Here is a 143,651-nt window from a genome sequence, read left to right on the forward strand (position 1 = left end):
GAAAACAATAGGTGATATTTTATATCTTGCAAGTTACCCAAGTAATTTAGCCTGATTGGCTCTGCGACACGCTCACAACGTATAGTCATGAATGCTTAAGGTAAGCCTAACCTAAGGTAATGCTAAGGTAAGCTTAAGGTAAGGTATGCCCAGGACGCACATTTCCCCAGGGCGTCAGTCGTGACGTTGCCCACATACGTGAGGCCGACAACGGCAAGCCCTTTCACCATCACCACCATCACCACCACCTAAGGTAAGCCTCAATGCATTTGATCAATGCATGACATCCTGAGGATTATATTTTGACATTCTGCTCTGGACATGATGTGGTTCGGTGGGGGTCAGTGTCACTTGAGTGGAATTAGATATGCATGATAGCAGGCGCGTGCCCAACACAATATTTTTCAGTTCAAATGGACAAAAATTATTGTGTACAGCTTGCTATTTTTGCTTCTTGGAAATATCCAAATGGATATCGAAATTTGAATTAATTAGCAGGAAAGAGTAAGACACATATCATGTGAATTGTCGTTCATTTTATAGAGCCAGGATTCCACTGTAAGTTTATTTTCTGGCAGACTTGCAGAACTGCTTTTGCAACGTTCAAAATAAGAAAATTCTGCGTATTTTTGTATTTATCCGTTGCAGCTGATTGCACTTTTAAGCGTAGCTGCATACTCAGATGAAATCTGGCAGCACAGCCATTGGGCATTTCACACCTCAATGTAGCTTTCCAATGCTTTCCACACAACCCAATATTTAGCTCGCGCATGAACTCATTCGTACGCAATGCAAAATAATAGTTTAAGAGGCTTTCATCACGATATGCAAGGTATCTCAGATTAATCTTACTGTTATATTACTGATTCTGGTCAAGACTATTTTTATGAACGGCTACTTTACACATAGGAAAATCCTGATGTTTCTAACACCATAACTCGCTGATGCAACTAAGATTTCTTGTTGCGACATCAAAAAGCATAACTTTCTCGTGTCCGATAAAGAATGTCTTAGTGGGTTTTTCATCAGGTGTGTCAGACATGTGAGTATGGTGTGTCGGTGTGTGTGTCATGTCGCTTGATGTCACACCAGAAAGATGTGATGCTCCCCGACAGCATCAGCAGGTTTTAAGTGGCTTCAATGCATATTAGGAACCTGCGATGCACACGATCGCACACAGTCAAGGAAAAGCATTTAAACCTGCTTTTTAATATATGTAAAAAAACGATAAAGGAAGGGTGCAACACAATGAGTGCTGCCTGCATGATGGTCTGTGTGTACATCTCATACATATTATGTTATGTTGTTACGGTTCATATTCATGTGCTGATGTGCATGTGCCGTAATACTCTAAATCTTGCAGCGGCTTAGTAGCAAATATCAGAGAACACACAAGTTGCAAGCTCCAAGCATAAAATTCAGTGGTAAATAAAAAACAGCATCATCTCCCGAAACATCTTGGAACCACTCAAACTCAAGAGATAGTACGATTCTACTGTCGTCATATTTTGGTCTGCCGAGCTATTGCGATGTGCGGCCGCGATGGCTGCATTGGCTGCATGCCAACACGAACTCCCGCGTCCTTGCCTGTTCACCATGCCACCAGCCAGTCGCGCATGCGCAGTTTTGTTCGGTTCGCTTTGGCTGTAACGGACGTTTCTCATGTCCACAAGTGGTTTGCATGATCTCGAGCGTATTATTCTTCCGCTAAGTCTGCAGCTCTTAGAGGGTTTGTACTGTCGTTCCCAGTTTATGCTGTCGTTCTAGCAACCCGTCTGAGAAAGAGCCCGTAAGGGTAAATGTTTCTGCTAGTGATGTGTCGTTCGCGAATGAACAGTTCGGAATGAACGAATCCCGGTCACAAACTGAATGAACTCATTCACTATTGTCGATCGTACTCGTTTACCAGTTCACTTAGACGTCCCCGTTTTGTCAGGTTTCGCTGCGTTCGCTTCACAGTTTCTCGTTTCTCCACCCTCCTCCAGTCAATGGTGCGCGTGTCGCCATCTATGTTCGCCGCTGTAAAGCAGTGTTGAACGCATGCGCAGTAGTTAGCCAGACGAAGCTCAGCGCGCGTGGCCCGAATATCTGATGTGTTCGTTCAAATCAGTGAACATTAGGGACTCGTTCGAAAGATTCGTTCGCGAATCATTGACGCCAGTGGGTCATGTGATCCTTTTATCATTACTAGTTTTTTATTCGGAGCCTCTACCGTAGCCACTGATGCGCCAAATTCGAAGTAGGCAGGCACCAGGGGACTGGTTTAAGATTTCTAAGTACTGATCCTTACTAAATACGTACATGAAAAACATGTCCGCCATCTCACATACTAGCCAGAAAGGGCCTTTTCCGGTATACCTGACAAATAACTTGGATTTACCGAGTGCGGATCACCACCAGCGATACGTATAGCGAGCCGATCATAAACAAAAAATCAGAAAACATTCTGAATACTTCCACCCATACGACGTCCGCCACAAAGCTCGATATCGACGCGCCGTAGTGAACCAACGCTAAGATTCCAAAGGAGACCAGCAAGAACAACGTAGCGAGTCGCGGAGAACGCAGCGACGCGCCGTAGTGAACCAACGCTAAGATTCCAAAGGACACCAGCAAGAACAACGCAGCCAGTCGCGGAGAACGCCGAGAACGCAGCGAGTCGCGGAGAACCGAAGAACCAGTGCGCCGTTTAAGAGCAAACGATTCCGTTGCTCTTCGATTCAGCTCGCGAGTGAACGGTTCTCCTCGTTCTCCTATTCCTTCGATTCAGTTGAGTTCTCTATCGTACTTCGATCCCCGGCTTCGCGACTCGCCTTCAGTGCTCTCTGATTCATCCCAGATCGTGGCGCTTGGCCAATCACAAACCGGTAAGCTCTCAGTGTGGCCAATCGAGCTCGTGGCCTGTCATATTCAAGCTTCAGAGGAATGCCGACAGATGGCGCCCGCAAGGGGATGAAACTCGCGAGTTCGTTTGCGGACTAAAGTGAGGCGCTGCGAGCCTTTCACGTCATCAAGCGTCATGAAACATCAAAATTTTTACGTCGAAGCGCGAGTTCTCTACCGAGAGCATCCCATTGGCTCTGTGGCCGCTCCCCCGGTATGCGAGCTCTCATTGGTCGGTTTGAAATTATAACCTTTTCGTGGGGCGCGTAAGCCGGCAGCACGGCACCGTCGTGTCTGGTCTGGAGTGTCGGAGCAGCTCGCCGTAAAGTTTCGAAATATGGTCCAGCAGGGACGCACGCAAAGCACCTTTGCCGTTACCGCTTTGGATGGTTTTTAGTGCCCATCGATACCGACTCTGAAAAACTCGAATCCTCTTGGATACTTCTGCAAGTAAATTCAGTGATAGATAAGTGGAAGGCAGGTCTGCTTCGCTTGCTTGGTGCGACAACGATTCAAGAAGGATCAATACTGTGTTTTTCCACTCAATGGGAGGTAAGTCAGCTCCTATTCCATTCTGCCGCTTAGCGTAGCATAGCATAGCACCACACCTGTGGCATATACGCAACATTTCGGCCGGTAGAATTTTTAGTTTTCACGTTTCTGATCCCTGTTCTAGTCTTTCTTTCTCAGGTATCAACTAGGTGCTGCTCAACTCATATCTGCTTCAGAAAAGCATCTGCATGGATGCAGTAAAATGGATCAGTCACTGAGTGGTTGGAACATCATCTTTCGGCTTAGCAGCTGCACAGGTTCCTTTAGTGACGGGTCAGCCTTGACATGTGACGCTACACAAGCAGCAAAGGGATATGGACATGTTTCCTGTCATGCTGGATCTGTGAATGTGTGGGCCTGTGCAGTGAATTTACTGATCTACTGTGACATCTTCCACGTGAGACATCAGCTAACAGTGAATGCGAAGTTGCTCCGGCATATTACTCGAACTTCAGAAACAATGTTCATGTCAAGTTCGTGTTTGGCGCAGATACAGAAGACTGCATATGTGTGATTTGGAAATACCAATCCCGAAAAATAAAGCACCTTGTGCAACAGAATGATCCAACGCTTCCGCGTTTTATTTATTTCACTGGATGCGAACGAAAACCCAGCCAGAACCGCCAAAGCGGGGGAGAGAACAGAGGGGAAAGGGAAAAAGAACGCCTCGACAGCGTCGCTCTACGTCACGCGTCACCCAGGGAGACAAAATAAAACAATGCAAAAAACTACTCTACCGAGGCCCAACGCTTGGCCCGGCGTCAGAGGTCACGTGAGTTTTTCCCAACAATAGAAATATACTACACGTTCATTCCCCTGGTTGAGTGTTGATTCATTCGACCGCCGGGAACGGCTGAAACACTACCTCGAGCGGGAAGTAAGCTCGATCGTGGGTGGCTTTCGATTCTTACTAACAGGTCGCAGTGAGTCTCGCTGTTTCCCGTACACTAAGTTCATTCTTTTCGAAAGAAAAGTGCTGCACAGGTCCATCACCAGTTCTTAAATACATGAGAGGTCCATGGCGAAAAGAATGTGAGAGGGTTGCACTGCTTGAACTAGTTCAGGGCCGGGGTGCAGGCGAAAAGAATGGACCTACTATGAAGGGGACCTAAAAGTAACTATGAAAGTGAATTTGCGTGACCAAGCCCTGCCGAGAGGCGGAAGCAAGCGGAAAGTGGACTGAAGAAAATGTAAACTACGAGAGAATTACAGTGCGGCAGAATGAATTGTTTATTTTCTTCATGACAGCGAAAGACGGTCCCATAAACATACATTCGCTTATCGCAACATATAACCAATATGGCCGGCAGGTGACTGTCAGATTTAACGCGGTAATGTGTTGTACGAACACAACCCCCCCACCCTATCATGGAACACACTCGCCAACAAAACAGAACTCTTACTCAGTTACTGTCTACAACCTAGAACCCTGCACATAAGTAGATGCCGACTCGCCGTTGAGATCGGTCACATGATGTGATGACGTCACGGAAAGACGAACGAAAGAACGAATCTTTTGAACGGTTCAGTGAACCAAACTGAAGTGTACGAACGAGTTCACCAAAGTGAACTGGATTGCCCATCACTAGTTTCTGCCAACCCCCAGCAGACCAGTCAGGCTCGCTTGAAATGTCAAGTGAGGACGCGGCCCTGGATCTGAAGCCCAAATCGCTCTTCGCCATCAGGAGTTTTGCCGTGTCAGGTGTGTAATCAATATAACTGTGAACTAATATGTTCAGCTGTGCCATGCATTGTCATTGTAGATTTCACTCCATTTGCAGGCAATCTGAACGACGACAGGGAGATGGAACGCAAGATGAAACCGTGAGCGACTTTGTGCAGACGGTGTTTATATGTCTTGACACCTTCTGCACATGGCTATGCTGTCATCGTGTTTTCTGAAAAGATATTTCTTGCAGATTAGGCGTGTATGGCGCAACGTGCACCAGGAAGAAAAACTAAAGCATTGTGTTCAATATGGCGGAGACTCATGCACGTCATTACAAGATTTGCAAATGCTTTGAGAAAGACAAGTTTGACCGGAAGTGAGAATCTATGTGCTTTTTTTTTTACTGTTGTTCATTGTCCGAACATAGCGAATTTTCCGCGTGAGACGAGCTATCAGGTGTGTTAATGATGAATGGGGATGCTTTCAGAGGTACATACTCGTGAGTGGTGAATAAAGTGATTTCTTGCTGCTATCTACTGTTTCGCATGGGTTTTTGCGGGTTCCCATCTCCCCCACACATGAGCGACTTACTTCGCAGGACATTTCAGAACGCATGTAGACAGCGACGGGGAGGGGCGGTGAATAGCGTGCCGTTTCTGGCCACATAGCAGCATTTTCAAGATTGCCATAACCAGCATCAATGCAACTATTGTGCCACATCAGCATCAAGGCAGCCCTCACGTTAGCATAAACATCAGAGCGGCTCTGGTGTTAACATGAGCATCAAGAGAGCGTCCCCAATCACATCAAACCTGATATCACTCGTCAATAGGGAACACACCCATAAACATGTGTTACCACGGCAGTGCCTCAGCTACTCTGGTTACATGCTATATAGTACAGTGTGGCTTAACCTTGATCACTACACAACCTGTATATCTTTGTCTCCATTCTGCTAAAAATACTTATAAACCCAGCATATGTATAAGCTCCTAGTTGACTAGCTCCTAGGTACTATTGTAGTTCCCTATTTTACTTTTAATTCATTCTAGTCAAGAGTATTTTTATGAAAAGCTGCTTTACTGTACTCAGCCAGTACACCAATAAACGTTGAAGCTGAACCACATATTTGCATCATGATATTGCTCAGTATATGCACCTAGCACAACATAAAAAACGTCTCAACAAGGTACCAGATCATGTCTCTGAAAGACATCCCAGTGATATGATATGGATGCTTGTTTTAATATCCATGGGATGTCCACTCTGACATCATCGGGAGGACTGTGGACGCCCAGAGGTAGTTCACATATCCTGGTAAGAATGTCTTGCAGTCATTCCAGGGACATTTACGGTTTACTAGGGACATTTATGGTTTATGGTGTTACGCTTCACGTAGTCTCAGAATATTCTGAGGGACTTTCCCGTCTGTGCAACAGTATCATCAAGTACATCTGAGTACATCTTCTTGAACGTGTCACAGGCAAACAGGCAGATAATCTCGGAAAGAGACTACGTGAAGCGTTAGTATACTGTTTAAGATTAGGCCACACACACCTAAATTATGTGTGTGTGTGTGTTTTTTGCAGTCCGTTTTCTTGGTGATGGGGCTGTCATGCCTCTAACGAGAGCTCATAAGCTTTACTGGGACATTAGGCATCTTAACAACTTCTCATTTCACCATTATGTGCTTATGCCCTCACATTCATTTTTAAACACAGTAGATGCAGTGCTTGTATTGGATTTTAATTACATGTACTGTTAATCTGTTTCTAAGTGGTGGTGATGATGATGGAACTGGGTGGCCGCAGGTGGCCACGCCCAGGCGGCCAACATCACGACTATCGCAAAAAGAAGGGGGGGGGGAAACTTGCGTCCCGGGTCGTTCCTATGTAGAACACACCTCAGCCGTAGATTAATATATTATGGCCTTGGTTGATTAGCGCCATCGTCAACCTGGGGTCGTCATCATCATCATGATTGTCACACATCGTCCACATGATGAATTAGTTTTATGGCCTTTGCAGACCAAAGCCAACCCGAGACCATAGCTCGGCGTTTCGAGCCTTCGAAAATCACGATCACAATCATCTGATAAGGCGTGAGTTCGGCCAAGGCAACGAAATCACCTGAAGGTCGACAAGGCGTATCGGTTAGCTCGATCATGCCGCATATTAACGCACTCACCAGATAACATCACACCTGCTATGCTTACAAGTCTGATATTATCCGGTGAGTGCGCTCACATGCGGCATGATCGAGCTCACGAATTCGCCATGCCGACCTTCTGAAGTCGGCCTTCTGAATGGCGCATTTGAACTGCCATTCTTTTTGCGTTTGCTTGACTCAGCAATGCGTATTTACTTATTTCAGGTCAGCTTCCACAGATTTCCCGAGAGCATTCAGATTCGGAAGCAATGGATCGTCGCTATTAAGAGAGACCCAGGCAAGGAGTTTAGAATCACTAAAAACACAAAAGTGTGTTCACTCCACTTCCAAGATGATGATTTCGTGAATAATGTCGCTAGTGGCTTGAGAATACTACGAGACAACGCTGTTCCATCGGTTTTTGCGTTCAGCAAACCAAAGAAACAAAGAAAGCCACCGAAATCAAGACCAATCGTGACAGCAACAACTGTGCAGCAGTCACTGTCCTCATCGCAGCCGCTGTGCGCTATCGAAAACCTCGAAAACTTGCTGGAAGTGACCCCTGAGCCCTGCCCACCAGAACCATGCAGGTGCAACAGCCATGAAGAGCTACAGCAAGTAAAAGCAAAACTGGCCCAGAGAGAGACAGAAATAACAAAGCTTCAACGTGAATTGGAGGGTGCTCGTGCAACAATAACAGATAGAAATGGCGAGATATGGAAGCTACAAGCAGAACTTAATAACATGATGAAAGAATGTGCTAGTCTCCAGCAGCTAGTCGCTCCGTTCTCCTTGGAGAAATTCAAGAGTAGCAAGGATGACATAAGTTTCTACAACGGCCTCCCAAGCTATGAACATTTGAGTGCCCTATACCAGTTTCTGGACCCCGGCAATGCAGGATGCAACATCATATGGCACGGCTCTAACACAACAAACAACGAGTCAGACCGTGGCCGAAAACGGAAGTTAAGCACTGACAATCAGCTCTTCCTCGTGCTTGTGAAGCTCCGATTGGGTCTTTTCCACAGGCATCTTGGGCATCTTTTCAATGTCTCAACAGCCACAGTATACATAATTCTGACCACCTGGATTGACTTTATGTACCTGAAGCTTGCTAAACTAGCTCTTTGGCCACCAAGAAGCGTGATAGATGCGACGATGCCATCACAGTTCAGGGTCGAGTACCCTTCAACCAGGGTAATTATTGATGCCACAGAGGTTCGATGTGAGGTCCACAGCTCACTCGGGTTACAGTCCGCAACGTACTCACACTACAAATCTACGAATACATTCAAGGCACTCATTGGTGTTGCACCTGATGGACGATTGACATTTGTTTCTGAACCCTTCACAGGCTGTGTGTCGGACAGAGAAATCGTAGTAAAGAGCGGGTTCCTAGACCTAGAGTTCACACCAGGCGATTCAGTGATGGCAGACAAAGGCTTCAAGATTGCAGACCTACTAGAAAAGAAAGGGGTGGGCTTGAACATCCCCCCATTTCTTACAAATGGACAGTTCAGTAGTGCAGAAGTGCGTGAAACACATTAAATTGCAGCCTTACGCATCCATGTTGAGCGGCGGATACAAAGGATAAAGACCTGTCACATCTTTGATAGAAGCCTACCGGTATCACTTGGACCACTTGTAAATCAAATGTGGACTGTTTGTGCAATCTTGTCAAATCTTCAAAGCCCACTGATGAAGGATGTGGAATAGCTTATCACAGGCAGTTTTAACTTTAAATACGCCTGTGATTGGTTTGTGTAGATTGTATTCAATGCACACACACTGCAATGACATATTTTAGCAAACTAACAGTATAAATAAACATTATGTGTTGCAATGCTAAAGCCATGTGCACGAATTTGTCCTGTTGTGGGTCTTGTTAATTTACTTCAAAGTGAGATAAAGAACATGAAAAAAAGGAAGTTCAGCCTTCGAAAATGAGCAACAATGAAAGAACTACAAGGTTTATTGTGAATGGTTGTGTGTTTCAGTTGATAGCGATAATACAAAATGAAAGTCACTGCCTTGCAAAATATGGCAGAACATCACGGAAGTAGAACCTTGTGAGTTTCGCCCTCAAGGTTTTCCATTCCGCTTCAACAGTTAGGAATGTAGGACCGTAGAGCACGAAGTCTGCCCACTGCAGTCCTGTCAACCCCATGTGGCCAACAACTTGGAAACAGTAGTCATGGTCCCTGCGCAGATACGGATGGTCTTCGTTGAACGTCACGTAGGAGCTATGCTCTTTCAGTAGCTCCCCTGCTGTGTCACGTAGTGAGTAGGGGTATTTGACCTCTAGTACCCCATGTGAGGTTGCCTCTGTTGGGTCGAACACAATTCTGTCGGGCTTGCTCCTGGCCAAGGTGTTTCAGGGTGGACAAATAGTCCGCAACAGGAGACCACAACATCATGGCCGCGTGAGTGCAGGGTATCCTTGTAGCGCTCGACGGCTGTGAGCTCGTTAGTGATGCCATACCTGCAACATAATCATAACGTCACTTAAAACAAAGTCAATTAACAGGAAGATGTCTTTCGCTTCTTAACTTTCCCTTCAAAAAGCTCTACATTTATTGAAGAAAAAGAAGGAAGACGACAGTAACTGGCTCTCAAAGGAGGATAATGCATCCAATCGCCAGTAGGAGACGTCGTTAACGATAATGATTGAACAACAATCAGCTTGTACGCTGCATCTGCAAATAGACGGGGAAAACAAAGTGACAAGTCCGTACTTACTGAATAGCGCGAACCCGAGAAAGATATTTGGTTCGCAATGTGTTGCTCAAGCCTCTTCTAGTCCAACTGTCACGTTTTATGGAAACTCCAAGCTTCGACGCGGTCAACCTGTGGGCACGTGCATCCCTCCACAATGTGCTGGCACTCTGCACAACTCATTCTGCATAACTTCTTTCAAGCTCTCTTGCACTGCTTTGTGTGAGACAAAGTGGCTGGAAATAACATGCTTTGAATAACGTGCTTTGAATAACATGCCATGCTCTACAGCCATTTCACATAAGGCCAGATTTCCACATCTGAGCAGTTAACATTTTGTTAACTGAGAAAATCCTATAATGTATCACAATCGTGTATTCACCAATTTTGGCATTTTATGGCCGCTATTGTTTCTCCACCAATAAGCACCGAGTCATAATCACAATTAACAGCTTGGAGAAAAGCGCAAAGGGCTCTACCGGTGCCAAAATAGAACGAACTAAACGATCAAACCAAATCAAACTAAACTAAACGATCGAACAAAAACGAAACAAACATATCTACTATACCATCAGTATCCTTTGGTATGCTGTAGGGAGGTTGCTTATGCCATGCAACTTGCCATGGAGTGCAGTCTTCAAAAAATGTGGCATCGAATGGATCAGATATCCCATGCCGCATGCTCGCAAAATTAGCACATGCGTAGGTCTTAGACCCTGCTGGGGTCATTGGCTGGTGATAAGTCAAGGGAGCTCCTGCTAGCGACGGTCCAAACTTTGTTTCTCGGAACTCTAATTTGGCCCCCAGAAGAGAGGTAGCGAAGCCTTGCTTCCCATCGAGTAATGCAAGTGCTTCACCAAATTTCTCTACTGCCTGAATTTCCTCTTCCTTCGTCTGTGGTTTAGTCCTTGCATCGTAAAGCCGTAGAGGTAGGCTGTTTTCTGCTCCATTTTCTTCAATCTTGTTCCAGTCTACTGCTTCCACTGCTGTATCATTCGCAACCTGCTTCCTTGGCACCCACCATCTCTGAGGCAATTCTGTACAAGAAAGCTCGGCGGGTGCTTCTGCATACCGTTTCTGCTGTAGCAAGGAAAACAGGCGTAGTGATGCCAGGATGTGGTTACATACAGCCTTTCCAGCAGGACAACCACAGCGGGTGTACACAATAGTACCAGAGCCGTCAAAAGAGATACAGATACTGTATGGGTCACTTCTTTTCTTCAGGCCCCGGCAACACTGACACTTCATATGAAATGTGTTGTCCCTGTGAAACAAAACATGACAATCAATGACGATGGCAAAAACACGTAAGGACAATCATGATGCTGTATCCACTGTAATTCGAAGTATTCAAGCAAAACGGGAAATGAGCTATCTATCTGACTGCAGCAAGATGTGCTTGAAGCAGCGCAGCCGTCGCCTTTACAACGTTTTCTGTTGCACAAGAAAATGCACACAGGTTTAAGATAAAATATATGAGCTGACGTTTCACTTGTGTAGCAAGCTTTAATCGTCGCCGGAACAACGTAGGACTCTGTCACGAACTTGTAGCTCCGGCGGTAGGTTCGGTAGGCCACGCTTCTGCTGTCCTGGAAATCTTTCATCGCGTTTTCAGCCACAATCGGTAAACGCGATATATCGTTCACCCAGCCAGTTTCGGGGAAGGATGAGTCACCCCCTGTCTCGGTCATAATCGCAGGCTCGAGCACCTAAATTAGCTAAAACCACACTTAGTAACCAAACTGCAACGCAGGGAACACAGAAGAAACTCAGTTTTCGACTGCACTATGGCGGCGGAACGCCAGTGTTGCCAGACCAACTTCCAATTTCGAAAAGGGTGTATTCTTTCCTCACGTGGGCAACTTTGGCACTGCTGCAAGTAGAATTGTTCTGTGGGATCGTTGCAGAGGTAAAAGCACTTCACCATGTCAGCGTCCATTATTCCTCCGTATTGCAGAAATGCACAAGTGAAAATTTGCGCAGTATATATACACACACACTTCGTGCTGGGGCTGTATTTTTACCCATTTTGGGCGCAAGGAATAAAATTTTGTGAGTCAAACTTTAGAGATTGGGTGCTGCTCTTTGAATATGCGATAAGATTTCATAATGGAGCGAGTCATGTATCGCTAAGCCACTTTGACTTTCTCGTCGTCAACAGTTGCGGTAAACATATCCTTCCGCTTGGGGCTCTCTAGTGTGCATTGTAGGTCATCATCCGTGTCGTACTTGCTTGCAGCGGACACCACCTTCATGCGTCAGTTTCCTTCCTTCGTATCTGTCTGGTTCAGCCCATACACCTCTTCTGCTTTTCTGCTTTTTGTTTTCCGTGCCTTCAAAATCAGGTGCTTAGCAGCTTTTGGTATGGCTCTCCTAATATCTTGAGTAGACATTGAGCTTGGGAGTAAAGTGAAAAGGCGGCATCGCTCTCGATAGGTATCGCAAGCTGAAAGCGCCTCTCGAAAGTTGTTTGCCCATTCCGTGCAAACTTGACAGGCGTCAGCCTCGTCACCCGACGCCTCACTTTCATAGGCTGCACTGACATCTCTCGTTGGAGTTCACGCTTCTTCCGTCCGGTGTACGCTCCGCGCAAGCGCCTTTTAATTACGCAGGGCGGTATTAACGGGGAGAGGTTTTTCGCAGTAGCTTCCAGAAGGGGAGCCCTCTTAACTGACCTAACCGGCGGCGCAGTCTCACGCCCGCACCGCCTAGTGCGTGCCTGATGCGTGCGCACGAACGCAGTAAACCCAAACTGAAACCATAACACTCCCCCGCCCAACGTTACAGCTCCAGCTGATGCAGAAGTTGGACCGGCCTGCGAATGGTTGCCCTGCTGGATGTTTTCAGAGTGCAGGACCGTACCCGATTGTCACGGCCCGGATACACTTGGTCCACACGTGCCCCCCCCCCCCCCCCAATCTGTGAAACCCAAACTGACCTAACCTCACTAAAGTAAACTGAGCCCCTTCTGGAAGCTACTGAAAAAAAAAATCCCGTTTTAACTGCGTAACGTCAACGTTTGCCACAGACAAGTTCTCATTTACACTGTCGATGATGTCATCCTTTGAAACATATTCAAAGACAGATGGCGAAGAGTCACTCTTGCTTTCTTTTCCGCCCGCGATCTTTCCTTGGTAATGCCTGAAGTAATGATGACAGAGGTAGTCCTCATCGCTTACCTGTGACGCTTGATTGACTGTCACAATCGGCTTTAGGGATGCCAAATCCAAGTCTGCCACAGCTTTCCGTCGTCTCTGGTCCAGACGACTATTCTTCTTGTGTCTAGCTCCTTAGTCCGCAGAGAACGTCCGGTCAGTGCTATATGACCGATACATTGCGAAGGTGGAGACGGGTCTACCAGAGAGAAGCTACTCGCACAGAAGCATGTCCACTCGTGAGCCCGTCACAAATTTATTGTCACCTTAGACACCGACGGCGCAACGAAGCTACTATAAGGCAAACACCGCCAAAGGGTTTAGACTTCAGCCACCCAGAAAGGTAATCCCATAGCCTCTTGCTGATGTTAGGACCCCTCCTTTACCTTAGCCATCGTGGAAGCAAGAAAATGAGGTACCTAAACAGGAAGCGTACTCCTAATCCTTTCATTCGGCTTGAAGGACTACATAGGATGCAAGGCGCAGTGAAGGGGCGTCAGTGTAAACGAACGTGCTTCTTCGGCCGGTCTTTTGAGACAATATTTGAATATTGGCGGTTAATGACAACACATTTGTCTAGCATTGCAAGAAATTTCGTCGAAATTAAAGCTGATGTTTTTGGGAACCTTTTGATGTGTTTGGGATGTTTGGGGCACACTGCACCAAAACAGCCGACGACCTACACACAATGGCAATGTCCGTAGCCAACACCGCCCTTGCTTCCGGGCACAATATATGTCTCCAGTGGATACCCAGTCACATTGGCCTCGACGGGAACGGTCGAGCAGCTGCTGCGGCCAGGCGTGCACACGAACAACCCGACGCCGCGGCGCGCATACCGCTCACCCCTTCGGCTTGCCGCATCCAAATCCGCCGCTGGGCCGCAAAAGAGGCGCGGTGCTTCATTCGAGAATCCGCCTGTTTCAAGGACTTCCTTCGCTCCATCGACCCGGCGGTGGATTTCTCCCCACCACGACGTCTCCAACGGCCACAAGAGACACTCCTCCGCCGACTGCGCCTCAACTTGGCATACACGCCATCAGTCCAGCGCATGATGAGGAGGCAGATCTTAGCCCTCTGCGACGTTTGCGAAGTGGTTGCGGACACATCGCACCTCCTGCTGACCTGCCGTAAGTATACCAACCATCGCGCTACCCTTTTCCACTGCCTCGAACGTTTCGGGCACAACCAACTGACGCTGACCGCACTTCTTGGCCCTGTGCCTCAGCACCAACAGTGGGCCGTCACAACTGCTCTACTGCACTTTCTGAAGTGCACTGGCCTGGCCTCTAAGCTCGGAGCTGCGCACTCCACGAGTCTCACCTTCTTTTTCTTTCTTCTTGTTTCTCTTTCTTCTTTCTGCGTTGCTTTATTTTTATTTTTCGCTTCTTTCTTTCCTTTTCGTTTCTGTTTTTCTTCCTTTTTTATGGAGTCTCACCTTTTTCCTCTTCTTCCTTTTCTTCCTATTTCTTCTTCTTTTTTTTAATGGAATAGCATGCCGACCTTGGTCTGGCAGACCTTTCCTTTCAGTAACTATATATCCCCCCCCCCCCCTAGGGTGCCTCAATAATAGCAAGTTTTCAGGCCACTTATATTGAACGCTCTAGCACCGCATCCTGTTAATGGTACGCGCTTCTGCAAAGGCAATTCGTAGATGAAGGGGAAGATGACCATCACGTGCAAAAAGAACGTAGAACGCTCGATTGATTCTTACATCGGCAGGAACTTTCTCCGCTATTGCTGAAGTAAGTACCAGTATATTTTCTGTACCTTGTAAAATACGAAATCTTACAGGCTCAGAAAATAACGCCGCTTCTTCTGACAAGACCGTTCCAGATGTGCATTTTCCATGGCGACTTCTAAAACTATTTTTACGAATAGCCTTGCTATTACTGTTAACGTATTCTCTCACAAACCTTTCACATTTCATTTGTCATGTTCTTTTTTCGTGCCTAAGAAGGCAGCAGTTTATAGCTCAGCAATTCCACCTATGTGTTCAGAATCTGACTGTACGTTTTGTCCTCCATGATTTCAGCACCGATAGCACTGTTACAAGCCCTGTTACTATATTGTCTAACTTTAACGCTACCCCGCATGCTTTCGGTTTGCCACTCTTATAAAATATTTCCCAACAAGATTCTGCGGTTCTCCTTCTTGCAACTATCGGTCAACACTTCGGTCGCCAGTGTCGTCGGTTAGACTAGGTTCCTGCAAAAAAGCAACACATTGTTCTGCACGTTTGCCAACTCTGGCATGACCTCCCCAGGAATCTACCTCGAATATTAACTTGATGTTAACTTTTGATTTCTTAACTTTGATAAAGCAACGATGACGAGTAAAGAGTTATTTTTGTGGCTGGATTTCTATAATCAAGTGGGACACGCGCGTGTAATTTGGAGAACGTTGCATTCAATACTGAGCGGAACTGCAGTAGTTGCACAACCACATTTTGACGTCGGAGCGATTGAACAATTTTTCTCCTCTACACCAGGTTCTCTAGAGGGAGGCTTAAGCAACCACAAAACATCAAAGATGCCACCAAAGGTAATACCGAATATTCCGAGCCAGCAAGGACAACAATATCGGCCACCGCAGGGACAGCAGTTGCCAGCACAGCAAACCCCGCTGCAACCCCAGCAGTTGCCGGTACAGCGAGCTCAACAATCCGCTGCCCGACGTCCTCCTCCCAGAATGCCAATGCCAGTTGACGCTGCAGCTGCTGCTTGTCCGCCAGGCCTGGAATACTTGTGTGTCCTAGACCAGCTTGTCATCAAGCAACAGATAGAATTATTTGAAGGTACATATGTCGTTCTTGGTTCTTGCTGTCGTGCGAGCGATACAGACACACGCTTATTACCGCAATATCGCCGCTCAACCAAGCCTCCTCTTTTGACACAGCTTTCTTTAAAAAGAAAAGAAAGTTGTTTATAACCGCATGTGTAAAAAGTCGAGTAATGTAGGTGAAGTTCTGAAACTGGAAATGAGTACAGTGCTGGATAAAAGTTCACGAAAAACGCTGTGGCGCATTCCTTTTTCAGAGTGCCACGTTAGGAGAGAATGGTATCGTACTGACGTGACGGCAGAGAGGTGACAGGGTTTACTAGGCACATGTCTTTTAGTCCGTAAGGCCCCATTCGCTGCTCGTGTGGCACTCTGAAGAACCGTGTTCCATAAACTGCTGTCCAGCACTGCATGGTTTATGGCATGTAAGTATGGTGGCGGGGTACCGCAACTCCCGCTGGAGGCATTGAAGGCAGCGCAGCCCGTCAATCCAGAGTTCTCCTCCCGATAGTTCTTGGTACGGGCTTCCTGTCACCGATACATTCGCCGTTCCCATTTATAAAGGTGAACCGCTATGGAATCCGTTGCTCTCACACTGGCTGCGATCACCCTTAATTGGAAGATTGTAAATTTCAATATTTTCGTGGCTTCATTACTGTTCTGCCACGCCAGACGCGACTCACCCGCACCTGCAGCGCGGTCGACTGCCCCATGTCTAGACCAGTTCATGCAGTCACTTCATCATGTTGTCCAATGAAACTAATGCTATTTCACATCCTTGTTGACGGTTTACCAAATGACACTGGTCAAACATCAGAAATTGTGTCTTGTATTTTGTTTTTCCGCAGTCCTTCTGCTTCACGTCATATTGTCTCGTAAATTGCAGGTTGTGTTTGCGCGACCCCTTTGCGATTCGCTGCTAGCCTGATATGTTATCTCATTCCATCGAAACGCGTAAATGATACCTGATACCCGACGCAAAGTTCGTTCGGGTGCTGCCGATATACGACAATGAATAGAACTGAATGGAAGACGTAAAGCCTTCGTCCTTGGGGGTCCTCGTAGAAAATAAACACGTAAATATGAAAGAATGAACGACGAAACAAAATAACGAAATACCGCATCGAGCCCCAACGAACCGCAAGACCCGCTAATACGAGGAAACCAGTTTGTCACCTCCGTTGACATGCGACAGGACATTTTGGAACGCCTACATACATGTGATTTGGGTATCGTTAGATGCAGAGTACGGGCGTGAGACTCGGTCTGGTGGCCGAGTATCAGTCGGCACATTGCTGACTGTGTCGCGAGGTGCTCTGCTTGCGTCGGTTTTCGAGCACTAGGCACCGAGCCTTGACTACAAACGCCACTGCCCGACCGCTGTGGTATATTCTGGTAATGAACCTATGTTACGTCGACGCGAGGAGCAAACTGTTCGTCGTGGACTATTTTCCAAAGTTCTTCGAAGGGAAGCAGTTACCAGTAACTACTTCGAAATACATGTTCTGGTTCTGAACCCCATGTTAGCTAGGTTTCGCATTCCTGGGGCAACTCGTTACCGATAATGGTCCGCAAGTCGCCTCGTAAGAATTCAGACGCCGATTCTCCCGCCTTGGCAATCTTCCTTGCAAGATGTACTATAACGCATCATTCCAATGCCCGCAGCAGCCTCGTGATGACCTCACCTAGCAAACACGCCCTGTGCTATGCTTTACTAGGCACTCCAAGCCTCACAGTCGCGTGAACTGAAACTATACAAGCTGCCGGCAGACAGCCCCCAGCAGTTTCACAACCTACTCTTCGCACGTGGAGCTCTCTATACGAGAAGATTGGGACTCACGTTCAATACTCTGCCATACACGCTTCTTCGCCCACGTTTTCCGAGGCGCCATCTACGTCCGAGTTTAGCTTTCAGCACAGAGTAGAGGAGTTTCTGAGGGGGTAGCCCACCAATGCTATTGCATTAAAAATCGACGGCCTTGTCGACGGCCTCTTCAAGACTGTCCGCCGTGTTTGCTGAAGAGGCAAAGGCTTCTTTCACAAGAAGGCGACCTCCAAATCCGTTCTGGTTAGCAACGCCCTCTGTCTGCTGCTGCAGAAGTACTTCATATACGCCCCGTTTCTCGAACGTTAGTAAAGCCAGTATAGTCATATAGTCAGTAAAGTTTGTATCGTCATCCCTGCGTTACCAACGGCACTGTATGACCCCGTTTGGTGCGATGTGTACATCTCCCACGTTCCTGAAACATGATTGAGGATTTACACGAACTTTAGGGTAGTCTGATCTGAGTTGCAAGTATTAACTAGTGTTGAACAGGGTCATGTTGCTATACATGTGCATATCAAAAACATCCTAGACCACACAATTTCATAATTCTTATATTTTTAGATTCGGTATATGACGGAATGCCTATTTCACGTGTATGCAATATTTACTTTGTAAGCGCGTTCCTCAATCCAGTGGTCCAAACACTGAACAATACACCCTTCTCTGCAAAATGGCGTGATTTGACTATGGTTCAGAAATCACGGCCCTGAATGGCGATATTCCTTGCAGATCTCTCATACCAGAACTCTGCCTGATGGGCCACTTTTCTTCTTCCGTTTAGCACCTTTACGTACGTTTACCTGAGCGCTCTTTGACAAAATTATCTGGCTTTTCTCCCCTAGCAAGTTCCGGGAAACCCGGATGCAAACCCAGTAAAGAAAGCGTGATACCTGGATCTACAAGGAATCCTCGTCTCAGTAGCTGTACCGCCTCCGAAAGCTTTGCGACATGCAATCTCGATTTTCTGCGACCATAGTTGCCAGTATGAAATAAAACGAAGCCGAATAAATGAAACAGTTTCGGAGTCAATGCGGGTACCGAACTGCAAGGAAATCTCTTGGTTGCGTTACGGAGCTTATTAAGGTCGTGAAGTAAGCCACTTCCACACGAATGCAGTATTTCAGAAATATTACAGGGGTCACTAATGTCCAGATCTATACGGTCACTGTCGTACAACTGTGAAATGCCAATAGATCGTGACAGTTCCTGGGAAGACGTTCCCTCCATGCTGCGTGATATGGCCGCGCAAGCGCATGACAAAGTTTTCGCTGAGGGCACTAGTGTAAATAATCGCTGTTATTATCTTGCCGTACAAAAGTCACTTTGTTTTCCCGTCTTTATAGTGACGCTAGCTCTACCCTAAACCTGTGCATTGACTTACAGGCTGCAACCCTGTGCTTTTGGTCATTCGGTAACTTCCTTTTTTTACACATTTCAGTACTCGTCGGCTTCGAGACTCAGAACAAATACCTCGCCTGTAACAACCAGGGCCAGAGCGTGTACTATATGGTCGAATGTAAGTTTTCTTTGCTAATGCAATGTTGAAAACCAAAAAGTGTTCAATGAATCCCATTAATGACAATGTGCTTTGCTTCACAAAAACAAGGAAAATTCAGAGTACGCTGCCGGTCGTGACCTCACTTTGCGGTCAACATCCCCCTGACGGAATTCTCGAGAAGGTTCTATCTCTTCAGTCTAAGGGTCACCTATAAGGATCATTATCTTATGTTCAGAAGACACCAGTGGAATATCTGTTGGGGTATAATTCCAGATACGGAACAAGTGAAAGCAGGAACAGTCTCCGTTTAGAACAACGGGCGTAAGGGATTTTATGCAAGGGCTCTAGTCCGGCCGCGCTACGGAGCACGTTGTTTAAGCGCAAGAAAGAAATACGGTTGACGAGATACGGTTGCGAAAAAGAAAAAAAAAAGTTCGAGTTGTCGCCGAGATGACCCGCGAAAATATCGGTGTCGGTGACGTTAGAAGATCGCGATGTCAAAAAATTGTAACAGTAATACTTGTTACGTTACCGACTTAAAATAGCGCGATCCGTACGCCGCTGCCGAAAACTGTAACGGATACAGTAACACCGTCACAAGTAACGGCATTACGTACAATACTGCTCCAGGAAGGAGTCTTCCGAAGGAGTTTCCTAGAGCAACACTCGGATGAAAGACCTCTCTTTCTCTCGCACGTGCAACAGGCCAGCAAGCCTCATTGTTCTTCGTTTAAGAACATATCTAGTAATTTGTTGGACAGTGCTCCGCAGTCAAACACGATACTTTGCTTCCTTTTTTTGCGGTGGAAGAGGACTAGAACAATTTGTTTGGCCGTCCATTGGGAGTACTCTCCGCACAAACTTATGGCGCACTGTTCGCGAAAAGAACCTAGCCATGCGCACAAACTATCAAGGTTTTCAAGATTACAGTGAAGGGCAAATTAAAATATTTTTGAACACGTGTCGGAAAAGATTTGGGCCGAACTGACCTGTAGCATATACTTCGTCCATATTATCTGATCACTCAATGCAACTGTTCATTCTGCTTAACTTGCCGTATTATGCATGGTCTCTTCAGCGCACATGGCATCACGTAATCGTACCCAGTCATAAAATTGTGAAACTATTATTTCAGCCGACGATTACATCAAAATAGAAGCCACGCCGACCTGAGTTTGAAACTTCTGAGATCTCGCTGTCTCAAACCTTCTGTCGAGACGCACACTTACGTAGTATATGGTCTTTTTCAGCCAGCGACTTTTGCACACGATGCTGCATCAGTGATGCACGATGCTTTCAAATGTTCGTGGTAGACAACCAGTGCAGGGCTGTGATGAGGTTCGTTCGACCGTTGCGATGCGAAAGCACCTTCCGAAATTGTTGCTTCTGCTGTCTTTTGCAGGTTTGGACGCAGTTTTGTTGCTGATCCGTTTTCCCGCACAGATATGCACTTGTGTAGTTAGCCTAGTATAGTTTGTGCAATTTCATGTTTTGTGCTGAAGTATTAGGTTTCTTGCAAAAAAGGTGGAGCTCATTGGTCAATCAGTGTAATAGACTCAAGTCTTCGGAGTAGAATGTACCCCAGTAAGGAAGACTTACGACAATGAAACTCTTGTCTAAACTCGGGGCTTAATCGCTTGCACTCGTTACGAGCTAACGATAGGCGGGGCACTCGTCGAGAAAGGTGCGGATAAAACATGTGTACGGCGCTCTACATGCGACACGTGAAGACCGTGGTATACGTCACGCGCAATGTGTCACGTACGCACCTTTCTTAATTTCCCGCCATTCGCTAGCTCGTAACGACCGTAACGACGATGAAGAGATAAAGCCCCCTGGGGGCTTAATCTCTTCATAGTCGTTACAGTCTGCTATATAGCCTGATACAAGGTATTCGCCAGAGCGCGCAAAAAACGCTGCATAATTCAAGTAAAGCCCGAAAAACGCAATGAGCGCCAGCGCTGCATAACACTGTTGACGACAGTTACCATTGCGACATCAATTTTGACCATTCGATGGTGGTTTAGGATATGCAAGTGGAAACGCCGCCCAATCAGCTAGTTGGCTCCGTGCGCGAGGTATGCAGCGTCTGCCAACCTACATTCCATGTGTGTGATACAAGCGGAAAACCTGTGCTCCGTGTGCAGGGCCCGGTAATCACAACGAGCTGCCCCGGGGCTATGGACGTAAAATATAAGGTAATGTTCTCCAAAGCTGTCGTCAGTCAAAAAAGAAAGAAGGTTGATTTGCTGTGGAAATTGTTACACTGAACATGCATTCACTACAGAATATCGTTCCCCTGAAATCGTGGCCCACGCCCTGTATTGTCAGTATAACATGGCTGTGTGCGCTGATGTGTCGATTACGTCTCTTCGTAAGACAATGTAATACAATCGTCTTCAGATTAGTGAACGACGCTTTTGTTTATTGCACATTCTATCCACCAACGTGATTTGCGTTGTCGACGCAAATTACGGCTCTTCCTTGGGGCTCCCTTTGCTGCACTCACGAAGACCGAAATGAGAATGAGAATGACAATGAAATTGAATGAGGACCGAAACACATTGTCCACGGCCCTCTTAGTTGCCTATCTACCTGTAGCTCTGAATGCACAACACGCACGGTAAACTGACTGCACGACGACGTTGAACAAATGCCGTTTTCTGCGCTGACGCGGTCTTCACGGAACCGCACGGGTGACGACGGTATTCTGCAGCCTGGAGCCAAATGGCTTCGCTGTGCCTTTGGTGAATGTCAGTACTGCTGAAAAAGTAAACCAGTTTGTAGAGTACTTTACATCAGAGGCCGGTGAGTTCCGTCAGCGCGAAATACACAAACGGCGGGAGGAGCGTCAGCTCATTCCGCTATGCACTTGAAGTATGAAGAATCATGCTCACAACGTCCATTCCATTGATAGCCGTCATTTTTATCTACGATAAGTCTTAAGCAGTGAATGATACGCGCAGTACTTGTGTGCCAGTACCGGAAGTGTGAAATCGACTGGATTGTGGGAAGGGCTGTAGTGTTATAGAATGTGTTTCTTTCAGTCGGTCTGCGACCTAGGCAGGCATGGGCAACGGCAGTTCAGAATAGGGTACCAGTGACTGGTCCTTCTCCGACGGGTGTGTGTCAGCCGCCCCCTTGATGTATCAAGATATTGGACTTAGCAACGTGTTGGGGATTCCACTCGAATAGTCCCCACAGTTCCATTGCCCGGCGAATCGTCGGCCGAGGTTTTGGTGTGGGTGACCCGAGACGCGGCATATACGACTGTGCGACGCGACGCATTGTGATGAGATTTTCATGATGAATGACCACTGACGCTGGAATCCAGACCAGGAAAACTACCGCTGTGTTTAACCAAAGACCGGCACATCGGGAGCCGTAGGCGAGATTTATAACGTATATTTATTACATGAAATCGTGAAGATCATTATTCTGATGCATAAATATAACGAGAAAAAATTACACGATATTTCAAGTACTCTACTGTGTTCCGGTGAATAAATATAGGAAGAAAAAAATGCACGGATAGTCACATTCTTAAATTGAACACGACTATAGGACCACGGCGTCCTCCGAAATGTTGGGCATAGATATGTTGGCTAAACAGTGGCTTTGTATTTTCCACCCAGCAGCAGGTTCTACAATACATTTTATTCTGGCGGATGTCTTTTTTATCACTTTTTTTAAAAAAAGCTCCGAGAGAACAGCTGATGCCTTTCTTTTTTTTCTTTTTGCAGGCGTACAAGCTTTGGGCAAGCGCATGTAACTGTTGGGGGATTCAAATCAACTTTATATGTTAACCTTTGAAACAGTTGTTTTCGGGAAAATGCGGGACAGTAGAATTGGAGCCATGGCTATTGAATCAACCCTCTCTTTTAAAAGAATCGTCAAACGAGCACGTGCTTTGAGATATGATTGCCATATTTTGATATGCAAATGAGCCGTACACACTTCTCGAACGCGGGAACGATGTGAATTTCGGCTTATCTGGGTCGGAAAGCGGTCCGTCTGTAGAACACATTAGTGCCTACCCCAATCAGTTCCATCGACAGTAAACACGTGACTCTCTGACGCGACCGCTCTTCGCACGAACGTGGTTGCGGTTGCGGCTCATGTACGTGGCAAAATTTAGCGAATTATGCATCAAATCAGGTGCACATTTCAGGATATCCCGAAAGCAGGGTGGATCGAAAAATAATTGCTCGCCCCAGTTGTGCTACCTCACATTTCGCCGAAAACATCTTATCAATAAGATATTTAATAGATTTTGCGTAATTAACAGAAAGGATGTCCACCTGCCCGCATAACTGGCCTGGCTAGCTCTCATACTTAGGACTGATACAGGTCGTGCTCTCTATGACATACGTAGAGTATGACAGATGAAGATGATGACAAAATATTGTTGGTTGTTATATGCGTTATATACGTATATGCAATAGTAGTACAATCCATGAGAGCAAAGCCCCGAGACAATGGACAAGGAGGGACGTTATGTGTGTATATTCCTGCTTGTCCGTGGACTCTGGATTTTGCTGGCATTGTCAAAAATCACCAGCTCTCATGCCATCTAATCCTCCTTTCACGAAAATCTAGTCACATTCCCCTAAAAATCATTATGCGTATCAATTGTCCATATTCGTCCATCTCCTTCCACTCTATGGGGCCGACGAGGCCACCCGCCGTGAGGAATGTTTCTGAAGCTATCAGTTTTGAAACAGTCATTGAATGAAGATGACAACTGCAATGTACTTTCGTCATCCCTTCCGGACATGTGGGATAATTACTTAAACAAACAAACAAATTAATGTAGAATAATCAGCGTAATTAGTTTTGTACTAAAATATGTTCAAGTTTCTAACTCTATAGTTACACTTTGTTTCGAACTTATGTCCAGGGACACTTACTTCCTGGTCTGGTTCATGTGAGTTTGTTTATTTCTTTATCCATTCATAACGATAAATTTCTAATTCCTATACATACTAGTTTCTCACCACTGTGGTTTAGATGCATTTAAACACTAAAAATGTAGTTAATGCGTGTTAGCATTAGACAATCCTCTTACTTCTAATTGCTTCTCATACAGAATGCATACCTAGGCCACACTACAAACACCACATACACCGTAGCACATACAGGCATGACACTACGACAAACGCCACACGACATTTTTTTTAAAGTTCCGTGTTAGCGCCGCGAAGCAACTGTGGCTATAGGCGGCGTAGAGATGTGGATAGATGGAGAAAGGACATCAGGAACCACTGGGGGACAAGGAGTTAGTATTCGTCCTGGGACAACTCCACGGGGAACTGTGCCGACATTTACGTCTGGGAAGTCTTCGGAAAACCCAGTGAAAACCTCTGGCAGCACAGCCGGTGGTAGGATTCGAACCCACTACCTCCCAGTCTTTTAGCACGATCTTGGCTACCACCAACGACCTCGACACCTGAACCTGCTCGGCCATGTGCTGGTGCAACACTACACGATGCACAAACTCTGCTGCTCGCGTAACTCTCGGAGAACGTACGAGACACGCCTGAACATTTCCAGAGACGAGGCGCAACGGACGACGGCTCAAGCTCCGATCTGCCGCTGGCAGCCACCCACAGCTCTAAAAAAATCTGTATCAAAGTGCGCAGGGAGCAGTCCGTGCTTCTCCACTCGTCGGACGCCACAGGCGCTTTCGAATTGGTTGCCGGAATTCGAAAACGGCACTTCGCCCTCCCTCGCCCGTGTGCTGCGTACTCGCTCGGCGGTTTCATATGAAGCTTGAACAGTGAACGCCGGGTCGGCGGTGTCTTCCGTTGGAAGGCATATGCGTTCGCCGTCTTATCCGCGTATTATGATGTCTTTGATCGTGTTGTACTGTTTGTCGACACCAGCATCGGTCTACGAACAGCCAATCGGATTTCAAACCGAAGTGCTCTCGTGAATTCTGGCTCGATGAACGCATTCGAGTGGCATCAGGTTTGCATAGCGGTAACAAAAAAATAGGATCCTTGCAGCAGCATCATTTTATGTTTGACATATGGCTGGCAAGGACATGATGATTAAGAGATTGTGCGCAAGTATGTGATAGTTGTTCGTTGATGGGAACAGGCTGTGTCGATATACGTGCTTTGCAAGTTTGAACTTGGTGGCAGTGTGGCAGTAAGCGCTACGCAATGGACTCAGTACGCTCAGTGCACGTAAATGCGTCAGCCTGCCGATTGTGTCAGTATAATGACTCAAATAAATTTCTGTTCATTACAACACTTTTCACAGTTGTTTTTGAGTCAGGGAATAACTTTACGGCGTGCATGAAATCTAGTAGACCTAGAAGTCAGGGTAGCTGGTACAGTCCAGTATGAAAAGCAGGAGTCAGCAAGAGCCAGAACCGGTTAGGCTGCGACCCGGACGGAAAGACTTTTGATTAGAGGATTAAGGGAGCAGTCGCCGCATTCTCATTGGTCGTGTGCCCAGTGTTGTGTGAATTTTCCCATACCATGGGCTCTATGGGTAGTTGCGGAGGGCTGCCGTCGCCTCGTCGCTCCGCGTTTCCACGTGACAGGGAACAGCAAATCATCTTGCGAAGCGCAGCCTGATTCGTTATTGTCCGTCATGTGCCGCGCTGTGGACGGACATCTCGGTTACCCCGCTACGGCACCGTCTGCTCTTACAACTGGGGTTTCTAATGCTATCGCACTAAAATTGGCTGCATATTGTTGCATTCCTGGTTCCGGTTGGTCATTAACATGCAACAGACTGCAAGAGTTAAAAGCGTTTAATGAAGATTGAATAGGGCCCGGGACAACGGCCGAAGGACACTGGCCAGGACTGAAGAGTCCAGTGATGCAAGACGAGAAAGAACGTCCGGGTCGCGAGCAGATCGGTTTTGTAGCCGAGCCCCTCGAGCCTTGGTGATGACCAAAGAGGTAGTGCTGGCAGTGCTTGAGGTAACGATAACACTTGGTATGGCGGTCGTTACAATTTCAAACATTCTGTCCAACACGTTTAGATATGGTAGCTTTATAAATCAGTAACATTGTAAAGCAAGTACCAAGTACTCAAGTACCACTTCAAGTATGTACATTTCGGGGCATGCAAGGCACTCGGACTTTTTTTACTGCGTCATATGAGCATACTACCTTCAGGAACAGTCCCGCAAAATATTAGCTTTGGGAAGCGCGACTTTACTGAGAAAACTGCTTTGCAATAGAGCGGCGGCGGCAGCCTCGCCAAGTGGCTCCTCGCGTCTCGTGACGTCTGGTAGCTGTGCACTTTTCATTGACCACCGACAACAACCTGGTATCGGAAGGGACCGGTTGAGACGCGGGACGAGCGGCGCGAAATGTGACTGTAAAACAGAAAAAAAGAAAGAAAAGCGCTCGCCTTAGTATTGGCGATGCACATAGCGTTGCAAACTGGTAACCGAGGGGAGCTGAGTCTGTGACCCGTGAGGTTGAAAGCTCTGTTGTTCTCCAGGATTAGGCGCTACACCTAGTTTTTGTGCGAATGTGTGTCCAGTGCTTGTGGTCCTACCATTTTGAGGTTTTACCATTTTTGTGGCGGAACAGAATGGACAGGAAGATTTTGCATTGCGCTTCCTGTTCTCTCGTGTGTTCGGGAGCATAAAGTAGCGGCTGTACCCAACGTGCTCGGTGACCTCTGTCATTGCTCCAAACTCCTCAATGTGCCACGACGACTAATGACCATGTCTCCCGCATGGGAGACGAAACATCAATTACATTTGTTGCTTTTTGTTACGTTAAAGGGAGACTTAGGAAGGATTCGAAAAAATTAGGGAGCATCGTACCGAACATGAACCACGCCCTGGATACCGAATACAACATTCGCATTCATTTTGCGCGAGTAATTAATTCGTAAATGATGACAATAGCAAACCGAAATCGAAATCCGAAGAGCAGAAAACACAGCTCCATACTACGGTGGTTCGTCTGGAGGACGATTCCGTGACGTCACCCAGAATTGTCGTCTGCTTTGAAGCCTGCCTTTCTGCCTTGCCAGATGCCGGATGTCAGCAGTGTGTCGTCTTCAGCGCCCTCTCGCTTCACAGAGGCGAAGCGCTCGCTTCGTAATAATTCGTTTGACTAATATCTGCGCAGTTTTGGACAGAGATATTTCTTACACATGTTCCTGACATCCCAAAGATTATGGATATACTGCAAACTTTGTTGTGATTTTGTTGCGGAGTCCCACTTTTAGTCGGTGTTTCCTTCTTTGTTTATGACTCTGTCCCTCTACTAAACGATCGTTCAGAGACCCGAGCGCGATACCTGTCCAGGCGGAGTTTCCAAGACCGCTAATTGGTTTTCGGGCTCATACCCTTCGTCCATATGCCACGGTGCAGAGCACCACTTACGGTCAGAGATCATCAACAGCGACACGCTCCGGAAAAGGAGTGACACCAGTTACTTATTTATTTTATTTATTTATTTATTTATTTATACTTCTAGCGTCTTAGACGCCAAAGAAGGAGTGGGATTACATACACACGGAGAAACATCTTGCTCCGTAGCAGCCGCGGATATACAGAAAATTTAGATGAACCTCGAACACATGTATATACCATATATCAAAAACCATCTACACACGCATACAACCTTCACATAAGATTACAACAAACGTAGCAGCACACTCTACCTATAAATTTGCGATCGCCAGCATAAAACTCGACAAGGTGTCACACCGTACCATTTCTTCCGTCAGTTCGTTCCATGCCTGAATGGACAGCGGAAAGAAAGAGTACATAAGGCAGTTAGTCCTAGAAAATAATTGTTTAATGGATTTGCTATGTTTCGTTCGGTGGCTACCAGTTGTGTTAAATGTAATATAATCAGAAGGCCTAATACAGGTATGGTTATTTATTATGAGCCATAGTAGCTTAAGTCGCTGAATTCGAGTCCTTTGATACAATGGTGTCAGTCCCGCGAGGTGGAGTAATTGCGAGGGGGAGTCATAACGCGAATATCTGCCATAAATAAATCTAACAGCTCTTCTTTGGATCATTTCAAGCATATGTATTTTATTCTGCTGCTCAGGGAACCATACCACCGAAGCGTAGTCCATAACTGATCGTACTAGTGCTTTGTACGCAATTAGCCGCGTGTGAGAATCTGCGTCTTTTAAGGTCCTACGTAAATAATTGAGGCGGGTACCGGCCTTCCGAACAGTCTCTGTTATATGACTATTCCAGTTCAAGCTGTCGGTAAATGTTATACCTAGATATTTATAATTTGATACTCGATTCATTACCGCACCGTTTATAGTATAGTCATAAAAGAAAAAACTTAAAAAAAGAAAAAAAAAAGAAACGCGCTCTGCAGCTTCTACTTGACCCGCCCTTTCTTTCATTCCTTTATACAGACGCTGTGAGATATCACAAGGGGAGGGGGAATTTTACATTGCACTGACTTGCAAATTATGAAAGTCAATAAAATTATTCCATCTGACCAGTAGTTTAACACGAGCCTTACATATCCTTGCTTCTATTCGCTTATTCTATATATCAGCTTCGCTGTTCACACGCTGTCACCTAGTGCATTACGAGAATATATGAACGTGTTAAATACTTCAAATCGCTAGCCAGACATAGAAACAACAAGGGTGGAAACTTGATTCAGCACTTACATGTTTTGAAAGCATACTGTCCATCATGAACACACACAACAAAGATCCAGAATGAGTAAATTCATATAGGGTGTATCTTCAATGTATGAACAGTCCTGACGACAAAAAAAAAATTCAAGCACGGAGCTTCACGGCGATCATGATCTTCTGCATTTCGTAGGTTATTCGCGATCGTCCATCCAGAATGCCTTTCTTGCCTGAAAATTAACGCCATCCAACTTTGGTAAGATTCCGTTTAGACCACCTGCTGACACATGCCGACGCCCCTATGCGAGCCACGTCGTACGAGCATAACCTTCAAGAAATACCATTTCAAAGGATACTGGAACAGCAGGATGTCTGTGTGGGTGGCCGTGAAAATACATTACATACCGTCGCACACAGCATGGGTGGTAGAAGTCTCACTGCACATCTTGCTCTTCGCCCATCAGCAGTTGTAACGCCTACCAGCAGCGGTAAACCATGTGAAACGGCGTAGAATGACGGGAATGCCTGACACATGGACTACGTACCTTAGAAACGAATAAAATCCTCAAAATGAAGCCCGAATGATGCCAAATGCTCGTGAGCCACGGCGGGGAACGGCGCATGTCTGAACACTTTGAACACTGAACGCATGTCTGAACACTAATCCGTTGGCGAGTGGCGAAAACACTGGGATGTTGTACGGAAGGCAGAAACAATAGATCAAAGTAAGAGGTGTAATACGAAGTTACCACAGCACATGTACTTCTGCGAATATGTTCACAAACATTTCAAAAGACTCGAACTATATTCAATGCGGACGAGCTACTATGTGGTGCGGCACGGAAACATGTTACAACGCGCCCTCTTCGGACTCTGCTAGCGGCAACATCGGCGAACGGCCTGCACAGTTGATTTGTTCTGAATAAATAATTGCAATATTTTGATTTAATTTTCACTTGCAGTATTTTTCGACACGATGCGTATTCTGGGATTTCGTTTATTTGAATTGGACGCATTCCTCGAATTAGTTCATTTTCGACACTGACGGACGACGTTCTTCGTAATCACATTATTACTTAATTTCCGAGTGATGACGTACCATTGGCAGCATTACGCTCGTTCCTTCAGCAACTGCCTTCTCACTTGCTGTATTGGCGACCACGCAACATGTCGGACCCTATTAAATCAATTGGAAAGCAGTTTCTCATTGACGACCATTAAACTAATTCGTTCAATTGGTTCCTTACTCGGTGATGTGGTCTCCACCACACAACGCGGCAGAGCCCGGTTTTGCAAAAGCAGCATCCCTGCACAACTTCCAATTGAGTCAATGAGAAATAGTCGGTTGAATCTCATCAAAATTGTGAGGAGCGACTACGCGGGTCCACGTCAGCGGCATGGATGTTGGCACGCTAACGGTTCCTTCCTGCAGCCAGAGTCGACATGTGTGCGAGACAGCAGTCCAGTGAAGTTGCATGGTCGCGATAAATACGTGAGATAATGCTATTATATTTTGAGACCTAAAACCAAACATAACTCGAATTCTCGCCTGCACGGGAAGAATTAGTCATCACGCTCGTCTTCACTACGCCGGATGACGCAAGCATTGCAACGGCTGGGAATATTTTTTTAAATAAAAAGATACACAGATGGAGGACCAACAAGGAAAGCAGGAAGAACTAGTGTTCGTAGTATATGCTACAATGTTCTCGCGATAGCCGGGAGTAGTGCCAGAACTGGACTTTGGGAGCTATGACGTAACTATATCGACACGCGACACTACACTTGGAGCTCTACACTGGGAGCAGTACGTAGTTAGCACTGAGATACCTAGCTAGACGCTGGGAGCAATCACGTAATTCTAGCAACACGTTGCTCTACACTGGGAGCAGTGCGTAGTTAGCAATGACATACCTAGCCAGACGTTGTTAGCAGGACGCTGGGAGCATGCAGTACGTAGTTAGCACTGAGATAGCCAGCCAGACGCTGGGGGGGCAGTAGACGCTGGGAGCAATCACGTAATTCTAGTAACACATTGCTCTACGCTGGGGGCCGACGGAGTACGGTAGCCACAGTACGTAGTTAGCAAATGACATAGCTAGCCAGACGTTGTTAGCAGGACGCTGGGAGCTCTCCAGACGTTGCCGTGCGTATTTAGCAGTGACATAACTAGCCAGGCGCTGTTAGCAGTACGCTGAGAGCAAGATAGCCCAAACCAATCTCGCGCCGGCCCCGCCCCGGCTCATGCAAGTGATTGATAACCAAACATATGTCTCGTTTTTTATATTTTATTTGAATCAATTTGAACTGCATCACCTGCAACACACAAAGTATTGCAATTACTACACGGTGACACATACGTAAGGATGCGTCACATCTGCTACACTATGCAGCACACAAACTGTCACATAATGATATTTCTAAGAACACACCTTACACAAACATTGTTAAGAACTTTTACGGGAGGGCACGCAATGTATGCTCACGCGCAACCATATAGTATATAGAGTTATAACGGACTGACCTTTAGTGGTGAAGGACTCTGAACTGCTGTGCTTCATGCATCAATGTAGTCCTCTGAACGGCTGTGCTTCATACATCCATGTAGTCCTCCGATATGCTGCGCCTCATGCATCCATGCATATACGACACAATCCACACAACATCACTGAAAAGAATAGAGACTGTAACAAGATTTAAAGACGGCAGTAGGACGCACCACTTTGCCATCAAAGTGTTCTCCTCAGAACTCACGCCAATCTTGAGGAAAAGCATACCACATTGTGGTCGCCGGGAAAAAACTTCGCTTAAGTACCCCTTTCGCAAAACAAGTTTTCGGATCAATTATCTGGACTCGTGTATCTCTCTGTTGCGACTTGAGCAACAAACAGCTTTTCTTTTCTCGCATAACATTATATCTTCAGCGGGGATCTGGTGATTTTTGTTGTTGTTGTAAGGTGAGTGTGTAACGTCTGAAGTGGAAAAGTGAAGCTCTTTCAGGGTGACTATCTCGAACCACATCTCTCGAGATTTTCCTCGACTTAGAAAACAAGTGGCACGCCAGTTGCATATAAAAGTAGTGCGTGCAACTTAACGTTTACCAGAAAGGAGGAAAATGGCGAGCCAGTTTTATGTAAATCTGCTCTCGAATGCTTCCACTAATGAATTTCCCAATAACACGATGAGCAAGTTTCGTGTTAAGCTCTCTCAACCCATAAGTCTAGATGGTATGTGGGAAGTTGCCCTGACAGAGGTAAATATTCCTTTTGCAATCAAGAATGTCACAGATGATGTTAATGAGATAACAGAGACAAGCATGTTCGGTGCTACAACTACAAAGGAGAAGATCAAGTTTCAGGCGGGAGAAAACATTCTCCCACCCATCAAACAGTTGCTCGCAAAGCATTACAGGACACAGGCACGAATAATACGTGCAACTGGTCATTATGAAATACAGCTTCCGCTGAATGCCGGCCTGGAATTCAGTTCCACGCTGGCGACTAAACTTGGCTTTACTCAGAAGATTATTGGTCGCTCGGAGATTGATAAAGGCCGGTCTGTGAAGGTACTCAAGTATCAAGTGGATACCGAAGAGGAAATCACCCTAATTGTTTATCAGTCGCGCACGAAAAAATATGAAATTCCAGAAGGCTACTACAGCTCAGGACAGGATCTCGTAGATGCAATAAATCATGCATATCGGACACAGTTACAGCTACCTCAGGATGCTCGTCTTTTATTCTACAATTCCTACAACAACGTCTGTCAGCTGGAACGTCATAACGATGGCTACACCACCTTTCATCCATATTTAGCTCTAATGTTGGGATTTGGAGCGAGAACAACTTTCTCCAACTTTGCTGTGGCAGAGCGTGATATATGTCTTTTCCCGGCACAAAATTACATCTTCGTTTACACAGACATCATCGGGAGTGAAGCTGTAGGAGATATAACTGCACCACTTTTACGTCTACTTCCATTCAGGGTACAGAATCGTAACGAAGTCATTTCTTATTCTTTTACAAACCTGTACTATAAATATGTAGTAGCAAAGGAATTAACTACCATTCAAATCGAGTTGGCAAACGAGATAGGTGATTTCATTCCATTCATTGCAGGCTCAGGACGTGTCGGGGTCACATTACACTTTAGGAAAGTCTAAGAAAAAAATGCATATATTGCAGTCACCTTGTTGCGTCGCACATTTTGGTGGCGGTAAGCGTGATCTTCCACATTATTCGGGACCGCTTTATCAAGTTGGATCAGGCTTTTTCTCAGACCTGGTGCAGCAGTTCATGCCTATACTAACTAAACAAGTGGCACCATATGTGGGACGAAAACTCCTCGACACGGGACGTCATATAGCTGAAGAAGTTCAACAAGGAACAACATTTGGAGAGGCTGTAAAGAGAGGTGTTGGACGCACGATCCACTCAACCCATGACGATTTGCTTCGCAAACTTAAAGGAAAAGGAAGAAAAGGCAATAAAAGCAAACGCAAGAGGGTTGGCCGGTCAGTGAAAGTGGTGAAGAAACGAAGAAAGGTTGACTTTTTCACCTGAGAAACATGTCTAGCATTGCTATTGTACACAAGAATTCCTGCCTCTGCACAACAAATCAACTGGAGCTCTTTTCATTGCCTCCAACCAACTTTTCCTTGGAGAAGTCGGAATACGTGGAGTTCTTTCCTGTTTCAGCACCAACATCGAGTGGTGTGATTGAGTATAATGTTCCCGGTCTTGGAGGTGCCTTCTTCGATCTACAGTCGAGTTTCTTACACATTCAATGCAAGATTGTTCGCAAAAATGGGGACGTGGCATCCGCCACGGTAGGCACGACTGTGACACCAGACAACGTGATCCCCGTTCAGAGTTTTGCCTCTTCCCTCTTTCAACATGTGCATATTTATCTAAATTCGACACTGGTTTCTAATTTCGAGCACTATGCATATCGCTCCTACCTGGATATCATTACCAATGCAAACAATGTTACTCAAACTCACACACTGTCCGCAATGTTATACGAACCAGATCCAGTGGGAGAGTCAGAAAATTTTGCCGTGCCTGCTGAAGCAAAAGGGATGTTTGCTCGTTACAAACGTACTAAAGGATCTGCACTATGTGATCTTTATGCACCAATCTTCAGTGACATCTGCCAGCAGGAAAAATTTTTGCTTAATGGAACCGATCTCAGGGTTGTGCTGAGGCAAACGACTGACGAATTTAGACTTCTCTCTGGCCCCGCTGAGAATGAAAAACATACAGTGGAGTTTGCACGCATTGTCCTCTACCTTCGACGAGTGCAGGTATCACCCAGCGTACTTGTCGGCATTGAGCGAAGACTTCAAACGACACCTGCCTCGTATCTCCTCCGAGGTTTGGAAATTAAGTACAGAACGATTGCACCAAACCAGTCTCAGGCGATATTCGACGACCTCTACAGTGAAAGAGTTCCATCAAAATTGACGGTGTTGATGGTCAAGAGTGTTGCATACCAGGGCAACTTGCAGCGAAACCCTTTCAAACTGGAGCATTTTAAACTAAAGAGAGCAGTGCTCGATGTTGGTGGTCAACAGTACACGGATGACTTTGACTTTCCACGGGATATTTACACAAAGGGTTACATGAACTTGCTTCACAAACTGAAGCGCAAAGACATCCCCCTACCTCCAGAGGCCTATCAAAAAGAAAAATTTATGCTCTATTACCACCTCACACCAGACGTGGAGGTGCACTCACTCAGTCCAATAGTGCAAGCCAACGTTCGTCTTACACTGACATTTGCTGCAAACCTTACGGAAGCTGTGACTGTACTTTTTATTTCGGAGACTCCTCGTGTTCTGGAAATCAACAAAGACCGGCGAGTGAAATTCGTCTAGAGAAGATGGAAGAGTGGGAGTTCTATGCAACGTTTTCCCGCAACCATTGCACAAGGTCTTGCTTCCGTGGGACATTTGCATGTGACGAAATTGCGCAGCAAAAAGCCGAGCCTGGTCTTTACGTGGTGAACACCGCTCCCAGATCTTCACATGGAGAACACTGGACACTATGTCATATTGCCCGGAATGGAAGCATCTCTTATTTCGACAGTTATGGTACCCCTCCAGTGTACAAGGAATTTTACACATTCATTGATCACACGAAATCGTTTCACTATAATCGAAAACGACTCCAGGGATATGAATCTGCAACCTGTGGACTCTACTGTCTCTATGTAGGTGCACTTCTCTGTTGTGGATTTCCACTACAAGAGTGTACTCGAAGGTTCTCACCAACAAATTTCAAGCTCAACGACAGGCTTATACCAACCCTTGTGCGTAAACAATTCCAGAAAGGGAAGATGCTGTCATGCTGCAGTGTGCTCTAAGAGATCAATAAAAATATGTTTGTTGTTTTCCAAACAAACTGATTTTATTTACTTATGTCAACAAAAGGGTATACAATAAAGCATTATTCAGACTCTGAGATACACAACATTGTAACAATATTACAAGATAAGCTACGTAAAAAGTTTTCTGTGAGTACAAGAACATTGAGAGTATCGCTCCAAAAGTTACTTTTTTCAGAATAATACAAGACATGCTGCTTACAGTCATCTGCTGCCTAAATCAAGTATACAATTTCATTTTGAGACTCTGAGATGCGTGCACAACATTATAACAATATTACAAGATAAGCTACATACAAAACTTTTGTGCGAGTACAAGGACGTTGAGAGCATTACTCCAAAAAAAGCATTTTTTTTTCGGGAATGTTAATACAAGATGATGCTGCTTATAGTCATCACTCTCTAAATCAAGCATACAATTATTAGAATAGGGATAACACAACTACAACCATTTGTGAGACACTGGACTTTTAATTACAATTACAAGTACCTGTGGGATACAAAAAAAGGTTCGTCACTTGTGTTGCTTGAGAAAAGCATTGACTTCCCTTTGTATTATTCAACATGTGAACTCCATAACAAAGGCTACGATACAGTCACCACTCTTTCATTACAGTAGCTAATCACAACACTGTCATACCAAAAGGTAATGTCTCTACTCCATCCGAGCAAATATATCGCTTTGTGTCCAGAGGGTTGAGAGCTATTTTTCTCACGGTCACGCTTTTGTTTACGTTGTCCTTCTGCACGATGAGGTTCTGTTTAACCCTGTGTATTGTGCCATGTTCAAGAGCATCTGTGTACATGGAAAAGTGAAGTTTTCGTGCTTCACACAGCTTTACACCTTTGGCACGGTTGTACTGTTTCTTGCTACAGAGATCTAGTGCATATAGCTTGGGTTTTAAGCAACAAAAACCAAGTATATGATCACGAGGCATCTCATTCTTAAACTTGCCCAGTACCATTTTGTTTTTCGTCGAATACAAAGGGTTGTCTTGCTCATAGGCTGAGTTGTCCAAGTGATCGTCAGCTAGTTCAAGCAGTGTCTTTTCATCGCTCAGCAATATTATATAGGAATCTGTGTCCATGTACAACAGTCTAGTATCGGGAGCTACACGCATCAGATGATTGTGATAGAAGTCAAACATCTTAAGCTTTGAGAGTTCCAGTATTGTGAAACCCAAGTATAGTGGTTGTTTCATCTGAAGCACTGCCTGGGAGAACTGAAACAGGATTACATGAGCACTTAATGCTCGAAACTGTTTGAGGTTTGGCTTACGCAAGAGTTTCAAAACTTGTTCGTCTGTCACTGTGAGGCGACAGTCTACAAATTTCCTCACTTGCATACAAAATCTGCCGAAAACAGCATTTATCATATACTTACTTTTCTGACGCTCGAATGTATTAGTGGCATTTTTTCGCAGTTCGTGATTGAAATCCACATAGTCACGAAGAAAAGGTTTCTGGTTGAATTTTAGAACTCTGTGAACCTTTGTGACTTGCAACCCCAATTGCATGTACAACTGCAAATTGCGATAGTGAAGAAAGTACTTCTCTTTGTTGAACAATGTTAGCAGCAGCTTTGGCTCGATAGCTTTCGACGGAAGCCCAAACTTTTCCATCAACTGTTTCTGGTAGTCTGACAATAGGTCGTAGGGAATGGACATTTTCTCTGGTGCAACTGGAAGATCACTATGACGATCATGAATTTCTTGATCATACAACAGATCCACTTCGAGAAAGTAACCAATAGATGCATCATGTGGAATGCGAGTTATGTCTAGGTTCTCAATTTCTTCCTTTGTCAACCACTGAAACCCTCCATAGGGTAGCGACTCCCGCATTACTGATCCATACAGACCGTTAACGTCAATGTAGTTAATTATTCTTGTCGGTTGTGTTGGATCAAACTGCTCTGTTCCCGGAATATTTGCGGTCGCTTTTCGAAGAGAGCATTGTGTTACACCTCCTCGCAAGCCATTCTCAATTAGCAGGTACGCATCAGGGTCGTGAATGAGTTCTAGTTGTATCTCACTCATTTTTAGTGCGCAGGACATGCTTAACCCTGGGAGAGATACGAAATGCAGGGGTTCAATTTTGTGCACATCAAGTGTCCATTTGCGAAAGTTTTGAAACACGTCTGCTAAAAGCAGTGTGTCAGTGAGCAGGTACAAATCTGAATATTCGCCTAGACTTGTCATTTGGAATTTTTCGAAGACATTCTGCGCATGGTTGTAGTCTTCTTCACTTACTTCCACTCCATTGAGTGTATTGAAGAATTTCTCACGAGGTGGTAAACAAGGCTCATCATAGACATCGAAGTCAGTGATATGGCTGTAGCAAAAGACTCCCTTGCGAACGACAAGTCCAAAGTGTTCTTCGTTTGAGAAAAACTGTCGCAGACAATGAAAGTTTTCCACCCCCTTCTCACGCAGATTTTTCACCAACATTTCAAGACTTGCATTTAGGAAACTCAAACTGTCCATGAATCTAAAGGACCCAACGTCAATAGATTTGAATTTTTGACAGCTGCTGGCAATCACTCTTATTTTCGATTTTTTGAGCAAATGCAAATGAGACACAAGGAAACTCATATCATAGTTAGCATTGTGAGCAATGATTGGAATCATCTGAGGTGTTCTGAAATTGAGGTTGCACGATTGACACAAGGATTGTCGAAACGTTCCACTTACATGGTCATGGTCGCGCACTTTCTGTTTCTTTGCAAACGACTCTTTGCAAAAGTTACAGTGGGTGGCGGCGGCGTGCTGGCGTTCGTTCTCTTCGCTCATTTCCAGAGGTGCAATCTGCTGTATCCACTCCAAAATTTCGTCATGTAATCTGTGCAGTAGACTCATGAACACAGCAACACAATTTGGTCCACGAAAAAGGTGTTTCTGGAGAACATTTGAATCTGACGCTCGTATAACTAAGAGGCAGAAGGAGGAGGGGATATGATCTTCATACACATTTCCTCCATCAAGACATGGTGACAGGACACTCTCAAAGTCATACACACAGTAGAAAGGTACTTCAGCCAAAAGACGCTCACCAGCGAACTCTAAAGTGTCTCCTTTCTTTGGATAAACTGTCTTGCCTACTTTCTGAAGTTTGCACATGTTTATATGATTACTCAGGACAGCTTGTGTAGTGAAACCCATGGTACATCGCTTGCAATGGAAACGTCCACGTTTTTGAAACAAACCATTGAAATTTGTGATGACCACAAAATGAGAGTCAATCATGAGTAGATCCACATGTTTTTCGCATTCCTCGTTCACAACTTTTATAGGATAGACAAATTTCTCTTCCCTTTCATATGCATAGACATTAATGGTGATGCCATTTTGCTTTTCAAACATTTCTACATCTTTGGGATACGCGATGGGAAATGACTCTGGGAGCACATACTGAGATAAGTATGACCGATACGAGGATGCTCTATGTCTTCGAAATCGATCAGCAGGATGCAATCCTGCTATCACGGAAAATGCAAAACACATATTTTGCTCACCCTCGTGCAGACCGTAATCCACATTCAGTAAAGACCTATTCTTTCGTTTCAACTCTGCAGGCAGCTCAAAGTCACTACAACCGATTAGTTCAGGCAGTAGACGTCCAACATTGATAATGCATGTGAGAATACGAAAGAGGAAAAAACCAGAGCCTTCGATTTCGAGACTTTCCAAGTTGTGCGCAATTTCGCTGCCTGACTGAATAATAGCGGGTTCTATGTCAACTTCCGACCATACTGTCCTCACCTTGGAAGGCACGAATCGTGTATCAAGTCGTATCTCATCATCATCCACTGTATGTCGTCCAAGTTCTGCTTTGAGAAGGATGTAAAAACGTAATGGGAAACCAAAGTATCGCAACACACTACCAATATACTGTCCGTATAGATGAAAGAACGTTGTCACATCATGTCCAGCCTCGTCTCTGTCATGCAAGTGCAGCTCGAAGCGTCTTGTGTAATTTCGAAGTGTGCATAAAGTCTCACAGAATGGGATGCATGGTGTCTCCAGTTGGTGTACGTTTGCCAGATGAATTTGGAGTCCTACCGGTGTTGCGTAGAACTGTCGCTCATGTGGAGCACACAAGTGACAGGTGACCATGATTTACGAAGTTACTTTTTCTTCCCATTAGTGAAAATGATGTCTGGATACGCCAACTTCTTGCCATTGCGGTATCCATCCTTCTTCTCCATTTGGAGGTTTGGTAACTGTCTCATCTCTTCCAGGTCTTCGTCCGAAAGTCGCTTGAATCTATTCGGAAGGTAGACTTTCACCTTGGTCTCATTATCTGTCAGTAATTCTACGTAGACAGTGTCTCCATACATTGTCTCAATTCTGCGAATATCCAGAACATCAAATTTTTGATTCTTCGATAACATACTCATCTTTTGAATTTCTCCATCTCCCGACTTTTTCAGTTTGTTGAGTTTCTCCAAAATCGATGACATGCTTTCCTCGGAAAACTGAAAAAACACATGGGGGAAAAGTTAGTTGACTCAACATGTACCCAGAGGGTGGCATACCTCTTCACGCTCAGATTCTCACTGAAGAAAACCCAATGTGTGTGACGGCTTATATACGAAAGACAACTCAACATTTTTTCGCAAATCATGACCTTGAATGACTGAACAGTGAACAAACATGCATATAGTCACGTTATATCTTGTCAGGCCTTTTGAAAGTCTGCATCCTCCTCACACCACATGGTGAACGAACGTGTGTAGACATGTTATATCTTGTTAGTTCTTGAAACATCTTGCATGGACATGTGCTACAGCCTTGAACCTGCTGTCTGCATCTTTTTTTCTAACCTGCATAGACATGTTATGTCTTGCCAGATCTTTAAGACCTTGTATAGTCGTCTGCAAACCCGAACGTAATCTCCACATTTTCTTATATTATTTCCTCTTAAGCAGTTGCTGCAACACGTTTTCTTTTTTTTTTATTATGTGGAGTCTTTAAAAGAAATATATTTATGAAGTTACGAAAGAGACAGTTATAAAAGCGAGTTTGAAATAGTAAAATGTGCAGTAGCTCTTGACGGTGACACCAGAGTGCCATGGCAAAGGAGAGCTCAAGGTGGTCCGATATTGAAACTCAACCCGGCGATTCGTGGTCCTCATCAGACAGTGATGAAGAAACACCAGACGGAGATGAGTGCGACAAATCGAACAAAAGTGTCTTTCGTATGCTAGCACCATGTCGCCAGCAGCACAGATCGTGGAAAGAACTTTCCAGGTGTGGTCTAATGGAGACGAAACGAATGTCTTTGGCGGAGGCTTTCAAGATTGTCACCAATATAGTCCTCTTTCAAGAACTCCCCAAAAGTCTTCCAAACATTGGCGTCTGGGAGACTGCCAAAACCATGTATGCGAGTCTCAATAGAGAGCGTTTCGTTTCATACGACACACCATTCGGTTTGTTAACCAACTGGTCACACAAAATCGATGATTTGATGGACTACAAACAACAAATCGATCCTCTGTTGCTTTCAACAGAAAGCATATGTTTTATCGAAATCGCTGTGAAGTTGGGATACCACTCAACAGCAAAGTTCATCATGCTGTTCGTGATTGACTTTCTCAATTGTCGACTTGAAACTAATGTATAGCAACTGTCAAATAAATTCAGATTCTATGAAAAAACTTTCTCAGTTGCCTCTAGCAAGTAGATTGGAGCGGTGTCTCTCTCCTACATGCGCTGCGAGTTTCTGAAACTTCGCATAACATCATACTGTATAGTATTTCACTGTGAAAAAAAAGATGACCGAGGTTGAATCGTACCGCTTCATTACTCCTGCTTCGATAACCATTTCGGGGCAAAGTCAGAGTGGAAAAACAACGTTGGTAACAAGACTTTTGACTCACAGAGCATCCGTTTTTGACAAACCATTTGATCGTATATTTTACATATACTTATACAAGCAACCAATCTTTGACAAATTCCCCGAGGTCACATTTACGCGAGATATACCAGATAACTTGGAGAATGTCAGAAATTCTTTAATCATATTTGACGACTGTCTGGCCGACAAAGGTCGACTTAAAGAAATCTGTAATTTCTACGTTGCCGGCTGTCACCATCTAAATTGTTCATGTATTTTTATTACACAATATTTATTCGTCAACGAGCCCCTATATCGGTGCATTCAGTTTAATAGCAGCGCTCTGATTTTGTGTCGTTCTGCACGTATAGCGGATCAGATGCAGTTACTTTCACGACAGTTGTTTGGTCGAGGTAAAGGTGATTTGCTCTCCACCATATATAAAGATGCATGCAAGGAACCATATTCATACGTAGTAATCGATTTGTCTCAAAAGTGTCCGGACCACCTACGAGTGTGGACAAATATTTTCCCTGACGACCGACGGCAGATAGTATATAAAACATGAAGCGTGTGCGGAACAATATTCATTTCCTGCACTTGCTGGCCGAAACAAAGTCACCCGAACAACGTTACCATCTCCTGGAACATGCTACAAAGAATCAGTTAACAGCTATTAGAGAGATTTGTATAAATCTCTGTAAAGGGAACATCCAAGTGACTCCGAGTGTGCGAAAAAAACTGAAACCTTATGCAACCCCAATTCGAGCATTGGCAAAACGAGACGGCAGCAGTGTACAGAAAGTTCGCAGAGTATTGCAACAAACTGGTGGGTTTTTGCAGTTCCTCTTGCCACCACTACTCGGTCTCATCTCATCGCTAGGTGGCAGAGCGATTGCAAAAGCAATCGGTGTATAACTCATGCAGAAGTACGAGCTTGTTCCATATCGCGAATCTCCAATTCCTGAAATACTGCACAAGAATGAACCGGATGACATCAAAGCAAAAGAGATAATTCAATATCTCCACTCTTTGCTGCATCCCAATGTGGCGACGGATAGGACTACGACAGCTACAAGGAGAGAAGAGAGCGCACAGACGACAGAAGATGAGAGAAGTGACGCTGTCGCTGCTTTTATGAGCAGTGGTTATAAGGTCAAAGCCAAACAACTTTTGCATATACTGCAGCAAACCATTTCCTGGGATCCGAAAACCTATCAGATCATTATTGATGGACAGCCACAAGAGGATACCAATATAATTGACCTCGTTTATTAGCTCGTATCCAGAGCTCGTAGTACTCCGAGACCTCCATATCTTGATCGCATGTTACCTCATCTGGAGAAATTGAATTTGCCGTCACTCATTGTACCCTCATCGCGTCTTCAAAAGGGTGTCACAGTAGCGACTTCAAGCAGACGCTCACCAACTCTCGCTACTGAAACATCGCCACCGCTTACACGTGCTGCAAAACGCGCTCGCCATCAACAATGGATTCTCTTCTAGCTCAAGATGAAAAGAGTTACTTTGAAGATGCAAAGATACTGTCTCACTTCCCCTCAAGACATCATAAAAAGGTATTGGCAATGCTTCAACTAATAACAACTGTACTGGCGTACGACGAGAGTGGAAGAGTTATCTGTCACGGCAGAGTGATTCCCCAATCGTCTATTGTGGAGTTATTGCAGTACGAACTTCACAATAAGCAGCCCGCTTGGATGAGAGGTGACGTTTCAGCTACGATTAATGCATATCTGACTCTCGACGCTCTTCGAGTGCACGGCAGGAAGCGAAAGTGTTGATGGCTGCCTACTACGATCCACAACATGTTGCCAGTTTTGGCGGAATACAGAGACTTGCGCAAGGCATTCGTGTAAAGAAGAGCAAAGTTGTCAAGTTTCTGGAGACGAGTGACCCTTACAGTCTGCACAAAGAGTTCAAGAGACCTTCGGTGTTCCGTAAAATAGTAGCTCTTGGTGTGAAGGAAACCTTCCAAAGCGACCTGAAGGATGTACAGAAACTTAAACATCATAACAGCGGCTTTCGCTATTTGCTATTCTGCATTGACGTTTTTTCTCGCCTTCTTGCAGTTGAGCCCATTCGTAATAAAAGACCTCCTGAGATAGTACGTGCTTTAACGCTTGCCTTCAGACGAATCGGAACACCCCGTCTTCTGCATACGGATCGCGGTGGCGAGTTCGTCAACAGTTTAGTGCAAACGTTTTTAAAGAAAAAGGGTATTCATTGGTATAGCTCACATAGCCAGTACAAAGCAGCGCACGTCGAGAGACTTCAAAGGACTATAATGTCTACACTATATCGTATCTTTACATATCAGGGTCACAAACGATATCTAGACATCCTACCTCTCGTAGTAAAAGCATACAACAATCGAATACATAGATCTCTTTCTGCTAGACCCGTGGATGTAAACAAAGGAAATGAACACATTTTTCGAGCGAGACTCTACCCCACCCCAGCTGGACCACCAAAGCAACCACGATACAACGTTGGAAATATCGTGCGTATTGCTAAATACAGACATCAGTTGGTAAAGAAGTACTTAAGTTCTGCAACAACAGAATTGTTTATTGTGCGAGCTATCAAACTGGGTTATCCCAATACCTACCTATTACGTGACCTGAACAATGAGGATATCATTGGTGGTTTTTATGAGAGCGAACTTGTACGAGTGCGACAAATTCCAACAGTAGAAAAGATTATAAAAAGACGAGTCAAGAATGGCAAGCTTCAGTACTTGATTCACTCTGGTGACAGCTCGAAGTGGGTACCGGGAAATTATCTTTTTGATTGACTGGCTGAATATGGACTGTTCACAGACTTCGGATGTACCTGAGGGAGGCAGGACTATCGAATACCTCGATTTTCGAGTGCAAGATCTGTGTGGAAAGCCTCATGCAACGTGGAAAGAAATGATGGACTGCAGTTTGACAGAGGGATCCGACCCAGTGATAGTGGAAGCCTTTAAGGTAGTCACAGACATGGTGCTATTTCAAACGATGCCAGATCCCCCTCCAAGTAGGGATGTTTGGAAGATTGCAAAGAAAATCTATGCTGGAGTCCACAGTGGCTGTTCACTGAGGTCGTCCCCAGGAGGTTTGAAAGTAATCCAAGACTGGGCATGCACAATTGACAGTCTGTTGCTTTACGTGGATGAAGTGGATGCTATACGAATTGCTGAAGAGAGTCTATGTTTCATGGAGTATGCCGTCCGCTCAAAACTTCATTTTGTGGCAGGCTACATTAGTATGATGACCATTGACCTTCTTAAAAATAGACTGTTGCCTAAAAAAAATTCCATGTAGCAAAAGCGAAACAAAAATTCTCTTTAAAGCCTCGTTCTTGTCATTTCACTGTGTGACATGGATAAGTGCGGGTGGCTTGTCACTTCTCTTGGATTCCATATATGTCTAGCAATAGTACTGATATTACAGTTTAAAAAGCCACAATTTTCCACTGTACTTCAACAAGGCAACTGTAGCCTGGAGGTAGAACTGGAGGAATACGTTTATGTGCACAGGTGCCCCTCGGACTTGCTCTCCATTAGAATGTGGGATAAAGATGGTCGAGCGAAGCGCTATGGTGTTACACTGACACAAAACGAGACGCGTCAGTTGGATGAATGTCTCCATCGAATCAATGTTAATGAAACATTTCATTACCAGCATGAGTGTTTGCAAGTGTGTTGTCTATGTGATGAACGCACGTTGACACTCCGTCGGTGTCCTGGCAACATGTACTCTCTGAGTCGAATGGTTGGCAGACAACCTTCCGGCTATGGAATTTCCCTGTCGAAAAAAGCCATCACTTCACTGTCCTTATATCTGAATAATAAAAGTGTTATGTCTTGAAAAAGTATGTCTCTAAAGCTTACCATGTTCGTAATCCTCACAGCGTCAGCTGGGAGGGATTTTCATTTTTCCTCCTCAGGAATTTCTTCTTATGTAACCACGCGAGGATCGATTAGTATCGGCTCTCAGGAAAAAAGTGAAAGATGGTGTGATTCGCATGCCTTCCCCCCTCCCAACGGATAACAAGTCTCAAGGCTGGTTAGCAATCAGGTAGGAATCGCTTGTGAAATGCGTAATAGGGATTCTGGAGAAAAACAAAGAGAAGCTAATTTACACGAGTTGCATTGCAAGTATAAGGAACACCAATACTGGAGTCACGTTTGGCGAAAAGAAACTATTCATTACTTAAGAAAGACTAAATAAGACTCCATTATCTACACGTACGTCTTCGCAAGTCAAGAAAAAAACTGTCAAGTGAATGTAATTTATAAAAGATGCAAAGCAGCCAGGTACAGTCGTATGGGGAAAAACCAATGCCAGACACGCATTCGAGATAGCGATCAAGGAGAAAAAGAGGTTATTCGTTGATCAAGTCGCCACGGGGGGGGGGGGGGTTGTTATCTACATCCTCAACAAGATACTTTGTACGAAAACATGCAAAGAGTAACTAATTCATATGGGTTACACGATCAAGAGTGTAAGGAAAAGGCGATATGCTTAATTGCTACAAAGAACAACGAAAGAACGAGAGAGATTAGTCAGACATAGTTGACTATATAAGGTTACTTGATAGCCACATGCCGTGTGTCAGTGTACGTCTTCAGTGACCGCCGGCATGTCTCGTAAGTATTCTTCCTTACGTACTAGTGTCGCCTTTTCGGGTCACTATGACTTGTTAGCATAAGAGAAAATCACTTATGTATATAGCACGAGAAGTATGATATATCGAATAATATATTTGGGAAGCTTTTTCGAAAAAATGACTGAAAGAGGGTTCCACTTTCTAGGAAAGACATATCTTTGAGGTCTGTGACTTGCTCGGAGTTGCTGTGCTTCATGCATCCATGTAGTCCTCTATGAGTAGGTGTTTTGTAGGACCTTTCCAAAAAGTTTTTTCAACTCACTGGAAACGCACACTTTCTAGGAGTATCCCTCCGGTCCAAATAGTCATGTCCATGATTTTGAGTTGCTGTGCAGCTGTGCTTCAGACATCCATGCAGTCCCCTAAGGGTAGGTGTGGTCTTTGCAAAGCTCTCTCGACTCAGTGGAGCGTACACACTTTTTCTAGGATCGCCATCCAGGTCCATTTTTCGTCAAATTGTTGCGCCCATGCTTCGAGTGTGTGTGCATCAGGCAACCATGTAGTCTTCCACGGGTATGTGTCTTTGTAGAACAATTCAAATAATTTACTCACCTGAGCATAATTTTTTCTAGGATCACCCCCATGTCCATTCAAAATGTCGTGTCCATGCTCCAAACTGCTGTGCTTCATGCAATCGTCTTACAATGAAAATAAAATATAAAAAACGAGACATATGTTTGGTTATCAATCACTTGCATGAGCCGGGGCGGGGCCGGCGCGAGATTGGTTTGGGCTATCTTGCTCTCAGCGTACTGCTAACAGCGCCTGGCTAGTTATGTCACTGCTAAATACGCACGGCAACGTCTGGAGAGCTCCCAGCGTCCTGCTAACAACGTCTGGCTAGCTATGTCATTTGCTAACTACGTACTGTGGCTACCGTACTCCGTCGGCCCCCAGCGTAGAGCAATGTGTTGCTAGAATTACGTGATTGCTCCCAGCGTCTACTGCCCCCCCAGCGTCTGGCTGGCTATCTCAGTGCTAACTACGTACTGCATGCTCCCAGCGTCCTGCTAACAACGTCTGGCTAGGTATGTCATTGCTAACTACGCACTGCTCCCAGTGTAGAGCAACGTGTTGCTAGAATTACGTGATTGCTCCCAGCGTCTAGCTAGGTATCTCAGTGCTAACTACGTACTGCTCCCAGTGTAGAGCTCCAAGTGTAGTGTCGCGTGTCGATATAGTTACGTCATAGCTCCCAAAGTCCTGTTCTGGCACTACTGCCGGGAACCCGATAACGATCTTCCCTTTCTCGCAGCACGCTTACAGATAACGTGTCATAACAAACACTTATTCCAATGACTAGAAAAGCAAATGAAGCACAACACACAAACAATATGCACGAAAGGAAAAGCAAGCCTAACGAACATGACAGTGGCCGCGGTGGACAGGAGACGTCCAGCATGCTCCTGCAACGGCTCCTTCATTTTGGAAGCGACCGCGCAGCCCAGTGTGGAACCTACACATTTCTGTCTTAGTCTGCGGTACGCGCGCTTGCACCACATCGTCACACATCGGAAGTAGTGCCGGAGGTGCAGGCCAAATTGCATTGTTCAAACTAGATTCTGCGTCGATGCCGATGGCGTTGGGCCAGAGAGCACTAAAGTTTGTTTCAAATTAAAGGGAAGACCGCAAAAGCTTACCTCGTGCGACGTAAAGCCACAATATTTCATTGTCTCTATTTTTTTTTTTTTTTTACAAACTGTACTGTCCTGGCTATGAAATCTTATTTCTGCTATTTATAGCCAGAAGTCTCGCGCTGTGGACGAGGAACTAATCCTTCAAGTACAGGTTACTGACAAAATTTAATTAAACTACCGTTGCTTGCTGATTTTTTACATTATTAGGTACACACTGACTTTAATTACATTGAAAATACTGAAATGCTGATAATCACTTATTTTTCAACTCTGCAAACTGGAAACAATTTCTAGGCTACAGGCCAGTGGAAACTTGCCAGGCTGCCAATTGGGATTACCACTTGAAGATGGTGAGACCAAATGGGACTGGACTTCCAAATCAGAACGACTAATTGGTCCCATAATGTTCACTTGAGTGCCCAGTTGGAGTGCTGGAAACCAAGTGGAATTTTCAGTTCGATTCTAAACTACCAACTGGATAGACTGGCGAATGGCTGTGTGATGCGATGAGCTTATTTTAGGTCTCCCCTTGGACATACGTGGTTGACATACGGCTGTTCTTCCCTCTACGATGAATGATATTGGGTCCACTTGAGGTCACACAGGACCCTCCTTGCGTTTCCTAGTGGATTGCGTAAGAGATCATTCGATCCGCAGGTGACCCATATTCAACCTTATTCATGGATCCAACGAGATTTGGTTATTTTCTGATAGCAATCGCATGTGTTCAAAACCCTCAACGACGCGTTGCGCGCGTGCCAACCTGTGGGCTGCCTCCAACCGCGTGGTGAACTGCAAAAAATAAAAATACGTCAATGACAAACTCACGAACCTAACCTATGAAAACTAACCCAACCTAACCAAATTATAATTATTTCTACTATTTTTGCTGCTATGATGGAGCCGCCATGCTAAGCCTAACGGTCGCAAAAAAAGCAGCCTTTTATTGACGACATGAAGCACTGCGGGTTTTCCGCAGCCATATGTATTATTCAACACTATCATTCCGCCATTCTTCATGTTGAAGAAATCTGGGATTTTGAACATCTCGTGTTTGGAACGGTGGAATAATGGTGGGATATCATGGCATCCTCACCCGCGGGAACCGTCATTAAGGACGTCGGCGCGTCTGGCTTGGGATATGTAAGCTATGTGGCTTTGGCCAGGCGTTGCCTGATATCTTGCAGTGATGTGTGAGTGCCTAATACTAGCGCTCTCTCGATCACACCACTGTAACGCTGTCAACTTGGTGAGAAGATTGCGTAGCGGTTGGATTGTTTCCGCACAGTTGGGTATTGGTTAGCGATCCGGAATTGTAACTGGATTTAGAGCATGATAATCATCGCACGGTCGCCAGTCCCCTGATGTTGCATTGGGCACCATGTGCAGCGGCGAAACCCAGGGTCTTGCGGATGGTTTGCGGATGCCCAGTCCTAATATGTGCTCGAACTCCCATCGGGGGATACGTAGGTTTTCAGGTGACAGGTAGCTGGGACGGGCGAATGTCAGTGGCCATTTGGTTTCGATATGATGGCTGATTTCATGGGTGACGGGTTGCTCGGTGTTTAGAGGACACGTGAGGGACAGATACTTATGTAAGATCCTGGTGAACCTGTTTGAATAATTCGGCCGAGTCGTAGTGAGGTCGTGTGCAAGCAGTAGCTATGGAGGTCAGTGAGCGCAAAAGGCGAGTTTTGTGAATGTCCATTAACAGTCTGAAATAGCGTAGAAAGTCTACTCCAAAACATGATACTCCGACTGCATGCGGAATGTCAGCGATCGCAAATATTCCCCGGAAAGTTCTCCATGGCCCAAAGTCCAGAGTAAGGGAAGCCCAAAGTAAGTAGTCCAAAGTAAGGGAATGCTCACCGTGACTGTGGATCGCGAAGCCGTTCACAGCGCACAGTTCAGATGCGGTCGATTTCTGGTGGATATCAGTTGCAGTTGCCGGAATAATGCTCACTTGCGCGCCAGTGTCTATTAGAAACCGCTGTTTGGTAGTATACGGTCCGTGAGGTAACATAGACAGTGGTGACTAGATTCATATGCCGCCGTTAGTTGCCGGTAATTCCATTTCCCGCCTGCGAACACTATGGTTGGCACTGTCGGGCACTGTCACCGAATGTTTGGTGACACCAACAAAGTCCATCTTGGTTGTTGGGGACTGGACATCGTCTACGGGAAGTTGATGAACCTCTTACCGTTGACATCGCGCAGGCTCGATGCGATGGGCGTGGTGGCTGTACCATCTTGGCGAGGTCGTCATAGCGGGCAATCTGTCGATGATGTGACTGTTGTGATTAAATAGTTTATTTAAAGTCCTCAATCTCCTTCCCGAGGTAAGCGATGGCCGCGTTGTCTGACTGAGCACCAATGGTGGCTGCTGTAGTCGCCTTTGTTGAGACTGATGAGTTTATGGCGGTTCGTGAACAACCTCCCAGGTGAAAATGGTCTGCAATCCCAAGTGGTTTACGAAACCATTTCCACTTTACACCACTTTGAACCACTTTGTACGTAGGTGCTTTAGAGTGGAAAAGGTTTCATAAACCACTTGGGATTGCAGACCACTTCCACCAGGGCTGCTATGGGCACGAGATACCTGCGGAAGCTCCAGCTCTGCCGGCACCATCCTAGCAGGAGGTCACGAATATCGACCCGCTCCGAGATTCCGTCACCGCCGCTGGCTAACCATGATCGTGAACAGCTAGGCCCTTGTCCGGTGAACTGTTGGGCCTTCAACCATAGTAGTGTAAATTTCGCACCCATTCCACGAGCAAAGTTGTAGACTATCGCCTCCTGCGATGAAACACCGTAATCATCATCGCTAATACTACGTTGTCTTGGTTGTTGTTGCAGATTCTGACGCTGAATGGGAAAGAAATTGGTATAATCTCGAAGCTGTGGGGAGGGGTACTCAAGGAGATGCTCACAGACGCGGACACATTCAGCGTCACCTTCCCTGTCGACCTCGATGTTCGTGTCAAGGCTTGTCTCATTGGATGCGCAATGCTCTTTGTAAGTGTTCTGCTCATTGTAGATGCACATGACTGTCTGAACCCGTGCCCAAATTTGTGCGATTTCGAACCGAAACACACATATTGGACTCGCGTGGAACCGTTTTACAGTCCAGTAAACCAGAACGCGGTACCTCCAATCATATCGAAGTTTTCGAGTGCCATGAGTGTTTCAGTATCAGTGGCTAGTCGCGAAGCAGACCATCGCCTGAAACAAAAACGCCATCAAAATCCGTCAATCGAGATAAGACGCCGCCGTGCGACTACCTAAAACAAAACGGTTGGCATGAACGTAGCGCGTGAGCGTGTTCAGTTCGAATAGAATGATATTTTGATAGGATGATATTTTGGTTCTAATATCAAGACTGTATTAGAATTTAGAATATCTGGTTCTAATATCAAGACCCCAGGAAGCACGATCGTCCACTTAGGATACTCATTATTTTATCACAAGCTCGAGGAATGTCGTAAGCAATTTTCTGTGCCCCAGCAGCGAGCAAATGTAGGACTTCTTGCGTGCGCCGGACCTGTCACTTTCATGACCAGCGAAGAAGCGGTTCCCGCTACCGACGGAACAACGCGGTTGCAACACTGATGTCAGCGAGCTGCCAAATAACAGTAATGTGCGACTTGCCAAAGCGTTTGCCACTTTTTATGTCCGCCACTGATGAGCAACTGCATCGATCGTATGTCGCCATTCAAATGTCAAGCAGTGACACAGAGAGTGTACGGATATTTTACGGTGTTGCTATGGTATACATGGTTGTCCAAGATAAAGTTCAGTGTTTGTAATGACGACAAAACATCTTCGGGTCATTCCAGCTCAAACGTCTGCGGTCGGTGGCTCGACCATCAGGGATTTCGACGAAATGTTTGATCCCCTTCACGCGCACAAGACAAAGGCAAAATATTTCGGTCTCAAAGCATTTAGGTTTAGGTTTAGGTTGTGCCTTGTCCCCTTTGAGTCGGGGCAGTTTCCCTGTCGGGATCCACAGGTATTAAAATAAAAAGAAGAAAAAAATACAAATGATTTAGAGTTGCTAAGTTGGTCCGTCGTGTGGTTTTGCGCGAAGAGCACTCGCTGTTAGTCTGTCCCAGTTCGTCAGGTGTCGCCTTGCGGTCTCCACGATGTCACTGGCACTGCCGTCGTCTGGTGGAGTCGTTAAGCCAAGCGCTGCTGCGATGTCTGCTCCCTCAGGTCTGGTGGCCATTGTGGCTGGACATCTAAATAAGACATGTCTGATGTCTTCTTCTTCCTCACCGCACAGGATGCACGTTGTCTCGTTGTGGCGGAATAGCTGGGCCAATCTTTGCCTTGTCAGGAGTGCGCCCGTCCTGGCCTGGAATAATAAGCCGCTTTGGCGGTCTCCTCTGTAGGCGTTGAACGGGGCCGGTGTACTTTTGTATCTGTTGAAGAGAGCTAGGCTTCTTTGTAGTGCGCTGGTTCCAGTCTTCATTTTCAATTTTCTTCATCTCTTTGTTTATGCACTGATTCCATTCAATTGAGTTTTTCGTCGTCTGACGGCGGGTGCCTCTGCTATATTTGGAGTCTATTCGGCCAATGCGTTTTACCCATTCTGTTCTGATGCCAGCGTATCTTAGGTGCTCAAAGAGTCGTCTTGCATACCTGCCTTCTGGTAGATGGATGAGTCTTCCTAGGTAACGTGTCTTTGACCGCGCATCTCGGTACTCGAATCTAGACCACCCTATCTCTCCCTCAATGGCTGTGTTGGCGGTTGCCATGTTTCCTCTGAGGATCCACTTTCCAATTTCTCTTTGCTGCCGTTCAAGCGCCTTTATGGTAGTTGTGCTGTAGCAGAGGGCTTCATTCGCATATGTTGCAGCCGGTACAGCTACAGTTTTCCATAGGAGTTTCCCAACTGAGTATGGGTTATAGGAGTGTCGAGCAAGATGCCATATATGACCTTTCTTCCTGTTCGTATTAGCAATCATTGATTTTTCGTATTTTCCCAAGTAGTCTGGCTGGTTTAGCTAACTGCTTCTCCGCTAGGTGGCGCGAAACTTCCGCGTGATGAGCGAAACCTTACTCCCTTTGTGCGTCTCCTGCGTGCCAACCGTTCAGCGGATCGGGAAAATTTGAGAGTTGCGCTTGGAAAAGGGTATGTCTACTTGTGAGCGCGTTTCTAGCGGTTTTGAACCTAAAATAACATAGATGAACGGCTGCCGAAATTGCACAAAACGTGATGATTTTTTTATGCCGCGTTACGCATCACGCATCGAAACAATTTTTTTCCGACTAATCCACATAATGTGGGCATTACCTCAAAAACATTTCAAGCCCGTGGGTGCAGCTGTTTGTGAAATCAAAAATCCCAAAGTTCACTTTTTTCACAAAAATGCCTAAGTAGAGACAACAAAAAATCAAACTGCCGGACGACCTGAACGTCAAGAGTGGTATCAAACTGTAGATCAATGTATCTAGTTTGCAGGAATGGAATATCCCGAGGGTGTTTTTGTTTGTTTGGGATACACAATTTTTTTTTATGTAGAGCAGTGTAGGGGCCACGCCGCAAATGAAGTTTCCGGGTTCCGGGCGCTCCTTTCGCCCCGCAGCTCTTAACTGCTGAGCGTCATATACACTTTAATGACTAACGCATAAAGAATATTACAAGTGGCAAGACACTCCCCTAAAGACACGGGAAACACGGGGCTTAAGAGTTCAACATACAACAACGACAACAGCAAAGAAATCATGACTGAGTTCAATATAACACGCACAATTACCACCGGATCGCATGTTTCTATCTTGCGTCTCGGCGGAAACATTCACTAGAAGTTTGCATTTCAGAGTGAATGTCAAATTAGGTAACACACTACTATAAAACGCAGAAAATATCGCCTTTGTTTGACGTTGATGTTAATGATGCCCGCAGGTGTGTCTGCGACAACGGTTGAAAATTGTGGTAGTTGCGTGTACCTGGAACTGAAAGACCTATCTCGAACCGTTCTCCGAGTATCTCTCCTTCTTCGGAAACCTTTTCGTTTGGCACCCATATTGGATGTATGTCATGGAGATGTTCTTCAGCCCATAGAAGTAGGTCTCGCGGACACAGTATCTGATTTTCATGCGGTCTTTGCAAGCCAGCCTTCGCGGCAAGTCTTGTTACCGTTCCTCCTATCCCATCGCAACGGCCCTTCCCGTGGGAGGTGGCGAAGAAGTTCCAAGAGGCAGCGACACCGAAGTCCTCTTCATGGTGGCAGAGGTTCGCGAAGGTTTTGCGGTTCTTGTACTGGGAGGCTGCTCTGTCAGTAAAGTAGTGGGCCTTCTTTATGTCATTGTGGATAATCAAAAAGTGACTGAGAAACGTCCTCAGGAACAGATGCAGAGCAGATATGTTGTGATCCACAGAATCTGAGATGATACAATTTGTGTTGGAGGGTGGGGTTGTCAGTAGTGCGGAAGTACGCCACGATCGGATGAATCGTAGCTTGTATGTTCTCCCAGTGGAAGGATTGGGACGTGTCCTGAACGATGAAGCTGTAGTTCTCAGCAAAGTCGAGTAAGGTTTCGGCTTCATTTGTAGGCAACTCGCCCTTTAGGGCTGATAGATATTTGGACTGCTCTTTACTGATGAAATGGTGCACTCTGAAGCTCTCTAGTTTGGACAATAGAAGCTCTGTGAAATCCTCTGCTGGAAGGACCGTCGTGTGAAGACTAATTTGGGCTCAGGGTACCCATTGTTGAAATGACAGTGTCCCAGAAGTCAGAATGAAGTACCTCCTCCTCTTCCAACTTCTCTCGAACCTTCGAGACACCTATACACAACTTTTGCACGCCCCTGTCATGCACTCTTCGCTAGTGATGCTGCATACCATCATTCCTAAGAAGTGCTTATACTTCTGCCTCACTCCCACTGCAGCAAACATGAGTTTCAAGTTCTGGTGGTACAAGCACACGCAGACAGAGTGCATCCCAGGAGTGCCTGCCAGTACACACCAAGGCGCACGTAAGGATGCGCACGTGGAAAACCCAAGCTTGACATCCGGGTTGCGTTGCGTCCACTCACAGTATGCTTCACGAAGGTTGACTACAAGCATATTCTTTTGGTGTCCTTTGAGAACGTCTTTTTTGCCTGGGAGGCAGTATGTTATTACGACATCATCATAGAAGCTTTGTACGTTGACATTTATGTCTTCTGGTAGTGGTCTCCCCCTTCGAGGAAGTGGTTCTGCGAGCACACCCTTGCTATTTTTAAGCTCCCTAGATCTCCTTACCATTCTCTCCGGTGCTCCGATGTACTCCATCACTTTGCGTAGAGACCATGATGCAGGTGCCAAAGTAAGTACTGAAGTGCGCTTTGCGACAGACTCTTCCTCGTGGTACTTCTTTTTCAACAGCGAAAGCAACGCCTTGTAGGCGTCACCTAGCGCAAGCATTTCGTCTGTTGCTTCAATGGGTACTCTGACTCCGAGGCTATTTTCTATTATAGAACTTAGTACTGGCTTGAATCTTAACCGATTTCTTCTTGGCGTCAATTTCTCATTGTGTCATAGATCTTCTCTCTTTCACGGGAGTTTCGCCGATAGCCTCCAAGGAAACATTAAGGCACCTAACGATCCTCTCTCTGTATGGTAATCGCTGTTGGCGTTCGACGCGGACTCCTCATGTGACTCCTCAAGGAGAAGCTGCAGGGACGCTCTCAAAGACGCTTTCCTTGACACTTCTACAGGGCTTGTAACAAGTCGTGCAGAGCTTGTCGCCAGGTGCCAGGCCGGCTTACGTCAACCTTCGGGCCAAGCTGACGGAAATGCTCTTCGTGCCCCGAACTTTCTTTCTGTGATTTGCAAAGGGATCTGCGCAATTTATGGATGCTATTACAAACGGATACTTACTAGTGTAGAGGTAGTAGTGGTACCCACATATGTCGTTGATGGTTACAGCGCTGCACCGAGATCTAGACGATATAATGAACTGCGGTTCCTCAATGATACTTGAAAGCTGAATACTCTTGATGCTGTAGAGAGGCCTACATTTCTGTGGTCCAAGTGAGCATCTTGGCGCAATGTCGGCATTCTCATCTCCCAGATCTTCTCGGCGATTACGGATCAATGTACCCAGTATTTGGGAATCCAAGGGACCGACCTTGACGTCGCGCTAGCTTCCACGGCGCCATAAAGTTGGTGTCCGGCACGTTCAAGGGCGACGACTCTCCCAAAACTTTTCATTTATTCACAAGCACGTATAGTACAGCGGGGGGGGGGGGGGAGGCGATCGCAACCCGGAAGTCTCACCTGCGGCGTGGCTTCTACAACGCTCTACAAGGAGAAACACCATCGAGATATTCTATTCCTGCAAACTAGATAGATTGATCTACAGTTTGATACCCCAGTCGACGTTCTAGGCCGTTCGGCAGTTTCCTTTTTTGCCGTCTCTACAGAGGCATTTTTGCGACATAAAGGTGAACTGCGGGATTTTTTATTTCAGGAACGGCTGTACTTAGGGGCTTGAAATTTTTTGAGGTAATGCCCACACTATGTGGATTCGTCGAAATAAATTGTTTCGATGTGTGATGCGTAACGGGGCATAAAAAGTAATCAATATTGGAAGTTTTGTGCAAATTTGGCAGTCGATCTTATATGTTATTTTAGGTTCAAAAGCGCTAGAAACCGCTCACAAATACATAGACCCTTTTCCAAGCACATCTCTCTTAAATTCTCCCGATCCGCTGAACTGTTGGCACGTAGGAGACGCGTAAAGGGAGTAAGCTTTCGCTCATCACGCGGAAGTTTCGCGCCACCTAGCGTAGAAGCGGTTAGCTTTGTGACCAAAATATTTTGCATTTGTCTTGTGCACATCAAGGGGAACATCACAAAAAATTTCGTCGACATCCCGCTTGCCCTCAGTTTTAAAACCAAACGGTTAATTAAAACGAAGCGGAAACATATAAAATGAAGACAGTAACAGTCCAGAACCCCGTTTCGCTTAGAGTTAGGTCGTCTAAAGCGGCCACCTCTTCGACGTTTTTATCACGTATTAACTGTATCGTAGGCTCTGAGGCTGCACAATCTTTATTGATCTTTCACAACGTGTTATAGGGAAAGCAAAAACGTTGCCGCATCAGTTTTGCGTGGTTTTTGGATCCCCGTATATACTACACATAGGAGTAGCAGGACGATGTGATACACGCCAAACAAATGCATAATCTTCGCCCGTCTTAATGATAAGCAGCACATATTTCTGTCTTGCGTCGTTCAGCAAGCGTTTCTGCCGGAATTAGGGTTAGTATAGAAATTTTGCGAACGTTCGCGAAGCGCCTACACAAAGGCGATTTTTAGCTGTTCTAAACGCGGTACTGGTTAATCATGGCGCTTGGAAATCGTTGCGTTTCGCAATGTCAGCCCAACGGATGTTCTTTCTCGGCGCTCGCTTTTTTATGACTGCGTGTTTGTGACACGACCACATATGCTGGCGAATGCTTCCACGACTTCACTATGCTTCTTTATACGTGAGCCTTCTACACGTCTCCCCTTCAGGAGCGCGGTTCACTGGGAAGCTCATTTACTGTGTTATGAAAGTACTTAAAGCAGTTCCTGCAGAACTCGTCATCATCCGTCATGTTATGGGCGCCACGCGGGGCCCATAACTCTCCTCAGCGCTGCTGTATCCAAGAGCGAGACAATCTATCCGTTTTTTTTTTTGTTTTTTTTTTTGCGTGCTATCCGTTTTTTTGCGTGGAAGATCATATTTCGCACAACATTAGTGTTTCGCACTCGGCAGCCGTGTATATTATGCACTGATGTTTTCACAACCGACACGTGATCACTGCTCAGTGACGAAGAGTAGTTCCCATGGCGTGGTTTTATCAAGTACTTTGAAATATCATAACAAGATAGATGTTGCGAAGTCTGAACAGGGAATATACCGTTTCCACGACTGCTTACGTACATGTGCCCCAGCAACGATGACCTTGGGGACACTGGACAAGATTATCTCCGTATTCAATAGAAGGCGCTGCATTGGGGGCGACGGCGGCAGAGGCAGAGGGCATTGCATAGAAATTAGAACATAGCACATATATATTAGCATCCAATTGCAGCGAGACAGAGAGGTATATGAAGCCTTTCTGACCCAGGAAAAATGGGAAGAACGTGTAAGGGCTCCATCTGTGACCCTCCTTCAGCAGGAAGTGTGTTATCTGAAAAAGTAGGTCGGACGTGTTGGGGGACGTGTACCTGCTCTGGGTTTTAAGAGTGTGTGTGTATAGAAGAATAAAGCTAGGCGTGAGTCGCAGTTCGTCCTGTCTTGTATGTGCTTTTTGTGTGTGCTTATGGCTGCGACACTTCTGGTCACGTCCAGCAGTAGTCTCGAAGCATCGATAAGAGTCATGCGCAAAAACACACAGAGCCAAGCAACCGTTGAACGGAATCAATGGCACACGCACAGAAAGGATGCCAGGATATAAACCTACCACTCCTCTCTAATCGTCCCAAAGCTGCATGTCACACCCTGTTTTTCAAGATATACCGGCAAGAAGACCAGGTTCTCTCGTCATACCCCTCATCCCCTAGCTACATCTCTCACCGCATTGACCATTTTCGGAAAGTCTATGTAAATACTGGTAACACCAAATCGTTTTTTGACTCTTTCCGTACCGCTTCACAATGAAACAGCCTGCCCGCCTACAGTGACACCATATTATGTTTGTGCATGCACTGATCGACATACGCTTTCTATGTGTATTATCTGCTTTTTGTGCGTTTTGTAAATGCTATTGTCTATCATGGGGTAACTGCCCATCCCCTCTTCAATGCCTACGGCTCTGAGGGTATTATAAATAAATATAGATAAATAAATGTGAATGAGAGTCGTCAAACAAAGACGCGAAAATTGTGCTATCGTGACGATGTCCTCTTTCACTCTCATTGATTCATTACTCATTCATTTACTCTGACAACATTTCTGTATTGTTGCAATATGCGGTTGAAATCGCTACTGACTCTCATCGGTCATCCTTTAACCGTCACCATCAACAGCATAGCAATTATACTGCTATTTCCTTTTCCAATGCTTCAGAACTGTTCTGCACCTATGAAGCCGTAGCTTCGTCGCGTCTCCTGCACGTCTGCTACGCGCCGTCCCAGACAAAACAAAATGTCCTGGGGATTTCCGTGTGTCATCCGCTTACGGAGATTGCAATAACGAATAACGTTTTAGAGCATAGAATACAAGAAATGGAATTCACAATAATCAGACAACAGCGCCATTCTAACAATCCCAAAAGTGCTCTAGCTTCCTGTGCACACGCATTTGCAATCTGATGTGCGCTGCTCCACTTGCAGTTGGTTGTAGTTCTGGCTGTCGCCGCTACTATGTATAGAACACTCGTCCGGAATCACGATCGCTGCGAAATCTGAGCTCCCTTCGTACAGCGTTGATTGAACAAAAAAAATGCGAGACGAGAAGGGGACGTTCCTACAATATGTTAGCTTCGACAATTGGGTGCGCTGAAGGGTCGTACACTTGGCGTTTTTCACCCATTGCTTCGGAAGAAGGAAAGAGGAACCTCCGGGGTGCACTTTTACTTACAAACGGCGCAACGGATGAACGTCATTACGTTTGCGGTACCGGTGAGGTACCGCAATGGTTCATACTGCGAATGGAAACGTTCGTAATTTAGTGTTTCTTAAAACCAAGCAGTGCTTCCAAAGCTGGGTCGCATAATGTGCGACCACATCGATCCCAACGATGCGAGACCATGACGCTTAGGGTGTAGTAAATAAGCGGCGCATGTGCGTACTTTTTTTTTTCTGTGATTACGCTCTTCTTGTTCAAACGATCAACAAATGAATGATTGTACAGCTCGGTAAGGAAATGTCTCAGATTGTGTTGAACCGTAGTCTGCAGTTATTAACATCCTTCCTATATTCACTGTTTTTCGGGTTCGTGATTAAATGGCTGAAACATCTGTTTCATGGTTTCATAGCCCATTGCAAAGGCAACAGCTGCAGCTGAAGACACGTTGAATTCCCGTTTATCGCTAGGACTTCCCTACATTTCTGAATTCCTTCAGCTATATGTGCCCATGGATAAACATTTGAGCCACATTGGATAGTGGTTTCTTGTCATTTACTAACCTTTGCTTCTTGTCTTTTTATACAGGACTATATGTACTTCGAAACTGATGCACAGGATAGAAGCTAAGAGGACAGTCGGGGTACAATGTATGCGCAACTGACGACCATTTCAAGAAGCACAGGAAGAGCAGTAGCAAGAAAGATGCAGTAGTCCCTTGCAGCAGTTCTGCGCTTGAAGAACGTGACACGGATCTGTTCACTTCACCTACGACAAAACAATCGCCATTTGAAACCCAAATATTTTGTTCTTTTGAAACTATGCCTGAGATTCGTTTGAAAAATACGGAGTAAAGGCATCTACTGTGTACCCTACGGCACGTTCGTCTTAAAGAGGACATATTCTTCGAGCACACACACACACCAAAAACTTCTCAGTACGTTTGTGCCTTGGAAGGAAAGAAACCTCGGCGTCCTTTTCCAAGCAGCACAATGTACTGAAAGTCGAGTGCAATAGGGGTGGACGGGTAGGTGGAAGGCCTTGAACAGACTCGTGAAACTAAAGAACATTGATAAGACACATACCGTCCACCCCTATTGCACTCGACTTTCAGTACATTGTACCGCTTGGGTTAACACGAATTGCACGTGTCGTTTCGTTAGTACAAAAGTTAGATAATCTAGATTGCACGTGCAATCTAGATTATCTAACTTTCGTACTAACCTCCTCCGAAAATATACACGGGAGATTGGGGTTTGCGATTATTTTTTATATGCATTCTATACATACATCCATTTTTACACATGCATTTTTATAAAGCACTGTCGGGTTGTCACAAGTAATGGCACGGAGGACACGGAAACAGTTGGGTGTGTTTAAAAGCAATCTATTTACTTCAAAGGTCGGAGGCCTACTGCCCTGTGTTTACAGCTTTTCGGCCGCAAAGCGCGGAAAGGGAAAAGGGAAGTGAGAGGAAGGAAAGAGAGAAAGGGAGCGCAGTGTTTTCTGAGAAGGGAGAAAGTAAAGATAAAGAAAAACGTTGTACATCTGGTAGTGCGACCGTACTTGGCGAGTCGCTACAGTCGCTCTAGTGAGGAAACGAGCGATAAAAATATTCGTTAGTGTCAGAGTGTCCGGAAGGGTTTTCAAGACATGTGGGTGTCGTTTCTTGAGGCGGGGTTCCCGTTATGTCGCTGCTCCCGTTGCCGGTTATTGCTGGCTTTAGCCTGTCAACACTGATGACTTCGATGCATCCGTTGATAAGTATAGTAAAGTGTTTCGACCGCGCTTCAGAACGCGGTATGGGCCGTCGTAGGTGAGCTGCAGAGGCTTCCTGACTGCGTCGTGGCAAGGAAACACGTGCGAGCAAGATTCCATTTCCGGGCTCACGAACGATGCGTCGTTGTCCAGTGCTCTTGGCTGAACGGCGCGTAATGTGGCTATAAATTGTTGAAGTTGGTGGGCATAGTTAGCGGGATCCGGAGTCTTTGCTGCAGGGAGCGGTGTAATCAACTCGCAAGGGAGACTCAGCGGGGTGCCATAAACGAGCTCCGAAGCACTGAAGCCGATGTCAGCTTTGAGAGCTGTTCTTATGCCGAGCAAGACAAAAGGGAGGGCATCTGTCCATCGAACATCCCCACGAGCCATGATAGATGATCTTAGCTGCCCGTGGAAACGCTCGACGAGGCTGTTTGAAGCTGGATGGTAGGCCGTCGTACGTAATCTGTCGCATCCTATGATGATAAGCTCCTTGAAGAGGGATGACTCGAATTGGGCGCCTCAATCTGTTGTTACTGTTGTTGGTACGCCGAAGCGAGCAACCCAGATGGAAACGAAGGTGCGGGCCATCGTCGGGGCGGTAATGTCCTCCATGGGCGTTGCGCCGGGCCACCGGGTGAAGCGGTCTGGGACAGTAACCCGGTTAAGAGCACAGTAGTCGCGGCACGGCCGCCAGTAACCTGAACTACGCTTGGGCGCCATGTGCAGCGGCAAAGCCAAGGGAGACGGATTATGCCTAGCTGCAGCATGTGCTCAATTTCGCGCCGGCTGATCTCCAGCTTGATCTGCAGCAGGTGACAGTTGACGGGGTCGTACAAATGTCGGCGGTCCGTTGGTCTCGATGTGGTGGCTGATATCGTGGCTTACAGGTAGCTCAGTGTTTACAGGACGTGTGGGAGGCTGGTACTTTCACAAGATGTTGGAAAAACGTGTTTGAAGGACCGGGATGGGTGGTAGTGAGATTCAGTTAAAGAAAGCGTTATAGCGTGCCAGGAGTAGTCATAGATGTCACTGAATCTAGAAGGCAATTTTGGTGAATGTCCACTAGATGTCCAAAATAGCGTAAAAAGTCCACTCCGATGATGGCGTAGGGGATATCAGCAACCACAAATATCCAACGGAATGTTCGTCGCAGGCCAATGTCCAAGGTAAAGGAACGCTCACCGTACGTGTGGATAGCGGAGCCAGCCGCCGGCTCTAAAGCGAAACGCACCGCCTCGAAAATATTGTCGCCACCGGCGAGCCAGCTCGGAAGATCTCTGATTGGCTGAGCATTATATGTATAAATATTTGGATGCTCATTGGTCTCCAAGAACTGGCGTCAGTTTCCTTCGCGCTGATTCGGCGAGAGTCATTTGATTGAGGCGCGCGTATCCAAACGATCGGTCGAACGGAGGAGAAAGAAAAACGACGGAGGAGACATCGCGTCTGTCCGGCCACGCGTGTTCTCTCGGACTTCGGACTGCAACCGTTGTGCACGCAGACGCTAGGGGTAGTTTGAGGGTTTTGAAGGCTTTAGATTTAGATTGTGGCGAACTGCTAATGTGAGAACGGAATGGCACATCCACCTGATCATCACAACAGCGGGAAGACGAACATGACATGGAATCCCTGCACCTCCAAAGGACGCAGAAATCGTCAGAGAGGAAGTCTGCACTCTTTCCGACGTACTGCAGGTGAACGGTATGACAAGTTTGATTACTTTTTTGTGACCAAAGGAAGTAATGCAGGTTTATCACGTTAAGTGTATTACGTACAACATTTACGAGTCACTCGGTACGTTAGCGGCGTTTCATTGTCCAGTGCATTGCCCTAACTTGTACGTTTGTGATACGCCGCTAATCAAATTATGTGTGGTTCTGCTAGTTGCTCCTCATGCACGTCGGCGCCGTTCATTCACTGTGATCTACGAACATTCGTGACAAATGCGCTTTGGTGTTCAAATACGAAATCAAGATCGATTGCCTATCATAGCAGTGATTTTCGTGCAGAGTTACGGATCATCAATAGATTTTTTTTTTGTTTTGTTTTAGTTCTCCCGCACCCATCAGCAACGACGACGCACATAGCTCAGCATTGGCTTCTGAACTGCCCTTCGATGTCGAAGCACCTAAAGCTCCAGTGAAGCCCGTTACAAGACAAAAAAAGATATGTACTGCAGCTTTTTCGAGGCAGTTCCCGAGGACAAATAAACTTGATTTGTCATACACCATCGCTTTTTGATTGTCTGCTTTGGGACAGCGTGATCGTTGCTGTACAGCAATTGCCGAAGACAAACGGACGAGGCTGGGGGGTAGGGGGGACGAGAGGGGAGACGAAAAATCAGACGAGAGAAGGGGGAGGAGGTTGAGAAAGGCGGTCGGTCTACGCATGCGCACTGGGCCTGAGCTTTTTTTTCCCGCGCAGCAGCTCGGGGACGCTGTGAGTGGCTCCTGGAGATCACGTGGTTTAAGCGCCCGCCATTTTCCTGGACCATTGCGTAAACGGGAGCTTCCGGCGGATGGCGGAGCCGTCCAGAGCGTAGAGCTCAGGTGCAGCCGGTCTGCCATGGCGATCCGTTGTTGACGTCGGGATGATGCTCACTTGCGCACCTGTGTCGACGAGGAACTGCTGTTCGGTGACGCGATCCGTGAGTCGGCGGGTGGGTGGGTCACAAGCTTCGCTTACCGCCGTTAGCTGCTGGCCGTCCCGTTTCTCGCTGTCGAGCACGGTGGTTGGCACTGCCTAACATTGTCGTCGAATGTTTGGTGATACCAGTAAAGTGCATTACTGCTGTTGCTCAGCGCTGGAGACTGTCATCAAACTGGGGCTGATTGGCGTGAAGCTGATCGGCTGCGGCTTCGCTGCGTTGGGCCGAGCGACGTCACCATCTCGGCGCGGAGGTCATCAATGGCGTGGCTTTCACGTGCTGCTAACGTGTCTTTTAGGTCCATGATGTCCTTCCGGAGCTCCACAATTGCCGGCGGGGGTTCGTATTGGGATCCGACGGCATCGATGACCGGGGAGCCAACGTCCATGATGTTGTCGGCCATGTTAGCGATGTCTGACAATGTTGTACTCTTCGCTGAAGCCAGTATCATACGAACGTTGGCCGCGAGGCGCTGAAAGAAATGCTCCCGCAACAGAGTCTCATCGATGGTGCTTGCCTCTTCTCCGAGCAGTTGTTGTAGTCGACGTAGAAGTTGAGTCGGCCTCCTGTCGCCTAGCTCCTGCGATGTGAGCAGCTGTTGTATACGTCGTTGTTCTGAGGCTGATGTCCGGCTGATCAGTTGTTCTTTCAGCGTGTCGTACGGTTTTTCAGGTGGTGACGAAAGAAGCACATCACGAACCTCTGTGGCGACGGATGGGGTTAAGGCGGCAACAACGTAGGTGAAGCAAGTGGACTGTGATGGTATGTTCCGTAATGTAAACCGTGTCTCCACTTGGGTGAACCAGACTTGAGGGTCGTTGGGGAATTCCGAGAGTTTGATCTGGATGGCAGAGACGTCAGCAGGTGCTTGTTGAGCGGCCATTGATGTGGAGTTGAGATAAACAGAAGGCAAGTCCAAAAACCGGGTCACCATCGGGTTGCAACAAGTGAAGGCACGGAGGACAAAGGTCGGAAGCCTACGGACCTGTATTTACAGCTTTTCAGCCGCAGAGCGCGGAAAGGGAAAAAGGGAAGTGAGAGGAAGGAAAGAGAGAGCGGGAGCGCAGTGTTTTATGAGAAGGAGAAGGGAGAAAATAAAGATAAAGAAAAACGCTGTACATCTGGCAGTGCGACCGTACTTGGGGAGTCGCTACAGCACTACCTCAGCCGTAAACGACATCGCTGGTCCTGGGCTTCAGATTATAGCGGAAGATTGCAGATAAAAATAAAACTCCTTCCGCGCGAGTGACAGCAGGCGCAGGGTGGTGTTGTCTACCCCTAACATTGTGCAACATTTCGCGTGTACCGACTAGAACTTTACACCTCTATGCACATTGAATGAGAGCAGAGAACATGAAAACCCCACGCATCGGTGGTTTCTCGGCAAATGCACAACTAACGTAAATGCTGCTCGCCGAAACCCACCAGGTCGCTCCACCCTGCTACACTCCAAACGGACCAGAAGATATGCTGTAAACGCTTACTGAAATTGCTGAATGGACCAATTGGTGCGTGGCTATAGTCTCTGTACTGCCTTCTTCATTGTCAACTATTTTATTCACTCCAAGTTACTTGGTCCATACAAAAATGCAAGATGAGCACACATTGAGAACCAAATGTATTTTTATTGAGTCCATAGAAACCCCTTATAAAGTCAAAAGAATTCTTCGTCGTTCTACTTATTGCATTCCTAATGAGGACTACAAAAAACTTCTCTATTGAGTTTCAATTGAAATACAAATGTGTTATGGTCATTCCTCTTGGTAACGTATTGTCCGCTCCATGCGTCAATTGCGCCATCTCTTTGTGCTCTCACGGAAAAATATACCCATATGAGCATTTAGCACGGTCAATAAATTATTCATGATCAGAGAAAAGTATGCGCCCCTTCTCCGTTTTACGAACATTTCACATAAAGACACAACGTAATGTTTTCTTGCCGAGAAACATTGCCATAAACAGTTGACAGATAGATCAAAACTGACAAGTCAGTTTCTTTTGTAAGTGTCTGTTTCGCATAATTGTTTTGCCATGATTTTGGGAAATAAAGAATTGGATTTCTCTGGCCCAATGTACCGTTCACAGGACAGCACTTGCGAGATAGTGGTTTACTGTCAAAATGGGTTGTCATTAGGGATGGAACGATATCGATACGTTACAAATATCAATGTTCACATCGATATGAATATCGATATGCGTGCTGATAGAAATATCAGTAATTCGGCGCCTCTGCGCCCGGCTGCACCCAACACCGACTAAAACATTTCTATCACAATTTCCCGTTACCGGACCTCGCAACCTAGAATGTAATGGTCGCGCAAAGTTAAGGGAATGATGAGCACATATCACCAATATCACTACACAATGGCAAAACCGGGTGCTTGAACACGTCGTTATCGTTATCACAGTACACATGGCCCAGTTCTGAGGCTGGTCGGGACACACCGACGAATATCAGGACTGATATCGAGTTGTGCCATTCGCTTGCTGCTGCAGGTGACACTCAAGGGGCACTTTGCATGCAGAGCAAAGAAAAGTCCCGCTCATGGGTTAACGGCAGGTGAGTAATCACGTGACGAGTAGCACCGAAATTAGCCGCAAAAGACGATTAGATCGTATAGCGTCGAGATACGCTATGCGCCATCTCTCGGCAGGAACATCGGCGGGTACATATGACAACCAGCGAGTGGCGCACCAGTCGTTCTAGCTTCCATAAGGGAACAAATTGAATTTAAATCAAATTCGCAGTTTGCAGAAGGTGCTAAACTCAAGTCAAATCTCATTTAAAATTCGAATATTTCAAATCCATTACAAATCTGGAAGAGGAACTAATACTGCTGAACAGCTGCGAATTGGTTTCCGAATCAACCATAGTTTTCGAAGCCCTGACTTTTACACAGAATACCTAATGGCTAACACGAGTTCCTAATAGTTGCGTAACTAAGAAAAACTGGCAAAACATGGAAGACATCTACTTCAGTGAAGCCCAGGGGCATATACTGCAGTGAAGAGGAATGGGAACTTGACTCTTGGTGCAGTCTCTGTCTGGAAAATTGTCTCTGGTCTCGCTATGGTACACCTGCCACATGACACATTACGTGGTGTGCAGTACATACCAGCGAATACAAAGAACTATGTGAAATAAAGAGATGGGAGGGGAGCATAATGATACAGCAATTGGTGGTAAGGAAAAGATGTCTCATAGGGCTTCTTTTTTGTCTTTTCGCGCATGAGGTATAGGCTGTAAATTCACATAAGCAGCGTGCAAAACCGTCGTTGCAGTGTTCTGATAGTACCGCCGAAGAACAACCTTTCATCCAATGAAGAGTCGCCGAGCTTTTCTCAGTGGCCTATTCGTCGAATATTAGTATTGGATTTAGTGTCAGCATTATATTACACGGTATTCGCCTGGTGAAGTTTCGTTGTCGCCACCTCTCGGGGAGTGGCTCGTGACGTCACGCATTGGATGCAAGGCAGGAGAGCAGACGACGCATAGCTCTTGAGTGCTTGTTTTGCGTGTGCGGCGTTTGCGTACATCTGTGCTGGTACGACTCTGATACGAAGTATAGCTTGACTCACGAATGAAACGCAGAACTAAAAAGACATGGACGAGTATCATGAAATAAAATTGCATTTGTATCAAGCGAGAACTGGCCGGGTAGGGCGTGTCTGTAAGCCGTACGAGCTGAGATTTTCCGCAAATTCAAATTCAGACAGGAGTAAAAAAAATCCAGACAGCATACTTTTTTTACATCAGAAAGAAAGCAATTTCTTCAGCTTTAGTAGGAACTTTGATGAAGCCACTTTGTTAAACTAGTAGCAAGATGTATATTTTTCTTTAGAATGGCTGATGTACTGATGTAGGTTCAAGTGCGTAGCAATAGCGAAGTGCCAAAAATATGAAAAATACTGGGTTCAGAGCGTTGAGAAGCTTCTCGTAGCTGTGCACTAAAGCATAATGTGAATTCCACTAATATTTGCATAACATTTGCATTTGCGTAAGTGTTGCTTCCGTGAAGACACACACTCACACACACAAAAAAGGAAAAACATCTTGTACACTGTGCGACACCGCCCTTGTGACACACCATTATCTTATTAATAACCAGGCCAATAACTTGCATCTGTGCACGTCCAAAGGAAATACAAGCTATTACTGAACAACATGTCTGATGTTTCGTCTTTCAGGTGAAGAGAAACTTGATCTCAGAGATTGTTTTACTTGTTTTTGACACTTCAGCAGTAATTGTGACAATGTTAGTAATATACGGCAAGGAATCAAAGCGGAATATCTGCTGTAAGATTTAAAAAAAAAAAGCTACATTCGCTGCATAGCGCACACAGCGTGAACTCAAGCGGTGGGTAGCGACTGGTGCTTGCAAAGTACTCACTGCAAGGTACATATAAATGGTAGCGAAGCTTGCATTGGCCACCACGTCTTCAAGGGCGGCCATGATAAAGACCGTCAGCGCCATCCATCCGTTGCGGGGCATACTACAAATTTCGTCATAATGACGTCACCTGGACGTCACGTGGTACGTCACCGTTACGTATAGCACGGGGCGGGCCAGGCGCTCGCGCTGCGCGTTCCTTCCACCGCGATGCCGAGCCGCAGAATGTCACAATCGCTGTTGATAGCAAATCCAAGAGCAAAAGCTCATTAACAATTTGATTTGTAAACAGAGATGGATTAACACTAGCGACATGCGTGCAACAAAGGACACAGGAGACCAGGTGGGGGCTTGCTTTCTTTTATCACAGGTAAATTCGCCATGGCATTGTAAACAGTATAATGCAGTATAAACAGTATTATGTAGTCCGTACAACTCCAGTATAAACACCCACGACAGAATAATGTGCAATAACCAGTATGACAGTCTATGTAGTGAATAAGCACAAAAGGATAATGTACAAATTCCAGCAAACACCGATAGGGCCCACGACTATTGCTGTCCCCATGCACATCTGGAGCTTTCCACATATCTCTCGTACCAAGAAGGTGGAAGTGAACATATTTGCACTTTTGGGCCACATTATATGATACTTGCATGCTGTGTGGCGCTATGTCTCCCAGTTTTTGGCATTCGTAATGAATGCTATGGAGGAATTAGAAGGCACAAGTCCATTAGCTCAGTTTAGAAGTCTGTGATACTTTATCTTGCAAAACAGCCAAAATAATATCAGCTTCCAGCAATGACAACCTTGTTCAGAGCATACACACTGTTCATGACTACTACTTTGATTACAACAGCATTTTTGTATTAAAGGAATGTCAAAGCATTGTAAGCATTGACAATGTTTTCTGCTTCTGCTATTTTGTGCTGAAGCTTCTTGTTGCGGGCTTGCAACTGGTGCACTTTCTTGCGGAGGTTATCCAGCTTGCCTTTTGTTGGCTGTGCTGGAGCTGCAGGACTACTGGACGATGGGCAATCTTTGGGGGGATGCCAGCCACTTCCACCTGCAAATGGTGATCAAAAAGCATTCACAAGTCTGCGGACTTCATGGCGGTAGAGTATTCGTCACATACCTTTTAAGTGCTGAGGTGACGCGACTGCACGCAGTACACCAGACGACGTTCCTGGCAGAGGAGTGACAACTGCAGCTAGTGGGGAGACAACAGTGCTCTGTGTTGACAAGGCTGGTGCGTGTTGTGCGTAGCTATGGTCCTGATGAGACAGATCACGCTGTTGCTGACTTTCTTCAGTACCACACTCTGATGAAGCAGATGGTGTCGTACAGTTCGCCAACCCAAAAACTACGTTACTCAAGTATACCTTCAGCATGGCAAGGATGACTCATCTGGTGAAGGTGTATTGCTCCTGTGCTGTCGTCATCGTAGGCTACCACAGCTTGCACACGTTCCTCCGTTGAAGGCCCACTGCTTTCAAGTCTGCTCTGATTGGTGTAGGCACTACTTCCTCCTGTAAACCACCAGTAGCACTCGCAATAATTGCCTCTAGAGTTACAACATTTTCATGTGATAACTTGAGCATACTGACTTGTATTATACTTACCAACGCCATGCAGTGTGCGCTTCAATGTAGGAACTGCATCCCACCGAAGCCTTCCTGTGCGCAAATAAGCAACTGGTGTGAAGTGCTGGGAGCACAGGACCTTAGAGCGAATGGGAATTAGACTCGTATCCGCCTCCAGGTTGCAAAACTCCAGCCACGCCTTGTACCTGCGAAGCAGTTTTATTGTTGAAGAATTATGCAAAGCTGTGCCACGAAAACATGCACTAGCTACAGCAGCCTGACCCTGTATGCCCTACATTCAGAGCTCAAAAAAGAAAAAAAATATCAGCAAGCAAAGCAAGCCGTCAACATGCTAGCATTGGGTACATATGAGCACATGCAGCACAGCCCTTTGTGTCCCCTACATGCAAACCGTTGCAAAACTCCTCGTTCAAAGCTGCCCAGCAGCCACATGCTTAAATATTTACATGTTTACCACCTCACTGCGGAAGGATGACCTATCCAGGGAGCGTCCATACAGTCTGAAAGCTGGAAAATAGGTGATGCCATTGAAACGCTATTAATCTTATGTAACTTGCACTACGTTCACTTCACCGCTCTCAATAAAACTCGGGGGGAGAGTTAAGCATTGTACTTCAGCAAACACTGCACGTCCTCAACCAAGTGACTCAGCTCCGTTCTCGGCCGTAGGCACTTAAAATATATAGGAACTCACCTCAAGGGGTCCCGAGGAAAACGGTGGAAACTTATACCGCCCATAGTGTCATCGGCGTCACAGTTTCCTTTCTCCTTCAGGAGGCACCGCTTATGTACGCGCCTCGACATGGTGCGTCTCCCGGTAGAGCCTGCAGGAACAGGTTTACAGGCGTTCTGTTGTGTTTTACCATTGTTCGTGTGTGCCTGCCTTACCTTAGTTCTCCGAGAAGTGTCCCCTGTTCGACTTGGTGGTTTGAAATTGAAAAGACGACGATGAAGAAGAAAACGGCTATCAACAGTCACAAAATGCGCGAGCAACGTACGGCAAACTCGTAGCTAACAACACGCTGAGGGACAGGAACCGGAAGCGCACTCGGCTCTGTCTATAATCTTACGTATTGCTGGCAGACCAGGCGAATTGCTATATTAAAAATATGCATATTGGATTAATACACACATTATTCGCGCCTCCGATCAAATTATTTTTGTCTATCTTCGTAGTTTGCCCCTCAACAACCACGCTCGCATGTGTATCATGAAGGGCGCAGGGTTGCTAACACAGATTTGGTATTTTTTCTCGCCTTCGCTACCATTTATATGTACCTTGCTCACTGCACACGCGTCTGTGAAGGCAATTTACTTTTCCCATGCTGAGTCTCATGAGCCTTTCCAGTCACGTTTCGCACTACAACACTAAACAGTAAAAAAACGTCTCAGCAGATTTCTTAGACGAAACATATATGAAAGGAACGTGCAGACACCACAGAGGATTCCACATACACCAGTCCGTGATGTAAAAGTATCACGTGATACGGCTGACAGAAGCGCCGCTAGTGCAGTCCTCCTCAGGTGCCCACAGACGCGGCTGTAGAGTATGTACCACTCACGGAGGAGAAGTAAGGAGACCGAACTCTGGCGCGCCGCCGTTGAAAAAGTGTGGCCCAGATTCCTCGAGTCTAATTGTGGCCGCGGCGCGGCGCTCGCGCTCCGTCAGGTACTTGCTCCTCTGAAATGACGTGCTTGTAATGCGCTGTGTCAGACTTACTAGTGTGTCCAGTGCAAGCAGGAAAAAAATATTTTGATAAAGAAACATGACTGTCGTGTATCAAGGAACGATCTGTCTTTGCATTTTTCGCCTGGAGTTCTTGTTGGTGCAAAGCGGGAGGCTTTCATTTTACAATGTGGGGAAGCCGCCGTCAAGGGGGATCCGCGTTTGCTCGAAGGCTTGAATGTCTAAATAAGCGTAGTGCTCTCGCAGTTAAGAATCTGTTAAGAATTGCGAAAGTACGTTTTGTTTTATTTGAGATAAAAATGACACCCGAAGGAGCACAAAGGTTGTTGTTTGACATCGTACAGGATCGATGGTAGTATAAGTTCTATGACTGCAGGCAAGGTACGATTGCGAGATCTACATTGGTAATGGTGTGCACTGATTATTATTACTTCCCACGAACATCTCGCAGCGTGAGGAAATGATGTAATTGAGCACATTTGGATTCCAGCTGTTGCACGACAGCGTCGTAGCGCGCGTTTCTACCACCCGCTTCGCGTGCACAACCGCTTTGGGAAACGGGAACTTTTTGTCGTAATTGTGAAGCATCCGCTAAGGAACAGAGGATAGAGTTACATTTTACATGACACCATACACGAATTTAATACCAAGATGCCATAACGCACTTTCTGTCACAGGTTTGCAAATGCGGTAGAGGACTCAGTACACGTACTGAGTCCGTACAGTTTAAGGAAGAGATCCCGAAGACGATTTATCTTGGTGTCCGGTTGGGGTGTGAAGCCCATATCTACTGGATTTGGGGCTTTTTTAGCCTGGGGAGAATAACTGGTGTAACGTTTTGAGCAGCATGCTTGTGCTGAAGTAAATTGAATCTCCTATATAGGCATGAAACTGAACATCAAAGTCTGTGTTATTCAAGATGTCAGTGTTGGACAACACACATTACAGACTACATACCGACTTTCCTTTCTGTTCCCAAAACCGTACGTGTCACTAAACATCGCCATACACGAAGTTTTCTTAATTGCTTTACACGTACGCAGATAAAACTTTCCCAGTCCCAGCTTATGCGGCGACACCACATAGAAATTCCCACATATTCCGAAAAGATCGCGTCCGGAAACTTTGCAGATCTTCAAACACATCATTCCCTCCACGCCATTTAAATATGGCTTTTCAGCACAACCTTTGCTTCCATTGGAGTAGGTCCCACCTATGACACGAAAACGAGGCAACAGAAATTGCAAAACAAGATTGGAGCTTGAGAGAACTGATGTTCTGAGGCTGGAACAACATAGAAGGGACAAATACATACAAGGCCTCAGTCTGCCTAAGAAATTAACGATGAAAGATGAAAGTCACTGAAAAGGTTAGACAGCTGTAGGAGTCGAACCCACATCTTCTGGATTGCCGGTCCAGGGCGTGTTAGCTTAGCTCAATTATAGAGCCCTGGACCGGCAATCCAGAAGATGTGGGTTCGACACCTACAGCTGTCTAACCTTTTCAGTGACTTTCATCTTCCATCGTTAATTTCTTAGGCAGATTGAGGCCTTGTATGTATTGGTCCCTTCTATGTTATTCCAGCCTCAGAACATCAGTTCTCTCATGTTCAACAGACGCCTGCGTCGATCCCTGTCGTATGAATGTGTGTATGAGTGAGCAAAAAATGTAAGAGTGAAAGGAGGATGAGTGAGAGAGAGTGGCTGGTTTGTCCCTTCAGATGACGCACCCTGGAAGTCGCTGAGAAGGCGTGTTAGCTTAGCTCAGTTGGTAGAGCCTTGGACCGGCAATCCAGAAGATGTGAGCTCGACTCCTACAGCTGTCTAACCTTTTCAGTGACTTTCATCTTTCAAGATTGGAGCTGACCCGAAAACATTAACTCATTATTAGAGAAATCGTTGTTAATTTTTATTACACAAACACTCGTTTTTAACGCTTCTTAGTAGAGTATTCGAGGACAAACAGCGCATTGCCTTGCAGGAGATTTCGCGGAGCTAGTACCGGAGGGAACGCGAGCGCCGCGCCGCGGCCAACAATAGACTCGAGGAATTGGGACGGCATTCTCCAGCCGAGTTCCGTCTCCTTACTTCTCCTCCGTGGTACCACTGCTCCCATACACCATGTTGCTAGCCCATTGGCCGAAACTGTGCGTGCGCTCCGATAGGTCGACAATGTTTTGAAATCGCATTTTGCGCGCGCGCATGCGCGTGCAGCGTCTCGCCCGTTTCAGCATAGTTTCAAAATAGCACGACCGGCACGGCGTCCTCCTGTGTTCCGTGGTGTCGATCGACAGAACAGTTTGCAGAAAGAAATATGTGCGCGGGTTTATTCCTGCGTCATTGTGAGTCTACACGTGTTGTGCTGTTTCTGGACACAACTATTATCCCACGAAAAGTCTATCAACTGCGGAACCGGAATGCTTCATGAGATGTAGCGTGAATGACAAGTTCGGCCGCCGTTTGATTTTATTTCGAGGAATGACAACAAAGAGAGGATTACGTGCCACACAAGCCCTTTCCGCTTCGCTGTATGCTGCACCGCAAGCAGCGAAAAAGATGCTTATCATGAAATGGTACGCACTCATGAGACAGGCTCGGCATTAGGAGTTGAACACTGTGTTCGTTCTGCATCAAGTTCGAACTTTGTTCCAGTGTGTCAGCGCCGCAGTTGGCTTTCTACGCACAGTGCACCCATGTATCTGATCCTCCAATCAGTGCTTTGTGTCAAATAAATGTTTCCGTTAGCCAAGAATCGCTTTCGTTATTTTGAATACCGTATAACGGCGGCAAGCCTGAAATCCAGTAGAAGTCGAAGGTAACCAGGACCTGCTGGAAGGCAAGCAATACATTGAGGCTCCGGATTTGCCGACTGGTTATACATAAGACCTAACACGTTGCAATTGCATTGGTCGTGTGCCCAGTGCTGTGTGAATTATCTCAAACTATGAGCACTATGGGGAGCTGTAGGAGCCTGGCTAGTGTTCGTTCTCAAACAAGAGAAGCAGCGAGAACCGGAGCAAGCGTTGCGCCAGAGTCGCGAAAGCATGCACATCGCTTATCCATATAGATTGAATTTCACTGCAAATTAGGTAAATGGAAATCCAAATCTCAAAGCAAAATGTGATTCAATCAAAATCTAAATCCCTGAGCAAAAGTGTGATTCAATCCAAATCAAGATCATGTTCATGATGAAGCCATAAAGACAAATCCAAATCAAATCTGCCAGCCTCCTTTGTGGATTTAAATCCGGATTTTTTTTATTTAGTGTTAATGCGTTAAGGGCTCGAAGGCATTACATAACTGAGTTAGGGCACATGACTATACATAAAGTTCATAAAAGATAGTTCATATAATACAGGATACAGACAAAGGAAAATGAAATTGAGATTGAAAAAAAATTGAAAGCAGTACTCATAAACAAGGCATAATTAAAATAACAATGGACACAGTGTGCGATAATTACCAAAATATACAAAGCTATAGGAGCTAAACAAAACACAGTAATAAAAGAAATACATCGGGAGAGGTTAGAAACACGTATCAGTTAACAAGAAATGCCAAGTAGGTGAGCCACAGACTGTTTGAAACGAATGAGGTTCATCGATGAGAGGCATTCACTGGGAAGGTCACTCCAGAGTTTTGATGTGCGCGGGATGAATGATTCATAATTAATAAGCGTTATTCCGGTAATCCATCTTGACTTTCAAATGATGATCTAGACGTTCGGGGATGTATAATGGAGAGATTAGCATAGAGAATCTCAGGTTTCCTTATAAAATATCTGACGAAAAAGGCATAGGCTGGACAAGGAACGACGGACCACTAGAGGAGGCACAGCAAGGGGGAGTTTCGCAGACGTAACGCCGGAGTTAGTGCTGTAATCGTTAACGATGAAACACAGATCGCGATTCTGGACAGCCTCGATGGAGTTAATGAGACAAACTTGGTGGTGGTCCCAGATGGGCGCGGCAAATTCGAGTTTAGGCCTGGCTAAAGTGGCGTACTTTTTTTTTCTTTCTTTTTTTACCGACGATAACGCCAGCTTAAGACTACGTTGTAAAAATCCGAATGTGCGATTACGCTCTTAGCCCGGTTACTCCTAGTAAAGGTTAAAAAAAATATTCACTATTGTTACCTGTACACTAGATGGATGTAGCGTTACCTCTGCCGGGGTTACCTCTCTAAAATTAACCAGATGCAGCGTATATTTAGAAGAAACACCGTTCATGGAGCTCCGGGGCTGCACCCGGCCGTTCTTGCGTCCGTGCCTACATGCAGCGAATTGGATGCAGGCACACACGAAACAAGACACGAGTCGCATGCCAAAACATAATGACCATGGGCTTTCCTGGGCACGTATTTTATTGTGAATACGAGGAAAACACAACCCAACAACAGAGTCCGTCATGGCCTTTGTAACAGCATATTGGAAACGTAAGGTAACGAAGATATCCGTTATGAATGTGGTGGCATATGTGAGACTATGCATAATGAACAGAGTTCTAAAGAAGCTTTCATGGCACTCATCTTAAAGTGGCCTGATGTTGAGGTAAACGACTAACTAACAGAGTAAAAGTAAAATAGGAGCTAAGTTCTTCCAGTGGGACTCAGGATACGTTACATAGGACCTTAACCATGACTAGAAATGAGAACAGAGGGTGCTGTTTCAACTAAGTCCTTAAAAAAGCTTCCCGTACTTTGGTATCGGCAAGTGTGAAGCAGCAAAACGTGGCAAACACTTACGAAACGATACATATTGCTATAGTGTTGTAAATAAGTATTTATGGCACTCCTCTTGAAGTCGACAAAGATTAAGGTATGTAAGGTACTGTATTATTAAAGAAACAAAAATTATAGCTTCCCGTCCTTTGGTATCGGCGAGGGTGAGGCATCAAAACGTGGCAACACTTACGAAACGATACATAGTTCTATAGTATTGTAAATAAGTATTTATGGCACTCCTCTTGAAGTCGCCAAAGGCTAAGGTATGTAAGGTGTTGTATTATTGAAGAAACAAAAATTATAAACAATCATGAAGAAGTTGTACGCGAGGGCTCAGCTTTACGTAGGAACCTTGCCCACGACCACAAATGAAAACGGAAGGCGCTGCTCCAAAGTAATAAAGAAAGCCTTCCTTCCTTAAGTTGGGACAACACCTTTTTAAGGCCCCATTCATAATCCCCCTTGGTAAGGCACCGGTTGGAAGAAGCACACGCTGAAGTAGGACAAAAAGCTGTGCTATAGCTAATGGGTGAGTTATGATTTTAATGTAGTAGACACAATGTCAAGGCCTCCTCGAGGCTGCTCAGTCCAGTCGAATTATCTCTCCATGAGCGCCACCATATATCACTTTTGTTGCCTGTGTCAAGTACACGTGTGGGGCTGGAACCTCAGTCTTCTATGGGAGCTCAAACATAACACAGTTGTGTTTGGTGAGATCCAACCTACCACAGCTCCATACAGAAAATATGCTGGAAGCGGGTCCATATACATGCCTGTCGCCGTTCAGGCCAGCTAATTTCCAGGACAGACCTCATTTTCTCCATATGAATGCCGTGTTGCTCTGATGCTGAAGAGAGGGCCTCAGAAATATCCTTCTCATACACGAGAGGCGTTCAAGTCAAATCGGGACTTTTCATTTTCATTTTCAAGTAATATGGACTTAGAGGCGAGAAATTAGTTTTATTTTTAAACGTAATCTCCAGCTGCTCTAATGCACTTGTCCCACCGTTTCACGAGGGCTTGGATGCCAGCAGCGTAGAAATCCTTACCGGCGCGTAGCAGCCATGGTCGGACCGCATTCTTGACCTAGTCGTCGCAGCTGAAGTGGCAGCCCCCAAGGAAAGCCTTCAGTGGACCGAACAGATGGAAATGGCTGAGGGCGAGGTCTGGACTGTAAGGGGGATGTGGCAGCAACTCCGAGCCAAGTTCCTGTAAGGGGCCTGTCGTGAGATGTGCGGTATGCGGGCGTGCATTGTCCTGTAGGAGGAGGACACCTTTGGTGATGAGGCCCGGCTTTCCGAAACTGGAGGTGTTAATGAATGATAGTGTTCAACGTTCCCACAGAAAGGTCCGTCTTTCGAGCCAGTTCGAGACATGTTACCCGTCGGTTCTTGAGGATCAGGCGCTCCACAAGTTGGATGTTATCAGGAACTCTGACACTGGGCTCTGAGCCGTCCCGGCCGGGATCGTCCTGCACTAATGTAAGGCTGTCTCGGAACCGTTTGCACCACTCAAACGGTTTGCTGCGGCTAAGTGTATCGTGGCCATACTGAGCCTGAAGTCTTCTGTTAATTTCAGATGACTTTACGCCTTCATTCACGAGAAACTTCGTAACAATTCGCTGTTCGATGTGCGCGCTCACCTCGTTGTCGGCCATCTTGTCCAGCACGTGTCTTCTGTTTTGCACAAACTTTGGACCACCACGTGGTGAACGCGGAGACCTGTCGCCACTGAAAATGACGAAAAAGAAGTAGCGCGAGCCATTTGTACACTCAGGAGACAGAAAGTCCCGGTTTGACCTGAACGCTCCTCGTACAACGGAAAGCAAACACGCGACTCATGCGTCACATACGTTCAATTCTTCCATGGCGCCCTCCTTGCTATTGCTGCTGGCATGTTGGAAGATGCGGGGTCAAAGATAGATGCATTCGGCTTGTTTCTTCTATGCTTCCACATTTTTCGTGGATGTGACAGCCTTTTTATAAAGACGCCCTAAAAATAAGAAGCTAAATATATAAGCCGTAGAAGTAATTATGATTTCAATGCGCATTAAACTGCTAAGCATCAAAAGTTAAGGACTTGGTGGTTTGGAACGCTATAAGGTGTTAACCACGCGTTTCACGTCGAACTCGCATGTATTTCAGTGTTCTTGTTGTACATTTTCGTTCGTGGTAGCGCTTTCTTCCACTGTAGGTAGGGGCAGTGATGTCCACTAACTACTTCTACAGTAGTTTAACTATAACTACTAACTACTTTGCGATTGAGTAGTTTAACTAGTAGTTCAACTACATTTCAGGGGAGTAGTTAAAACTACTTCTTTAACTACTGCAATGTAGTTTAACTACATCTATAACTACTTAACGTTGTCCATCAACACCAATCCCTTGTAGTGTTCTTGGACACCTAAATATGAATCACAAGCAATGATCAACTTTGGCTCAAGCTATTGCTACGATCGTCAAATACAAAGCTTGCGGCGAAATTCTTTCTGTGCCTACGCGATAAACTAAATTGCAGTATTATTTCACAGCAAATGAGGCTTCACTAGACAAGCAATATTTATTTATTTATTCATATACCCCAAAGGCCATACCCTGGGGGACACCAGATGATACGTGACAAAAGGACGAGGAATGGTTGTTCACGAAAGTGGACTGGAGGAGGTCAGTTAAGAACATATGAATCCAGGAGAGAACATGTGCATCAAGGCCTAGTTGTGAGAGTTTTACCATTAATCTAGCGTGCGGTATAGAATCAAAGGCTTTAGCAAAGTCCAGGAACACGGCATCTGTTTGAGTGGAACTGTCCATATTTAAGTGGAGATCGTGGATAAAACCAGGTAGTTGTGTTTCACACGAGAAATTTTTACGGAAGCCATGCTGGCAGGGGGAAAAGTAAGCATTTGACTCTAGGAAGTTGATTACCTGCGAATATATAATGTGTTCCATGATTTTGCAGGGGACGCTGGTAATGGAGATTGGTCTATAGTTCAGCGGTGAATGAGTGACACCACTTTTATGCACTGGTATTATCATTCCCCGACGCCAGTCTTCTGGCAGAACTGAACTGTTAAGTAGGAAGGGAGTTGCCTCAGGACAGAAGCCGCCGATATTTCGAACAGAGACTGTTCTTCTTCTGGGCAACGTCCTCATCATTGGCATGGTATTTAAAGGGCTAGGTGTGACGTGTTTAAAGGTTCATGCGAATTGTCCCTTTAAACCATGCCAATGATGAGGACGGTGCCCAGAAGAAGAACAGTCTCTGTTCGAAATATCGGCGGCTTCTGTCTTGAGGCAACTCCCTTCCTACATCTCTACCGGTTCGCTGGATTTCTACCCATCTATGAACTATTAAGTGATTGTTGGAATATTGCAGCAAGAAATCTGCTCGAGTGAGCCTGTGTGTTTTTAAGGATTTTGCTGTTTATTCCATCGAAACCAGCAGAGGAGGAAACCTTGATGGAATAGATAATCTTTTCAATGACAGCAGGAGATATCGCTATCGGTGACATGCTATTGAATATGGATGTGGGAGGCGCGGCAGGGGGAGTTGTGTCTTCGTTGGTGAACACGCTTGCAAATACGTTATTGAAGATAAAACAACATTGGTTATCTCTAACAAAATTACCATCACGATCTTCAGTTGGATGTTTACCGATGGAGATTTTGGGTTTTTCACGTTGTAGAATGCTTTGGGGTTGTGCTCCAAGAGGTTAACGAGGCCATCGCTATAGAATATGCGTTTCGAAAACGTCACCACTGATTTGTATTTCCGGGTGCACTCTTGATATTTTAGAAGAGATGATGCTGACTTAGAGCGCTTTTAGCAAACCTGTACAGACGTTTCTTTTTACGGGCGAGCAGTTTGATTTCATGATTGTGCCATGGGGCATGACAATGTGTCTTGATGAGTATGGAGGGTAGATAGGCTTCAATAAGTGCATTAATCTTGGATTTGTATAAATACCAGTTTTCCTCGACTGTCCGTACTTCAAAATTAGCGAGAAAGTTAGCCAAGTAATTGGATAATTCAGAATTTATTTGGTCGTAGTTACCCTTATCGTATATTCTTATGCGTTTGCACGAGGAACGACGGGGCACGCTGGGGACAGATATTGTTTAAGTGTAGTACTTTGTCGTCACTCAAGGCGCATGGAGAAAATACAGAACCTACTATATCTGGGTCGTTAGTGAGGATTAGGTCTAGGATGTTTGATGAGGTGGGAGTTACACGGGTGGGTTCATGAACGACCTGATTAAGGTCAAACACATGACACAAATCAATGAAAGAACGTTCTTCACTGCCAGAGGCTGAGGTGGATCTCCAATTAATTGAGGGGTAGTTGAAATCACGAAGAAGAATAACCTTTGAATTTGGGAATTTGGGAAATATATGATGTAGTGATTTGTGTAATTCTGGGATGAATGCATCACAACGATAGAAGGTAAAGCCAGGACACTCTGGTAACAGCTCACTGTCTCTTATATCTGGCGATAACCAAGTTTCAGTCAGTGCAACAAGGTCACATTCACAGGATTGCAACAAACTACACAAATCCTTATGCTTTGACATCAAACTGCAGACGTTACAAAAAAACAACAGATAAAGCATGTGCGGTAGTACAGTGGTGGGAAACAGAACAGATCAGCTATGGTGTACGTTCAACAACCTGTTTTAAACATTGTTTTAAAGCAACCTCTTTTAAAGCATTAAAAGTGAAGATTTAGTACACATGCACGACACAATTGCTCTGCACCTCCGTTCTCATCAAACGAGTAGCTCAAGGTAAAAGTCGGAAGCACAATCGTGCCGTAAAGGTTGCGGCAAAATCGGAAGTAGTTGGCGCCTTCAGTAACCTAACTACTGTAGTTAACTACTTAAAATAGTAGTTTAACTAGTAGTTGCCACTACATTTCTGCAAGTAGTTGATAACTACTTTTTAACTACAATCAGGTAGTTTAACTAGTAGTTTAACTACATGTAGTTAACTACTGACCATCACTGGGTAGGGGTACATTTCGGAAAGGGCATCGCCCAACCATGTATACCGCCAACTGGCCTCTCCTTTCGAACATCCTTCTATGAGATGATTATCACTGCATGTACCGTGAGGGATTTGGAATTCATTACACTGATCGTAAAGAAGGCACTACAAGAAATCTGATATGTTGCCCTTACTCCAAAAACATGGCAAGCTCGTCTCTCAGCTGCCTGGAAAGCATTTTGTGTTTCTTCGCAGGCATCTTTGCACCATTAAGAAGAGTCTGCGCGACATCTGATAATTTTGGTAGTATCTTACGTGGCCAGCCCTTTGGTAAATATAATGAGGAGCAAATAAAATATCACAGTAATTTGGTAGTTGTATTTGAATTCTGCACACTTTACGCATAGCAACAGAACACTTGCAAAGACACAAATACATTACACAAGGGGGTATGTGTGGAAACACCTCGTAATACACCTCCATTTGGCGCACGAAAAAGCAGTGCTGTTGGCTTACAGACATACTCGTGAGTCGTATCACGCAATACAAATGAATGATATTACGCACACAAATATTTCTTTACCAGCAGCGTCGTCAACAAGGAATACTCGTCTCGCCAGAAGACAAACTGCTCTATCTTCACAAAGCTACTTTCGTCAGTTCGTCTACCAATAAGCACAATGTCTTCAGCATGAAGCATCACAATTGTTAATTACTGCCTTGACGACAGCAGTAGCCCTTTCACCGACATATCGCCTGTCAAGCCCAACAGACAGAAACTGCGCTGTAAGCTCCACAGGTGAACTTGCCACCGCACCCTTTTACAGTGTAACATCATGAAAGAGATCTGGAGTTCCTTCCCCATGCCACAGATCGCAAGACAGGTGCAGCTGAATATGGCAGGTTCCGGTAATTCCAGAATTTTTTTCGACTTGGGTAGGGCATTGTTGCCTTCGAATCACATCGCCCAGTGATGGCGAGAAGCTTCAAAATTCCTAGCCTGTCGTACGATGTGTAGTAGCGTGTGGAGTTTTGGAGTAAGTCTTTCACTGCCACAGATCTCGATGAACAACTTGTGGTGCTTACCAATTAAGGCATCCAATGCGAACAGGGCGTCAACAGCAAGTGAGGGAAACAGAACTATCTGCGTTATAGTGCACAGCAAGAGATAATATATGGCATGCTGCTCCTCTGCACTAGGTATGCTCCTCGGCAGCATCAATGGAATACGCAACAAAAACACAAGCGATGCACTCGCTGAGGACACAAGCGAAAGGTCAGAATCAAGCTTCCGTGGGTAGTCGGTAGCAACTTATAGACACATGAAACGAAATCCCATTGTAAAAAACAAAAACAAAAAGAAAACAGAAAGACATAGATGTGCAAACTCATGAGCAGTATGTGAAAGCTAACGCGCAATATGAGCGGCTTTACAAGCTGTACGAGGGGCTTTACAAGCTATACGAGGGGCTTTACGAGTGGCTTTACGCGCTGCATGGGAAGCGTAATGAGCCGTTCGAGCAAGGTCACGAGCAGTAGGAGCAGTGCAAATCCATGGCGAGGTCGAATCCTGATGTTACGAGAAATCAACTGAGCACCGGAAGAGAAGGTATGAGCAGCATGTGCAAATCAACGCGCATTATTAGACACGCTTCATTGTCGGTTCTTGTCCCGTGTCCGTCCTGTGTAGTCCTCCCCTTCATTGCTCCTCGTTGCTCCTCAAGGAGTTGTTTCCGTTCAATCGTATACACCAGCTGGCTTGACTCCTCTTGTTCAACGCTACGTGCAGCGCGCAGATGCTCCTAGCCACGGAAAACCACGTTTGTCACAGGTTGGGGGTGAGGGGGAAGAGAAAGGAACTTTCAATTGAGTTTTGTTCTGCTCACCGTCGACGCCAGTTCTGCAAGTAAAAGCAACACCAAGGTAAATATAAATGGTAGCGAAGGCGGAAAAAAATAAGAATTCTGTGTTAGCAACCCTGCGCCCTTAATGATGCACATGCGAGCGTGGTCGTTGAGGGGCATACTACGAAGGTAAACAAAAATAATTTAATCGGAGGCGCGAATAATGTGTGTACTAATGCAATATGCATGTTTTTAATGTATCAATTCGCGCAGTCTGCCGGTAATACGTAAGATCACAGACAGAGCCGAGTACGCTTCCGGTTCTTGTTCCTCTCCATGTTGTTAGCTACAAGTTTGCTGTACGTTGACTGCGCACTTTGTGACTGTTCATAGCCGTTTTCTTCTTCATCGTCGTCTTTTCAATTTCAAACCACAAAGTCCAACATGGGAGAACAACAACAACTTTATTTTGGCTCTGGAGAGTGGAGAGGTTCATCGACACAGGCGGTACTCTACCCCATTGCTGGTGGGATTGTTGGGAATAAAATAACGAGCCCCGTCACAACAACGATCGAAGTCCGATGATGTCGAGGAATGTCAGAAGAGTTTTAAGCGCAGAGCGTTGCTGGGCTGGATTAGACGAGGGACCAAGCAATTTCGATATGGAGAAGGGGCGAGAGTCCAGCTGACGAAGAGACTCAGAGAGTGTGGTTCGGGAAGGTTGATAGTGGGAGCAATGAAGAAGAATATGCTCCAGATCCTCAAGCACAGCACAGTGGCAGCAGGTGGGAGAGTCAACTTGTCTCAAGCGGTAACGCCAGTGAGCTGTAATGGCCACATCGAGGCGCATTCGGTGGATTAATGCAGCATCTGGACGAGAGGTGTTTCGTGGCATGCGGAATGCGAGCGTTGGATCAACTCTGCTCAATATAGAGGGGGGAAGAATGTCGGTTGTCCATTGGCGGGAAGCCAGGGGTGTCACTAGGCGTCGGCGAATTGAACTTCGGTCTCCTCTCAGCAGAACAATACTGGTGCGTTTCCGACACGAGAGTGCTGCTTTTGCGGCGCTGTCGGCCTGCTCGTTCCCCACGACACCACAATGGGCTGGAACCCACTGAAGAACTAGCCTGTGGCCTGCTGCATAGATAGTGTGGTAAGCCATTAACACATCTGTGACTAGGGATGCGGATGGGCCTCGTATGCCGGAATTTTCAATTGCTTGAAGTGCAGATTTGGAGTTAGCCATACCATCCGAAGGCGTAGTGCACGGAAGACGTCTTTCACACCCAACCTTCTCCACAGCTGCGGAACTCTATGCTATTTGAATTTGAATTTGAATTTATTTAAACTTTACAATGCTTAATGAACAGTACACTGTATACAGATGGAAGACCCAGAGGGAAAAGTATCCCGGTTAAAGGGTCTTCCGCGTGACATACAAAGATTAGAGCCATGAAAAAATGCGAAGGGTAAAAACAATACACAAGCATAATACACGAAATACATAAAAGCATAATACATGAAAACAATGCAAATATGAAAAACAATGCACAAAAATACACATGTAATAGCAAGGCACGCACTAGACACAGCTGCACATCTTTGTGTCCTAAATCAGTAATATTATCATATGTAATATATAATTATACATTTTTGACGGCAAAAAATATTTCGCTAGTTTTTTAATTCAGAAAAAATTTTGACGCTTTTTATGTTTGGTGGTATGCTGTTCCATTCATTTACACTACGAAACAAAAATGTTAGTTTCCCATAGTTAGTCTTAACGGTAGGGAAGTTAAAGACACCTTCAGGCCCTGCTCTCGTGTGGTGAACAGCTCTAAGTTCATCGTAGTTCATGGCTACAGAAAGGAGGTGTTCGCTCAAAACGCCAAATGTTATATGTAATATGTGTTGAGATATTATTTGTTTAATAGCTAGTATCTGGTGATCGTGCATGATTGTACATTGCACAAGGCAAGTATGGTAATCGAAACATAATCCTTATAGCACGATTCTGAACAGTTTCCAGAGCACGTAAATGGGTGTTGTAAGTAAGGCCCCAGACACTTGCACAATAAGAAAATGTGAGTGCACAAAAGCGTAGTAAAGGTTTAAAACAATGGGCGCAGGAAAGAAGTGTCGAGTTCTAGTAAGGACGCTAATACCATAAGAGGTTTTACGTATGATACTTCGAATATGGGACTGAAAACGTAAATGATGGTCGAAAAGCACGCCAAGAAATTTGACCTCTTTGCTAAACTGAATAGGGGCGTCGTGAATGGACAACGTAGGGCAAACATCGAGGCTGCGCTGAAGACTGTGAAATATCATGGAAACAGTCTTTGTAGCGTTTAATTTTAGGCCATTTACATGGCACCATCCAATCAAGTTGTCAACCGGTCGGATTGAAGATCTGAAACCATTTGTATGACGTGTCGGCCAGTGATGAGCAGAGTAGTGTCGTCAGCAAACAAAAAAACATGTGAATGATGAATGCATAAGGGGAGATCATTTGTATAAACGAGGAAGAGAAGTGGGCCCAATGTAGAACCTTGTGGGACACCAGCATGTAACACAGCAGGGGATGAAGTACTGTCTTTAAAGTTTACAACCTGTATTCTGTCTTGCAAAAAAAAACTTCGTATAAGTGATAGAGCTGGACGGCAAATTCCATAAGCTGTTAATTTGGAAAGGAGTATTGTGTGATTCACGCAATCAAATGCTTTAGAAAAATCAACAAAAACCGAGAGGGCTATGCCTCCAGTGTCCAACGAATACTTAATTCTATCGCAAAAATTAATCAGGGCAGTTTCAGTCGAGTACTTGTTACGGAATCCGTGTTGATTGCTGCATAGTATATTAAATTTTTCAAGATACTTAACAAGGCGGCTGTAGAGTAACTGTTCGAAGATCTTACTAATCGCCGGCAAGATAGAGATCGGCCGATAGTTATTTACATCTGAGGTGTTACCCTTTTTAAATAGCGGAATAATTACGGCATGTTTCAGAGCCTTAGGAAACGTGCCGTGAAACCATAAGCCGTGCCGTGAAACCGTGAAGCCATACTTTTCTTTCTACAACACATCGCTGATTTTACACCGCGGGAATGGGCAGTCTTCACAGACTCTAACATGGGACATTCCTCGGAGGAATGCCACATTTCAGGACAGTAGCCAGCTATTGATTTACTTGAGTGTCAAGAATGTGGACAGTACCGACTTTGGAGCTGTCGGTTACTCTTCCTGCCTTTGCGACGTTTGCGGGTGCGTGTGAGGAAGCCTTCAAAGCCAACGTAAAGACATTCCTCACCTCCGAAGGGGTCAGGTTCAAGCTGTGTGAAGTGTTGGACATACTTGTGCCAAAGACATTGGGTTTCTGTTCTTCATCGGTGTATGATGATCTATTCAACTTTTTTCTGAGGGTACGACTGTTCTGGTTTGCACGAGAAAGGAATGAGGAAGTCGGAAGTAGTACGTTACGTCAGAAGGCATTGCAGCAGGCAGCGAGACTAAGTTCATAATCTCTGAACGTTGCTGTGATATAACCATAAGTTTTCTTTCCATGCAAAAGGATATGCATGGTTCTGTTGTCTATCCAGTACTTTCAGTTGTAACCTAGATTACACATTATATCTTGTAATTCATTTCTGTGTTTTGATTCCTGTGTAGCATACGATTTGTCAAAGTGTACTTTTGCACATAGCTCCTTACTGTGTTATTTGTATTTTGACAGTGTATTTTTAGTGTATGTGTACCTGTGTACATAGATACCTAGCATACATTTTCTATTTTGAATCTTCAGCAGTTTGCCTATACTTTGATACGTATTTAGTGTATACCTGTGTACATAGATTCCTAGCACGTAATTTTATATTTTGAATCCTGCACTGAGTTCAGTATTGTGTGCACAATCAGTATGTAGGCGCAGTTATGTGTAGGGCTAAGCACCTTGTGCAGCTTGAAAATCTCCACCACATAGCAAAATGTGCACAAAATAGCAGCAGCACAGAACATTGTCGATGGTTTGACATGCCTTTAATACAAAAATGTTGTTGTTATCAAACTAGAAGTAGTCGTCAGCAGGGTATGAACACACTGAACAAGGTTGTCGTTGCTGGAAGCTGGTATAATTGTGGCTGTTTTGCAAGATAAAGTATCACATACTTCTAAACTGAGCTAATGTACTTGTGCCTTCTTATTCCCCCATAGCATTCGGAACAATGTCAAAAACTGTGGGCAGACATAGCACCACACAGAATGGAAATATCATATAATGTGATCTTAAAGTGAAAATATGTTCACTTCCACCTTCTTTGTACGAGATATATGTGGAAAGTTCCAGATGTGCATGAGGACAGCTATAACAGCATGCATTGGACATTAAGGTCATGGACCCCACCTGTGTTTGCTGAAATTTGTACATTATCCTTTCGTGCTTATTCAGTACATGGAGTGTCAAACTGGTTATTTTGAACATTATTCTGTCGTGAGCATTTATGATGAGAGATGGAAGTCACTTAAACGTCACTGTGTTCCAGCCTCAGCACATCAATTGTCGCATGTGGGTATTTATACTGTTTACAACGGCATGGCGAATTTACTTGTGATAAAAGAAAGCAAGCCCTCACCTGGTCTCCTGTGTCCTTTGTTGCACGCATGTCGCTAATGTTGATTCCTCTCTGTTTACAAATTGTTTATGAGTTTTTGCTCTTGCATTTGCTTTCAACCCACGGCTCGACATCGCGATGGAAGGAACGTGCAGCGCGAGCGCCCGGCCCGCGCTATACGTAATGGTGACGTACCAGATGACGTCATTATGACGGAATTTGTAGTTTGCCCCGCAACGGATGGATGGCGCTGACGGTCTTCATAATGGCCGCCCTTGAAGACGCGGTGGCCAATGCAAGCTTCGCTCCCATTTGTATTTACCTTGGCAACACTTTGCTGGGGTCCTTGCATTTTTATTTTCTTTTTTGTTCTTGTTGTAGTTATTTTAAATCACAGATTTCTTAACGGCTTCGTGCGCAGCCCGTAGAACATGCCTAAATTTGGTGTGATTCGTACTAAGACAGCACAAACTAGTAAAGTTTTGTCACATCTGTCACAACCGTCCAAGAGATCTTCACACCCTCCTGACATCATGTTCGACAAAACTCGAAACCGAAATTATAACTAACATCAGCGAGATTTCTGCACTGCTCTGCTGCGATGACGAAAAACTAGTGATCGCTTACGACTATGAACTGAAGGATACGAAAATGTTTAATTCAGAAGAAAGTTATCACATACTGCTAATTTGCGCTGAAAAACGCGAGCTTTACTGCATGCAGTAAAACCCTTAAAGGACAACGGAAGCGAAATTTGTCCATTGCAAAAAAAAGGTCCGAACAAGGTGTAAATATTACGTAGAATTATAGTGCCACCAGTATTTTGCGAGTACGCTGTACGGATAAGCTATTTTTTACGATTACGAGCGCGCTGGGCCGCCCACCTGACACCATCGCCCATGGAGCGCGCCCGCTGCCGCAAAGCATTGCGGGAAAATCTGAGGCGCGCGTGACGTCAAACATCTCTCGAGCTCCATGTGCGGCTCCGGGTGAACGGGATAAACACGGCGAATTCCGAATAACGCCTGAAGATGTTCGATTCGGAGATCTCGTGGAAGTCTGAAGGCGATATATCCTATGAGAGATGGGTTCGTACATGCTTCTTCGTCTCCGTTTTTTTTTTTTTCCATAGCGGGAATCAGACGTACGCCGGAACGCCAAGTGGAGGTAAAGATTTGTGCCCTCCGTTTTCGTTAAAATACAGAAGGGGCTGCTCCTTCTTTCAGCCTGATGTACTTCGTTGGCAAGCCAAGGCTAATGGGTACCTCTGGGATTGTTTTGAAACATTCGTCAACAACATGTCTGCGCACTACTTGTCTTCTTTCACCTGTCTGCAAGTAGGCATAGACAGATTCGCGGCGAGAATAAGTTTCCCGTCTTTCGGAAACAATTGAAATATGACAGTCATAAAAAAAGTCACACATCGGCGGAATTTGAACTTCGCACCTGTCGATTGCCAGTCGAGCGCCAATGGCCAATACGGCCACGGAAACAACCACAGACTGGTAGAGCGTGTTTGTTTTGAAACATATCCTGGCCGAACGCAAGGTAAGACACTGAGCAATGTAAGCAGCAAGGCTCTCACCCCTAGAGAGAATGCGATCACCTTGCTTCGGAAGGAATTTGGGGGCCAGCCCCGGTAGTGTTGTCTTTGTAATAAACGTCAGTCGATGTTTGACGCTATGTTTGTGCTGTCTATCAGTGTGTCGTTCGTGCAAGGAACACTATGTCCTCGCGTTGCTGAAAGGAAATCGGCAACATGCTGTAGCACAGCCAGGAAAGACTTCACAAGCATGTACAGTTTTTCTTGTCGCAAAAAATCAACCTCCGAACGCAAAACAACCGCGAAATGAAAGTCAGAAACTCCAAAAGGTGAGACAACGTGCGTCACTTCCGTGGTCTGCTACGGCGGCGCGGCCACGCTCACCAGGGGCTCAGAGTGCTCCGCGGCCGTATTTTATATGGCGATTGTGGTGATATTTCAACTAATATACGTAAATCTAAGTCGAATTTCGGATTGTTTTCGTACACATCGCAATATGAGGCAAACAACTTTGCAGCTTATTTTCGCTTCCGTCGTCCTTTAAATTTCGCGTCCTCAATTGTTCGCGGATGGGCTCAGCTAGTCTTGCGAGTGTAAATCAAAATTATAGTGTGCCATTTATTTTTGCGAAATTTTACTCGAAAAATAGTAGACGTCACTTGTCACGTCAAAATAGCAGACGTGACACTTAAAGGTTTGAAAAACTGAGCACTATACACAAAACTGCCAATGGTATGAATACTGGGAAAGACAGGCTTGCCAGCATCATGGCTTGTATATACAGAGAGGTTACCATGTCAACCGCCTACAATGATTTTTACATGTTTAGGTTGACATATACTTCAACGCATTTACACTTTCAAGTGTATAAATAACTTCTCAGCTGCTTACAAGGGGCAACCACGAATTTCAAAAGGATACAGTAATTAATCCCGTTCAACAAGATTCGGGAGGTCAAAAACATAGCTTGTCCCTTCATGATTGAAGTTAACGAACAGGCACACTTGGGAAATTTCATCAGGTAGGAAAGGACGTAGTGCTGACAATGGTGACACAAAACACTTCTTCATGTGCTAAGCAATCACAATTGCAGATTCCTGCGTTACAATATCTTTGCATAGTAACACTGTTTTGTCACCACTTCAACAATGGACCGTGAGTATCTTCTGAATACTAACATATTCCTTTGACTTCGTTACACAGACACTGCTGTTTGACTTCTCCATCCTTTGTACGCATTGCTATTAAGCACAGTTTTATGTAACACAAAGCGTCACAATTCAAGTGCATTTGTGGGACAGGTTCTACATACTGAACAGAGGGCACTGGCCACCTCAGTGCTAAGCCATTTTGGGTATTACCAAGAAAGCACGCATCAGCAGAATAAGAGTGGCTCTGTACTCTTGTGTCTCGACGAAATAACTTGCAGAGTTCTTCTGCCTCGCTGGATACAGGTAGCGAAACGAGCAACGTCTCCTGTTGGGAGGGGCTCTTGTTGCAGTGCCACCTTTTCGAAGATCTGCGATGGAATCCCTTTTGCAGCCTTAACCATCTTCACGATGCGCCCGTTCCCAGACTGGAATGCAAATGCTGAGTGGGCCCACAAGGACCCAAGGTCCCGCGCAGAATCCGCCAAATGTGTCAGCTGGTGCATATTAAATGCCATTGCAGTGACTCCATACTGCGGATCCCACCTTGGCAAAAACCGTTGCAAAAGTTCACCTGCAAAAATAACAGCGGAAAGAACACAATCACAATATGCAGCAGCGTTATCTCAACATTGTGCAATTTAAAGGGACAGTTTCTTACAGAATGCGAGGCACAAAACACCTGTGTTCGATTCTCCGTGTTTGAAAACGGAATATTGCAAGTTTACTATGTGGAGAGCAGAATGGTTACTAGGTAAATTCGTAAGATTAATTACAGTGATGCACCTTCAGTCACTCGTGTTGCGACATCAAGTCATTTATTGGCTGCAGCATACACTTGAACACTTGAACGAACAAGGGACACCCTCGGCTGCTTGAACCCGAGGAGTCGCCGGTGATTCTTTTCTTGAGCCACAACAAGGACGTGGATGACTCTCAATTATTTTGTAAATTCGCCCGTGTTGTGGTTTTATTTGGTTTGCGGACTAAGAGTTGATGAGGAAAACGACGTGAGCTTCTTCGGCTTTGTGTCCGCTTGCTTACGGTTCGATTTTTTTTTTTTAATGTTGGACGATGTTCTACGGAGTCCAGTAAAGCTAGTCTTATAGAGCAGTGCTGCCAGTCATTCTTTTTCTGAGTGGAAGCTTAGGTTTTCACAACACATCTGGTGCCGAAACCCGGGAGACTGACGGCACTGCATTCTAGACTTCAGTTTTCGTTTAGAAGACAGTCAGCATGGAACGTCTGAAGCATAAGAGGGCTGCACGGCGTGCACAAGTAACGAAGCTGGTGAAGGAGGCCGTCGAACTACGCAGCGACCAAACAGTTAGTACAACTTCGCTTAAAGGATTACTTACCAGACTGTTAGCTAACCAAGGCGACCTGAAGAAGATAAACGAGGAGATTGAACCTCTGATCAAGGAAGATGATTTCGCTGCCGAATATCAAGCAGTTATCGACTACGAGGAACAATCGGCGAATGCCATTGGAGAAGTCCAGGCCCGATTGGATGAACTTCAGCTGATGGAGAGGCCCTCTACAGCCGCCACGCCACTTCAAGCTGCGCCTTCTACTACAGCGAGCCAGCCCAGCCATGGTGGCATAAAGTTGCCGAAGCTACAACCTGACACTTTCACAGGCGAGTTGACAAAGTGGTTGACTTTCTGGGAACAGTTCCGAACAGCTGTTCACGAGAATGGAAGGCTGTCGAAAATAGAGAAATTTCAGTATTTGAGGACACTATTGAAAGGAGATGCTGCATCGGTGATTCGAGGTCTACAAGCCACCGAGTCGTGTTACGACGACGCAGTGGACATCCTGAAGCAGCGTTTCGGAGATACCGCACGAATCGAGAGGGAATACCTGACCAAGCTGAGGAAGCTACCCTTGGTGAAGTCGACGTGTGATCTATCGGGGCTTCGACTTCTCTATGACCTCGTTCAGGCGAACATGAGAGGACTTAGTGCGTTAGGCGTGCCAATTACAAGCTATGCCTCCATGATGGTTGATATCCTTTTGTCATCACTACCCACAGATATGGTTGTGGAATACCAGCGGATGGCAAAATACGGCACAAAAATGCTTGAAGACAACGGAGTCGATCAAGACGGATCAGCACTGGATCGCTCTGAATCTAACACAGGGATCGAGGCAAAGGAGCAGAAAGAGCTCTCAAGGGTGCTGCGTTTCGTTCGTGTGGAAATAGAAAGCCGAGAGCTCTCTGGACTCAAAGCCCGGTATGATTCTCAAACTGGTCCACGCAACCCGATAGGATCGAGAAACCGAAAGGTACCAACTGGAGCGGTTCTTCATGGAGCGGTGGGAGTCGATACCAAGTGTGTCTTCTGCGGAGCTAGCGACCACGAGACCGCAACGTGTCCAGCGGATTTTCCAATGCCGGAAAAGTTGGAGAAACTGACACGTGAAATGTGTTGTTTCCGCTGCACAAAGAGAGGGCATCGCTCTAAAGACTGCCGTATGAAAATGCCGTGCACCCATTGCTGGCGACGACACGCACCGTCAGTCTGTGGCACTTCGAAGGAAACAACGCCCAAGACGACAGTCAACGAGGTGGTGACCACGACAAACGTCACGGCAGCGAACGACGTGCCAAAGCAACAAAATACGGAAGTGCTACTTCAGACCTTCCGAGCGTGGGCGTCATCAGATAAGGAGGGTGCACTAGTCCGAGGCATTATCGACGGTGGAAGTCAGAGGACTTTCATACGCGACGACATAGCCAGGAAATTGAAGCTAAGAGTTATTAGGGAAACTACACTGCAGCTCAACACCTTTGCCAACGAAACCGCGTCGAAACGCGTACGCAGATGCAAAGTAGTCGAGGTTCGACTCAGGAGTCAGTATCACCCGAAAGAATATGTCGTTCAAGCCACCACAATTGACTTCATCTGCGAAGATCTCGCTGAGACTCCCGTGAACGACGACTTCGTGAAGGCTATTCGCCACACTGGAAGTTTTATCGCTGACGACATGCTAGTTCCGGGTGTGAAACATGAAGGTGGTATTGGACTGCTAATTGGCTGCGACGAGTTGTGGAAGTTGCTGACCGGTGATGTCAGAAGATGCGAGAACAACGAGAAATTAGTTGCCATCGAAACCGTTTTCGGATGGACCTTTCAGGGGCCGTCTTCAGTGTCAGGCTACTGCGCCGAGCGGTCGACGACAGCCGTCTGTGTGTTGAGAGCTGGAGTTGGAACGCTGACAGAAGACGACATTCTGACTAAGTTTTGGGAGTTAGAAAGTCTAGGCATCACGGGCGACGCCTCCAGCAAGACAGATCACGATAAGGCGGTTTTGGAGGAATTTGAGCGCAACATTCGGATGACGGCCGGCCGCTATGAAGTAGCTTTGCCCTGGAAGGCACACATGTCAGCCCTAGAGAACAACTATGAGATAGCGAAGGACAGACTATGGAGCCTAGTCAGACGGCTAGATAGAGACGGCTTCAGGGCGCAGTACGGCGAAGCGATCAGAAGCTACATCAATAAGGGGCATGCAGAAAAGGTGACTAAAGACGATAATAGCTTCAATACTCGGTACTACATGCCTCGCAGGGCCGTAATAAGAAACACTTCAGAAACTACGAAAGTCCGGATAGTTTTTGATGCGTCGTCCCATAGCAAAGGGATGACGTCTCTGAATGATCATTTGGAGAAAGGGCCGAAGTAGAACGCCGACCTGGTAGGCGTTCTATTGCGGTTTAGAAGACACAAGATTGCGTTAACGGCAGACATCGAGAAGGCCTTTCTACAGGCAGAAATTCGTAAGAACGACAGGGATGCACTGAGGTTTTTGTGGTTTTCCGAAACTCCAAGACCGAATAAACAATGCCCAGACGTGGAATGCTGGAGGATGAAGCGAGTGCCATTCGGGACCACAGCAAGCCCCTTTCTTTTGGGTGCTACACTGCAGCACCACTTCAAAGGCCTTTTGACATCTGACAGGGAGCTGGCCAGCTTACTATTGGAGTCGTTCTACGTGGACGACCTCCTTACTGGTGCCCCCACAGTGAAAGAAGCCCTGGAGATCGTCCAGAAATCTCAGGACGTGCTAAGACAAGCGGGCATGAATCTGACAAAATGGACATCTAACGCCGAAGATTTACAATCGATGTTCGATCGTAAGAGCGGTACCTTAATCACCGAAAAGGAAAAGCCGTTTGCTGAACCGGCTCAAGGTAAGGTTCTGGGAGTGGTGTGGACCCGAAGCGATGATCAACTGAGGTTTTCCGCAAATAAACTGCTAAATGTCATCGCTGGCATGCAAGAAACTAAGAGGTCCGTGCTGCAGGCCTCGGCAAGAGTCTTCGACCCGCTAGGCTTTCTTTCACCGTATACCATTCGCGTCAAGCTCCTGTTTCAGGAGCTGTGGAAGACAAGGTTGGATTGGGACGACCCACTCCCGAGCGATCTGGCAAACTCTTGGCGCTTATGATGTTCCGAGCTGCCCAAGCTGTGTAACGTCACTGTGGACCGGTGCGTGCTGCCGAGGACAGGTACACGATACTGCTGCGAGCTTCACATATTCACGGACGCATCGCCACACGCGTATGGAGCATGTGCATATCTGAGAACTGTGAGCGACACGGAAGAAACTAAGGTGCGGCTGGTCTTCGCTAAGTCACGTGTCGCCACGCTTAAACAGCTCACCCTTCCCCGCCTGGAGTTGATGGGAGCTTTGATAGGTGTACGCATTTCTAAACTGCTACAGTCGTCGTTGCAAGTGGCCAAGTGTAACATCAACTTCTGGACTGACTCCACGGTCACGCTGAACTGGATCAGAGGCGACGCGAACAGATGGAAGCCCTTCGTTCGCAACAGAGTTATTGAAATTCAAGAAGGCTGCAACAAGTCTCAGTGGAGGCACTGTCCAGGGAGCGCCAATCCGGCAGACTTGCTAACGAGAGGATTGCCCGTCACAGCATTAATGGGGGACAAACAGTGGTTCGAGGGTCCGCCATGGCTTTCTAAAAGTGAGGAATTTTGGCCAATATCTACTGAAAATGGCTGTGGTGACCTCAGCCACATCGAAGAAGAAAGGAAACTTGGAGCTATACTGACGACGTACGTCCAAGCAACTGTTCCTGCACTGCTTGACCTCGGAAAGTACAGCGATTATCAACGCATAATACGGATCACAGCGTGGATACTGAGATTCATAGAGAACAGCCGTGCGACATCGAAGGTTACGGGCCCGCTGACAGCTATGGCAGTTGAGAAGGCTGAGATGTTCTGGATTCGGCGGGCGCAAAATGAATCATATCCGGAGGAGTTCCTCTGCGACAGAGAAGAGAGATCGCACAGGGACCAAAGATTGCACGATTACGACCGTACCTAGACGAAAAGGGTGTGATGCGTCTATCGGGAAGACTTCAGTACTTGGATAACCCCGAAGAGGTGAAGCATCCTATACTGATGGCCAAAGAGCACCCACTATCAGCACTACTGGTCGACAGCGTCCATCGACGCGCCCTACACAGCGGAGTCCAGACAACATTGACGATACTGAGAGAGCAATGGTGGATAACTCAAGCGAGGCAGCTAGTCAAATCTACCCTCTACCGCTGCAAGGTATGCAGGAGACTCCGTGCGACTAAGGCAACAGCCCCTATAGCTCCATTGCCCGCCCGTTGAGCGCCTCAACCCAACTCACCCTTTCGACACCACCGGCATCGACTTTGCTGGGCCTCTGTATCTCAAGACTAGTTCGGGTTCGGCGAAAGCGTACATTGCGCTGTTCACTTGCGCCACAGCAAGAGCTGTGCACCTCGAACTAGTTACAGACTTGACAACCAAGTCTTTTGTCATGGCCTTTCGGAGATTTATTTCAAGACGCGGGGCACCTTCTACAATTTACAGTGATAACGCGCTCACTTTCAAGAAGGCGGCCCAGGACATCAAAAAATTGTGGACTGTTGTTAGAAGTACGTATGCACAAGACTTCGCCGCAAAGAATCGCATCAGCTGGAAATTCATTGACGAAAGAGCTGCCTGGTGGGGCGGTATGTGGGAAAGGTTGGCGATCGGTGAAAACTTGCTTGAGAAGAGTACTCGGACGTCAATGTTTGACATCCGAAGAAATGACTACATTACTTCACGAAGTGGAAGCAGTGGTCAATTCACGACCACTTACCTATCTACACTCTACGCCTGACGAGCCGAGCGCTTTAACGCCTGCACATCTACTGATCGGGAGAAACTTGTCAGCGCTTCCTGAAGTCTCTGCCACAACTGTGGTCCCTCGATCAAATTCTACGGTAGTCAGTAGAAGATGGATACATCGACAGAAGTTGGCTGACCAATTTTGGAAGAGATGGAAGCATGAGTATCTCCTGGAATTGCGGTCAGCTCATCAGTCGGACCCCAAAAGCAACACAACAAGACTGTCTCAAGGAGATGTTGTGCTAGTACAAAAGGATAAAGTTCCGCGGCACATGTGGAGGCTGGCCCGGATAACCCAACTTTTCAGAGGACGAGACGACCTAGTGCGGTCTTGCGAACTGCGACTTGTATCTGGAAGGCTGACTCGACGACCCGTCCAGCTACTGTACCTGTTAGAAACAGCAGAAAGATGAGCGACGAACTTTGGCTCATTTTTGGGGGGAGGATGTTGTGGTTTTATTTGGTTTGCGGACTAAGAGTTGATGAGGAAAACGACGTGAGCTTCTTCGTCTTTGTGTACGCTTGCTTACGGTTCGATTTTTTTTTGTTTTTTACTGTTGGACGATGTTCTACGGAGTCCAGTAAAGCTAGTCTTATAGAGCAGTGCTGCTGTCATTCTTTTTCTGAGTGGAAGCTTAGGTTTTCACAACAGCCCGTGCCCGTGCTTTGGGAGAATATGGGAATTTCTTGAGAGTGTCGACCTTCACCTTTCCCCCTTGACAACAAGGGAACGAGTCAACGAGATCTCCCCTCTCCAACAGTGATTGGCTGTCGTTGAGCCCATGTATATCGTGACATTTTGGCCTGTTTCGCGGAGAGTGAGTTGCTTAACCTCTTCAATGTCCGTCGTGTGCAATTGTGTGATATTCGAATTTCTTCAGAACCACTACTTCTTTCTTAATGCAACTTTTACGATTGTGTCCATACTGTGTCCGCAAGCATACTTTGCTCAGGCTGCGGAATCGGTCTGTCCGTACGTGTCCGTTCCTTTAAAGGGACTGTCTGGACCCAAAGCGTGAACTAAAAGGGCGTTGCCGCACGGTTCCTTATGTCTTTTGTATTCGGGCCCGATAATTTTTTATGGGATTTTACAGTTGACGCTTTACCCTCGATTAAAAGCCGCACCACGATCAACCGTGACGTCACAGTTGTCCCCTTCCGGTGTCTGCTCTGCGTCTTGCGTGCTTTCGTTTACCTATCGCGTTTCTGCTGCTTTTCGACGTTTACAGTTTGACAGGTGACAGTAGTTGTGAAACATCCATTGAAAAATGGTTGGACACAGGTGCTGTTTTGTTCATTGCAAGAACAAGAGGGAAAACACAACGGGTGTGACGTTTTTCGGTTTTCCGAAGTGCGAGCGCCTGAAACAGTTGTGGATAGCGAAAGTTCGTCGTCCCGGATGGAAGTTGTATAAGTCAAGCAGACTCTGTTCCGACCACTTCACCGCGGACTGCTTTGAGGAGGCAGAGAGACTACAACAAGAGTTTGGCTTAGTTCTTCCCGGAAAGCGACTAAGGCAAAGACTCAAACCTGACGCCGTCCCGTCACTTTTCGTTGAGCACGAAGGTGACTTCGATGTACCGTCGAGTTCATCGCGCCGTGATAGTGTAAGTCTTTGTTTCCATGAGTTTTAGTCAGGTTTGTTGGGCTAAATTAACTTGTTTCATATCTGATTGCGCAGGATGAGGAGCCCGGCACGTCAGGCTTTCCTTTCGAAGAGATGAGTAAGTGCTATTGTCAGTTAGTCATGTACAATTGTATACTGTCGAGGAAATTGATTGCGTTGCTATTTTCGTGTCGTGCTGAGGCGAGACACACATGCTCAAGCACATCCCTTCATCAAAGCCACGAACATCAATTTCCATCGTGTTCACCCAATAGCTTTTCATTTATGGAGCTGTATGTGTCATACTGTTTCTCTCACTTTTTCAGGTGTGCCACCAGTGCCATTCCACCATACTGTTTCACAAGAGTCTGGCGCACAATGCACAGTATCTACAGGTGAATATAGTGTTTGCAATTCCAAGTAGCTAAACTAAAAAAACATCAGTTAATGCATTTGAAACATTTTCGGAAACCCCTTTGCAAAGTGGTTTCAAGTGGACAGAACCATCTTTAGAGGCTGACACAGACAGTACAAAGTCAGATGTGTGATTTTTTGTGTGTGTGTTATATGTATTGTGGTTTGGGCATGTTCAGAGACGATGCCTATGCCACGAATCATCAAGCTCGCTAAATTCATTTCCTGGTGGTGGCATAAGTTTATCTTTGTCGCATACCTAAACATATTTTTATTCTACATGCATGAATGTTTCCCTCTGTCCATTTACTTTAAGAAAGCGGTATCCTTGAGTTTGAGGAAAGCGTGACACAGAGTCTAAAGACATGACGCAAAGTGGGCTCAAAGTTGGCAAACCTGGAAAACTGGGATCACAAATTAGAAGAAAACTTTGAATCTGTTTGAGTCGCGTCACTAGTTCGTGTCACTCCTTCCCTGAAACTCAACCCAGTCGAAAAAAAGGAATTGGTCCAATTGGACATTTTCCCATTCAAATCAATTGGAGTTCCAGTTGTGTTTTTGTCACCCATTGCACTAAAACCAGTTGAGATCAATTGGTCCCCCCATTACAAAGAACTGGCAAGCTCAGGCTTACCAATCGGTCCCATGCTAGCTAACCAACTCAATCCAAATGGTTACACAAAATGGTCCAGTTGGACCCAGTAGGGTCTCTAACTGGAAACAAGTAGCCCTGCCGGGTCTGCCACATAGGGCTACAGCTACGGGTTCATCAGAGAATATCACACACGAACATATGCAGGAGGTAACAACTTGTTTATTGTACGTCCGGACTAGTCTTGTTGACTAGAACTGCTCAGAACAAAGTACTTTACAATGGTCACTTCCAAACGAAAACAATACAACAGGTTTTTGTTAAAAAGCTATTAGCTATCTGGCGCAAGGCGATGACACGTCATAAGGGAGGTTCAGATAAACATATATATCTATCGAGTTACTATCACCCACCTTAGTTCGGATTTGAGAGTTCAGGAAATTCACAACTGTCATACACGGGCCGCTTGTCCTTTCTCGTAACTCAGCTGGTGCACGGATGTGAAGAGAAAATTCTACGCATAACACAACAGCTCACGACACAAATACAATTATGTTCGCGTCCTTACACGGTCTGAAAAACCATACGAAACGCTTCATTCACGGAGCTGCATAATCGACGCGATCGACGTCAACGGAAACTTGTTCAAACATGATGATGATGATGATGATCCTGGAGGCTATCCCCTTTGTATCGGGTGGACTGCGTAGCATGTACAACGCGTCCTAGATTCTGGGATGATGTCGATGCGCTGCGTCAGACATGACGATGAGAGCATCAAAGTTTCGGTTTCAAACTGAAGGGAAGACAGCGAAAGCTTTACTCGTGCGATGTAGAACCACAAACTTTCTTTGCCGCTATCATTTTATATTTTACATTTCTATTATTTTATATTTTTTTATCATTTTATATCATCTGTGGCTATGAAACCTAATTTACGCATTTTCTGCTATTTATGCCGAAAAATCTCACTCTCCGGGGGACGAACTAATCCTTAAAATATAAAATACTGTTAATATAAATTACTGTTGCTTATTGATAGCATTAATAGTTTAGGTACACCTGCACTGACTAATTGTATTGAGAATACTGAGTAACATCACTCACTTTACAACTCTACATTGGGATCAGTTACCAATTGGGCCAACAGTTGCTAATTGTCTGCTAATTGGGCAGACCAATTGGAGACCGAGAAACCAAATGGAACTGGAGTTCCCTATTAGAACGACCAATTGCACCAATGATGACCAATTGAGTGTCCAGTTGGAGTGCATGAAACCAAATGGACCTTCCAGTTGGTGTTCAACTACCAATTGGACAGTCCAACTGGAACTGAACGATCCAACAGGTTTTGACATGGGACCTGTTGAGTCCTATTCGAACCAATTCGAAATTCCAACTGGACCATTTCCTTTTTTTTCGGCTGGGAAGGATGTCGCCTTTGACCTTCACACCAGATAAACTCCCTGAGCAACCAGCTGTCTTTCCCCTTGCGCACTCTATGTGCCAGCTGAAAATCCGCTGCTTCACTGCCAACCACACACAGCTCTTTCAGCAAGAAGCTATACGAACCAATGCCTTCCTTAAATCCATTGACCCTTTAATGACATACGCTGTGCCTGGCCGCATCAAGGAATCGTTGCTTCATCGGCTGCGGCTGAATGTGGCACGAATTCCACTCCTCCTATTTAAGATGTATCAGTACCCATCACCTCTTTGCCCAACGTGCAATGTAAAAGCCAATGTGCCACACATCCTCATTGCCTGCCAGCGGTACGAAGATCACCGATCGAGTCTCCGCCGCCGCCTTGCTCATCTAGGCTACCGAGAGCTTACCCTCGCGGTGCTACTTGGCCCTACCCAGCATGCTGAAGTCACTTCGGCGCTGACACGATTATGTAGCGCCCTCCGTGGACGCAATCATGGTGACGACGACGCAATAAACGCACCTGCCAGGTAACAACTGGCCGGCGCGTTTATTATCTAAAGATTTCAAGATCTTCAAGAATCTAAACTCCTGGGCATTCTCTGATGTGTCCTATGCCCAACGATTAGTGAAGGAGATCTTTTTTTTTTTGTTCTTGAAAGCTTTAGGGAATAGCAAGCCCACACCGTGGCTAACCTTTCCTTTCTCTGTCTTTTTCCTCTTTTTTTTAAGTTTGCATGAAACATATCCCCCCCCCCCCCGCTTCATCATTTATTATAAGTGCTGAAACCTATTGATGGATGCTGTTCATTTGCAAAGGACAAAAGGTGGCAACACAAGTCATGAAAGCAGGGACTGAAACCGAAACAAATATCAGTTCGGTTCCTGTCCAGTGTCAGAACCCTGAAAGCAGTCTCAGTTACGGTGGGTGTCACAAAATGAGCATATTTATCTGTTGCGCTTTGAAACGCTGGTGTAGTGCCGTCTGCCCGTTCGAAGAAGGAGTGAACTCTTTCTCCCACGCATCCACAACATTCCCTGTAAAATAATTCGTTTCGGTCTCTATTATCTTGTGCACATTCATTTCTCATGCTGTAACAAGCTATAAGGAGGCAAAAATGTGTGTGTTCAGCAGTTAAGCAGACAGATGTGGAAACAAACAATGTGTAACGCTTTGTATCTTAAATGATCAGAATGATCCACTTCATAACTCATAAGGGACGTACGCAATAGATGTCATACGATGTGTATGACATCCTATCATGGATCCAAGCACATTAGATGGTATGTTGCCAACACAACTCTGAATAAAAAAAATGACGAAGAGATCAACTTTAAGAGATACGACACAGAAAACCGGTATTCAGAGTTGTAAGGCAATACAAATATTGGATACAAAGATGTTCATGCTTGAACCGATCCATATGAATTGGTGAACGGGAACCTCATTTTAATTAATTCCTTGCCTCAGACACAGGGCCAAGACGAGCTATGCGTGATGCCACGACTCAGACAGATATGCATGTCGAGGAGGGTCCTTCAGATGCACGACCAAGATCTACACGGGATGTGATGACTCAGACCACCATTGAGCCTCCACCTCGTATGGTCATAGTGCATGTACCAGTGGCACAAGACACCGCCCAAGCTTCCTCATCTTCTATGCCCGTCCCTCATATGGACGAGCCAATAGACGCATGCGTATCACCCGAGAATGACAACATAACATTCGGTACTCCCAGTCACCAGCCACTCAGATCATCAACACCTTTTGGGAACCCTCTTTCACCTGACCGCATGGTGCTCTCATTCTCATCAGAAGGGCAGGAAGACACAGTCGACGTATTTGATGAGCAGCACAGGTAGGGGTGCTGTTAGAGCTGAAATATTTATAGTTCTATAAAGCGTTGATTGCTGGGCGTGGCACTACATGACTTCATTGAATCTGAGTGCGACTTGACAAAAGGAAGAGAAATGACAGGACAGGTGCTACTTTCAACTGGGTTTATTTCTGGAAGACAGCAGGAAGGTACGACTGTGCCTCGGTGCAAGGCGACATACTGTTTTTTTTCCCTCCACTAGAGAAGTGCAAGATACTAGACTGGCTAGGCAAGAACTTGCAACGACAGCGAGACAACTTTCACACCTCACCAGTCTAGTATTTTGCACTTATCTAGTGGAGGGACAAAACTAGTATGTAGTCTTGCACAGGGGCATTGTCGCGCCTTCTTACTGTCTTCCAGCAATAAACCGAGTTGAAATTAACACCCGTCCTGCCGTTTATCTACCATGTGTCTCGTCCTAACTGCGCTTCGATTCAGTGAAATTTATAGTTGTGTGCAACTTATAGGATGAAAGAGAAATCTAGTCAATCAGCCCTGAAAATTTTACAGTCTCGCATATAGGATGGCTCATGGCTGTAAGGTGGAGAGGTCATGCTCCGTCTTGCAACAGATAATGTAGTCCCTGGTACTCGCTCTGCTTCCATATATTGTTAAAATTGGCCGCATGACACTATGTGAGCCCTCCTTGCCACTCCCTCGCTGATGCTGCATGGTGGTGCTGCAGTATTTCTCTGGGCGGGCTATTCAGTCTCATTATGTCCAAGAGTGAACGTACGTCATGGAAGATTGCTTTTCCTTCTTAAGTTTAACAGAGCTATGGCTGTTTAAGGTAGCACTAAAAAGCAAGCTGCAGCTAAGTTTCTCTCATTACATACATTTGCTTTAAGAGCATTAAGCATCATTTTGTAGCCTATCCTGATCTACTATACCATCTGTTAGTTCACAGATACAAAATGATGACCCGTCCTACCAGCTCAGCTCGGAGCTTGGATATGACAGTGATGGAGAGTGAGTGCACTACTTTGGATCTGTACGCAGCAGTTGTGCTTCGGCTATCAACCCCCTGTTCATTACTCTCTTGACAGGCCAGTTGACATGGCAGATACACGTCATCTTGTCGACGAGCTGGAGGCTGGTGGGTAAGTGTTGTGAGGGAGTGCAGGTTGCTGTCCCCCTTGATGGTTGTTGTTATCACGCAGTTTGCACACATTTCTGTTCTTTTTCCTCAGTGGCCATTTGCAGCGTAATATGCCACTTTGCTCCAGTTATTTTAAGAATGTTTGGAAATGCACAGAGCAACCAACTTGAGCAAGAGGGGTGTGCAATGTGTGTAACACATTGCGAGGGACTTTTTTTTTCTGACTTTCTTGTGGGATTCTGACTAGCCCTGTCGAAAATGAATTCTGAAAACCTTGTAATTGCTCGCATTTGATGTCTTCCCACAATGTCTGTAGAGCAGCCTTCCTCACTGCCTGACATGTACATTGTGTCACGTTCCTGCTTGGTGGAACTGCTGCAAGTGTGTGCTCTGTGCTCATCAAGGGAGACAAGTGTACAGCTCACTACTATGGGCTCACTTGCCAGAGCCACAGTCACCTGTGTGAGCGGCCACAGGAGGCAATGGAACAGCCAGCCCCTTGTGCACGAGAAACCAGCTGGAAATATTGCGATGTGTTCTGCGATCTTGTTCTCTGGCAGTAGCATCACCAAGTCACTGCGCCTGTTCGACATCATGGGTATTGCTCGAATACACCGGAGCCAGTACTTTGAGTACCAGAAATGCTACTTATTCCCGGCAATACAAAATGTGAGTTACGCTGATAAATTATGCAGGCATGTCGCATGAATAGTTCATGTGTATTATAGTCTTTATCTCTGCACATTAATTATCCATTCCTGCTCATATAAATTCCATGTATGCACACACACACAAACAGCAAGGCAGACATTGCTTCATGCATGAGGGACGTACCTTTTGCATAAATTTTTTGTAGCAGTGATATGCAATGTGTATGCCACAGTATTACAAGGGTATTACATAGGGTGCCCCAGGAAACATGTTAGTGAATTACGTACAAAAACTATGCCTCTTAGAATAATGTGGTCAATGGTATTCGTTCTTACTAGGTTTGTGCTGCCTCTTGATATGAACATCATCAGTCTTATTATGCCATTTTATATGAAACTAAAACATTTGCCAGGTGAAGATTGGTTTCTTACCACACCAACGGCTTGTCAAATTTATACTGAAGTTCATGGTAATTAACACAGGTATTGAAGATCTATCAGATCGGGAAATATCACGGAACATCATGCATTCCGGGGGCTCAGAGGTCCACCTCAGACCTCCAGCAACTCGAGCTTCCTGGAATCGCCTGGTTTCTCGCATTTCTCACTGCTCTCATTGCTTTCGCTCTTGTTGCTCTCTGCTGAATTTCCACGACACTCCCAATGGCCTGGTATAATATCGTTCATGGATTCAAATCTTGCAGGTGCAGCTAAAAAATAACTTTTTTTTTACTAAAGTCACGCAAACATGTCAATAGGCGCCAAGGCGCCCCGCTCAGTGGTGGTAACCGAAGTCGTGCTGAAGGTGGTAGGTTCACATCCTACCACCAGCTATGCTGTCTGAGCTTTTCTGTGGGTTTTCCCAAGACTTTCCAGACAAATGTCTGCACAGACCCCCTGAAGTCGTCCCAGGAGACGTACTAATCCCCCTGCCGCCCTGTTGTCCTTGTTCCATCTGTCCACATCTGTGTGTTGCTCGTAGCCACAGTTGCTTCGTGGTGCTAACTCAGAATATAAAATAACTTTTGCGACTATCTTTCTGTGCACTGGATTTGCCATCTCCTGTAGTCGGGACTGAGAACAATTGCTGTCCTGTGGGCACTCCAAAAAGTATCATGTTCTGCTATTTTTTTAAATTTGATTGCTCCCTGTCAATTATCATGTATTGGATTAAGGTTGGAACATGCTTTAAATTGGTGGTGCAAACAGCAACCTTTGCTTGGCACAAACTACAGGTCATCTCGTAACAATTGCCATGATGAAACTTCCATACAGCTAGATGACATTCACATCAAGGAATGAGGAAAATCCAGTTAGAGCGTATGTCGTTGATTGTGTGATTCGAAGTGGTGTGGTTGTTTTATTATAATTCAATGACACGTTTTCTGGGACACCCTGTACGTTAGCCTCATTTGTATGAGGCTACATTCAAACACGTAAGGTAATGACGTTTCTACTCAACACTTGATGCAGGTTTGGGAAAAAGAACAGGCAGCAGTGACAGAGAAACTAGAGGGCAGGCCTTTGCATCTGGCTGGTGATGCTCGTTGCGATTCTCCTGGGCACACTGCACTTCATGGAACATACACTGTCATGGAGACAACAGTCAACAGGATTGTGCACTTTGAAGTTGTTAAGGTATATTTCCTAAATTAATATGCTCTGCCACATATGTCTGCACATCTGGCTTATTTCCAAACTTATGGATAATAACTCCAATTTAAAAATTCAACTTTCAGGCAACCACTGTATCCTCCAGTTATTGCATGGAGCAGAAAGGACTGGAGCTGTGCCTTGACTACATCGCGACTAAGGGGATGGAGGTGAACACACTTGTGACGGATAGGCATTCACAGGTGAAGGCCTTCCTGAGGAACAAGCATCCACATATAAGCCATCGCTTTGACGTGTGGCATGTCGCAAAAGGTGAAATGTTGTTGCATAAATAGAAAGGGTCAAGAGATTTTCATTGAGCACTAAACAAAGGAAACTGTGCAGGCATCAAGAAAAAAATAGCAGCTGTATCACAGTCTAAGAAGCATCAGGTGCTGCGACTGTGGTGTGAAAGTATCATCCGGCATCTCTACTGGTGTGCCCGCACCAGCGACAATGGGGAGCTTCTACTTGCAAAGTGGGAAACAGTCGTGAGGCATGCCATCAATGTCCACAGCCATCCAAACAGTCTCCACCCAGTCTGTTTCCATGGTGATTTGGGTGAAAGAGAATGGCTTCATGAAGGTAAGTCCTTCCTTCCTGTGACGCTCATATGAAAGAAAGCTCTGCTTTTGACAGTGCTCTGCAGCATATTTCTGCTGCTTGTTAACATTTTGTTACTACCTGATGTTTCTTTCCTCTTTGTTTATTCTACCATATCAGGCAGGAGGGAGAAACAACAAATGAATAAGTAAAGAGGCACAATACTAGCACGAGAAACAGGGGCTGTGCACAGCACTTCCTTGTACAAATAAAAAAGAACAATTTTTGAGTTTTCGTATAAAAACTTTTCTGAAGCTGCCAGTTGTAGTGAATAAATGAATATATATCTGGGTTCAGGGACAGAGACATACAAGAAGCTTCATGACATCCTGCTTGCAAAACAACTTGTCAAGGATATTCCCCAATTGTCATCTGCTCAGCAAACATTTGGACTGGAGACCTTCCATGCAGTGCTCATTCACTTCGCTCCAAAATCCTACAGTTTTTCAGACCAAGGAATGGTTGCAAGGTACACTCATTACTGTCACTGTGTTGCAAGTACACATGTGAATGTACGTTAACATAAGTATAATACATAAAACAAGATAAAAGCATGAAAACATAAGCATCTATATGGTAGCAATGCAGGTATTTATTTATTTGTACCCATGAAGGACATGAGTCTGCTATATATGATGCCCCCTGACCCACAACCTTGTCACAAAAAAAGGCAACCAGCTTTGTTTGGTGTTAAATGTTTTGCTCGTCTTATATGATTGTTTCCACTGGCTACGTAGTTTCGGTGAAAATCAGTGGAAAGTTGTCACATCTTTCTAATGCTAAAGCAGTGAATTTACATTGATCTATATGCTTCTAGGACTGCGCTGGCAGCATTGCACTATAATGCTAATGCAGATCGCATAGCACAGGTTAGGGATGGTGTCGTGAAGCATCGTCTGAAGCCCTCCAAAGTGCGGAAGACATGGATTGCTGTTCCTGTGAAAGAGGATGCTTTGTACAGTAAGTAATCAGAGGAAAAAAAATTGGATTGGAGACGCTTCCTGGAGGACAAATAATATATAAAACGTAATGACCAAATCATTACCCTGGCCGCTAACTACTGTTTTTTCTGTTTTGCAGCGTACACAGATGATCTCAAATCTGCCGTCTACGAGCGCATTGCCCTTTATCCCTCCTTCAGAAAGGCGAGAGCAGCTCTGGTGGAATTATCCCTGCCTACCAGAAGCAGCAGCTATGGGGAGAGACCAGAGCTGAGTGATGTATTGGATTCGCAATACAGCAGGTTTTAGACTTCCATTGCCATGAGAACAAATCAGTCATATCACCATTACCACCTAGCCAAAAAGCAAACATATGTATTAGAGTTGGTAAGGTAGTTTAGTAAAATAGTCCAGTGTCTTGCAGCTTTGCGTAGGCACACAACTACAATCATGAGCACCACCACAGACAACGAAAACTGATTAAGCTAACACGCCTTCTCAGCGACTTCCAGGGTGCGTCGTCTGAAGGGACAAACCAGTCACTCTCTCTCACTCATCCTCCTTTCGCTCTTACATTTTTATACACTCATACACATATTCATACGGCAGGGATCGACGCAAGCGGCAAATGTTGAAAATGAGAGAACTGATGTTCTGAGGCTGGAACAACATAGAAGGGACTTTCCTCTTTCATCGTTAATTTCTTAGGCAACTTGAGGCCCTGTATGTGATTGTCCCTTCTATGTTGTTCCAGCCTCAGAACATCAGTTCTCTCATGTTCAACATTTGCCGCTTGCGTCGATCCCTGTTGTATGAATGTGTGTATGAGTGTGTAAAAATGTAAGAGTGAAAGAAGAATGAGTGAGAGAGAGTGACTGGTTTGTCCCTTCAGATGATGCACCCTGGAAGTCGCTGAGAAGGCGTGTTAGCTTAGTTCAATAGGTAGAGCCCTGGGCCGGTAATCCAGAAGATGTGGGTTCGAGTCCTACAGCTGGCTAACCTTTTCAGTGACTTTCATCTTTCATCGCATTTCTAGTGTTCACTGTGTAAAAACAAGGCAGTGTGGAGTCACGCATGCCATGCATGTGCACATGTGGCCGTTGTCCGATTAGAGAAGAATGTTGCAGTTTGCAATGTTTGAAGACCGGAATGGAACCATAAGGAACTTGACTCATTACTTTGACAACGTTGACTAACAAAAGCGAGTTCCTCAAGTAGTCACTGGAGCATAGTTGCAAGGAGTAGCAGGTGCTTTTACAAAACACACTGACTGTTATGTAACCTCACAAGCATTTATCAATTCTGTAGCACACGTAAAGATCTGGTATGCAATTTTTTGCATGTATATCCTCAATGTGATTAGCATGCCCACACGGGCACTATGTGAGAACTGAAACGTTGTTTATTCCAAAAATTAACACAGAATATTTGCAGGGAATATGGTAATAGACAAATTGAGCATGCTTGTCAAATTCAGTGATTGGCAGTACCAATGAGGATAATAATAGGGTCTAATAGGATAGGCAGGGTCTGAGATTGAGTGCTTTGCACATATTGGAATTCAAACTTGCAACAGTGCCTTGCACGTCATGTAATCCCCCTTTTCACTGTGTTCTACATGTTCTGTCAACGAGATGTTCTTGTCAGTATCCTAGTCAGAAAGCCTAAAAAGCTAGTGCTACCATAAATTTCAAAAGAGCTGAATTTTTACTGAATGTCATGTATTTTGTTTATCACGGGAGTTACAGGTCACGTAAGTACAGTTAGGAGCAATAGATTATGTAATTGATGGAGTGTGTGTACCACAAGCAAAATATTGTGAAATTTGGTGTACAATGGTTGCTTTTGGGCTTTTGGGACCACCTTTTGAAATCATAATCCTCTCCTGCACTCTGCAGCTGCTGTGGTGCTATCTCTGTCTGAGCATCTTATTTGGTTATGTTTCCTAAGACAAATATTTATGGGTAGGCATCTCAGATTGTTTCGCTTATCTTGCAGAGAGGAACGAATTATATGTGGTCTGTTCGTTGCATCATATAGTTCCTCATTAATAGGGGTATTTATTGCGTGCTGTGAGCTGAAGCATTCACGAGGCAATGTGATTAATTTTGTATCATATTAATCCATAAGAAATGTGCTGTTTCACATAAACTATGTTAAAAAGTTAACCATGGTATCACATGGAGGGGCCTGGGATCTTCTTTTTTTTTTTTTTTTTCAAATAGTTCTGTTTAATACCTGAACATTTCTCCACATGTTACGGATCATGACTACACAATTCAACAATGTTTTGTCCGTATTTCTTCCCATTTCATTATACAATATAATGGTTGCGTATTCTATCATATTTCGGTGCTATAGGGCATGTTTTCCTGGTACACGGTACAGCAGGCTCAACTAGCAAAACAAACTGAAAATGCTTGTGTATGTAGCGACTTTTTAAAACCCGACTATGGCTGCTGGCGTACTGCACAGCAATGACCAATTAGCTATACCTATGTTTTTATGTGCAAATGTTTCCTTGTGTAGTATTTATGCGGTCCCAAGGTATGCAAAATCTATATTTCTGCATTATTTTTGCATATTTGCATGCATATTCTGGAAGATTTTTCTGCATAAAGCTCCGAGACCTAGTAATCATATTATTTTACATATGTGTCTTCATTACGCACGTGGGATGTCTTTTGTTCTATTGTGGTTCCTTCTCGATTTCAAATGTCTGTTTGCACATCATTTTCTATATTTTAACCTCCATGGTTAGAATAAACTCAAGCATGCACAAACAAATGCTGAATGACACCCTCCTTGATACTATTTTCTTTCGTCATAACCAAACCAGAAAAGACAAGTCAAAACTTGTCTAGTACACCTTTATTGCTCTACATGGAAAAAATCAAGGTGTGGTACATGAAAGGTTACAATGAGGGTACAAACACAACAGGAAAATACAATGTGTGGCTGTATGGTGTTACACATGGCATTAACCTGCAATGGAAAGAAAAAGCATATGTTAATATACCGAGCACATAATGACACGGAATGTATTCAAATGCCTACACTGAGCAACATGCAGCACCGCCTCTTATCGCAGTACCGTCTTTGGAATGTGTTAGAACTTATAAAAGTGCACCAGGATATTTAACACACTGACTGCATAGGACAATTATGTAGGATATCTCGTGGCAAGTTTCACCAGGGCTAGTGGGAGGGTGGGGCAGCCAGAGATGGAGCCTTGAGGCCCGGGTCTCTTCAGGGGCCCGTTAGACCCGAGGACCAACAGTTGGTGGCACCACAGGTGGCGCAAGGAACGGGTACGAGCAGCGCTGATATAGACTCACTCCTGGGGCCCGTAATATCTCACTGGCCCTGGGTTTCACTAGCACTAACATTGTCCAGCAGCCCCCGTAACATCACAACTAGAAGCATGCTTGTAAGACAACATGAGGAAATAAATCATTTGTTTCACAATTGCTGTGTGACTTCTGAGGTAGCCACATAGGAAGAAAGCCAGACAGCAAATCATTTTCCAGTCATGCGGTGAGTAACCCCTGAAAAAAGTTCATTTGGTGCTTTTTGATCAGCAGTTTCATGCAGACATAGTTACAAATAACAGTGTATTATTATATCACTGGAATTGCCTGTTTTCTTTCCTACCTTCAAAACCATGGTAAACTGGTGAAGGGAATGTATTTCTGATCAAAGAAACACAGCAACCAGGCAGTTGCCTGCGTCGACCTCGCCCTAGTCGTCCCCATACCCAACAAACAAACAGGGTGTAGGATGCAAACCTGAGGGTGCTGAACGAGACATTTTTTCAAAACATTCACATCATATAAGCTGCTTTGGCACATTCAAAATAACTTGCATTGGTGATTCCGGTGTCATCTAAATACATAGAGATTCAACTAAGCAGAATATCGTGAAAGAGTTTTCAAAATCCAGAATGAAAAGTTGGCAAGATTCAGATTACCTGTTTACATCGCTGCAAGCCTCCAGTCGAATTGGGATATAATGTCTCATGTGGCGTACTTGAATCCCGAGGAGTTCTCGGTGAAGGCACAAAAGTGGAAAGATCGGATGAGAAGAGATACAGTCGATCTCGTTTTCATCACAAATTCGAGATACGACCGCTATACTTCGGCAGCACAAGAATTCATCTGGCCTTTCAGGATTGCAGGTAGAGCACCAACACCTGCACAGTATACATTTCATAAGGTAGATATCGTAAGCTCCCGTAGCTAGATCGCTAGATATGAACGCCTACCTGAAGATTTCATTCCGCGCTTCAACCGGAGACGGTGGTGACGGGGAAGGCCTTCCAGTTTGCGCTTCCCGTACTGGCATTGGGTCTGTTGTAAAAGGACATTCATCCTGTAAATAGCTAGCGTAATAGAGCTCGTCGTCACTGTCCGAAGACACATCGTCCTCCACATCGCTCATGACTTTCGCTTTCGACGCGCCGATTGTAATTGCGCCGTCTTGTACAACGGTGACGTGAGGAACAACTCCTACGTCACGGTCAAACCGAAACCGGATATGGATTATGCATACGATTTAATTCATTTTCTCTGAAACGCGGGAACTTTGATCGTTCCCATTTTGCATGGATGATATACGTATAACGCACAATCAAATGCAGTCGCAATCCGGAGACCTGCCTTAGGTCCGGACTGTCGCTTTAAAGGGATTAGGGTGTATTAGTACATGCTCCCAAAGTCAGTGTATTCGGGTTCTTACCAGCATAATTTATCATGGAACGATCAAGATCTGCAGAAAGAAGAGTAGATTATGCTTCTGCCAGCTTCCGGAGGTGCTTCCAGTATGGTGTTGGCAGGAACCCCATCGTACAAGGAAGGCTATAAAATAACAACCAGTGACGCTTTTCACTTACCTTCCACTCCGCCCTGTCGTGGATATGACATCGCAACCTTGTGAAGACATGGGGTGGGCAGATGCTGACGAGACGCTTGTCAAGTGTAGGAACTGTCGCAGGGTCACCTGGAAAAATAGAAAGTCGGAATGTTATGAGAGCAGTGGCTATGCAAATGTCACGAAATATCTCACAATAATGAGGAAAATTTGTGAGAGTTAGAAAAATTTCAGGGACACACGTGCCTATCACGTGCCCCGCATCAATCATTTCAGTATCAGATGTAGTGGAGCTTAAAACTTGACGACGTGCGCAGGGTGTCCCACCCTAACGTGTCAAAAAGTTCTAATAAGATATGCAGGCATTGAATAAAGATGCACTAAATAGCGCTTTGCTGTCGAGACCTTCAACCACCTAGTACTAGTAGTTTTATCGCATCTTATCTGAATTAAATTTGTTTTCTTGAATTGAACTTTTGCTAAGTGGACCTCCCATTCTTTTTTTCAGAAGCTGAAATATCATATCAAATTTTCTTGAATTTACCAGGAACTGTTTCCTACTGGACGACAGAAAAAATGAAACAAAATAACGAAAATCGTTACTGGATCAAGCAAATACTATGGCGCAAAATGCTGCCTTACACTGGACTCACAAAGGTCATCTCACCCCACCTGAACGCACAATGCCGAGTTATCAGACGTTAGCTGCTGGTATGCGATGAGAGTTGGTGCGTTGTATTGCAAGTAATACTGAATGGTCACAACGGCAAGGTGTAGTTGGACGATTTATCTGATGTGTACATATTTTATGACAGCTTGCCCACTGCATTAGCTGAATTGACACAGCACTTAACCGGTATTTGACAGTGTGTGGGATCATGCCCTGCACAGGACTGGCTGACTGCAATCACTGTCATCTTTTGGGTACATTTGATAACAGCTTTTTTTGCATGTTTATATCAGCTGTACATATTTACCAATATCAAATTCACTGCCCGAGTTTGATTATGACATTATGTTTCCGTGAGCTCCTTCGTGATCCCCAACAGACGGCAGTGCATATACACTACCGACTGCCCACGGACAATGTCGAAATGTGGCAAGTTGAGTAAAGGTAATGACCCCTTGACTCCGTTGACATGAACACCATACTCGACAGCCCATTCCATGTCCCTCACAACCATTTCATGTGTCCCTTTTATTTCTGGAGAAGCAGCGCAAGGAAGTCGTGTGGCACCTGTAGGGATGATTGCAGCTACAAGAGGTGGCGGTCACTGAAACAGGTTGCACTGAATTGTGTGCTGTGGGAGAAAAGCTCGTTGCAACTAATCTATCTGCATTAACTTAGGTAATAAAATGACCCAGAAGGTAATCCTTGAACAACTCATGTTCCTGCAAAATTTACGAGAGCGGTGGTGGTGTCAATATTTGTGCTGGCATACAATTGGCTTAGCTTTGCTGAAGATATTTTTTTTCCTGAAGAGAGACATAGTGATAACACAACCTTCCGTTTTGTTACTTCCTTTATGTTACCCTTTCATGCTGAGTTTTATATTTTTTGGATGTCCCTAAACGCAATCTATCAGATAACGGCTATCATTTTCTCCTTGTATTTTCGAGGCTTCCGGGAATAGTGCCGGGGATAGACACCCAAGCAGCACAATGTACTGAAAGTCGGGTGCAATAGGGGTGACCGGGTAGGTGGAAGACCTGAACAGACTCGTAGGGACTTGAACAGACAAAGCTAAAGAACGTTGATAAGACACATACCGTCCACCCCTATTGCACTCGACTTTCAGTACATTGTGCTGCTTGGGCGTTTATTAAAATACGTAAGACAACAGGATAACAAGATTAAAGTACAATAAGGGCTGATGTTTCGAGGCCTATTCAGGCTCCATCATGAAGATGAGGTTCATCCGTCACGCGTCAGCTAATTAAACTAGGGGGAGTACCTACCGAGAAGTGTACCCGGGTGTTTGTTTGTACAGTTTCGGTTTGTTTTGATATGCTAAGATTCCAGATTTTTCCTTGCTCCCCAATGACCTTCACGAGCTAGAGTATCGGGTGTACCTAAACTGACAACATGACTGGTATTCACATAACTCTTTGTTTGTTTGTTGGCATTCTTTCTGTGTCGTATTTATGCTCCTTCGTTCTTGTTTTCACCTTTCTCACCTGTTCCCCTACATATGTCGCAGACTCGCAGTGCAATCCTGATACGCAACGTGATAAACAACACCTCGCTGATCCGACAACTTTATGTTGTCTTTTGGGTGACTTAATAAATTATTCAGGGTAGTCTTAGGCTTAAATGCTGTTTGTATGCTGTGTTTATATTTAGCGCAGCAAGTATACGTCTTACAATCAGTGGCGCAGCCACGGGGGGGCTAGGGGGGGCTCGAGCCCCCCCTACCTGCCACGAACCGACCCATACAAATCGTGCAAATCCGAGAACATAATATATGGGGGGGGGGGCACCAGTGTGACTATCGCGAAAGTTCTTGCAGTTCATGGCGTCTATCTAAGAAGCACTCTTGAATGGTCTTCAAAGTATGAGCTTTTCAAAATACTTCCAATCTCGTGACACCACTTCATTGGTCATGACAGCCTATACATGTAATCGTACTGTGAACGTCTAAATCAATTATTTTCGTTCCCTTTTTTAATCCTCAGTTTTCAGTGTGCACAAGTATGTGTGTGTTGTCGACACAGGATCAGCGGGGGGGGGGGGGGGGGGGGGGTTCGTATCGAGCCCCCCCTACCTTTGAGGTCTGGCTACGCCACTGCTTACAATTAGTTAAGAGGTATGTTTACTTGTACGAAAGGGTGACAGACGCTGTCTACGTTAGCCCTTATTGTATTTTAATCTTGTTTTTATCCTGTTGTGCTGCCGGTGTGGCTTTCGTATTTTAATAACGGCCATCAACCTGCACCAACCTTGCTACAGTTCGCGTAACTCTCGTCACAAAGATCACAGTAGGAATGTTTATACCATACCGTTGACACGCTCCCCTCGCATGAGACATCTTGAACATGGTCCAGTACCTGTTCCCTGCATTTATGAGAACGTACGCTCACGAGGAAAACCACACGCAGGAAAGTACACAGGCAGGTTCCGATTTCACGACTCTACGGTGCTGAGGCTGGAACACACACAGACGGGCAAGCACAACACATCCACAAGGTACCGGTATCGGGCTTTTTCGTCGATAGCCACTTTTCAACTCTCCGATTTCAGAACCAAGACAGCCCTGCATGAGAATGGCGATGTCCGCGACAATGTTCATAATATAGCAGGTGTCCACGATAGCTGGAACCAACACCCGGGAGCTGATTTGGTGACTTACGACACGAATTCAGAGTTCGACATCCTCAAATTTGACAAGCGAGCAGCAGAGCAAAGCATTAACTGCAGTGTTAACAGAATCATGATAGCCGGCGAAAATACAGCACACGATTCGTCCAGACTCGGTACTCCCGTTCCCAGCCCACCGCAAAGAGCCACAACCTGCGGGGAACTATTTTCAGACGCAGGAGCCAAAAGCCTTGGTGATGGTGGTGGTGAGAGGGCTTGCCGTTGTCGGCCTCACGTATGTGGGCAACGTCACGACTCACGCCCTGATGGAATGTGCGTCCTGTGCCGACTCCTAAGGGAACTGTGCCGACATATGACTGAAAGCGTCTGAGGAAAACCCAGGAAAAACCCCAGACAGCACAGCCGGCACCGGGATTCGAACCCGGGTACCTCCCAGTCTCGACGTGACATGGCCAGCACGCTAACCACTGAGCCACGGGAGCTGGTGCCAAAAGCCTTCGCTGCTCTGAGGCTGTCGTGCCTGTCAACCAATCAGAGACGATTTATTTTGAAAGTTTAAATCTCAAGCGTTTGTATCGCAAAAGTTGTGATTTGTACGGCTTTATCTTTACACCGTGGATTTTTTCGTGATTTATTTTGAGGAGTTTATTCTCGAAGTTTATTTTGTGAAGTGTAAACCAGAGTGGTCCCGCTTATTCTACCCTGTTTCTCGGAGCCGTCTGAACGTATTTTGCTCCACTCCGCGGGGAACTCGTGTTTTTTCATCGCCGTCTCGATGCTGTGACAGTGTCTTTGTGGCGTTTCAGTGATCACTAAAGCGGCTTTGAGTGTGTACCTTGGAATCAACCTACGGAAGCCGTGGCAGGCGTGTGTACATTGCAGGTACACTGCAGTCCGGTTTTCCCGTTATCGTTCGTTTTGTCAGTCGGGTTAGCTGTCTGCAACTGCCATATTCGTGCTTTTTTGTGACTCTTTGTGGAGAGCGTTCGGTGATAGCTTTACATGTGAGCATAGAGTGCTTGACATAAAGTCGTGCACTAAATTCTTGTGCCAAAATTTTGTGGGTACGTGCTCCAGGGCGCACCGAAATCGTACGTTTGCATGCTAAAAAAAGTGTATATTTGGGCGCCCCCAAAACTGAAGCAAGCCGCAAACACTGAGTGTGACTAACCTGTTGCTGTAGTGGCCAGCGAACAAGTATATGTACTATGAGCCCCGGTGGGCGCGACGCATCGCGGACGACCAGACGACGTAACTCACTCAGGAACGCGGCAGTCTTGTGCCTCGGAGCCGCGTTTACATGTTTTCTCTGAGATTTTCTTCTTTTTTTTTTTTTTTGTGACTAAGACTTTTCTGGCAATGGTACCGTGCTTGACCAGCACATTGTTCAGGAGGCGTGCCAAATGCGCTTGTGGATGATAATGCCTCTCACGAGCACATGTCTAAGTCAATGAGTGCATGATTTTTTTCTACGTACACAATTACGGGCCATTGTTTGTTACCAAAATGGATCATTCTCATTAGGAGTACCTATAAGTTATAGTTGTCATTAAATGTGTCGGTTTCAGGGCTTCATGTTTTCATGCAGAATCTTCATTTCATATGAGATATATCAAAATATAATCTCAAGACCTTTCTTGAAAGTGGTTTGTGTAGCAGCTCAGGACACGTTGGACACTTTCGTCTAAATTCACGCTTCTGTATGAACATCTCATCAAGGATTAAAGAGCGATAAACAGCTCGAGAAAAGCTCAGTTCCTCCCTCTCTACTTTGAGCCGTTGTGTGATCAGCGGTGTCACACCAGTTTCACCGCAAGACTATCCAACAAATTTCTGCAACGTTGATCTTGATGGTAGATTGAGCAGTCGCCGTCTTCGCGTCGTTGATAAAGCTCTCGTGATAAAACTTCGTCTTCGACGCCTCATCTACATTACGAGAGACAACATCGGCTTCGGCATCATGTTGGGCACTCAGTGTCGGTCGCACTTTGGATGATTCTTCATGCAACTACGCTCACAAGATTGGCTGGTTCCGCAATCTGTTTATGGAAAGGGTAGGCAGGAAAGAACGGTGGGTCCGCTACAGGCAGCAGAGTTCTTTTTCTTGCTTGACTGAAGGCGTCGTCGTTGAAGTGCTGGGAACAAACGACCGAGCCTAAGGCTGTCACCCAGCACGTTTCCTCTCGCTCACCTTCATGCGATATTGCGTTGAGCCATGCATCACGAACAGTCTGGTTTTACGGTATTTTGTGGTACGATATGCCTGAACTTGACCTCTTTGTTAACGGACACAGCAGCACGGAACATTTTTTCGGCATATTTTGCGCCGTCCTCAACGAGGATCAGTGCTGCCACACTTCAGTTCGGTTCTACATGACTTAAGTAACCGTCAGGCACAAGTAGGCTCCCCGAACCTCAAAACAAAGTACTGAATACAGGCAGCCCCTGATAAAAACCAGCAAATATACGCTAAATCCTCGTCCGCGCGTCCGCGTTGTGTAGTGCCCCCACGGCGAAATTCCACAATCACTGCTCTCTTGTTCTTTCCCTAAAACGGCGGCAAGCCGGAGCGAAGCCACGCGCCCAAGTGGCCGTAGTCAGGCTTTGAACAGGAAATTTCATCTTGCTACGTTCGTGCTCTGGGTTAGCAATGGATGTCTTCATGCAATCAGGAACGTAATAACGTGCTCCGCTTGGCATGATCACTTCGGAGCATCTAGAAGTGAAAGCAATGTCAGCGAATTTCCCATTATTCACATGAGTCGAAAGCAAAGCAGAAAGAAACTGAAAGACAATAACAACACCGCTGACTGCATGCTCGCAGCCAGCGCAGCTTTCTGGTTCGCTTAGGTAAATACGCTTCGTTGATGTCGGTCCCGCTGGAGCTTCCGCGGCTGCAGAGGTGGCTCTAACCTTTAAAATTCGTTTATTTGATACCCAAGCAGTTTCCAGTCATGAAAATTGGCCAAGTAGACCAACGAGCTATGCCGATCATTATGGCATCAATTTGATACACCCGTTCCCAGATGCGACTGTCACTTTAACGCGCCCTTTCTGCTCTTTCAACGGGTTGGAATATGTACCGAGTCCAAATCTGTGCCGCGATACAGGGGTACCGCGGAAGCTAGGCCTAGAGCTGTCATCATACGTACGTTTGTGGTTTGTTGCCCCAGAAGACGAGATGTTCCGATAACACCACTCAAAAATGTATCTATCAGAATCGGGTCGATAACACTTGGCGTGAAAGTTGGTAGATCAGGGGTTTTCTTCCTTGCCATAGTAACTCTTTAATGGTGTCTTCAACTGATCGCTTCTAGTCGCTCTAGAGCGCCTTGGAGCGACGTTTTATTTCGACAGGTCGAAACAGAGCGCTCTCACTGGTTCATTTGGAGCTCTTCCCTGCAACTCTAGGAGCGCTCTAGGTTGCTCTCACCAACGCGGTGGTTGGATCCAGTCACGTGACCGCGCCAGCTTCCGTGGAGTAGTGTTTCTGTTCCGCCATGCCTGCCATGTTCTCCATTTTGCGTCGCCGTCGTTTTGACTACGAGGGAAACACAGGAAGTCACGTGACTTAACATTCTCTCTCCGCTCCTCTGCTCGAACCTGCCGTGTTCAGCTTCTGTGCAATTCCACCGGCTCAGAACCGAAATGATATGCGGTCTAACCCGCTCCAGCTCGGAGTATCGGGACAGCCAGACGAAGACACCATAACCAACTACGTGCCTTTTACGACATTTCGGCTCTGAACTCACGAGTTAATCAAGGGAGGTTTGCTTTCTTCCGTTGCGTCAGCTGCGACCACGTTGTAGTCAAAAGAGATGCTTAGCGCAGTCGTAGTTGTTCAAGTTGATGTTCTGGGAGTGCGAAAATCGACGATCTAGCCTTTTTGCGTCAGCCTCATGTTAGCAAAGTGGGCAGAGATTATTAGACAAATATGTCAGTTACATTGAATTAAGATGTGCAAAACATCAGACATTTCGTCCACATGGTTGCGGCTGCCATTCGTCATTCCTAACATCCCTCTTTACTTTCCCTACAAGCCTTGACGAGCTGCCTCGTACTGTTCGCGGCTCTGCGAGACGTCGCCCAGCGTACCGTCCTTTGCTGACACCAGGCAGGTTCATGTGGAGAGGCCGAGAGATTCATATTTAAACTCTGTAATACCCTCAATGCGGGGATGAAACAACAACAACTTTATTTCGGGATGATCTATCCTTTGTGTTGGTCCTTCGCCTATCGTTTTATCTATCTTCGTCTCGCTGCGGCTTCTCGTGGTGTATGAAGTATGAGGCAAAAAGAGAAAATATGTCCGCACATTAGTTGCTAGAAATCATATGAATACATGGTGTATCGGTGGGATACATGGCACAAGGCAGCAGTACAACCTGCCATACCTATGTGCCGCGACTTGTCTTTGTTTTGCCTGAATTCTTGCGCATCCATCGCAGGTATTTGTCAAGTCCTAGCAGTAGCTTGCTTCCAGTTTATTGCAGGCGCAGCGTTCATCTTGAAACATATAAGAGCTGATCAAAAGTAATTGTTCTGAAGCTGGAGCATGCAAACATACATATACATATTTCACATACATATCTCATACATACATACATACATATCTCAAATACAAGGAGCTTGTACGAAGTATGCGTGACTCACTGCACACCGTCAAAATTGAACGTAGACGCAATCATTGCCTCAACTATTTATTTCTAGGGAAATTCGTTTTTGCACATTCGTACACATTACTTCGAGAACAATGACACCTATGAATTTAATGGCGTGCTTACGCCGGTTTCCTAACAGGAAGAAATATAAGCCCTTGTGACATGTATGACAGGGTTCCCCCGGATATTACTGTCAACGGTGCTTTTTGGTAGTCGCTTGAGCCTTGTAAATGGTTGATTAATGAAATCAAAAATAAATGAATGAACGCTGCACAACGTCTTCCCGGGGAAGTTGTACTGCTGACACCTGGGAAGTTCAACCTACATATGACCGACTGGACCATAACAGGATCGGGCAAAATCTCTACGTGCCCGTCTACGACTTTCATTCTACCGTCCACTACTCGACTGTCAACTCTACGTTGCCAGCGACTGTCGTGCAGTGTTGTACCTAGCCCCGTTACAAGTAACGCCGTTACAGTAATCGATAGTTTTTTTCGGTATCGGAGTGCGGATCGCGATACTTTTTGAAATCGGTATCGAAACAGTAGTTCCGTTACAAATTTGTGGTAACGCCATCTCCGTGTCGTTACCGATACCGATACGTTTTTAGTGCCCCAGCCTATCTTCACCCACGATATTCCTTGCTCTTATTCATTGTCATCGGGCCGCCTAGTGCTTGACAAGAAGCCTGAGGACACGCCTACGTGCTTCGTAACGTGAGTTATAAAAGACACATGTCCACTTTTTTTCTTCGAACCTGGAGGAAATAACCACGCTGCGCTCCACAAAAGAGTCGAGGTCAACGAACAGAAGTCAAGCCCTTGACAGTGCGCTCTCGATTCCTCTGCTAAGCTGCTGTGTCGCACTAAGTCACGCTCACATATACTAACACACACACACATATTGTTAACTTCGGATAAGTTTCCCGGGACATTGTACTCCACGGTATGTGTGGGCCTAACACTAACGTAATTGTCATATTAGCCTGTGTCAGCTGCCGTAAAGAGCACGGCCTGCTACGGTGGCAGAAGAAGATATTGAGAACCAGCTATTGATAAAAGTCAAGCAAAGTGTCCGAGCTACACACAAGTTCAAGTCAAGGTGTTTAAGTCCAACCGCGACTGTTCATTTTTCACAAAACTAAAATGAACTTACTGGCAAGAAATTAGTTTTATTTTTCGACGTAATAACCAGCGTTTGACGCGGGCTTGGATGTCAGCAGCGTAGAAATCCTTACCGGCGCGTACCAGCCATGATCGGACCGCATTCTTGACCTTGTCGTCGCAGCTGAAGTGGCGGCCCCCAAGGAACGCTATCAATAGCCCGAAGAGATCGAAATCGCTGGGGGCGAGGTCTGGACTGTACAGGGGATGTGGCAGCAACTCCAAGCCAAGTTCCTGTACGGTGCGTGTCGTGAGATGCGCGGTATGCGGGCGTGCATTGTCCTGTAGGAGGAGTCTACTTTGGTGATGAGGCCCGGCCGCTTTTGCTTGAGCGCCTTATGCACATCCCTGAGAACCTGGCAGTAATATGCACTATTGATGGTGGTACCAATGGGCAGAAAATCAACATGAACAACGCCAGCCTTGTCCCAGAAAACCGTGGCCATGACCTTACCCGCAGACGGGGTGCTTCGGGACTTCTTGGGAGCTAGCGAGCACGGATGCTTCTACTGTTTAGACTCAGGAGTGAAATGGTGCACCCAGTTTTCATCGCACGTAATGATCCGATCAAGGAACGGCTGTCCTGCAGTGTCGAAAGGGTACCTTAGCTCTTGGGAGATTTCCAGTCTTCTCTGCTGGTCAAACACGGAGAGCTGCCTCGGGACCCACCGGGCTTTCAGAAACTGGGTGTTCATGAATGATAGTGTTCAACGTTCCCACAGAAAGGTCCGTCCTTCGAGCGAGTTCGAGACATGTTATCCGTCGGTTCTTGAGGTTCATCCGCACTACAAGTTGGACGTTCTCAGGAACTCTGAGACTGGGCTCTCAGCCGCCCCAGCCGGGATCGTCCTGCACTGATGTACGGCCGTCTCGGAACCGTTTGCACCACTCAAACGTTTTGCTGCAGCTAAGTGTACCGTGGCCATGCTGAGCATGAAGCTTCTCTAGCTTCTCTAAGTCTTCCGTGAATTTCAGATGACTTTAACCCTTCATTCACGAGAAACTCCATGACAATTCGCTGTTCGATGTGCGCGCTCACCTCGTTGTCGGCCATCTTGTCCAGCACCTGTCTTCTGTTTTACACACACTTTGGACCACCACGTGGTGAACGCGGACGCCTGTCGCGTGTGAAAATGACGAAAAAGAAGTAGCGCGAGCCATTTGTACTCTAAGGAGACAGAAAGTCCCGGTTTCACTTGAAAACCCCTCGTAATAAATATGCTGTCTTTTTACTTAAAAACTGTGTTCTCCCAACTTGTTATTATAAAAGTGTTCACATAAGCGAGATTGCTATAATGCATCATCTTCGTATTTCAAACAAGAGTATCGAACAAAGTATCGCGTTACTTTTTTAGTAACATAGCGGAACTCAGTTACTTTAAGAAATACGTATCGATATCTGTATTTCGATACTTTTTACTTATGTAACACGTATCGGTACCGCGATACCACCTTTCGGTAGCGGGTACAACATGTGCGTGTCGTGTCACCAAAGCGTTCCGTCAAAAAATGTGGCAACCTGCATTCAGGTCCTCCTAATGGCATTGGCACAGCGGTGTTGTAGTCCGCCAGATGGAAAAACACCAAAACGTTCGGGTCCTGTTACTCCTAACAGCAGGAAAGACATGCTATCGTTAAAAGATTGTCCAATGACGCGCATCGGTTCCTTGCCCAGTGAGCTAGGTTTGTCGTACCTTGTGTGATTCGAGAGGTTAGTGTTCCTTAGAGACTACCAGTATCCCCTGCAGGTAGCTAGCTAGCAGCACACATTGTTGCCCCAACGTGGAAGCAATGTTGTCCAATGTTCGTCAAATATTTGCTAACGGTCAGCTATGCCGATATCCCAAATAGTCGAAACGGTTGTGATATTCTGAAAGCGCTCAACCAGCTCTCTCCAAAATGCACCTTCATTCTCACAGTTTGGTACAGTACCATGTCAAAAACATAGATAATTCATTCCGAAACACACATGGGCGCAGCCATTTTTATGACATAGATGCACCCGAACGGGTATTGTGACGTGTACGCGCCTTCGTACTTATCAGTGGATTCCAGCTACGGCTTTTCGTGGCTTCACGTATCTGTGCTTGAAGATGGCGGAAGCCGGGTTCCACTGCTTCTGCGATAAGTAAACAGTGCAGCAGCTGCGAACTCATTCGTGAACCAACCTCTGTGCGATGTTGTGACTGGAATTCGTCGTTTGTGTTTTGTGAGCACGTACAATTTGTATCAAGTCGCGTCTGCGTTAGCCCCTTTACAGCACTTGCCCATTGTAGAGACTGACCTTTCGACAGCCGTTTTAGCAAGAAATGCCCACAGCGTTTTATTCTTGCAGTTAAAAATCGTGCTATGTATTTGAGAAACCGCATACTGCTATGGGACAAGTTTTACGTACGGTTTATCAATGTACAACACCGTCGACGATGGTATGGAACAATGAGCGATGTAAAACGAAATACATGTCACATTTTAAACTTTTTGTGGGATTCTGGGCATTTTCCAGAAGTTTTCTTTGAATCATATACTCCCATGTCACGCTGCGTTGTGTGGCACGCTACAAACTTTGCTGGTTACCAACAAAGTTTGCTGGTCACGCTAGACGTTGCTTCCCTCTATACCAACATCCCCCACGAAGATGGCATTGCTGCAGCTCAAAGGGCGTTTTTAAAATATTCGGACAACTCATACGATCCTTGTGTTCTATTCACATTCCTTAACCTTATTCTGAAAAAAAATAACTTTGAATTTGATGGTAAACATTACTTGCAAGTCAGTGGCACGGCTATGGGCACTAAGATGGCACCAAATTATGCAAACATATTTATGGGTAATTTGGAGGAGGCGTTTCTGTTCCAATGCGAGAAAAAGCCGACGTTGTACAAGCGTTTCCTGGACGATATCTTTATGGTTTGGCCATATTCGGAGGACGATCTGAATATATTCATTAGGAATTTTAACCAAGCACATCCGTCTATCAAATTCACCCATTCTTACTCAGCTCTAACTGTTAACTTCCTAGATGTCCAGGTAAAGTTAACGGACGGGGTCCTAACTACGGACCTGTTCCGTAAACCTACGGACTCCCAGCAGTACCTAGCTTTCAAGAGTTGCCACCCGCGGCACACTAAACTTGCTATCCCCTACAGCCAGGCACTTCGTTATAGACGCATCTGTTCCAGCGACAGTGACCTGGATAGAAATTTGAACCAACTCAAGCAAATATTCATCAGTCGGCAATTCCCACCCAGTTTAGTTGAGGACGCAAGAAGGGAGGCCCGCAGGGCAGATCGCAAAGCTCTGTTCCACAACCGCAACCGCAAATCAGACAATGGTTCCGTCAAACTCGTTGTAACATTCAACAATAATGTTTCCAACATCAACAGTATACTTAATCGCCACCACGGTATTCTTTGTCAGTCAGAGCGCATGCGACAAATCTTCCCGGAACCGCCACGTGTGGCCTACAGGCGCACGCAAAACCTCCACGATAATCTAGTCAGCTCCAAAGTCAACCGACCAACAAGTCCGACTGCAGGCTGCAACCCGTGCAATGGCCGCAGATGTCAAATATGCAAACTAATGCGAAGTGCAAACGTGCTTAACAGCACAAATTCTAATTTGTTCGTCAAAATTCATGGTGACTTTGACTGCAATTCATCCAACGTCATTTATGCCATTCAGTGCAACGCGTGTCAAGCAGAATACGTAGGTCAAACCAAAACATCTTTTCGGATCAGGTTCAACAACCACCGGTCAGACGTTAATAAAAAGCCAAATCTTCCTGTTTCTCGTCATTTCAACCAGCCTGGTCATTCAATAAATGACGTCGCCCTTTTTATTCTTCTATCAAACTTTAGCTCCCATAGAGGCAGGGAACAACGCGAGTCTTATCTCATTTACAAATTCCAATCAATCATTAACGAAGATCCCGGTGTACTTTCAACAGTAAGGAATCTGGTCGTCTAGAGGGGATATACTTTCCCATTTTTTTCCTTTCTCTCTTCGCCTCCTCGGGCTCTTCGTGGCAAGGTGCTTTAAGTCGGTTCCTGTGCAAGTGTCTAAACCAGTTGCCAATTTCGGACCCCTTTCTGGTGAAAAACTCAAATGAGGTTGTGGAGTGGCTAAAATCGCAGGGGGGCGGGGAGGGTAAGATGGTGTGGTCTTTTGATATCGTGGACTTGTTCTACTCACTTCCTACGTCGGGAATAGTGGATACTGTTGAGAGGGGGATTGACAGGGTGGGGCTGGTTAGGTTTCAAAATGCTGCGGGGTGTACTGTACCCCAGTTTTTGTGGTTGTTAAAGGAATACCTTAGTTCCACCATGGTACAATATAACAACTGTTCTTTCAGACAAAAGAAGGGAGTATGTATTGGGTCTAGGTTTGCCCTAGTTCTCAGCAGTTTATACTTGGCTGAGGTGGATTCCAAAATTGAATGTATCCTTAAGGAAAGAAAGGTCCCTGTTACACGTATTTTTAGGTACGTTGATGATTACCTTGTTGTCGCAAACGAGGTGATGGGACTTGTTGACAATGTACGGAGTATTTTTGAGGGTGCTGCTCCCGATCTTCAGTTTACGGTGGAACGGATGAATGAGGGCAGGCTGCAGTATTTAGACTTGTTGTTAATTATGAAGGAGGAGCACCTCTGTTGGCGGTGTCAACAGAGGTCCATCAAGCCTATCTTGCCGTTTTCATCTAACCAGTCTAAGTTGGTAAAAAGAGGCGTTGCACAGAGTTGTTTAAAAACCTCCCTGGATAGATCGTGCTTCCATGAAATGGAAATCAGCTTTAAAGCACAGGTGGACAGATTAAGGAATGCGGGGTTCCCGGTTGCGTATTTCCAAAACATGTCGCGCACAGCCAGCGCGGCCTTCCTTCTCGCACATAGCTCATCTTGCCGCAGTGCGCATGCTCTTTGTAACCATGGAGACGACGACGCCAAGTGGTCTCGTCAGCGCAGCAACAACTCTGCCGTCCACGCTTGCCCCGCGCGCATGCGCAGTGTAAACGGCAGTGCTCACAGAAATTCCGCGCGCTTTTTAACGCCCTCGCGTAGACTGCGTATCTGATATCCGACTCCTCTGCCTCAGATAAACAAACAAGCCGAAGTGCTAGCCCCTGGCACTCATTGGCTTTTTCGTGAATTACTTGTAGACTTCGTCTGCCTCTGCGCACCAAATCTTTGCTTTTTCCGGTGAAAACACCTCAATCATCGAACAATACTGGGTCATTTCATGTAGGAAAGAGACAAATCATCGATGGATGAGTTGAAGGTGATTCGTGCCGACTTGTGCTTATGTTTTTGTTGGACACGGTTTTGTATATGGTGCTATCGATGATAACTGAAGCTAGGAAAAAATGGGGATGTATGGTCTTGTGTCTAAACAATGAACAAACACGTGTGTTCTTTGTTTGTCACCAACTACAAATGTTTTATAGTATTTATAATAATGAATTTCCTCTGTTGTGCAATATTACGCATGAAAATCCTCAATAGTGCACGCTTCTTCGGAGTGTCAGCTCGCCTTACGTTTTAGAAAATGTCGTCGCTCCTATTGCCATCTTTTTTGCTCAATGTAATAGCATCACTTCTTAATCTGGCACTTACGCACCACTTAACTCAGTGTGTGAGTTGGTGTTGTTTAGTGCTCTTTTTTTCTAGCCGCACTTGACAGAGCTTTTCCGTACAAACTAAGCAATGCTACATCCTGACACCGAAGACCGAACCATCTTCGCACAGGTCGGATGACCAAACACGAACGTGGCAAAGGACAGCGCACATCAAGTGTTACCCCGTCAATACTTTGCCATGTGATACTGCAGAAGCCTTTGTATCTTGTGCTATTGTACTAACGTTCCGTTATTTTGCTGTGTAACTCTTCATAAAACACGCTTTTTTTTCTTTTTGCAATTATGCATTTTATGAATTGTTGTCACAACGAGCTGCTGCCCATTTTGAATATCCTACCTGGGACTAACAGCTCTTTTTTTTTTCTTTTACAAATCAATCAATGTCCAACCTTTTTCTTACTTTGATTTATGAAGGTGGTGAATGCCATCAGTCACATCACTAACAGTTATATGTCACTTTGGAGGAGAACTTTGAAATAGGGGCACAGCGAAAAGGGCAAAGAGAAAAAGATGCGTCTTCCCTAAAAGAAAACAGTTCTGACGATAGCCCTCAATGTGATTCATGAATAGCATGTTAGAGCTGGATCTGTGTGGAATCGTGTCCAGAGTACAGTTAATAGCCCTCGGACAATTTAATTGAGCTTTGGACAGGAACGAAGAGGTAGAGCTGCACTACTAACATTGAGCAAGACAGGCAAGGGCGAATCAATTTTAGAACATCATTAGAAACTTAATATATGCATATATAAAGACGTTAACTGACTAAATTAAATGCATGTCATCACATGTTAAGCGGCATCTTGTGTTATTTTACTGCATGTCTACTCTTGCAATTATTCCAAACGTGAATTCCTCGATAGCAATAATATAATGCTCACGGTTCGCAAATTGTGGGTTGACTGCACTGCCTGTTGATATGGACAGCCATTATAACGTGTTTTGCCGCTGACGTTTATTACATGTCGCGCAATTAGCTGATGAGTGATAGCTGATGAGCAAGAGTGATATTGGTGAGTCCACTCTTTATTTGTTTTGTAACTTGCACTACGACTACAAAGAAGTGCATTGCAGGAACGTTTGAATAGACCCTTTATTATGTGTTCAAAATAGCAAACCATGAGACAGCATATATGCAGCTCGAATGGGGCAAAGTGTGCCAAAGAATTAAGTCAACTGCAACGTTGCAGAAATGATTTGGTCTGTGTTACACCACAGGTGCACCATTCACGTGTTGCTGCAGCATCAGCGCGTAACTTGACTATTCATTCGCGAGCTATTCGATAGCTTCGATGCCACAAAGGACGGTACAAACAGCAAGAGGTGTTCTCATCTTTCGGATGCACTCGGCCGTGCCACTCAAACACACGAATCGCCTTGCGATCCCGGCGCAGCAGAGGGTGAGGAGGAGCCTCGCCGGCTGTGCGCGATATGTTTTGGAAATACGCTTCCCGGTTGATTTGCTTGTGGGGATCTGCGATAAAGTTCTGAAGTCCCGGGGGTCTAAGAGCCGGATGTTGAAAGAGTCTTTTTCCGGGGCCACTGTCATTCCCTATGTTCACAAAGTCTCGCACAATCTAAAAAAAAAATGTCTGAAAAGAGGGGGGTTAAAGTGGTTTTTGGAGGGGGAGGAAATTGTCTTCCCTACCTGGCAATAGTTAACGATGTTCGGGGGGTTGAAAAGAAAGGATGCGTTGTGAAGCATAGGGATAGATTTGTTAACTGTGTTTCTCATGTTGTATATGAAATTCCATTGTCATGTGGGTCCATGTATCTGGGCCAAACAGGAAGGTGTTTAAATGTTCGATTGAGAGAGCACAAGTATAATCTATCTGCACGTTTTGGGAATCTTTTTTTTACATGTTCAGGGATTGTGGTTGTCTACCTTTGTTTGGTGACACGCAGATAAAGGGCAGGTTCTCTGATAGCAGGGAACGAGAAATCAGGGAAGCTTTTTTGATAGCGGAGGGGGGTGACAAGTGCGTCAGCAGCGCTTCCATTGGGTTGACAACGAAGGAAAGGGAATTCGTGAGCTCTTTTAAGGAACGGTGTTGTTGAAACATAAATGTTGTTAGTGCGCTAATTGTGTGTCCGTCGTCCTCGTGTTTTTAGCGCTTTTATTCTGCCATGCCTTTTATTTTCCTTTTTTTTTCTTTTCAGCTATGGCCTCATTACAGCTCACCCTGAGCTGGCTCCCCAAGGAAGATAACATCACCACCCGGACTTGACCTTGCGGAATGGTCCAGAATATGACTCAGACAACGGCCACGTGGCATACTTGCACCGATTGTGACGTCACCCAGGAAACCTATTTAAGCAATATGCAACCCTTGTACCTCTTTTGTCCTGACGAAGACAGTGCCACTGTCGAAACGTCGACCATTCTTTTTTTTAATCTATGTGTGAAATTGCCCTTTAAATAAACTAGTTTTTGTTAACGTTCCTGTAATTGGTAGTCCAAGCCTTATTATTTCACTTTTATACACACACACACACATATATATATAAATGTTTACAATTTGATCGTGCCCTCGCAGCCAAGGACAGCTGTTTCGGTCTACTTGGACCTCGTCAGCCTGGCGCAGGGAAGTGACACGATCTTGGATCTGCGCAACAGTGCGTCTCGGCGAGACGTCAATGTTCCACGGTGACGGCGTCACCTGTGGAGGCCGCAGTGCAAACCAGCAAGTACATATACAAAGGAAAAATAGCCGAAGCTCTGTAGCTGCACGTTGAGCACATGTTTACAATTTGATCGTGCCCTCCCAGCCAAGGACAGCTGTTTCGATCTACTTGGACCTCGTCAGCCTGGCGCAGGGAAGAGACACGATCTTGGATCGGCGCAACAGTGCGTCTCGGCGAGACGTCAATGTTCCACGGTGACGGCGTCACCTGTGGAGGCCGCAGTGCAAGCCAGCACGTCTCGCCGAGACGCACTGTTGGGCCGATCCAAGATCGTGTCACTTCCCTGCGCCAGGCTGACGAGGTCCAAGTAGACCGAAACAGCTGTCCTTGGCTGCGAGGGCACGATCAAATTGTAAACATGTGCTCAACGTGCAGCTACAGAGCTTCGGCTATTTTTCCTTTGTATATGTACTTGCTGGCTTGCACTGCGGCCTCCACAGGTGACGCCGTCACCGTGGAACATTGACGTCTCGCCGAGACGCACTGTTGCGCCGATCCAAGATCGTGTCACTTCCCTGCGCCAGGCTGACGAGGTCCAAGTAGACCGAAACAGCTGTCCTTGGCTGGGAGGGCACGATCAAATTGTAAACATGTGCTCAACGTGCAGCTACAGAGCTTCGGCTATTTTTCCTTTGTATATGTACTTGCTGGCTTGCACTGCGGCCTCCACAGGTGACGCCGTCACCGTGGAACATTGACGTCTCGCCGAGACGCACTGTTGGGCCGATCCAAGATCGTGTCACTTCCCTGCGCCAGGCTGACGAGGTCCAAGTAGACCGAAACAGCTGTCCTTGGCTGGGAGGGCACGATCAAATTGTAAACATGTGCTCAACGTGCAGCTACAGAGCTTCGGCTATTTTTCCTTTGTATATGTACTTGCTGGCTTGCACTGCGGCCTCCACAGGTGACGCCGTCACCGTGGAACATTGACGTCTCGCCGAGACGCACTGTTGGGCCGATCCAAGATCGTGTCACTTCCCTGCGCCAGGCTGACGAGGTCCAAGTAGACCGAAACAGCTGTCCTTGGCTGGGAGGGCACGATCAAATTGTAAACATGTGCTCAACGTGCAGCTACAGAGCTTCGGCTATTTTTCCTTTGTATATGTACTTGCTGGCTTGCACTGCGGCCTCCACAGGTGACGCCATCACCGTGGAACATTGACGTCTCGCCGAGACGCACTGTGTCGCCGATCCAAGATCGTGTCACTTCCCTGCGCCAGGCTGACGAGGTCCAAGTAGACCGAAACAGCTGTCCTTGGCTGGGAGGGCACGATCAAATTGTAAACATGTGCTCAACGTGCAGCTACAGAGCTTCGGCTATTTTTCCTTTGTATATATATATTGTGGCAAGGAATCAGGTTTGGCAAGGTTTATTCGGGTTGATGCTGGAACTTCCAGAAGCGGGAGCGAGCGAGCGAGCGTGCCGGAACCGATGACCACGATGGCGAACGTCCTGCTCACAACTTCCCCCGGCGGAGAAAAGGAGCCAACCTGGCGACTGATGAACGGGACGGTTAGGGGGTGATGAAAGGCTTAAGGCGGGTGACGTGGACGGTTTCAGTGCCGCGGTAGTCGACGGTCAGGAGGAGGCTCAACGGGTTCCACGACATAGTTCACGTCTGAGGTACGGCGAAGGACGCGGTAAGGGCCAAGATATCGGGAAATGAGCTTGTAGCAGCAGCGTCATAATCATCACCAGCACCGCCATCGGTTACGCGCAGCACTGCGCGTGACCCGAGCTTTCGTTTTCGGTTCATCGCCATTAACCGTCATTAAACCCATCAACCTCAGTAGAGCCTGGTCGCCTCATTTCTCGCTCTACAACTGGTGACCCGAACGTGATGTCTTAGCGTTCCACCATCATGAACGGTGACCAGCACTCCACCAGCTCTTCGCCTCCCAGCCGGCCACCGCCACTTCCTCCGCTTGAGGCTTCTGTGGCACCGCTCCGCCTGCCGCCTTTCTCCATCTCCGACCCTGAGCTGTGGTTCGCGCAGGCGGAGGTTCTCTTCGACGGACGCCGCGTCACTTCTCAAGCCTCAAGGTTTGGCTATGCCATCGCAAACCTTCCTCCCGAAGCTGCGGCGGAAGTCCGTGACCTAATAATCCACCCTCACCCCGAGTTGCCCTACGACACCTTACGGGACGAGTTAATTCGCTTCTGCTTCTCTGCTTCGGAGGAGCGGCGATTGCAGCAGCTTCTGAACAGGGAAGAGCTCGGCGATCGACGGCCCACCCAGCTCCTACGCCGCATGCGCGACCTCGCCGGCAACCCTACCACGGACGACTCACTACTACGCGAACTCTTCCTACAACGTTTGCCCCACAACGTACGCATGATCCTGGCCGCCGGCGAAAATTCCCGCCTGGATGACTTGGCGAAGATGGCGGACCGTATTCTGGATTTTGCTGGCCTTCCATCACCAGGAGCCGTTGCCGCCCTGGCCCCCCGCACCTCCCCTCCACCGGTGGACGTTGCAATCAATGCCATCAGCACGTCGCTCCAGCAACTCCAGACTACGGTGGCGGCCCTGGTGAACCGGGTGGACGCCATTCCCCCGCAGCGACCACGTTCCCCTCGGCGCCCGTTTTGCCGTCGCTGCTCGCCATCCCGTCAACGGTCTCCTTCGCCCTCTCAGAACCACTTCTGCTGGTATCATCGAAAATTCGGCGATGCCGCAAGGAACTGCCAGGCCCCTTGCTCGTGGCCGGGAAACGCTCCCCCCAACCATTAACGGCTGGCATGGCTGGGGGCGACAACAGCCGGCTCTTCCGGATCACGGACCGCGTGTCCGGCTGTCGCTTCCTGGTGGATACCGGGGCTGACGTGAGCGTCGTTCCACCAACCCCCGCAGAAAAACGACACCGACAACCAGACTTGGCTTTGCAGGCCGTCAACAAGTCCACCATCTCAACTTACGGTCAACGCTCCGTCACCCTTGACCTCGGCCTGCGCAGAGTATTTCGTTGGGTTTTTACCATCGCCGACCTCCCCTTCGCAATCCTTGGCGCCGACTTCCTCCACCATTTCGACCTTCTTGTGGATATTAGACGCCAGCGCCTCGTCGACAACACTACTTCTTTGCACGTTTATGGAGCCCCAGCGCATATAGCCGCCATTAGTCCCACCATACGGCTACCGTTGCCCACTGCTTTCGCCGACATTATCACGGAGTTCCCCGCTGTCCTGCGCCAATCGCACGCCTCTTGCCCACCTCGCCACAGCGTCACTCACCACATCGTGACACGAGGCCCCCCTGTCTTCGCTCGCCCCAGACGGCTGGCTCCGGAGCGCCTCGTCATTGCCAAGAGGGAATTCGAGCACGTGCTCGAACTGGGGATCATTCGGCCTTCCTCCAGCCCGTGGTCTTCCGCTCTCCACATGGTGCCCAAAGCAACACCTGGTGACTGGCGCCCATGTGGGGACTACCGTGCACTCAACATCGTCACGGTACCGGACAGATACCCGCTTCCCCATATTCAGGACTTCACCGCGAATCTTGACGGAGCGACCATCTTCTCCAAGATAGACCTCATCAAAGCCTATCACCAAATTCCCGTCCATCCCCCTGACATCCCGAAGACTGCTATAACCACCCCTTTTGGCCTCTTTGAATACGTGCGGATGCCCTTTGGCCTGCGTAATGCTGCGCAGACATTCCAACGATTCATCAACGAAGTGCTCCGCGGCCTGGACTTCGCATTCGCATACATGGATGACATCCTCGTCGCAAGTCCATCTCCGGAGGCTCATCGCGCCCACCTGCGCGCCCTGTTCTCGCGCCTGGAGGACTACGGAGTCTCCATCAATACCGCGAAGTGCGAGTTTGGCGTTACCACCCTTACCTTCCTGGGACACACCATCACCCCGCAAGGCATCCGGCCACTCGCATCCAAGGTCCAGGCCATCCGAGACTTTCCTGCCCCCACTTCTCGCAAAGGACTTCGTTCATTCCTTGGCCTCGTGACTTTCTACCGACGTTTTGTGCCTCGCTGTGCTGCCTTGCTCCAGCCTCTCTACGCAGCTCTCGGCGCTGACCATCCGAAAGAGGCCCGTGCTGCCCCTCTGGAGTGGACACCAGCAGCAGAACGCGCGTTCGTAGAAGTCAAGCAGGCCCTGGCAGATGCTGTGCTGCTCCACCATCCTCGTCCTGACGCCAAGACAGCGTTGTTCGTCGACGCCTCCACTGCTGCTGTCGGCGCGGTCTTGCAACAGCGTCAGGATGGCAACTGGAAACCTCTCGGTTTCTTTTCCCAGCGCCTCTCGCCAGCAGAAACCCGCTACAGCACCTTCGGGCGTGAGCTCCTCGCCGCCTACCTGGCATGCAGACACTACCGCCATTTTCTCGAGGGCCGCCCGTTTGTGCTGTGTACCGACCACAAGCCTCTCATGTTCGCCCTGCGATCGCCCTCCCTCAACCACTCGCCTCGTGAAACCCGCCACATGTGCTACCTCTTGGAGTTCACGACCGATGTGCGACACGTCGCAGGCGAAGACAATGCCGCTGCCGACGCACTCTCGCGGCCGGACGTCAATGCTCTCCATCCGCCCCCCGCGGTCGATTTGGACGGCATCGCCCAGGCGCAACACGCTGATCAAGATCTCGCCAATCTTCGTTCCTCCCCCGCCTCATCCACCACTTTTCGGGAGATCTCGCTCCCCGGTTCGACGGCAAGTCTATGGTGCGACACCTCTACTGGTACCCCGCGCCCTTTCGTTCCCCTGGCCTTCCGCCGGCATGTTTTCAACGCCCTCCACTCGCTGTCCCACCCTGGCGTGCGCGGCACGCAAAAGATCGTCGCAGAGCGCTATATATGGCCTCGCATGAATGCCGACGTCCGTGACTGGGCGCGGGCCTGCCTGGCCTGCCAGCGGTCCAAAATCTACCGCCACACCATCTCGCCTCCATCGCGGTTCCTTCCGCCAGATGCACGTTTCGACCAGGTCCACATCGACTTGGTCGGCCCGCTTCCTCCGGCCAAAGGCTACCGCTACCTGCTCTCGTGCATCGACCGCTTTACCCGCTGGCCGGAGGTAACGCCGATCCCTGACATCACGGCAGAGACGGTGGCCCACGCATTCCTCTTCTCCTGGGTTTCCCGATTCGGCGTCCCGTCCACTGTAACCACGGACAGAGGACGCCAGTTTGAATCGGCCCTCTTCGGTCACCTGTGCAGCGCCCTCGGAACCCATCACATCCGAACCACGGCCTACCATCCGGCTGCCAACGGCCTGGTCGAGCGCCTTCATCGGCAGCTCAAGGCTTCCCTCCGCGCCACTGACCACGGCGACACAACCTGGCCCGAGCGTCTACCCTTCGTCCTGCTTGGCCTTCGCGCCGCGATCCGCCAGGATGACTGCAGCGCGGCCCACATGGTCTACGGCTGCCCGCTCCGCCTTCCCGGATCATTCTTCACCCCCTCGGCCCCGCTCGTGCACGACCCTTCCTCCTACATCGACCGTCTCCGCCAGCTCTTCCGGGACCTCAAGCCCACGCCTACCCGCTCCGGTCCCGCAACACGCGTGTTCGTGAGCCCCGACCTTAATCAAGCCACCCACGTCTTCGTCCGCCGGGACTCTGTGCGCTCCAGCTTGCAGCCTCCCTATGACGGCCCCTACAGGGTCATCTCGCGAGCCGCGAAGTTTTTCCGCCTCGATCTTCCGCGGGGACCTGACACTGTGGCCATCGACAGGCTCAAGCCCGCATTCCTGGAGTCTGCACCTCTGGTATCGCCCGACCCGCCCTCCCTACGTCCGTGCTCAGCTCCTGTCTCCAGCATTCCTTCCCCTCCACGTCGGGTGCATTGGGCGCCGCAGCTCGCACACTACGAACCGCCCGCCGCCTCGGGTCCGGCTCCTGCACTCCTTGGCCTCGGCGCCCGACCTTTCCGCCAACCTCGGCCCTCCTCGCCAGCCTTGTCATCCGCCACGGGGGGGAGCCCTGTAGCAGCAGCGTCATAATCATCACCAGCACCGCCATCGGTTACGCGCAGCACTGCGCGTGACCCGAGCTTTCGTTTTCGGTTCATCGCCGTTAACCGTCATTAAACCCATCAACCTCAGTAGAGCCTGGTCGCCTCATTTCTCGCTCTACAAGCTTTTCACATAAGCCAGGAGTGCGAATGGGCACCCAGAGCCATACTTTATCGCCGACACGAAATTCAGCGTGCCGGTGGCACGCATCGTAGCGATGCTTGGCGAGCGCTTGGTGGTCAAAAGTACGGAAACGGGCCAGTTGGCGGCATTCTTCGGTACGGGAGGTACTGTCGGCCAAGGGTAGGTTGTGATCGGTTTGCGGTGTGTAAGGAAAAATGGTGTCGATGGTGCACAAGGGCTCGCGGCCATAAACAAGACGGAAAGGGCTGAAGCCCGTGGTAGCTTGCACTGCCGAGTTGTACGCAAACGTGACGTAGGGGAGGATGGCGTCCCAGTTGCTGTGATTGGCCGACACGTAACAAGCCAGCATATCGGCGAGGGTGTGATTGAAGCGCTCCGTAAGTCCATTTGTCTGAGGGTGGTAGGCAGAAGTGGGAGTGTGCACCACAGAGCAAGCCCGGAATATCTCCTGAAGCAGGGCGGCCAAGAAAGAACGGCCACGGTCGCTGATGATAACCCGCGGGGCGCCGTGACGTAGGAGAATGTAGTTGACGAAGAAGTGGGCGATTTCTTCTGAGGACCCGGAGACGAGGGCGGCGGATTCCACGTACCGGGTGGCGTGGTCTATAGCGACAATAACCCACCGATTGCCGGAGGGTGTTATAGGGAGTGGGCCGAAAAGGTCGATCCCAATGCGCTCAAACGGGTGCTGGGGTGGGGTTAGGGGTTGCAGAAGGCCTGTGGTGGGCGGAGAGGAAGGCTTGCGTCGTTGACAGACGAGGCAGGCGTCGACGTAACGGTGAACATTACTATACATCCGAGGCCAAAAGTAACGCTGGCGGACACGGTTATAGGTCTTCAAGAAGCCGAGATGACCAGCCGTCACGTCATCGTGGAGAGAACGTAGTATTTGCTGGCGGACGCCGGGAGGCGCGGCCAGAAGAAGTCGTGCGCCGTCGGGAGAGTAATTGTGCCGATATAAGGCCCCGTCGGACAAGGTGAAATGTTTACTCTGGCGGATAACTTTCCGGTTGGTGGCTGGACATGTACCATCAAGGTGGCGGATTATAGGGGAAAATGTGGTATCCTTGAGCTGCTCCGTCCGAAGGAATGTGGGGTCGAAGGAGGTCAGAGGACAGCAAAGTAGGAGGGAAGGATCCGAGGCAGGGGACGGTTGATCGAGGGGTGGTGCCATCTCGTGCGGAAGGGGACAACGGGAAAGTGCGTCGGCATCAGAGTGCAGGCGGCCCGACTTGTACTTCACAGACACGTCGAACTCTTGAAGTCGTAGTGTCCACCTTCCAAGGCGGCCAACGGGATCTTTGAGGGTGCCGAGCCAACACAGGGCGTGGTGATCGGTAATAACAGAGAAGGGCCGGCCGTAAAGATACGGACGAAATTTCTGTATGGCCCAGATGACGGCAAGGCACTCCTTCTCAGTGGTGGTGTAATTACGTTCGTTCTTAGAAAGGGTACGACTCGCAAAAGCGACAGGGTGTTCCATGGGAGCGTCAGAGGGGCGTTGAGCCAGTACCGCGCCGATGCCGACCCCGCTGGCGTCCGTATGCAGCTCTGTAGGCACGGAAGGGTCAAAGTGCTGAAGGACTGGAGCAGAAGTCAGGAGGGATTTGAGGCGATGAAAAGCTGCAGCACACGAAGGGGTCCAACAGTATTGGGCATCTTTCGTCAAAAGGCTGGTGAGAGGTGCAGCAATATCGGCAAAGCCCCTGATAAATCGTCGAAAGTACGAACATAGTCCAATGAAACTGCGCAAATCTCGTATGTTTGTTGGAGTGGGGAAGTCGTCCACGGCGCGTACCTTGTCGGGGTCGGGTGAGATGCCCTGAGCGGAAACGATGTGGCCCAACACTTTGATCTGCCGATAGCCAAAGTAGCACTTCTTGTGATTTAATTGCAGGCCAGCAGCGGCGAAGCAGTCGAAAACGGCCCGTAGCCGGTCCAAATGTTGAGGAAATGTCTGAGAGTACACGATGACATCATCCAAATAGCAAAGGCAAACGTGCCATCGAAGGCCACGCAGAACAGTATCCATGAGGCGCTCGAAAGTCGCAGGTGCGTTGGTGAGTCCGAAGGGCATTACGTTAAATTCATATAATCCATCCGGTGTAGTGAATGCCGTTTTTTCGATATCACTGTCCGCCATAGGGATTTGCCAGGATCCAGAGCGCAAGTCCAGAGAAGAAAAGAAATTAGCATCACTGAGGGCATCCAGGGCATCATCAATCCGGGGCATGGGGTAGACGTCGCGACGTGTGATCTTGTTCAGCCGACGATAATCAACGCAGAACCGTATGCTGCCGTCCTTTTTCGTTACTAAGACAACAGGCGACGCCCAAGGGCTGGATGAGGGCTGAATAATGCCCCGAGAAAGCATGTCTGACACCTCCTTCTCTATGACTGCGCGCTCTGACGCAGAAACTCTGTACGGGCGCTGACGAACGGGAGGGGAGGTGCCGGTGTCGATGCGGTGATGCACTCCTTTTGCGACTCCCAAGGGTGGCTTGCCAAGATCGAAGAGGTGGGAATACGTCGTTAATAGTGAAATGAGGGATGCGCGGTCGTCAGAGGAAAGAGTAGAAGCGATCATCGTGGTCAGGGAAGTAGGATTGACAGGCGTGAGCAAGCGAGCGGGTTCCGGCGTAACGTTGAGGGGAGCAAGGACATCGATGGGGTCACAGTCCTCGGCTGTAGCGACGACGAAGCCAGCGGGTAGGAGAGCAGCCACGTCGGCGGTGTTGGTTATGGGAATGTATGCTCGACCGTCTGTGAGCGAGGTGAGGCAGGATGGAGCAGCAAGTCCTTTGAAAGCTAGTGCGTGAACGTTGGGTGACACAATGATGCAGTACGATGCGCGGGAAGACAACGACAGGGTCGGAGTAAGAGGCGCGAACGTGACGGAGCGAGGAGGCAAGATGAGGGCAACAGGAGCAGATAGCTTGCAAGAAGGCGGAACGGTGGGCTCGGAGTCAAAGCACGGCACGGGACTGAGAAGGACCTCCTCACGAGCACAGTCTATGACAGCGAGATTGTCACGCAGGAAGTCCCAGCCCAAGATTACGTCGTGGCAGCAAGACGACAAGACAAGAAATTCAACTGGGTACGTAACGTCTTGAATAGTGACCCGTGCAGTACAAGTAGCAAGTGGAGAAATGATAGTTCCGGAGGCATCCTTAAGGTGGCGTCCGTCGTAAGCAGTCGTCACTTTGTTTAGGCGGCAACAGAAATCGGCAGAAATAACAGATCGAGCGGCACCGGTGTCTATCAAAGCAGCAACAACGTGGCAATCAACGAATGCGGGAACCAGGTTCCGAGGGGAGGACGGGGGTGGTTCCTCAAGCGCCGTGGTCGCAGTCCGCCCTCGTCGGACTGCGGCTATTGGTTTTCCGGTCGCGGCGGACTCGGAGGGCGAGGACACCGCCTTGAGGGTGATCGTCCGGGATACGGAGAAGGGGAGCGACGACGTGGTGGTCGCGAGGAATGTGCGAGTTGGGAACAATTATATCCTGGGGACATCATACGAGGTCTGTTGGTAGCTTCCAGGGGTAGATCTGACAGGGCGTGGGGTCTCGGGGCGCCGTAGCCGGCAGGATATTCATTTTCGCCCCAGAATCTTGATTGCATATCACGACGGCGTTTACGGCAAAATCGGGCAAGGTGTCCCCGAATGCCACAATAGAAGCAGGTGCGTTGTTCGCGCTGGCGATAAAAGGATGTGCTGACCATCGCGGCGCCAGAGCCAGGTGAGTCATAAAACCCCGCAAAGGGGGCGAGAACAGCTGGTTCTGGAGGAGCGGGAGGACCGAGTGGTTGAGGAGGCGGAAGACGAACGACATCAGCGTACGTTGGGCGAGAGATGGGTGTAGTCCCTGGCGTTGTGAGGGAACGGGCAATTTCTTCACGCACAAGATGTTGAAGGGTATCATGACTAAGAGGCGGGGTGGGCGCGGGAGCAGGGCCTGGTAACGGTGCGACACGGATGCCTGCACGCACGAGTTCTTCGCGCAGCACGTCACGAATCATGCTACGGATAGTGTCTAGAGTGGGCGACGCCGGAGTGGCCGTTGACGAGAACGCAATGAGGGAAGGTATTCGTGCATTTCTGGCGTCCTGAAGTGAACGACAAAGAGACACGACGTCAGCGACGGTCGTGGGAGCTTTGCTGACAAGAAGTTGAAACGCATCTTCACGAACGCCTTTGAGAATGTGTTTGATTTTGTCGCTCTCTGACATCTTCTGGTCTACCTTTGCACATAAGGAAAGAACGTTCTCAATGTACGACGGGTAGGGTTCTTCGGGAGCTTGCACGCGATGGGAAAGTTTATGCTCAGCATCCACTTTCCGGTGGGCTGGGCGGCCGAATAGCTCTCGGGCACTGGTGGTGAATGCGACCCAGTCAGTAAAATCAGCTTCGTGGTTCAAGAACCATGTCTTGGCTAACTCGGACAGATGGAATATGACATTGTTGAGCTTGGTAGCGTCGTCCCACTTGTTGTAGGCGCTCACCCTAGCATAAGTGTCGAGCCACTCGTCGATGTCAGCGCCGTCCGTACCAGAGAATGATGGCGGGTCCCGCTGACGGAGAGCAGGCGCAAGGACAGGACGAACGTCCCCAATAACGGCGTCAGTTGACATTCTGGCGAGCAAGCGGCCAGAACGTAGCTCCAGAGTGGGAGTGTAGGCAGTGAACGGTAGCACCTCCACCAAATGTGGCAAGGAATCAGGTTTGGCAAGGTTTATTCGGGTTGATGCTGGAACTTCCAGAAGCGGGAGCGAGCGAGCGAGCGTGCCGGAACCGATGATCACGATGGCGAACGTCTGCCTCACAATATATATATATATATTTGAATTTCAAACACGTCTATCGTCATTTACTTATTTTTTAATGGCTTTTTCCCCTCTTTATATATATATATATATATATATATATACTACAAAATTTAGGTTTGAACGACCAGGATGTTGAATATAGATAGGGGAGAAAAGACACCAGAGACCGAAGTAGGGAGTAAGGGGAAGTTATTTATTAAGCTGGCATTTAAACTAAGGGTCTGGGGAAGTCTACGTTTCGGCGGAAGCTCCGCCTTCTTCGGGACTGAGACGAAAATCTATGTACAAGGTCTTTTAAAAGGTTACAAAAGTGTCGTCACAGTTGGTACAATTCCACTGCGGGGCAGTCGTCAGTGAGTCATGTTCTGGAAGATTCCGGAAGGTTCCTGGGTCATCGGCCGGGGAGATTACGTGTCAGAGCCTTGGGTCGCGCTCGTTGAAAACCTGTTGTCCGGGGTGTTCTTAGAGTCATTGTGTCCAGCTGTAAAGAAAAGAAGAAAAGAGGCAGCGGGCACTCCGAGGACATACAGAAAAAAAGTTATCCGGATATGCTTCTTACAGTTGATAGCACTCCTTTATCCTCATTTATTAGAGATTGGAATTTGTAGATCAAGTACGATTCGCGTTGCTCTCTGCAGCGATCGGATGTGAAATTTGACTCTAAAATAAAAAGTGCGACGTTATTAATGGAATGACCGGGTCGACTAAAATGGCGAGAAACCGGGAGGCTACCTTTTTTCGAAACATCTGATCGGTGGTTATTGAATCGAATCCTAAATGAATTTTTACTTTGACCTACATATTGCGCGGAGCATGTTGTACATTGAATGATATAAATAATGTTACTGGAGTTACAGTCAAAGTCGCCATTGATTTTAAGGGAGAAGTCGGAGTTTGTACTCTTGACCGCTGCCGTGCTTTGCATTGATTTGCATATTTGGCATCTTTTACCATTGCATGGATGGCATCCGCTTGCTCAGCTTGGTGGGTCCTGGTAAGTAATGCCCATGACTTAATCGTCGAAAAGTCTCGTTTACAGTAGTTTACGACACTTTTCCGGCGCGTGAAGTCGGTTTTTTCCCACCTCACATATTTCGAGAGATTGGCAGCGTCCGCTTCTTCTGCACCAACTACGGTGGATTGTGGTCTAAAGGTATGCTTTTTTTTGTCGTCATTTTTAATCTGTTCTAAAACCGATCCCTTCTTTTTTTTTTTTCAGAGCACAAGCATTGGTCGGACCGATTGATACGCCCGTTTCTCGGTTTGCAGACGGTACCGTTCGACGTGCATTGCGAAAGACCACGACTATTACAGGAAGATGGTGAAGATGTACCATCAGTGTCACTCTGTTACTGAAGAAGACTGTGCGTGTGCGTTTAAAGTAAAAACACGTGTTTCTCACGCTCCTTTCATGCAGATTACGCATGGCTACTGACGGGAGATCTACCCCTTGTCCTAGCCTTCAAGCCTACTCCGAAGACCTTTTTGCGGATCGGCGATCAGCTGAGCACCTGTCATTGTGGTGGACTCTGGTCAAGGAACCCCAGCCATTGGTTAGACCCGAGCCTTCATCCGTATTTGGGCTGTCTTCCCGGCTACGAAACCAAAGCTGGAGGCTAACTCATGTAACTTCTCACGATAAAAAAAAAAAAAAAAGGTTGTGTACTCTCATTCCGTCTCAGTCGCGACGCCCGAGCAGAGGTTTGAAACCTTTGTGCAAAACGCGAATGTATCGGGACTTGCTGCGGTTACACGATTATATTCACGGAGATGGCTGTGAGGGTGACTTTCGCTGGATTCTCAAGACGATACACTCTGTGTGGTCACCACCAGTGGGAAGATGGAAAAGAAAATGAAGCGTTTCGTAGATTACAAGCTCGAGCTTTTGGAGAGGTACAGACGAGGAGAGGCAATTGACCCGTATCTCATCAACGCGGGTTTCAACAGACCCATCGTCCGTCGCTATTGGCTTCTCCACACTTCCCTTGCATGACGTCACGGTGACCGACGAAGAGCGTCGGGTCAGCACGTTGCAAGATCGTCTCCCAAGCATCTTATGTATGTCGTGACAAAATAAATAGACTATTCTATGAAACGAATTCGCTCAGAAGGAGGAGACGTTTTATTGTTTCGTCATTCTCTTCGACGTTACAGGAAAACATGGATACACAATTTTTCAAGCTGTAGCGTTTCGACATGTGCGTGGCTACGTAGATTAAAAAAAAAGCCTGCAGTTAGACGAAAAAGGCGATTGAATACACCTGTCGTTATACTCGTCCACTAGTAAAGTCCTTCGAAGGTTTGCTTCGATGGGGGGAAGTCTGTAATTGTCGAAAAACACGGCAGTTCCGTCGTAGTTTTTCAGGTAGAGCACCCAGTGCTGGCCGCGCTTTCTTCGCTCTTCCGTATTGATGATTAGTAACAGGGCTGGCGTAAAACGAAGGCTGCGTTTGAAGCGCAAATGCCTCTCAGCATGGAGGAAGCGATGGGGTTCAGGGACACAAGTTCCAAGATGTCGCTCTCGTAATTTTTTTTTTTCTATGGGAAGGTGATCGTACTGTCCTTGTCGATGCACATAAGCTTGGGACACGCGGAAATCGAGAGGACGGTGACCGCGTGTGACAGGGCGTTAGCGAAGCGCACGTTTCCTTTTCCCACTCGTTCAAATGCGAAAGAGAACAACACTTGACCACGTCCAAGTTGAAGAAGAGAAGGAATCCGTTCATTTTAAATCGGTCGCAGGTGCACTTGAAATGTTTTTCTCCCAGTTCTTGCAAGAAGTTAAAGTAGGGAGTTTTGACGAGGTCGTTCTTAATGTCATGCTCAACTCACACTTGCCGGCCGTCCACGGAGGGCATCGAATGTGACAGATCGTAATGACGGAATTTGTAGGGGTTCGATTGGATGTCGCTGAGAAAGTCGGACGTGGCGAGCAGGGCGACGCATAATTTGAAAGGCACCCTCTCGGAGTAAATATTTTCAAAGTGAGCGTCCAAGCTCCCGGCACTCGAATTTCGAACTTTGGTTTCCAATCCGTCTAAGACCTAGATGGCCGGTGTGGTTTGAAGCCGCCGCTCGTATTCCAAAAACAGGCAAGGTGCAAGCGTCACCTTTTGCAAGTGCAACGTCATCTCTTTAATGTCCAATGTAATTGTACTTTTCTTGTCTTGTCGTTGGGGGCCGATGTGAGTTCAAATTCGTCGTTGTTTAACAGGAAAACCGCGCGAATTTTGACGCCAGGTACCATCAGGCGCGACTGTTGGAACAAGTCAGTATTGATCTGTCCGACCAGGTTAAAGTATTTTCCACCCTTTGTTGCCTCGAAGCGTTGTTTCGGACCGCGGCATGTGACGTCGTAATCGTTTTTTAAATGTTCGTCGTCCTCGACAAAAAGTCCAGCCGCGTGCACGGTCTCTTGAGCCAGGGGCGTGGAATGAAGCACGACGTTCAAAATACTCCTGTAGACGTACAACTCAT

The 143,651-nt window shown here is 46.5% G+C and overlaps 7 protein-coding genes and 2 long non-coding RNA genes across 15 annotated transcripts; 6 read left to right on the plus strand and 3 right to left on the minus strand.

The window, feature by feature from the left end:
* Nucleotides 1-7,456: 7,456 nt before the first annotated feature.
* LOC135384271 (uncharacterized) lies at nt 7,457-8,800 on the plus strand. The gene has a single exon (XM_064613482.1). It carries the CDS (start codon nt 7,457-7,459, stop codon nt 8,798-8,800), a length of 1,344 nt encoding a protein of 447 aa, XP_064469552.1.
* Nucleotides 8,801-14,594: 5,794 nt separating this feature from the next.
* LOC135383032 (phospholipid scramblase 2-like) lies at nt 14,595-59,787 on the plus strand. 5 transcript variants are annotated; one of them, XM_064612667.1, is made up of 8 exons: nt 14,596-14,867; nt 15,614-15,919; nt 19,170-19,247; nt 20,480-20,631; nt 21,257-21,307; nt 21,377-21,427; nt 50,222-50,380; nt 59,501-59,787. In XM_064612667.1, the coding sequence occupies exons 2-8, from the start codon at nt 15,655-15,657 to the stop codon at nt 59,540-59,542; spliced, it is 798 nt and encodes a 265-aa protein (XP_064468737.1). In that variant the 5' UTR covers nt 14,596-14,867; nt 15,614-15,654; the 3' UTR covers nt 59,543-59,787. The 5 variants fall into 5 exon arrangements, with proteins under 5 accessions (XP_064468739.1, XP_064468738.1, XP_064468737.1 ...); XM_064612666.1 differs by having other exon boundaries at nt 14,598-14,867; nt 15,614-15,666; nt 15,718-15,919; nt 21,257-21,427; XM_064612669.1 differs by lacking the exon at nt 50,222-50,380 and having other exon boundaries at nt 14,595-14,867.
* On the minus strand, nt 35,340-45,086 carry LOC135385159 (uncharacterized). Its single transcript, XM_064614338.1, has 4 exons — nt 44,950-45,086; nt 44,738-44,863; nt 38,978-39,693; nt 35,340-38,057 (listed from the first exon to the last, which is right to left on the minus strand). Exons 3-4 carry the CDS (start codon nt 39,019-39,021, stop codon nt 35,840-35,842), a joined length of 2,262 nt encoding a protein of 753 aa, XP_064470408.1. The 5' UTR covers nt 39,022-39,693; nt 44,738-44,863; nt 44,950-45,086; the 3' UTR covers nt 35,340-35,839.
* LOC135385161 (uncharacterized) lies at nt 45,685-46,418 on the plus strand. Its single transcript, XR_010420326.1, has 5 exons — nt 45,685-45,708; nt 45,874-45,946; nt 46,011-46,096; nt 46,155-46,241; nt 46,301-46,418. It is a non-coding gene; the product is annotated as an uncharacterized LOC135385161 (long non-coding RNA).
* Nucleotides 59,788-68,057: 8,270 nt separating the features above from the next.
* Nucleotides 68,058-70,297, minus strand: LOC135383033 (uncharacterized). 3 transcript variants are annotated; one of them, XM_064612670.1, is made up of 6 exons: nt 70,205-70,297; nt 70,011-70,140; nt 69,335-69,501; nt 69,095-69,241; nt 68,848-69,033; nt 68,058-68,778 (listed from the first exon to the last, which is right to left on the minus strand). In XM_064612670.1, the coding sequence occupies exons 2-6, from the start codon at nt 70,118-70,120 to the stop codon at nt 68,582-68,584; spliced, it is 807 nt and encodes a 268-aa protein (XP_064468740.1). In that variant the 5' UTR covers nt 70,121-70,140; nt 70,205-70,297; the 3' UTR covers nt 68,058-68,581. The 3 variants fall into 3 exon arrangements, with proteins under 3 accessions (XP_064468740.1, XP_064468742.1, XP_064468741.1); XM_064612672.1 differs by lacking the exon at nt 70,205-70,297 and adding an exon at nt 69,774-69,823 and having other exon boundaries at nt 70,011-70,098; XM_064612671.1 differs by lacking the exon at nt 70,205-70,297 and having other exon boundaries at nt 69,774-70,098.
* Nucleotides 70,298-81,364: 11,067 nt separating this feature from the next.
* Nucleotides 81,365-87,297, minus strand: LOC135383034 (uncharacterized). Its single transcript, XR_010419625.1, has 3 exons — nt 87,180-87,297; nt 82,595-82,608; nt 81,365-82,510 (listed from the first exon to the last, which is right to left on the minus strand). It is a non-coding gene; the product is annotated as an uncharacterized LOC135383034 (long non-coding RNA).
* A 3,788-nt stretch (nt 87,298-91,085) lies between these two features.
* On the plus strand, nt 91,086-93,539 carry LOC135384272 (uncharacterized). Its single transcript, XM_064613483.1, has one exon. It carries the CDS (start codon nt 91,086-91,088, stop codon nt 93,537-93,539), a length of 2,454 nt encoding a protein of 817 aa, XP_064469553.1.
* Nucleotides 93,540-97,274: 3,735 nt separating this feature from the next.
* LOC135383035 (uncharacterized) lies at nt 97,275-103,088 on the plus strand. The gene is made up of 6 exons (XM_064612673.1): nt 97,275-97,638; nt 97,713-97,755; nt 97,964-98,032; nt 101,541-101,931; nt 102,853-102,921; nt 102,999-103,088. Exons 1-6 carry the CDS (start codon nt 97,300-97,302, stop codon nt 103,054-103,056), a joined length of 969 nt encoding a protein of 322 aa, XP_064468743.1. The 5' UTR covers nt 97,275-97,299; the 3' UTR covers nt 103,057-103,088.
* Nucleotides 103,089-103,357: 269 nt separating this feature from the next.
* Nucleotides 103,358-107,424, plus strand: LOC135384273 (uncharacterized). Its single transcript, XM_064613484.1, has 7 exons — nt 103,358-103,720; nt 105,175-105,339; nt 105,441-105,627; nt 105,700-105,939; nt 106,255-106,426; nt 106,775-106,917; nt 107,038-107,424. The coding sequence occupies exons 1-7, from the start codon at nt 103,358-103,360 to the stop codon at nt 107,205-107,207; spliced, it is 1,440 nt and encodes a 479-aa protein (XP_064469554.1). The 3' UTR covers nt 107,208-107,424.
* Nucleotides 107,425-143,651: the final 36,227 nt, after the last annotated feature.

This window comes from Ornithodoros turicata, chromosome 2 (genome assembly GCF_037126465.1).
Source record: "Ornithodoros turicata isolate Travis chromosome 2, ASM3712646v1, whole genome shotgun sequence".
Classification (NCBI taxonomy): domain Eukaryota; kingdom Metazoa; phylum Arthropoda; class Arachnida; order Ixodida; family Argasidae; genus Ornithodoros; species Ornithodoros turicata.

Coding starts and splice junctions, on each gene's coding strand:
- LOC135383035 (XM_064612673.1), top strand. CDS start 97,300: ATGGTTGGACACAGGTGCTGTTTTGTTCATTGCAAGAACAAGAGGGAA. Junction 97,639..97,712: donor GTTCATCGCGCCGTGATAGT/GTAAGTCTTTGT, acceptor CTGATTGCGCAG/GATGAGGAGCCCGGCACGTC. Junction 102,922..102,998: donor GGATATGACAGTGATGGAGA/GTGAGTGCACTA, acceptor CTCTCTTGACAG/GCCAGTTGACATGGCAGATA.
- LOC135385159 (XM_064614338.1), bottom strand. CDS start 39,021: ATGATGATGAGATACGACTTGATACACGATTCGTGCCTTCCAAG. Junction 38,058..38,977: donor CACGATTCGTGCCTTCCAAG/GTGAGGACAGTA, acceptor TCTACTGCACAG/ATTACATGACGAAATTTTGG.
- LOC135384273 (XM_064613484.1), top strand. CDS start 103,358: ATGTCTGTAGAGCAGCCTTCCTCACTGCCTGACATGTACATTGTGTCA. Junction 103,721..105,174: donor TATTCCCGGCAATACAAAAT/GTGAGTTACGCT, acceptor CACTTGATGCAG/GTTTGGGAAAAAGAACAGGC. Junction 106,427..106,774: donor GACCAAGGAATGGTTGCAAG/GTACACTCATTA, acceptor ATATGCTTCTAG/GACTGCGCTGGCAGCATTGC.
- LOC135383033 (XM_064612670.1), bottom strand. CDS start 70,120: ATGTCGAGGCGCGTACATAAGCGGTGCCTCCTGAAGGAGAAAGGAAAC. Junction 69,242..69,334: donor GCGCACACTGCATGGCGTTG/GTAAGTATAATA, acceptor GGTGGTTTACAG/GAGGAAGTAGTGCCTACACC. Junction 69,034..69,094: donor TCATCCTTGCCATGCTGAAG/GTATACTTGAGT, acceptor CTGCTTCATCAG/AGTGTGGTACTGAAGAAAGT.
- LOC135384271 (XM_064613482.1), top strand. CDS start 7,457: ATGCGTATTTACTTATTTCAGGTCAGCTTCCACAGATTTCCCGAGAGC.
- LOC135383032 (XM_064612665.1), top strand. CDS start 15,655: ATGCCACCAAAGGTAATACCGAATATTCCGAGCCAGCAAGGACAACAA. Junction 19,248..20,479: donor CGTGTACTATATGGTCGAAT/GTAAGTTTTCTT, acceptor GGTCTTTTTCAG/CCAGCGACTTTTGCACACGA. Junction 50,381..59,500: donor TTGGATGCGCAATGCTCTTT/GTAAGTGTTCTG, acceptor CTTTTTATACAG/GACTATATGTACTTCGAAAC.
- LOC135384272 (XM_064613483.1), top strand. CDS start 91,086: ATGGAACGTCTGAAGCATAAGAGGGCTGCACGGCGTGCACAAGTAACG.